At 37.9% G+C, this 119,564-nt stretch overlaps 1 protein-coding gene and 1 pseudogene across 1 annotated transcript; both read left to right on the top strand.

Moving 5' to 3' along the window:
* Positions 1-17,947: 17,947 nt before the first annotated feature.
* Positions 17,948-18,379, top strand: LOC134368435 (small ribosomal subunit protein eS19-like; annotated as a pseudogene).
* A 6,015-nt stretch (positions 18,380-24,394) lies between these two features.
* Positions 24,395-69,688, top strand: LOC134368434 (olfactory receptor 10A4-like). The gene is made up of 2 exons (XM_063084914.1): positions 24,395-24,516; positions 68,749-69,688. Exons 1-2 carry the CDS (start codon positions 24,395-24,397, stop codon positions 69,686-69,688), a joined length of 1,062 nt encoding a protein of 353 aa, XP_062940984.1.
* Positions 69,689-119,564: the final 49,876 nt, after the last annotated feature.

Below are 119,564 nucleotides of genomic sequence, written 5' to 3'. Positions count from 1 at the left end.
GGCTTAGAGACCCACCTCCCTCACTTTCTAATTCTGTGACCTTAGACAAGTTACTTAACCTTTCTATGCCTCGTTTCCTTATCTGTAAAATAGGGATGATAAGATTACCTACCTCCTGATATTGCTGTGAGGTTTAAGTGAGTTGATGCATTCACATTGGCTAGAATAGTGTCCAGACATGGTACATACTCAATAACTTATTTATAGCTTCTAGGACTCTACATTTTCAGATCTCCAATACAGGAATCAGGTTTTTTTTTTCCACTCTGGATCTGCTGCAGACCTGTGTTCCAAATGGTATATATTGAGCTTACATGGAATGTAACCAGACTTAGTTTCCAGTGGCCTCTCAGTCTTAAGGGGAACTCCACTAGATCTGTACAAACTGAGTGAGCCTTGTCAGGTGTCACTGGTAGAGTTATTTCTTTCATAGACTCAAAACTCATGGCTTCTTCCAGATTCCTCGGCTGGGCATCCCTCCCTAGCACTGCTCTAGGTGGCGGTGCCCCCAGCCGCACCTGGTCCTGGGCTCTCTGGCCCAAGGACCCTGCTGGGACAGTCCTTAGCTTCCTGTAGCATGGCCAGAGCAAGTCCTCAGGCTGGATCCGGGGCCTGAGCAAATGAGCAGATATTGGAGGAGGAAGAGTTCTGGGGGCTCAGTGGCAAGATCCTGCAGCCCCAAAGGGTGAGCAGCAGAGTCCCCCTGGCTATGTGGCTCCCAGCTCTTGTCCAAGGTAAGGACATCTTAGGGACTCCTTTGGCCCAGAGGTGACACTTCTTCTGTCAGCCAATCGGGTTTCTTGGAGACGTCTGGTCAGGGGCATCCTATTCATGGAGAAATGTCCTAGGCTGGCCTCCTGGATATTGACTGTACTGCTGGTCAAGTCCTCATGGGCCAGGGAGAGTGGCTGGAGAAAACCTGAATCCCTGCAAAGGGAGAAGCCCTGGAGCTTGGAACTAGTTGAGATCTATCTTTCACTGCTCAAGTGAAGAACTAAGGATGGAGTTCTGGGATCCAGGGCTCTAAGCAGGAGAAGTAGGGAGAGATACCAGGCTTCTGAAGAGGCAGAAGCCATACTGTATAATTCTGAGAACATGGCTAGGCTGGGATTAATAGAAAACAGAAATAAGTCCATCAAGAAACATTTCTGAGTGCACATTGTGTCTACAAACTTATTCCTATGCTGTTTGGCCAAAACAGCAGTAATGGAAAGAGTGGAGAGAGAGGTGGGAGATGTCCAAGAAAATAGGAAACACGGTCCTTTCTTTTGGGGAGCATAAAATATGGATCCTGGAGGAGAAAATATTTAAATGCTTGAAGAAAAAGTGAAATAGAAATTGATTTTACTTTATGTTTTTCTTGAAAAGTGCTATGTAGGACAATTCTTTCAAACTCAAATAAGTTTCTACTTACTTCCATTTAAATTTTAGAGATATATTCCTACTTTTTTTAAAAAAGTAACCTCAATTCATAAAAATAAAGGTGTTAATTTCTCTTCATTAAGAGCTGTCACCTTTTCCACACATGCTGGGTGACCCTGATAACTAATTGAATTATCTTTTTCCTGATTATAAAAGTATTACATTCTCATTATTGAGAAATTGTAAAATATGGAGAATTAAGAGGAACATATAAATTGGTCAGTCTCAGTGCCTAGAAACAACCATTGTTAGCACTTTGTCGTAGGTTCTTTTAGTCTTCTTTTTTAAATACATGCATAGGGGTGTGTGTGTGTGTGTGTGTGTGTGTGTGTGTGTGTGTGTGTATAACTATGTATTTATAATAGAATAATAATGTAATACTCTTTTGTGCCCTGCTCTTTTCATTTAAAATATATTGGGGAAAAAATAAGCACATCAATAAGCATTCTTTTTCTTGAGTTTAATGGCTGCATAATACAGCAGTGTACGGATGAACCCTCATGACTAATAATTAACAAAGAACTTTGAAAAGACTGGTAGGAAGAACATATAGCTAACAATTACTTCTATTAATGTACTCAAAGCAAGAGTGAAATACACAATATGGAACGTGACTGCGTTTTGTTAAATGCATAAATAAGGCATAGGCTAAATGAAGTTACTGGAAAGAAGAATTACCTCCTGTGATCAAATCTCAAGTGAACGCAAAAGCTTTAAATGGAACTTTAATTTGAACAGGTGGAAAAGAGAAGTGTCTGAGATTCTCAAAGATTTTACCAGACATTTGTCCTCAGATTATGGAATAGAACATGTAGATTACTTCAGTGCAGAGCATTGAAATCAGCCTGTCCCAACCCAGTGAGTGTCCATCCCAAGGATAGGGGTCAGTGGGGAATCAGGCATACTCCCTGGGTCTATAGCACAGGCTGAGAGCAGTCAGGTGGGAGGCCAGGGGAAGAAGGACCTGTGCTTGTCTTGAAGCAAAGGGCCTATTGAGGACAGTAAAGACGATGGGTGTTTATGGATACAGTGCAGAGAAAATTAAAGACTTTCAAGTCACAGAGGAGAAGGAGGAGAGCAGAGCAGCTTGACCAAAGGGGGAGTATCACAGATAAAGTGATCAGTAGTGGAAGTTGCAAAACAGAAGGTGGAACATGAGGACTGGCAAGCACACTGGAACTGATAGCCATCATGGTGCTTGGAAGACAGGTTAGACAGGATCCTGGTCATGAGGACAGAGAGTGGAAGAAATCTGAACAAGGTATAGAGGTAAATGGGGACTGGCCCAATGAGGATGACCAGCCAGTTTCCCTTTTATAGTGATAGCATAGAGGAGGAGGATCAGCCAAAGAGAGGGGTTAAAATAAAGGTAAATTTGAGGAGGTAAATCAGGTAAATCAGTCATCTCTTGGAGAATGAACTTCATCATCACACTGGAATTCCCTCCCATGGTTAAAAGGTTTCTGGGACAGAATCCGTAAGATGCCACCTCAAGAATATGACAGATATTCTGGCTCAGTTCCCTCCTTCGGGCTGGTGAACATTTTAGTTCCTAGTACTTTGAATTGTCACAAAATCCAGATAGGCAATTTGCAGTTATCCCAAGGGGTAAAACCAATTCACATCATTTAAAATTCATTTAAAGCCATGTTTAATTAACATAATATTTAATTCTACTTTAATTACTTTTAAGAGCCAACATATTGCTTTGGGGAATTAGTAAAATTAGACAAAATTAATGTGTCATAACATGGAACATGTTGGGAATCATTAGTCTAAACCATCTGGATAAATAGCCGTCTCCTTTGTACCTGATAATTGCCAGCATTGAAAACCCTGTACTTACGCACCTCCTCTTCCATCCACCTGCAGTAGGTATCCTCTACAGAGCTGCGAGTTCTTCTGTTTGTCCAATAATATTCACTTATCTTTAACTTTAGCTTCTATTAATCCAAAAGGAATACAGCCTCAGTTTCCTCATATATAACCTAAAGGTAATCACAGTTTCTTTCTCTCTGGATTATTGCGGGAACTCAAAAAAGATAATGTGTACAATAGGTATTGATGGTAAAGTTGCCATTACTAGTAAAACCGATGCCTGTGGAAGATGCCAGGCAGTAGGTCTTCATTTATACAGTGGAACAAGCAGAAAGCAATAACAATAATGGCCACTAATTGGAGACAATGTTGGGAGGCTTTGCAACTCACTTCAAAAAAGACCTAATGGGTAGTGGAATTAAAATTCTTCTTAATAGAAAGGTATGATCTCTACTTCCTTACTTACGAGACACAAACACCCCTTCTAATGTTTCACAACAGCCATCGAGCCTGTGATATTCTGTTCTCAGGCTCCAGGAATACCATCAAGGCATCTTCCAAACCATGGAACCCTTGTGAGTGAGAAAACCCAAACAGGGAAATGCAGGTCCTTGGAATGAGATTTTACTACTCTTTTGTACCTGATTAGAGGCAATAGTGGCAAGGAAGTGGTGGATGGGAAAGCACAGCTTCAATATGGAGTAAAGGAAGAACCATCGTCTTCAAGGATCCAATGATTTCCAATGTCCAGTGTCCTGAGTTGAGACTTTGTTATTTCTGCTTAAACAGAGAAAGGATAATTTTTGGTAATTTTCAGTCTCATTATGTGCTTTCCTATCCTCTTCCTCTAACCTCACTTTTCCCTCATTTCCATTTTTTTATTTCTTATAGATAAATATTATATTCATATTATATCCAAATATAATATAGCAGGAAGAGCAGGGGTTCTGAATTCAGACAGGCTTAATATCTAAACTTCTTGAAGTCTTGGTATCTGTGAAACCATGAGCCTTCCTATCCTCTTTGTCTGTTCTCTTGTCTCTGTCCTGATCCCCTCACTGCTTATCTTTCTCATGTCCTTCCTTGATGTCTAGGTCACTGTAATTTCCTTTAAGAATTAGTTAAAGGATGTGGAGAAACTGGAAACTTCATAAACTGATGGTGGGAATGTAAAATGGTGTATCTGCTGTGGAATTACCATAGAATCACCATAACACAGAATTACCACAGCATACAATTACCATATGACCCAGTATTTCCCCTCCTGGGTATATAGCCAAGAAAAATTAAAATACATGTTCCCACAAAACTTGTACATGAGTTGTTCATAGAAACACTATTCATAGTTGCTAAAAGGTGGAAAGAACCCAAATGTCCATCAATGAATGAAGAGATAAACTGGTTCATCCATACAATGGAATATTATTGTACATCCATTTAATGGAATATCAAACTGGTACATCCATATGATGGAATATTATTCAGCCATAAAAAGGAATGAAGTACTGATACCTGCTACAATACTTATGAACCTCAAAAACATCATGCTAAATGAAAGAAGCCATATAGAAGAGGCCTCATATTTTACAATTCCACTTATATGAAATGTCCAGAGTAGGTAAATCTATAGAGACAGAAAGTAGATTAGTGATTGCCAGGAGCTGGGGTGGGGACGGAATTGGGAATGACTGGTTGTGGGTACAGGTTTTCTTTTGGGGGTGGTGGAAAATGTTCTAAAATTAGATTATGATGATGATTGCATAACTCTGTGTATTAGTCCATTTTTTGTGTTGCTATAACAGAATACCTGAGGCTGGGTAATTTATAAAGAACAGAGGTTTATTTGGCTTACAATTCTGGTACAGTTGCATCTGATGTGGGGATCAGGCTGCTTCTACTCATGGCAGAAAGCAGCAGGCAGCAAGCAGGTACAAGCAGATATCATGGTGAGAGGAAGCAAGAGAGAGAGGGAGATGCCAGGGTCTTTTAAACAACCAGCTCTTGCAGGAACTAATTGAATAAGATCTTACTTGGGACCCCCACCCCCCCGGGAGAGCATTAATCCATTCATGAGGGATCCTCCCTCATGACTTAAACAGCTCCCAACACTGCCACAATGGGGATCAGATTTCCACATGAGTTCTAGGAGGACAATAATCCAAATGCCATCACTCTGTGAATATATAAAAAAAAATCTATGAATTTTACACTTTTTAAATGAGTGGATTTTATGGCATATGAAATATCTCAATAAACCCATTAAACGAAAAACAGCTGTCACATTCTCACCTTTAGCAATCAATGACAATGTGGATTGAGTCATTATGATTGGCTTAATATTTAACATTTCCCTTAAGACTGTGGTTGGACAAACATCCCAGAAGGATGAACACCTAAACAAAATTACTTTCTTGATTGGGCAGGAAAGAGCCTGTTAAGACTGTAAACCAAATTAGGAGTTCAGATATATATGAATTCAGAGTCTGCACTCATAACTGCCTATACTCTTACCCCCAACTTTTATTATGCACAATTATCAAACAAATCATTAAAATTTATTTAGAGAGAAATCTATATCATTTACTGCATTAACAGAAAATGGAAAGACAACCTACAGAATGAGAAAAAAATTGCAAATCATATGTCTGATAAGGAAGGGTCTTATAAATATGTAGAATATGCTAGTGTAAAGATATATGACATATATCACTTCACACTGACTATGATGGTTATAATCAGATGAATAATAATGAGTGTTATTAAGAATGTGAAGAAATTGAAACTCTCATACACTACTGGTGAGAATGTAAAATGGTGCGGCCACTTTGGAAAACAGTCTGGAAGTCCTTCAAAAGATTCAACAGAGTTACCATATGAACCAGCAATTCTACCCCTAGGTATATATCCAAGATAATTGACAACATATGCCTATACATAAACTTGTACATGAATGTTTCTAGCAGCATTATTCATAATAGCCCAAAGGTAGAAATGACTCAGATGTTCATCAACTGATGAATGGATTAAAAAATGTGGCATATCTATACAAAGGAATATTACTTGGCAATAAAAATGAAGTATTGATACATGTTACAATATGGATGAACCTTGGAACAATTATGCTAAAAAAAAGAAGCCAGCCTGTTTAGAATAGGTAAATCTATGGAGACATAGAGCATATTAGTAGTTTCCACAGGCTGGGAGAAAAGAGAATTGGGAGTGACTGGTAATGGGTACAGGGATTGGGGGGGGGATAAAAATGTTCTAAAATTGATTGTGGTGAAGGCTGCACAACTCTGTTGATATACAAAAAACCACTGAATTGTACAAATTAAAAAGCTGACTTTGATCTCAATTAAGTTGTTATTTAATAAAAGAATCAGCCTATCTAGCCGTGACTAGGTGTTATTTTAAATAGTGTCATTTTAGGAGCCATAGAAAGATTCCCCAGGACAGACACTTCTAACCAGAAGGAAATAATAGAATATTTGCTTCATAAAAGTGAGTTCTATCCCTAAACAAATTCTACCTCTGCTCAGTAAATGATGCAGAGAAGGTAAAATTTAAAATTATTTTTAAATACCACGTGCATGTGATAAAAACATTTTTAACTGGTAGCAAGCGGTCAGTATACAGTGAAAAGTCTTCCTCTCATCCACAATCTCCAGTCCTCCAGTTTTCCTTTGAAGAGGTAGCTATTTTTACCCATTTCCTATTCATCCTTTCGTGTTATAAAAATACAGAAACATACTTTTAGAAAATAAATAATAGTACACTGTACACACTGTTCTGCACCTTGCTTTTTTCACTTAAAATTATGTTTTAGAGACTGTTCTGTATAAGCTATTCCAGTTATCTATTCAGGCATAAAAACAACCTTGAAAGAGTGACTTAAAACAATAACAATAATTTATTTCGGTCGTGAATCTGGGGGTTAACTGGGCTCAGATAGTAGTTCTCAGTAAGGATCCCTCATGTGGTTGTAATCAGAGGATGATTTGGGTCTCTCTCTTTCCTCTCTGTCTCTCTCCCTCCCTCCTTTCTTCCCTCCTTTCCTCTCTACTCCCTCCATCATTGTGGCTTCATGGTAGGTAGACTTCCATGCGTGGTGGCTAAATGATCCCGGACCAATTTCCAAGAGGAACTGGCAGAAACTGCATAATCTTTTCTAACATAGCTTTACAAGTTATGCAACATCACTTCTGCTACATTCTGTTCATTAAAGCAGTCACAATGTCCCACCTAAGTTCAAGGGGTAGTGGCATAGACTCCACTTCTTGATTGGAGTGGCAGGAATTTGTGAACATGTTTTCAATCCACCACATCAAATAAGGTAGAGATGTCTTATTCTTTGTTTAATGACTGCATGGTATTTCATAGTATGAATGCACAGTAGCTGAATCAGTCCTCTGTTCACAGACATTCAGGTTGTTTTGTATCTTTTGCACCATAACAATGTGCAATAAATATCTTAGTGTATAACATGTGAAAGAATATCTGCAGGTTAAATTCATCAAACTGGAGTTGCTGAGCCATATAAAATGTTATTTCAGAGTTTACACCTCCACCAACAAGGTATGAGGGTCCTTTTTCCATACATTTTTGTCAGTGGAATGTATTATCAAACATCTTAATCTTGACACTTTTTGTATTTGAAGACAGTTTCCATTTTCTGTCAACTGTTGTTCGTACTCTTTCACCCATTTTTTGTTAGGTTGTTTGTTATTTTTCTGACTGCTAGGGACTCTGCATACATTAAGGAAATTAATCCTTGTAATAGGTGTTGCAGATATTTCTTCCAAGTTTTATTTTTTAAACATCGACTATGGTAAGGTTTCTTTTTATGTGTAGAAATCTTAAAAGATTTTAATATTGTTATTTTCAAAGAACAAGTTTTTGTTTATTGATTTTCTGCATTGTTTTTCTGCTTTCAATTTCGTTAATTTCTGCTCTTATTTTTATTTTTCTATTCTTATGCTTGCTTTGGATTTATTTTGCTCTTCTTTTTCTGGCTTCTTGAAGTAGGAGCTTAAATCATTGATTTAAGACTTTTCCTCTTTGCTAAAATAAATATTTACTGGTATAAATTTCCTGCTCAGCACTGCATTAGCTGCATCCCACAAATTTTGATATGTTGTATTTTCGTTTTATTCATTTTATTCATGTATGTTTTTACCTCCCTTGAGGCTTCTTTTTGGCTGATGAGTTATTTAGAGGAGTGTTGTTTAGTTTCAAAACTTTTATTATATATTAATATAATTATATATATATATATATATTAATTCCTTTGTGGTCAGACAGCATAGCCTGCATGATTTTAATTGTTTTAAATTTGTTAATATTTGTTTTATGATCCAGGATATGGTCTATCTTGGCGAATGTAACATGGATGCTTGAAAAGAATTTGTATTCTGCTGTCGTTAGGTGTAGTGCTCTATAAATGTTAAAGTTGATTGTACTGTTCAGGTCATCTTTACTGACTTTCTGCCTGCTTGCTCTATCAATTACTGACAGAGGTGTTGAAGTCTCCAGCTATAATTGTGGACTTGTCTATTTCTCCTTTATATTCTATAGCTTTTGCTTCACATATTTTGCACCTCTGCTGTTTGGTCTATATACATATAGGATTGCTCTCTTTTTCTTGTGACTTGAGCATTTTATTATTACACAATATACCTCCCCATCACTGGTAATTTTGGTAATTTTCTTTGCTCTGAAGCTGTATTAGCATAGCTTCTCCTGAATTCTTTTAATTAATCTTTGCATGGCATAACTTTTTCCATTCTTTTACTTTCAATCTACCCATACTGTTACTTGTGAAGTGAGTTTCCCGTATACAGCATATAGTTGGGTCATTTTAAAAATCTGCTCTGCAAATTTCTGCCTATTAATTGGTGTATTTATACCATGTACATGTAATGCAATTATTGCTATAATAGGGCTTAATTATGCCATTTTATTGTTAGTTTTCTGTCTGTTCTCTCTGTTTTTTGTTTTTTTATTTTTTCTTGACTTCCTTTGTGTTATTTAAACATTTTTTAGAATTTGATCATGATTAATCTGTAGTGTTGTTGAGTGTATCTCTTTACATAGCTTTCTTGCTAATTGCACTAGGTATCATATTATATATACATAACTTATGTAAGTCTCTTTATGTCAATATTTTACCTGGTCTAGTGAGGTGTAGAAAACTTACCTCTCTTTACATTCTTTTACCCTCCTCCATTTTGTATATAATTGTCTTAAATAATTCCTCTACAACCACATTAAAAAGTGTTAAATTATATTTTCCCTCTTTTTTGTTCTTCCTTCCTGATATTACGAGATTCCTTCATTTATCATTTCCATTCTATTTAGAGAACTTTTTTAGAGATTTTAAAGGTAGATTTGCCAGTAAAAAATTCTTTTAGATTTCCTTCATTTGGGAAATGCCTTGATTTCTACTTCTTTTCTGAAGGGTATTTTCACTGTATATGGAATTCTGAGTTGATAGTTCTTTTCTTTTAGCACTTGAAATATATTATGCCACTTCCTTTTACTTTTCATATTTTCTAATGAGGAATTTCTTTTTATTCTAATTGCTTGTCCCCTATAGATAAGGTGTCATTTTTCTCTGGTGGCTTTTGAATTTTTTTCTTTGACTTCAGTTTTCAGAAGTTTAATTATGATGCATCTTGGCATGGGTGCAACAGGGTTTATTTTGTTTAGGGTTTGCTCAACTTTTTGAATCTGTTGATTTATGTCTTCTGCCAAATTTGGGAAATTCTGAGACATTATATATTCAAAATTTTTATTTTTTACTTTAAATTTCAAAATTTTTAGTCCCACCCTCTTTCTTCATTCTCCTGGGATTTTGATGACATGAATGCTCGTTTTTTAGGTTTTCTTAATAGTCCCACATGCCCTGGGGGCTCTGTTGAATATTTTTTACCTATATTTTCTCTCTGTTATTCAAATTGGGTAATTTCTATTATTCTGTCTTAAAGTTCACTGATTCTTTCCTCCGTCTTGTCCATTCTGCTGCTGAACCCATCCATTCAGTTTTTTTAAAAATTCAGTTGTTTTATTGTTCACTTTTAATATTTCCATTTAGTTCTTCCTTTTACCTTCAATTTCTTTGCTGAGAGTTTCTAGTTTTTCTCATTTGTTTCAAGTTTGTTTGTAATTTTCTGTTGAAGCATTCTTATGATGTATGCTTTTAAGTCCCTGTAAAATAATTCTCATCTATTTATCATCTTAGGGTTGGCATCTGTTGATTGCCTTTTATGTTGTTGTTCAAGTTGAGATTTCTGGTTCTTCATATGATTTTTTGTTGAAACCTAGATATTTTGGCTATTATGTCATGCTACTCTTGAATTTATTTAAATCTTGTGTTTTAATAGACTTCCCCTGAAATCTGCTAGGTTGGGGTGGATGTTCAGGTTGCCATTTGGCTCTATTGATGCCAGGTAGGATGCAGAAGAGATCCTCATTACTGCTCCCCACGTGACCAACACTGATGCTGTGGATGAGAAGGTATCTCATTACTGACAAGTAGGGATCAAACTCCCCACTCCCCACTTACCTTCTCTGACACCACCCTGACAGGCGTGTCAGGGCACCTTGTTATAAAAGGTGCAAGTCTAAGACCTTCATTTGGCCTTTGCTGGAAGAAGAGGGAGTGGGGCCAAAGATTTTCTGTGGTATGTAGCCGGAGTAGAGAGCTTATTGTCTAAAAGTTTTCTGTTTTGAATGAAATACTGCCATTTGCAACAACATGGATGGACCTTGAGAGAATTATATTAAGTGAAACAAGTCAGGCACAGAAAGAGAAATACCACATGTTCTCACTTATTGGTGGGAGCTAAAAATTAATATATAAATTCACACACACACACACACACACACAAACCGGGGGGGGGGGGGAAGAAGATATAACAACCACAATTATTTGAAGTTGATACGACAAGCAAACAGAAAGGACATTGTTGAGGGGGAGGGGGGGAGGGAGAAGGGAGGGAGGTTTTGGTGATGGGGAGCAATAATCAGCTACAATGTATATCGACAAAATAAAATTAAAAAAAAAAAAGTTTTCTGTTTTGCTAGCCTGCCTCTTTTCTGGTCCTTCAGCTAAAGACAGCAGGCTTTACTTCTTCTTATTATTATTTATTTTTGGTTAGTTCCCATTGGTGTTTTTATATTTCTAGCTTCTCTATTACCCACACTGGGAATAGGAAGCAAAAAGAATGCCCAAAAAACTCTCCACCATGCCAGGCCTTGGGTCCTTAAGTCCCTAGCCTGTCTGCCTTTTCTTTCTACGTTTCAGTCTTCTCATGGTTGTTCTGTGTATAATTTTCAGTTGTTAAAAATATCTGTACTTAGCAAGAAAAATGCATTTATTTCATTTTTCCAGAAGCAGAAGTTCATAAATGTTTGAATAATTAATTTATCTGTCTTTTAAGGCCTCTGGGCTTTTGTCAAACTTAGGTCCCCACTCTGAAATTAAAGACAAGATGTCCAATGTTTGCTTCTAGTACTTTGTTTTCATTTTTTGACTTGCATCTTTGATCCAGAAATTTATTTTGGTGTATGGAATGAAATTGGGAGACAATTTGTTTTTGCCATTGAGAAACCCCTTTGTCTCAGCACCATTTATTGATTAAGCCATCTTTTATTTTTCTTACTGATTTGAAGTGTCAAATGCCAATATGACTTTGTCCTTTTTTTGGCTCTCTGTTTTGTTTCATTGATCTCATGAACCAGTGCCATAGTGTTTAAATTGATTTACCTTTACTTTAGTATACATAAAATGTTGTATGCCAGTTCCATTTCATTACTATTGTTTTACAGAAAGGTCTTGATTATTCTTCAGTTTTTGCCAGAGAAACTTTAAAACAAGCTTGATTAATTAAAAAAAACCTGTTTAATACAATCGTATTAATTTTATGGATGAATTTAAAGAACAAAGTATGTCTTTCCATTTATTTAAATCTTCTTTTGTAACTCAACATGAGGTTTTAACTCTTTTTCATATGAGCTCTGTGCATTTCTACTTAGCTTTATTCTTAGAGGGTTTTTTGGTTTTTTGTTTCTTTGTTTGTTTTTGGTATTTGTTGTTACAGTTGCATTTGTAAATGTGATGTCTTCTTCCATGACATTTAAAAAATGTGTTTATATAGGAACACTTGCATTTTCTAATTTTTATTTTTGTGTCATCCATCTTACTGATTTCTGCTATTTTAAAATAATAAAGTCTATATATTCTTAGATAAATAAATTATAAGTTTAGATTAATTTAGAATAATATTATAAATCTAAATATAGAAAACTTGATAATCACTTTTTCTGCTACAGAAAAGGTAATTTCACAATATTTATAGTTCTTATTTTTTCTCTTACAGTATATTTATTTTAATGATCTTCTCAGGTCTAAATTACATTTTGTGGTAATCTTCATAGTTTATTTTGAAAAAATTTAAACTTATTAAAAAGTTGAAAGAACAGAACAAAGAACTCCTATATCTCTTCTACCCTTATTTCCCAATTGCTAATGTTTTAGCACATTTATGCTCTTTCTTTACACGCACACAAACACATACTATAATTATTCTTTTTGTTAACCATTTGGTGAGAGCAAGGTTCAGATAGTATGTCTAATCATCCCAAGATACACCAGCGTGTGCTTTCTAAAAGCAAGGACATTATCTTTCATAGCCACAAATAGAAACTTCCAAATCAGCAAATAAACATTGATACAGCACTACCACCCAACCCACAGACTCTATTCAAATTTTGCCAAGTGTCTCAACAATGTCTCTTTCTATTTTCTGGTCTAGGATCCAATCCAGGCTCACATGTTTAGTCTTTATGTATTTTTAGTCTCATTCAGTCTGGGACATTTTCTCAGTCTCTCCTGACTTTCATGTCCTTGACAGCTTAAAGAGTACATGTCTTTTATTTTGTATGATGTCCCTAAACCCAGTTCTATTTGGTTACTGTTCCTGTCCAAATTCAGCTCATGTAATTCTGGCAGGAAGAATACAGAAATGATGTTGTGCTCTAAGCAGATCGATGCATCAGGGGCATATGTTCCACCAGTGGTCATGATAATCTTCATTCCTCAGGCAGGATGGTATCTGGTAGTTTCCTCCCACATAGAGTCACAATTTTCCCCTTAGTTATTGTTAAATGTTTTGTGAGGAGATGTTCTGAAACTATTCCACTATCCTGTTCTTCAACTGAACACCCACTCACCTGCCTTAGTATCCGTTGATGATTCCTGCCTAAAATCAACCACTACTATGGTAATTCTCAAATGGTGATTTTTCTTTTTTCATCATTCCTTCTACATTTATTAGTTTACATTCTATTCTAAGGAAGAGGTTTCACTTCTCCATATTTTTATTGTACTCATTCATTTTTTTAAATTTCATTATGGACTCATGGATGGATTCCTGTATTATTCAGATGGTTGTAACCCTTTACTATCATAATTTATTTTGATAATCAAATTATGCTATATTTGGGGAGTAGGAGCTCTTTGAAACTTGCTCCAGTGTCCTTTCTACACACCTCCATCATTCTTTGGTTGTCTCCTTACTTTCATGCACGGTAAGATATTCCAGGATCATCTTGTATTTTCCCTGTTCCAGTCCTGGGATCAGTCATTTTACAAGGATCCCTGGGGACTTTTAGACCTTTAAAAAAGGTCTTAGCACACCTTTTAGTGTAATATTTAGAAACCAAGATCTGTGCACTCAGTACCCTCTAGCAGGCAGACATAGGAAATATGTTTGTACATGTTTGTGTGTACACAACACATTCACACTACACACACATCTATATCTGTTTCTCTCTCTCTCCCTCCCTCCCTCTCTTTTTCTCTATGGTGTTTGTTTGTCTGTGTGTAAAGCATGAGTACACACTGATACCTTCGATTCAAATCCAACACCCTGGGGGGCTTTCTAGCCTTCCCACTTTCCACATTTGTGAATCACTTTTCTGACAGTGAGAAACCTTGCTCCCATTACTCTCAATGTATTTACTGATATGTTCAATACCATTGTATATAATCAATCTCCTGACGATGCTGGTCACTTCCCTAGTTCATGGCCCCATTGCCATTTCCTCAGCCACTGCTTCCTCAGTCTTGCCCCCGTATAAATTTATCACACCACCTCTTTCAGGAGAAGGTAAAAGAAGAGGAAGAGGATTTTCTTACCATTTTTAATAATTTACATGTATTTGCTCTGTTGTTTTACAGTATACAATCATATCATCTATAAAAAGTGAAAATTTTGACAATTCCTTTCCAATGCTGATGTCTTCTTTTCCTTGCCCTTTTCTATTTGCACTAGAAAGTGCCTTCAAATAATCTTAAGTAATAGAGATGATAGTGGGCATTCATGCCCTATTCCTGACTTTAACAGTAGTACTTTTAGTACCTCACTATTAAGCAGGATGCTAGTTTTTTTCCCCCTCACTTTCTTTCTCTGTCCATTTTGTCCTGTTTTGGTAATGGTCTGCTTTTATTACTCAGGGATTGCCATTGAATTTTATAAAATGTATATTATTATTTATGGAAATGAGTATAAGATTTTTTTCTTTGATAAACTTACATGTTTAATTGTATTAATAGATTTCCTCCTTGAATTTCTGGTATAAAACTCACTATCTTGGCGTACTTTTTAAATTGGTGTTAGTAATTGAAAATTGACTATAGTTTTGTTTTGTGAGGTTTTGATATCTGTTTGGAAGCTTTTCTTCTTTCTCTGTGCTCTGGAACAGATTAAGTAACATAGCATTGAAGTACTTTGTTTCTTTACAATGTGATAGAATTGGAAACTTCCAGTTTCAGCTCCAACATGTAAAGAGCTTGAAAGTCGTCACCTTCCTAATATATCTAAAATATTACTGCTTTAAGTAGTAACAGCAGCAATGTGTTGGGTGATTTTAGCATATGGTGGTTTTAACATATTTCTATATACGAGTAATGAATGATCCAAGAAGGAAATTAAGAAACAATTTTATTTACAATAGAATCAAAAAGCATAAAATACTTAGGAATAAATTTAACCAAAGAAACACTACAAAACTACAAAACACTACAAACTGAAAACTATGAAACATTGCTGAAAGAAATTAAAGAACACCTAAATAAAAGACATCCTGTGTTCAAGGATTGGAAGACTTCTTCATACTGTTAAGTTGGCAATACTATACCTAAAACCATATACAGTTTCAATGCTATCCCATAAAATCCTAAGGACCTTTTTCTTTGTAGAAATGGAGAAGCTGTTTCTAAAATTAATACGGAATTTCAAGAGTGACAAAGTAGCCAAAACAATATTTAAAAAGAACAAAGTTGAAACACTTAGACTTTTTGATTGCAAAACTTACTACAAAGCTACAGTAATCAAGAGTATTGGCATAGGATGGACACATAACCAATGGAAGAGAATTGCAAGCTCAGAAATAAGTCCTCACTTTTGATGTTTGATAAGGATTCCAAGACCATTCAACAGGGAAGGAATAATTGCTTCCAGCAAATAGTGCTGGAGAAACTGAAATATCCAACATGCAAAAAGAATGAAGCCGGACCCTTACCGTATACATCATACAAACATTAGCTCAAAATGAATCAAAGACCTAAATTTAAGAGCTAAAACTATAAAACTTTTAGAAGCAAACAGGAGAAAATCTGCATGACCTTGGATTTGCCAATTATTTCTTAAATATGACACCAAAAGTAAGGCAACAAAATAAAAATATATATATAAATTGACTTTTTATTAAAATTAACTTTTGTGGAGCAGAAAACAATATTAAGGAACTAAGAAGACAACACACAGATTGGGAGAAAATATGTGCATATTATATATCCAATGAAGGTTTAATATCCAGAGTACATAAAGAACTCCTAAAACTCAGCAACAAAAAGACAAACAACCCAATTCAAAAATGGGCAAAGGACTTGAGTAGATATTCTCCAAAGAAGACATACAAATGGCCAACAGGCACATGAAAATGTTTTCAACATCTTTAGTCTTTAGGGAAATGGACATCAAAATCACAATGAGATACCATGTGACACCTACTAGGACAGCTTTAAAAAAACACACACACAGAAAGTAACAAGCATTGGTGAGGATGTGGAGAAATGTGAACCTTTGAACTGTTGTTGCACATTGCTCATGAAAACATAAAATGGTGCAGCTGTTATGGAAAACAGTTTGGCTCTTCCTCAAAAAGTTAAACATAGAATTATCAATTGACCCAACAATTTCACTCATTTGTATGCACCCAGAAGAATTGAAAACATGGACTCAAACTGATACTTGCATGCCAATACTCATAGTAGCATTATTCACAATAGCCAAAAGGTGAAAACAACCCAAGTGTTCATCAGCTGAAGAATGGATAAACACAATGTGACAATACATAAAATGGAATATTACTGTGATGTAAGGTTAATGAATTTCTCATACATGCTGCAACATGGAGGGAACTTGAAAACATTCTGCTAAATGTATAAAAGGCCAGTATTATATTCTATGAATCTGTTTATATGAAATATCTAGAATAGGCAAATTTATAGAGACAGGAAGTAGATTAGAGGCTATCAGGGGCTGGGGTAAGGAAAATGAGAATTATTGTTTAATGAATACAGAATATCTGTTGGGGATGATGAAAATTTTGGAAAACATAATGGTAATTGTACAACATTGTGAATGTAATTTCTGTCACTGAATTGTACACTTAAAATGGTTTAAATGGCAAATTTTATGTTATATACATTTTACAAAAAAAAAATTTTTTTTAAACCCCATGTAGTTGTTTTTCTCCTTTCAAAGAATTCAGAAAAATTTAAAAGATGTGTAATTGATATGCTAAGGGAGGTATTTTGAATGAAACTCTTCAAGTTTTTCTATCAGTTTAGCTGGTAGCTACTGTCCCCAGCAGCCACCAGAGGCCTGGACTAAAGAGCACCAGCAGGGGATCCACTTGCATGGGTCTCTTCTGGGTGGCCTTGACATCAGGGGCCTGAATGACTTCATGGTCTGGGGTCAGATTGCAGAAGTCAATGACAATATCACAAGATGAAAGATTAAGAGTTTTAGTACTTACAGACCCTGGGGTGGGGCATGCTTGGAGGCCACACTCACAGAAGGCAGGGAACAGGGCATGCAGGCTGCTCGGAGAGGGAGGAGAGTGTGGCAAATAGTAGTGTATATTGAGGAATGGGGTGTGGGTGACTTTAAGTTCATGGGCAAATGCCTGAATGGTTTATTTATTTGTTTATTTACTTATTGTAACATTGTTGGTTGTACATATCTGTGGGGTACAGAGTTGAATATCCAATCCCTGTGTGCAATATGTGTTGCTCAAATCAGAATAATTAGTATATTCAGTATTACACAATATAATCATTTTTTCGTGGCCCTTTACCAAATCCTCCCTTACCCTTTTCCCACCTCTGGTAACTTCAGTTCTGTTCCTTACTCTTGAAAGTTCAACATATTATGATTGTTTTAGCTTTCTTTCTTTGAATCGTCCTTTAAAAAGAGGGAAAGCAGGGAACCCAGTCTGCTAGGTGAGAGACATGCCTCTAAGTTCTTATTTCTGGCCACTGGCTTGAGCCATTTGGGTGTGTTTTAACTAGAAACTGTGTAAAGGGTGTCTGAGCCCTGCCTGTGGCACCAGAAAGCTAAACCTGCATTTAAAATGAATGTCGCCGTTAAAAGAAGTGAACCAGCAGAAGTTCATCAGAGCTCTGGCAGCCTTCCACAAAAAGTCCAAGAAGCTGAAAGTCCCTGAATGGGTGGACACTGTCAAGCTGGCCAAGCATAAAGAGCTTGCTCCTTGCAAGGAGAACTGGTTTTACACACGAGCTGCTTCCACAGCTCGGCACCTGTACCTCCAAGGCGGTGCTAGGGTTGGCTCCATGACCAAGATCTACGGGGAACATCAGAGAAATGGTGTCATGCCCAGCCCCTTCAGCCGAGGCTCCAAGAGTGTGGTATGCCGGGTCCTCCAAGCCCTGGAGAGGCTGAAAATGGTGGAAAGGGACCAAGATAGGAGCGGCAAATTGACACATTAGGGACATCCAGATCTAGACAGAATCGCCGGACAAGTGACAGCTGCCAAAAGGAAGCATTAGAACAAATGATGCTGGGTTAACAAATTGCCTCATAAAAAAAATAAAATAAAATGAACATCAAGGCAACATCAAATTATAAGCATTCACTACAGAAGAAAATAAAAAGGAATTACATAAAATACTCAGTAAAAACCAAGAAAGGCATAAAAAGGGGCAGAAAAGAAAAATGAACAAATGCAACAAATTGAAAACAGTTACAATCAAGGTAGATATGTATTTTTTAATTTTATTTTTAATTGAAGCATGATTGATTACACATAATTTTGGAGGTACAGTATTGACTACCATCACCTGTGTACAACATGTGTTGATCAAATCAATATTATTAGCATGTTCATTATTACAAATCTTAATTATTCTTTATGCCCCTTACACAATTTCTCTCCACCCTCTCTCCCTTCCCCCCTCCCACCTCTAGTAACCATAGATTTGTTCTCTCCTTCTGAAAGATCAGCATGTTATTGTGGTCTTTTCTTTGGATGAGCTCGGAGAAAATTATGTTAAGTGAAATAAGCCAGACACAGAAAAAATAAAAAATCACACGCCCTCACTCAAAAGTCGGTGCTAAGAAAGGGGAGAGAGAGAGAGACGGAGGGAGGGAGGGAGGTCAAGGTCGATATTAACGCAACATCAATAATCACATCAAATATAGCAGGAGGTGGAGTGGAGAGAGTCGAATAGGTGAATAGGTGAAGCACAGGAAATCTGTTCAGGTGGTGAAACTACTCTGTATGATACTATAGTGGTGGAAATATGACACTGCATGTGTCGAACCCCATAAAGCTTTGCAGCACAAAGAATGGATCTTAACATATACAAATGAAAAAAAAAAATTTAGGAAATCAGGAGATCCCAGAAAAGAACACAGACAATGACAAGAGAATCTAACTGTATTATTAACATAAGAAACAACTTCACTGATGGGAATGAGGGCAAAAGAGCTAACGTAAGTGACACTGGTTATGAGAGGAGTCTGTAAGACTACTTTAGTTAGTAAAGTTTTGTCGCATGAGAGTATGGGTTAACAATTCTGATACTACAATACGTGTATACATGAACAATTAAGTAAACGGATGACGGATAGCAGAAGCCAGGTTTCTTACCAATTGAGTGGGAGTTCACAGATAAGCAAGGGAAGAAGGCTAGAATGATTCATGTACTAGCTGGAGACATCAGTTTAAACTCATGTTTAGTTGTTTGTTTGTTTGTTTTTCCTTTTTCATGTTTAGTTTAATAGAGATACAGATGGTTACAGGTAGAAATATTTAGATATGTGTATATACCCAAGTTAGTATACACATGGATTTGCTTGCTCTTTCAGATGAGAGGGCTTAGAAGCAGTGACACTGCAGTAGCAAGAAGCACACCTAGCACCCGGACATTGGTTTCTATTAGCACTCTCCAATAAAAGCAATCGGACTCCTTGGAGAAACTGTTGATCCTAGGACTGAGGCAGGAATTAAATTATATAAAATGTGCCTGAAGCTTATTATAGTCCCAGAAAATAGGAAAGTGCTTTAAAAATTCTTACAATAATAGAGTATGTCAAGGGAACACAGGAGCTCCCAATGGACAAAACTGGATATTTGTGTGTGTGTGTGTGTGTGTGTGTGTGTGTGTCAGATCAATAACCAATACCAAAAGTTAGTTCATTAAAGAAATATTCCCAAGTGCCTTGTATTAGAAGGGATATTTCACCCATCTTTGGGTGTCTGTAGATTTTTAACTCCACAGTGTTACAGGTTCATTGCTTTCTACCTTTCACTGTATTAACAGAATTAATCTGTCATTGGAAAAGTTTTTTAAATTAATTAATTTTTTTAATTGACAAATAAAATGTAAATATTGTGTGCAGCATGATGTTTTGAAATACGCATACACTGTGGAATGGCTAAATCAAACTAATTAACATATACATGACCTCATGTACTTTATCACTTTTTGTGGTGAGAACACTCAAAACATACTGTCCCCACGACTTTCAAGAATGGAATACAGTGTTGTTAACTATAGTCACCATTTTGTACAATAGGTCCGTTGAACTTACTCCTTCTATCCAACTGAAATTTTATATCCTTTTATCAACATCTCCCAAACCCACTCCCTTCCCCCCCAGTCCCTGGTAACCACCATTGTACTCTCTGCTTCTGTGAGTTTATTTTTTAGTTTCCACATATAGGTGAGATCATGCAGTATTTGTCTTTCTGTACCTGGCTTATTTCACTTAACACACTGTTCTCCAGGTTTGTTCATGCTGTCTCAAATGACAGGGTTTCTTTCTTTTTAAAGGCTGAATAGTATTCCATTGTGTATATATACCATATTTTCTTTATCCATTCACCCACTGATGGACACTTAGGTTAGTTCTGTATCTTGACTATTGTAAATAATGCTGCAATGAACATGAGGGTGCAGATATCTCTTTAACATACTGATTTCATTTCCTTTGGATATAGACCCAGAAGTGGGATTGCTGGTGGTTCTATTTTCAGTTCTTTGAGGAACCTCCATGCTGTTTTTCGTAAAAGCTGCACCAATTTACATTCCCACCAACAGTGTGCAAAAGTTTCCTTTTTTCCAAATCCTTGCCAGCACTTATCTTGCTGTGGTTTTAATTTGCATTTTCCTGGATTTTGAGCATTTTTTCGTGTGCCTGTTGGCCATCTGTATATCTTCTTTCTTTTGAAAAATGTCTATTTGGGTTCCTTGCTCATTTTTTAATCTGGCTATTTGTTTTTCTGCTATTGAGTTGTTTGAGTTCCTTATATATTTTGGATATTAACCCCTTATCAGATATATGGCTTGCAAATATATTCTCCCATTCTGTAGGTTGTCTCTTCACCCAGTTGATTGTTGCCTTTGCTGTGCAGAAGCTTTTTAGTTCGATATAATCCCAAAGCTGGAATAAATTTAGCAACAAAATTAAGTAGTATTGAAATCGAACCCAGAATTTAAAATAAATCTCCATGAATTCATATTGATATAAGTAAATTATCGAAGAAATAAAAATATGGGAGACAATTCTGTGCAGAAGAATTCCAACTAATTTTATAGATACTTTACCCTCAAGAAATTCCTCACTCATTAAGCAAAGGCTGGGGGTGTGGGGGAGCGTAACTTGACACTAGAGAAACCTGACCAACACTAGCTCAGCCAGGTAATCAGGGTTAACATCTACAGTGATAAGTCATGATAGCACGCACACTTAGCACGATGTGATGCAAACGGCACTTTACCTCTGTGGTTTTCCTCCCAAAAGCCTATAATTGTAGTCTTATCATGAGAAATTCCAATTCAGGGATATTATACAAACTACCTGACCTATACTCCTCAAAACTGTCAAGGCCATCAAAAACAGTGAAAGTCTGAGAAACTGTCACAGCCAAGAGGAGCCTAAGGAGACATGATAACTAAATGCAGTGTGGGATACTGGCTGGAATATCATGGAACAAGAAGGAAAAAAAAAAAAAACATTAGGGAGGGGGGATGAAGAAATGTTGGTCAAAGTACACATAATTACAGTTATATAGGGATAAATAAATTTCAAGAGATCTATTGTACAGCAAAGCGACTATAGGTAATTATGATATATTGCATTCTTGAAAAATGTAAAGAGAGTGGATGTTATGTGCTCTCATCATAAAAATGATAACTATGTGAGGAAATGCGTTTGTTAATTAGCTAGACTTAAATATTCCACAATGTATATATACTTCAAAAGATCATGTTGTACATAATAAAAACATAAATGCTGTCGATTTTTAAAAAATTTATGATTGGATAATTACACAATATATGCATATATTGAGACAACCAACTGTACTCCCATGAAACGTACAATGAAAACTTTAAAAAATTCTTTCCATTTAATTATGTTTATTTATTTATTTATGCCTTTTTTATTGAAACGTATTGATTATACATATTTGTGTGGTACAGAGTTGAATATCAATACATGTATTGATATACAATTAGTAAAATTTAAGTTAAAAAAAGAAAAAGGACATTAAGTAAAAACTAAGAAAATTTGAATAAAATATAAAGTTTAGTTAATAATAATGTGTAATTCCTTGAACTTGTTAAGACAAGTGAAGAGATATGATGTTGATGGGTGGGAGGGGGAGAGGGAAGGGGGAGGCAGGAATTGGTAAAGGGACATGAAAATCAACTGCATTGTATACTGATAAAATTAAAAAATAAAACAAACAAACAAATAAATAAATAAATAAAGATGTTTGTGGGTCACTTGGAGAAATGTGAATACCGACTCATTATTAAGTGATCATAAAAAATTATTCTTAACGTTTAAGGCATAATAATGATATTGTGGTTATTTTTCAAAATCTCTGTTTCTTAAAGGTACCACTGAAGTATTTGTGAATAAAATTATACAATGTCTGGCAATAATAATAATAATAATAATGTGTAAATATTGTTTCTTTAATTTAACAAATGTACCACACTAACGTGAGATGTGAATAATAGGGGAAATCTGGCATGAAGTATTTGGGAACTCTCTTTACTACCTTCACAATTTTTTTTTTTGTAAATTTAAAAGTGTCCTAAAATTTAAAAAGTATTTTTTAAAAATCTGGTAGAATTTTTACCCAAGAAACAATTTGGGCCTCTTGCTTTTCGGGGACTATTGCTCTGACTATTTTCTCAATTTCTTATATGGTGATTGGTTTGGTTATATTGTTTATCTATGTGTTCTGGGAGTCAGTTTTGGCAATTTTTATTGTTGTAGAAAATAAAATTTAAAATTCTAGGTTTTCAAGTTTGTTTGTATAGAGCACAACAGGATTCTGAAGAATGGACTCAGCATCAGCCCTATAAGCTCCCAACTCAACACCTGAACCTTTTCGAGCTCCTCCAGCTGAGATAACTAAATCCCCCATCTGCAAGCTCTACCTTAGTTCTTCCATTACGGACTTACTTTTCTCTCTAATCTCCCCTGTTATGTCAGTCTTATGGCCTGGGTTCCCAAGTTTCTGTGTTGACCCCCTATCAACACCTCCACTTTTCCTAGCAATGCATCAGTACCTGGGACTGGGCTAGCTGGGCTAGCTTTTTCTGTCCTCTACTGAATTAATTTGCCTGGATTCTGCAGAGTTGGAGGTTCATACAGGTACCCACATGCTCAATACTACCTAATTTTATTATCCAGAGCCACTCCCTCTCCTACTATGGTTTCCTAGACCTCCTCTCCTCTGTGCCACCTGTTTCATTTGCTGCCAGGAGACCATCCTTTAGAGTCTGCTCCACACCCCTCCGATTGTAAGTGGTGTCCCTGGAGTTACAAAATATGTCAGTCACCTCCCACCCCTCCGGGAACCCTTTCTGGCTCTCAGACGTTTTCAATTCAATTCTGATTGAATGAATCATTATTCAATGCCAGCTTAAGACAAGGTCCTGTCTGGTTTTTTGCTAGGTAGAAGGGTGAATTCTTTCAATCCACAACTTTCTCCCCTTTCTGTTTCCCCCTTTGAAATGAATCTACAATTGCAGGGGTCTGTGCTAGGTAGGTGTTTCTTGGGGTTTACATACACAAATGTCCCTTTCAATAGAAGGTCCCTTAAAACAACTAGCAACAGAGAAGAGCAATGTAAGAACATGCTGTTAAAGCGCAGTGGCTATAGCAGATTGCTTTCAGTTTCCAAGCTGCCCTCTGCAGCTGACCACCAATATATCTGCCTGTTCAGGGACGCTTGAAGGGATTTAGCACTTTGTTTGGGCTTTTGTAGCAAGGATTCTGAGATCATTGCCTTAATAGAAGACACATACCCAAGGGAACAACTACAAACTGCCTTAGCAAAAGAATTCCTACAAACTGTTTTCTGAAAGAGACAGCAAAGCAAAAGTACTTTTTAAAGAAAAATCTTGGCAAATGTTTTAAACAATTTTTGTTTAAATGTAACCAATTCCCTCCAGTGGGTTCAGGCTGTAACACGGAAAGACTTGGGATCAGCAGGATGGGAAAGATCTTTCTGGCTACTGGGTTTGCTGAGGGAGGTGATGAGGGTTGAAATAGCCGCCTGGTGTGGGGGATTCCATGTTGTACCAAGAGTAAAAGGGGTGGCCAGGCAAGCATCAGATGATCATGAGTTGGGGTCCTGTGAAGAGGAGTCCTGCTCCAGGTAAGTGTTTGTACTGATTGGTTTCTGAGAGCCTTTTAAAAGCCCACAATCCCTGGTATTATATTAACATGGGTTCAAAAAGAGTAGAAGATTGATGAGGGCTGATGACACTGAAAAGCTTTGAAGAGGAGGTGAGATTGGAAGTGCCAGAACGAAATTCAGGGCAGGATCTTGTCTGCTGATCTGATGAATCAGAACAAACTAGAGGAATTGCCTTAAGATACAGACTCCTGAGCCTCACTTCTCCACTCTCTACCCTTTGTAATGTAGGAAACACCTAGAAGATCCAGTCTGAAATCTACGTGCTTCACTGGATACTTGGTTGATTGACAGAAGATCTGGGACACAGCAGGAGGGCCACAGATGCTCATCTGCTGTCCCAGAGATGAGCTGGAGGTGGAGTCTGGACATGAGCAGGCTACCATGGGCCAAGGGAGAGTGGTGTGGAGCTACATGCATCCATGATAGAGGAAAATGTTCATGAATTCTGGAGATTGTTTTCAGGGTCTAGTTCCCCCCAAATGGGCACAACATCCAGTAGCTTACACCTGCAAGTCAGTGAGCTTGGTGAAACCAGCCCACAGGATGCACTGTTACACTTGCCTCAGTCTGGATCACAGAAAGCCTGATTTACCATTTGGGGACAGTACTTGCTGCCATATATCTGGCTTTGAGAGGTGTGGTTGCTCTAATTCCTAGGCAGGGAAGCCCTGATTGGGGGCGGGGGTGGGTGGGTAGGGTGCCAGACCTGTACTTTGGCCTATCTGCTGGGTTTGCAGCTTTGGATGCTCAGAGTGGAAGGTGCTTAACTGAGAAGGCATTTGGATATGTGAGACTAGAGTTAAGAAGATCTCGGTGTCACTCTGATGAGCTTGGACAATCACCTTAAAGAATCACTTAATTAATAGAGGAGGGTACCATGCTGCTGCTGGATATTATTATGTCCTCTTGTCCTTGTAGTCAAAATTCTCATAGGGATTTTCTTTCTCACCTTCTCGCAGCTCTCTCTCATGCATTAGGGAGATTTTGAGTTCTTACACAGATCTCTCAACAGCATGACTCAGTAGGGAGAGAGTTAATCCCACCTGCTGTGGTCTCTAGATATTATTTTATATGCTTCCTGTAGGCCTGGTGCTCTCACCTCCTGCCGTTAATCAGAAGAAGTTTTGTTATTGTGTCACTTAGCCAATATGCAAAGCACTCTCTCCCTCTTCCCCAGACACGCGTCACTGTCTCTAGCCCAGGGCTTCTCAAGAAGCCATGCTCAGCCGTTGAATAATTTCATGACTTCAGTGCTGCAGTAGCCGCTTACAAAGGCCACATTTTCATTTTCTCAGAAAAACAAACTGCAATTTAGGTACACTATCACTAGGTGGAACTAGTCTGTTAAGTCCAAAAATGTGAGCTCCGGATTTGTTGCAGATAAATACATTGTTCAGACTTTTTCTAGAATCATAAATAAATCCCTTTATTAAAACTGTTGAACTCCAATTTAGACACCAGAGCAGATAATTCTTTTAAATGCGATATGCGCCCCAGGTAGAGTCTGTTACCTTTCCTCGTTGACCCCTTCCTTTCCCTTTTAAATCTTAAGAATCACAAGTCTCTTCCTACAGGTACTTTTCATTCAGCCTTGGAACTGCTTTGACGTCAAAGCCCCACAGATGCTTATCCCTCAAAGGCTAGCAAAGACCAAAGTGTAGGTCTCAGCCACAGGCAGTCTATTCATGTTGCCTGGACTGTTTGAGCTAATTATAGGGAACGACCTCTTTGCCCACTAAGGAAGAGAAATAAGCTTCACAGAGGTGTGACGACACTGAAAGTGTACAAGCTACCCCCTCCCTTAGTCACTTTGCCTCAAGTCAGAAAATATACCTTCTTCCTTGACACCTTCTAGATTCCCTCCTCCCATCAGCTCTCTGAACCCGCTGGGGGCTGCTGGCTGCTGGCTTAATTTCCACAATAGCTGCAGTTAATTAGTATCCCAGGGTAACTGACTTCCCTTAGCAACAGAGGTAACAATGGCTTCAGCTCACAAATTACCTTAGCTACAGTTTTCTTCCACTGATAAAAACATATTTAATATTCAAACATGGGTTTTGAACAGAAAATTAATCTGATGTCCACTCATCAACAAATATTTATTAAGCTCCTACTGTGTGCAAGTCACTAGGTAGAGAAAGTTGAATTTGTTGTGGTCCTCTCTCTAGGGGAACCCCAAAAAAGAATTAGAAACAGAAGATATAAATTCAAATAAGTCTACTACAAAATATATTGAATGCATGACTTGGTTTGAAAACCTGGAGGGTGACTGAGGAGGGTGAAAGTCTTGGGGGATGGGTGAGATGGGTTATAATCTTGACAGCCCAATATGGAGACTAACAGATTTTTACTCAAACCCTAAGTTTTCCACTAACTGTGTGATCTCCTGCAAGATACTTAAAATTTATAAGTTTCAGTCTACTTTCAGTAAATGGGGCAGACTAAAGTCCACCTCGAAAGGCTTATGTGAGGATTAGAAGTTACAGAAAGCACTTAGCGTATTTTCTGGCCAATAGTCACTCCTTTCATCATTGGTCACTCAGTCTCAAAGGCTTAGTATGCTTTAGCTGGGTGAAGAGGAAGGGGATGGAATTTGCATTTGGAAGGAAGTGCCAAGGGCAACTGAGATAGGATGGGAAGCGATGGCAGAGGAAGTTAGTTTACAATGACAGGCTGGGAGTAGGGGGAGATTAGATTGGAAGGGTTGCTGAGATTTTGTCACAATGACTGTCAGTTAAAATGTCTGAGTTGGAAGAGACCTTTAGAATAATCTGATGGTCCAAGCTTTTCATTTGATTGATGACATAACTTTTCTTTCATTGGTCCTTTCTCCTAAGATAACACTTTTAATTGTGAATAGAGTTTTATTTTCAAATTAAGTGAAAAAGTTAATACTCATCTTCTCCATATGATCCATAGTTTTAAACTTCCATCATGTCCCCGCTCAACAGAAGTTTACTACACATCTAGCTATTGGTTTGTGGACAACTATACCTTAGCAGAGACAGTAGCAGAGAGAAAGAGAGTCCTTGACTGGGTCTGGGCCAACGGACTGCCTGGAAAAAAGCAGGTGAAGAAGAGGTGTTGAAGGAACAGATTGCTGTTCCCTTGTTCCCTAGGAAATCACAGGTTTGGAGGCTACCTGAGGCCATCCTCACCCTCTATCTAAACAAAGGAGAATGTCTGACTGCTCTTGATTATCATATTATCATTGCTATCATTGTAAATGATAATAAATAATCATCTCTGCAATTGTATTTGCATAGCACTACTTGCTTTTTAAGAGAACTCTCAAGTCTGTTCTCTCATTTTCTTTTCACACCAGACCTGAAGATAGTCAAGGTATCACCTAACCCCATGTCCATTCTACCGAGAAGGGAACTGAGGTCCAGCGAGTTGAAATGTCTTGCTCCAGAACATACACAGAGTTAATGATTTGGACCCAGGTCTTCTAGCTTCTTCCCCATTACCCTATAATTGCGAGGAGACCTCATTTATGAGAAAGCAAAAAGGGGATGATCTATAGGATATTTAAACTCCTGTCTCTGGAAAGCCTTGTCTCTCATTGCCCTTCCCTGGATGTCTCTTGGATATCACACATCTCACCAGCAGCCTCCCTACTCCTACAGATCATCAACACTCATCCAAGGAGCCCAGGGCTAGCCATGGTGTTTGCGCTCTTTTCCCACATCTGACCATTCCATAACATATAACAAATCCTTGACAAATTTCCAATGAGAAAAAAAAGTAGCAGAAACCAAATGCCCTCCATCTGTAAGTTGATGTGGCCAAGAATAGGCTTATTTCAAAGGGTGTACCATAGAATAGTCATGAGACTCAAACACCACCCCCAACTCTAGCTGGTGTTTTTTCTCCCATAGGTAGTTAACAGGACCTTATTAGGGTCTTATTCTTTCCGATAGAAAGGCAAACATCATTATTAAAATTCAGTAAATTTCCATAATGAATCCCATTGATACATGTTGTATATTTTGGGTTCTTTTGTTTTATACTGAGCACACTAACATTAGATCAACATTATATTTATCTAGTTTTTCCCCATATTTGTGGGAATAGAGAACTCATCAGCCTTTCAAGAGAATTCAAATGCCAAACAAAATGCCACCCTCTAGAAAAGCATCAATGGAAACAATTTTGCAAATATATATAATTTTCAATATCAAAGTATCTACAAATAGAATGACATTAAGTAAATATCTATAAAGTGTCATGTACTTTACCTGTACATTTCATTTAATTCTTAAAACAACCCTATGAAGTACGGGTTATTGTGCCCATTTCATAGATGAGGAAGCTAGGGGTTGAAGATGTTAAGCCATTTACCACACATTTATAGCACAGGCCTGCCAAGAGACAGATTTGGGACTTTCATCCAGGTCTTCTAACTTCAGACCCAATAATTTTCTTAATATACCACAGGAGCAAGTATAGGAGCTTATTCCAAAAATAAAGCTAATTTTTAGAAAAGAACTAGGTAAGCAAATATTCATGAATTAGAGAACATCCTAATTTCAGATCCAAATCACTTGGCTACTTAAAAATAAAAGACTTAATAAATCATAAAGAATTCCTCTTAAACTTATTATTTAAAGTGATTAATAAGAATGACATTTCCCCACCAACTCTAAATGATAAAACCAATTTGGGAACTTTCCCAAGAATTTTAAATTGAAACACTAATCTTAAAAGAAAGCCTATATATCAAAAGTCTTCAAAGTATGGCACAAATATAACAGAATCTTAATTTTCAATTTCTATTAAACTGATTTTTCTTTTAAACCAAAGTTAGAAAGCCAAAAAGCCTTCAAATCCATTGAGCCTGTTGCATTTTATTTAAGAGGTTTCATTTTTCAAGCCAAAGCTGGGAAGACAAAACAAGCTCATTTAATTCACACCCCAGAAATGTAATTTCTCTACTCCAGCCGGTATCTAAGTGCTTGTATTAAGGGCTTCCCACCAACCAGAATGTGTTAGTTTAGCAATCCACACAACTTTCTTTTGTACTTTTAAGCTCCTCCTCAGTTTTCTCTTGGTTAGGGTTGCCTAGAAAACAAAGGATGGCCAGTAAACTTAAATTTTAAATAAACAGCAAATAGCCTTCACATAAATATGTGCATGCGATAATTGGGACATACTTATACTAAAAAATTCACCATTTATCTGAAATTCAAATTAAACTGAACATCCTGTATTTTTATTTGCTAAATCTGGCAATTCTACTCTTGATTCATTGTAAGTATCCCCAAAGTTTTATTTCTAAACTATTATATTTTTTAAATGCATTATGCGTATGTTTTTCTGGCGTGTGTGTGTTTGTGTGCGAGTGCCTCTCAAAATGGAGATTGTGAAACATAATCTCACTTTTGAGAAAAAAGGTATCAGTCACTTTAACAATGTGTCCTCTAACAGTTTTATATATGTATATATATAAAATTTAGTGTGAGACTAGCCAGGACAATTTTAAAAGAGAAAAATTAAGGGTGGGAGGCGGGGGGTCAGTATTAGGAGAAACTTCCCCTATCGTATAGTAAAAGGTTTTGTAAATCAATACTGATTAAGGCAGTTTAGTTCTGGTATGTGAGTAGGTAAATTAATGCCATAGAATAGAAATTATCTAACTTTTTACCCCAAAGTAAGTTCCAGAAATATCAAGGAGTTCACAGTGGATAAAGTTATTCAATATGTAAAGGTCCCTTACAATCAATAGGAAAAAGAGCAAAAGCATAAATATAAAAATGAGGAAAGGCCATAAATGGACAGTTCACTGAAAAACAGCTACACGTGGTTAATAAACACACAGAAAAAAATATTTAACATCAGTAATAAGTAAAGCAACACAAATTAAAGCAATAGTGAAGCATAATTTCCCTTTATCATATTGAAGAAGATCAAAAGTTAAATAATGCCTAGTGTTGGTGAAGATAGAGAGATGGGCATTTCATACCTTGTAGATGGAATTATGAATTGGCACAACCTCTTTGGAGGGGAGAATTTTGCAATATCTATGAATATGAAAAATGCATTTATCATTGACTCAATAATTCCTATTCTAGAAACATATTATGAAAATACTTGCACAAGTATGCAAAGATATACATGTACAAGGGTGTACATTGCAGTGTTGTTTGTATTAATAATAAGTGGGACTAAGCAAATGTGCATTATAAGAGGATACAATAAATTAGTGTACATTTGCATATTGAAGTAATATGCAGTCAATCAAAGAAATAAATATGTTCTGCATGTGCTAAAATAAAATTACTTCCAAGTTTAATTTGTTGAGATTAGGAAAAAAGTAAGGCTCACAATGGAGTGTACTCCCTTTTTCAATAAAGAAAGATGCATATATATACACATATGTTTGTGCTTTTATTGTTATACCCTTTTGTACTCTGAAACTTTTTGTATGAAGTGCATGTATTACTTTTTCAATAAAAACCCTAATCTATAAAAGATACTTATTTTGGGTCTCTTTTAAAAGCTTGCTAATCTCATCTCTCATTTCTTCTCTTGTTCTTATCTCAAGGTCTATTTGCCAGTTATCACTGTTGTGACAGTGAGGCCTTAGGGGAGCTGATGATAACTAGTGGCTTGCTCCCTTTCATAACACAGCCCAGCAATCAGCAATTCAATTTCCTTGTACCAGAAAGGCACTCAGCTGATTTTTAGCATCGAAGAAAGTAACTTCCCTTAACCCCAAAAATCTCAGGCAGAAGAATGTATCCCTCCAACAGTGAAGTTTAGGGCAATCCAGCCTTCTTCCACAGTAGCAATCTATTACAGCCACAATTCTTGGGTTCTTTTCTGACTCTCCAGCAGATGCCACTCTCCTGGGTAACTTTTTCCGTGTTGTTATCACTTTCTGGAATGCTCTCCTTGCCTAGCTGGTGCTTCACATTTTACTCATCCCTTAAGACTCAGGTCAAGTCTCACTTCTCATCCAGGCTGACTTTCATGATGACTTCATCCCTGTTCAGAACACTGTTCTGTCCTTTCCCTGACTTTGCATTTTACTTTCATAAAAAGAGATTAAACATTCTAAATAATACTTCCATAAAACATTTTTCTTGTGTGTAACTAAAACAACACAGGAATTACCTGCATGATGTTATCTCAATAGTGCTAGTGTTAGAGTCAAACAAAATAGGCTTCAAAATTTTTTCTAACTCTGACAGACCTTCGGGCAAATTATGTAAACTTTCTGTGTCTCAATTTGTTCATTGTAAAACTGTGGATAATAATTCTGCTATATAGAGGTACTGTTAGTTTTAAATGTAAAGTTACTTGCACCATACTTGGTACATCGTAGGTGGTCAATTACTCTTAGCCTAGGAGCAATCCCTTCTCTGACCCAACCCCCTATTATCACTGAGAAAAGAACAAACTTGAAGTTAATAGACTCTAGAATGAAATTTAATGTGCATATTGTAGATTTTTTTCTTTACTTTTCCTCGTTTTTTAAATTTTTGGCCTTCTTATCTTATTTTTCTCCATTTCTTATCCCAAGATCTATTTGTGTTCTCATTCTACCCTTTATCACCTGTGTGACCTTGGGTCAATCACTAAAATTTTTAGAGCCTCAGTTTTTTCATCCTAAAACAGGGTTGATAATGTTGTCCTTAAGGGGTTGTTGGGAAGTTTAAATTGGATTATGTATGTGAATGTGTAAAGCGTAAAGTTGAAAAATGCTATAACAATTTGGAGCATTCTTCTTAAATGTTCATGTAGAGTGAGATTTTAAAGTGAACAAAAGCCTTTGGAGTCCCTATGATTTATTTTGCAGCTCAGATTGATGTGTCATTTTTAGTTGGTTCGCAAGCCATACTTCCAGCTGTCATCCATCAACACTTTGGCCACAGCTTGTTCTTGGCTGCCTGTCTATATGGAATTAGTTATCCTTCCTAGCACAGCCTTGCTTTCTCTAGACAAATTCCTTTCTTCCCAAGGACGGAGATCCTCTCTCACTGAGTGTTCAACTGACAAACGCCTTCTTTTGAATCTGCCTCATTGTTTCTTGCTAATTTTTTTGTCTTAGAGAGGTTGAAACATTTTTAAAAATTTATTCATTCGTCAACTCAGTCCACAAATATGTATTGGGCACCTACTGTGTGTCTGTTTTGGTGGCTAAGTTTTGGAGATACAGAGGTAAATAAGGCACATTCCCAGCTCTCAAGGACTTCACAGATGAGTAGGGGAGAGATGTGTAAACAAATGTTTACAATTCATTTCGTATAATAAGTGTAATAATTAAAATGTTTACAAGCTACAGAGACAGCAGTGTCGTGGAAAACTTCCTGGAGGAGGTGTCATATAAATTTTAAAGGATGAACAATATTTTTGACAGACGGATAAGGAAAGCAAAGATATTCCCTCAAGAAGATATGAGGTATGAAAAGATACAAAGTCATGAAGCAACACCAGGTATTTAGAGAATATATTACAGGATTATGAAGAGTGATGGGAGGAGTATTGAGAGATAAAGTCTAGGCCGGATTATGGAAGTCACTGTAGCAATGCTAAGGGGCTGGGATAGAGGTCACCACAAAAGGGTAGGAATTTCAAAGAGGAGAGAGGTATAATCAGTCCACAGCAGTGGTTGTCAGCCCTCGCCATGCATCAGAATCACCTGGGTATCCTCAAAAATATGATGTTTAGGGCCTACCCATGATACTCTCACATTACTGATCTGTGTTGAAGCAAAGATTTTAGCATTTTTTAATTGTCCTCTGGTGTGTGTTTTTAAGGTACATCCAGGGTTGAGAAAATGAACATAGAGTTTCTAAAAGATCATTTTGTTGATACTATGCGTGATGCACTGGGGTTCCAGGAAGGGCAAGGCTAAAGGTAAACAGATCATTGAGGGGCAGAAGGCTAATGTAATAGCCCAGGTGAGATAGAACCTAGAAATGTGATGGCATGTTAAAAAAGATAAATTATCACCTTGCCCAAGTACATTATTAGCTGCATAACAACTAGGACCATGTTTTATAATTTTTCAGTGTTGTGCATATAACTGTAGTAAGCACTCAATAAAGACTTTTTCGGCTAGATTGATAATCACTAAGCACTAACCACTAACATTTTTTTTTCTGTTTCCCTCGCTCCACTCACCTGGATACTGTTAAGTGTGCTTTCATGTGTCTCCTTCCTGGAATCCTTGCTGAATCCAAGAGCCATAGCATACTTTTAAAGGTCAGAACCTCCAGCAAGTAGAATCCTCAATATATATATTATATATATTTATATATATATTTGATATAGATAGATAGAGATATATATCTATCTATATAGAGAGAAGAGAGAGGGAAAGAGAGGGAGAGAGAGAAAAAAAAGTTAGTAAAAAGTGACTCCAGGTGAAGGATAGATAGGTATTTATTGTACATTTCCACAGATTTGAAAATTTTCAACATAAAATGTTGATAAGGCCACTGAATTGTATGCTTTGAAATGGTTAAAATGGTAAATATTAAGTTATATGTATTTTCCCACAATAAAAAATTCAGAAAAAATATACAGATTACAAAGACAAATGATCAAATGGAGAGATGACCAAAAGTTGGGTATGAGAAGAGAGGAGGAACTGGATGGGAACTGAAAAGGTGTATAATGCAATCATGATTCTAAAGAATATCAACATACTGTAGTGATAAGTGGAAATTAACAATTTCATAGTTTTCCTTTGAGATTCAGAACATCAATTGCGCATGTAGAGGATGGTTTGTCATGCCAGCAGTTGGTGTGAAAATGCCCTGGAGTTTTTCACTTGCTCATAGACTGATGTGAGGCAAAGGTGTGACATTGTTGCTAAATAAAGCCATACAATTTGAACTATCAGGAGTAGAATCAGAGTCTCTAAAATAATAGAGGTTTGAATCTAACAGTTATCTGTACAGGTCAAGCCACACCTGGAGCACTGTGTTCACTGAAAGAGGGAAACATGTCTGTAAAATAGTCAACAAGTTGGGGAAACTTTAAGTCATCTCATCTGAGACATGAGTGAGAGTGCTGTGTCTAATCAGTGGTCTGCATGAGAAGGGATGCCCAGAAAGGATGAAGCAGGTGGGTAGGTAAATAATCTGTGTCAGTTACTCAAAGACCAAGAAGCTGAGAGTTAGAGGCAGAATAATCCGTAGGGTTCTCAAAAACTAGACCCAAAGGGTTAACAGTGCAAAGTTCCCAAGAGCCTGGCCAGCAGCTGTGAGGCAGGCCCACTGCAGCTGCTGCTCAGGGTTTGGCCCCACATCCCTCTCCTTACTGCTTCTGCCACTGTCTGCCAAAGCCAGGGTAGGGCCATGAGAAGCTAGCGAAGACATGACATAAAAGGGACATGAGAGCTCTCTTCAAAATATTCAGGGCTGGGTGGCAGTTATTACTATGCCCAGTGTACAGACGAAGAAACTAAGGCTCAGAACTGGCCAAAAGTGACATTGCTAAGGAATGACAGAAATTCAAACCCAGGTTATCATTCATTCATGAGTTTATGTTATATTTATCGAAATTTACTTATGGCAAACACTGGGGCTACAAAGCTGAATAAAACATAGTCCTTGCCCTCAACATGCTCGTAAACACCTTAAAACAATGCAATCAGGGTTAAAGTAGAGGTTTTCACATTGTTATATTTTCAAGTGCTGGAGAACTGTAGTTTAAGCAGAGCTGCAGTGTAGGACACATGGAGAGAATAATGGGAAGTACATCTGGAAAATTGATTTGGGCCCAGATTGTGTTGGCCTGAAAATTCTATGCCAAATTGGGTGGACTTTGTGCTGTATACAGTGGAGAATTATAAACATTTCTAAAGTAGGGGAATGGCATGGTCAAATCCATTTAACAAGATAACTCTAGGAGCAGGTGGAGGATAAACTGGGAGGAGCTGGGAAGAAAGATAATTAAAGTGGTGATTGCAATAGCCCATATGAAAGAGCATGAAGACCAGAACTAAGGCAGTAACAGTAGAGACAAGCAAGGATGGGGATGAATAGATGTGAGAGCTTTTTGGAAGGCTGAATCAGTAAGACTTTGTGACTAATTACACATAGAGAGTAAACATAAGGAAGTCAATAATGATGCTGAATTGGTAAAACATTAGACAGTTAATGGAAATGGAGATTTAGGAAGAGGGCCAAGTTGAAGTAGGCAGATGATATTTGGTTTGGGATACATTGATCTTGATATGACTCTGTGATATTCAGGAGAGAATGTCGTCCAGCAAGCAGCTAGAAATGGGACTGAAATTGAAAAGAAACATTTGGGTTAATGTTAGGGACTTGGGATCATCAGCTCTTTTAAGCTGATTAAAGCTAAAAGAGAAGACTGTGACTAAGTCTGTTTTAAAAAGCATAGAGAGGAGAGGAGAGAGGAGGAGAAGAGAGAGAAGAGAAGAGAAAAGAGGAGAAGAGAGGAGAGGAGGGGAGGGGAGGGGAGGGGAAGGGAGGGGAGGGGGAAGGGAGGGAGGGGAGGGGAGGGTGAGGGGAGAGAAGAAGTTGTGAACAGTATGCACAGATTGTGTCATAACACATAGTAGGTGCACAATAAGTGTAACTGTAAATTAATGTGCAAATGGGTGAATGAAAGAACCCAAAAATTAAAGGTTGAGTAGAAGAGGAGCCAAGAAAAGACTGAAAAATTATGGTGAAGAAAGTAGGACCTCCTACAGGGAATGGAGTTGTGCATACCAAGGCAGAATAAAATTTTCAGACTGGAACTAGATGAAGAGAGGACTAAAAGGGCAGTGGGAGACTGCCTTGATGGGCTTGGGATCTAGATGGCAGCCTGAATTCAGTCACTCATGCCAGCAACATACCCATGACTGATTGTTAATGAACTCCAGAAACAGTAAGGAAAGGAGAGTAGGGATACTGAGAGTATCTATCCGAGAAGCTACCTCTGAAGGACAGCATTTTGAGCTGGAACTTAAAGGAAAAGAAGCTTTGACTGCTGGAGAAGAAGGAAAAGGAAAACACACATAAGCAAATTGGCCAGCATAAAGGTGCAGAGGCTGACATTGGCTCAAAGAGAGTGAGAAGTTGGATCATCCTTAATAATTGAGTTAAAAAGCCTTACCTACACTCATGCAGACCCATTGTGGCAACACCATTGGCCCAATGTCCCAGTCTAATCATCAGGCGATTGAATTATCACCTGGTCTTCTCTCCTCCCACAAGCTGTGTTCCCCAAAACTTACCCCAGAGCCAGGTAACAGAGTCAAGATGGAGTCGCTTACCACTCATATCTCAGTAATTACACTTCAACCAGAGACAATGCAATTCCTACTGGTCAGAATTCCCACTGTAAGTTTGTAATATGAGCAATAGGTGTCAAGGTTGAAAATAATTTGGAAAAGGTTGAAGGAGAGCCTTGAATGTCAGGCTGTGGAACTGGAACTTGATTCTGTAAGAGTGGGGAGACATCAGAGTATACAGAGAAGGAAATGACACAGTGAGAACTGTACTTTAAAACTGAGAAATAGAAACAAAACTTGTTATGAGGGTCCTTATCTTTTGAGTTTAGATTATTATATAAAAGCTGCAGCAAGACTGGGCCCCAGATCTGACTCCTTTCCTGCTATCTATGCCAAGACAGAATTACAGCAAAGAAGAAAGGCAGGAGTGCAAGATGCACTATACCTGGTCTCTTTACAGCCTCTTGGGCTCTGCAGCCTTCTCTCAGCTTTTTTACTCGATTTTACTGCCACTTCCCCAAATTTGATGGTCAGCCCTTCCCAGAAGGAATTTTAAATGATCCATAAATGTAAATAAATGTGGAGTTAAAAACATTCTTATGCCATAAGAGGTTATTGACATTGAACAGAGACATTAAAATTAGGATTGACAATCACAAGTAGAGACCCTCACCAGCCTAAAGGCAAGGTCCTGGCTCAAGATCTCTCAAATTAGATTTCCACCTAGTTCCCTGAGTCTGTGCTTTGGGAGTTCTCTCCCAAATGCCTTTTGAAATCCATGGAACAGAAATCCCAGCGTAGTGAAAAAAATTCCTTCTGAAGGGGATGAGTGATCCTCCTCAGTATTACATTGAGTTTAACCCCCTCTCTTCAGACTGTTCATCATCTTGTGGACTGTCATCATGATGGGGAACTTGGGCATAGTCATCCTCACTGGGCTTATTCTCTTAGTCTGTCTTTCCTGCCTAGATTTCTGCCATCCACTTTCTGCATGCTCAGAATCGTAGCAAAGATGTTTTCCAAGCATGGTGCTGCCCTTCTCTTTCTGGGGTCCTGAAGTGTGCAGGAGCTTCTCCAGCATCTTCTGAATCACAGAGTTCTCTCTCTTGGCGTCAGTGGCCTATGATGATTATGTCACCATTGGTGACCCTTTATTGCCCCTGTCACTAGTCCAAGAGACTCAATTTGCATTTGTTTGAGGAAAACTGTTAGGAACTTCATCTCAGCAATCTCCACGGCCGCTTCTGTTCCTCCTCCCCTTCTCCAACTCCCCTTCCTATTTCAAGCTGCGCTTCTCTGAAACATGACTTCCAACTTTGACCTCCCTGATTTTACTGACTCCAGTATGACTTTCCTCAGCCTGTGCTATGCCACTATCTGCTGCCAGCCCACCATCTTGAGGTGGTTACTTCTTGCAAAGAGAGTGTTTTCTGATTCTACATTTGGTCGTCCCATGCCAAATCAAAAGATCTGAAGAGCAAAGTTTTGGTGGAAAATTGTTTTCCAGAATTTCATTCATTGTTCTTTGTATTCAGATGGAGAAATGTTCATTAAACATTTTGAGTTATTATGGGACTAGTTTATTAAAAGTAAACACCATTTTTCACATATTCCCTTAATGCCGACTACTTATGCACTTTATAAAGTTCAGTGAAGTAATACATTTCCTAGCAGAGGCATTACTTGCAATACAATACCAGCAATGAAAGATTTGCTTGATGGTAAGAGGTGTGTTCAAGTCTTTGTTATTCAAATGTCAGTATGCAAATCAGGGCCTGCTTTGTTGCCTCTGCTGAGTTTCAGAAATCTCTACATGACTCATGTAGATACAAACTTGTATTACCTTCTTCAGTGCCATAGCTGGTTCCTTATATATCATGATCCCATTGAACAAAGTCTGTTATACAGAAGACTGAGGCTCAGAGAGGTTAAATCCCAAGGTGACACAAATGGTATGGTGGTGGAGCTGTAGTGCCTCTGGGATTCTAACCCTTCTATGTCTGTTTCCAGAGCTGTGCCTTTTCCACTAGATATTTGTGATCTGAGATTAGGGAGAATGCCCATCAAATGAGAATTAGCTTGGTGGTATATCATTCATATGGTGCTTTAAAAGAGTTTAAAATTTTAAGTGGCTTCATCGACCATTTGACTTGCTTCTGACAGAGATTTTGAGAGACTTAAACCTCACATATAGCAAGAAAGTCAGGACGCTTTTCGAATTAACAATTTGCAGCCTGAAATGTAATATTTATTTTAGCTGGGCTAAAATAAAAATCCTACATCTCCCTAGCCATAATGGAAGTCAGTGAGAAAATATGATTTTATGTATTCACTTTACGCTCAACTTGTTATGAATGCACTTAATCTATAAGCCCTGCATGACTGGTACCTGATTTTCTACTGCAATCATTTCACATTTCTTTCTTGTACAATAAATTTTAAGCTTACCAGTCCCCATTGCTAATATGATAGCGTACCTCATAGCTCAGGAGGCACTCCATAAATGTCCAATGACTGCCTCCCTGACTCATGTTTGTTTATTTCTCAAGCCCTTCCATTCTACCACTAGAAGGCCTCATCCATGACATGACAATGGGAATCACCTTGGCTTCTCCTGAGTTAGTGATTTAGTCAAATGCCTTTACTTTGTTGTCTGTATACCCTTTACATTCATATGCATTTGTCTGAAACTTTAAGAGCCTCCAGGGCAGAAACTTTTTTTGCTGAGTCGTATTCCATTGTATTGTTGTACCAGAGTTTGTTTAATCACTCAGCCACTGAAGGACATTTAGATTGTTTCCAGTTTTTCATGATTATAATTAAAACTGCTAGTAACAAAGGACTAAGAGCACAATTGCTTGGTTATATGGTAAGCGCATGATTAACATGACAAGAAACTCACAATTTGTTTTCTAGAGTAGCTATATCATCTTGCATTCCCAACAGCAAAGAACAAGCGTTCCAGCTGCTCCCCATCCTCCCGAGCTCTTGTAATCCAGTATTTTTTAAGACATTCTAATAGATGTGTAGTATTATCTTATCTTGGTTTTAGTTTGCATCTACCTAATGGCTAATGATGTTGAACAACTCTTCCTGCGTGTATTTGACATCCGTATATCCTCTTCCATGAAATGTCTGTTCATGACTTTTGCCCATTTTCTAATTGGATTTATTTTATTTTATTTTACCATTGAGTTCTTATAGTCATTTATATATTCTGGATAAAATTTCTTTGTTAGGTATATAAAATGCAAATATTTTCTCCTAGTCTTTAACTTGTCTTCTCATTCTCATGATAGTGCCCTTGAAAGAGAAAAGTTTTATCATTTTAATAAAGAGCTACTTTACTATTTATTTTTCTTTTGGGTATTATGCTTTGGGTTTCCTTTTCAAGCAATTTTTGCATAAACTCAGGTTATTTAGGTCTTCTCCTATGTCTTCCAAAAGTTTTAAAGTTTTATATTTATATCTATGCACGATTTTGAATAAATTTTTGTATAGGTGAGGTTGAGGTCAGGGTTCATTATTGTTTTTTTTTTTTTTTTGCATATGGATGACTATTTGTTCTATTTGTTGAAAAGACTACTCTTTCTCCACTGAATCGCTTTTCCACCCTTTCAAAGATCAAATGCCCGTATTTGTGTGGGTCTGCTTCTAAACTCTGTTCTGTTCCATTGATCCAAGTGTTTATTTCTTTGCCAATGCACACTGTATTCATCACTGTACCTTTATAGCTGGTCTTAAAACTGAATAGTATGAGTCCTCCAAGTTTCTTTTTTCAAAACTGTTTTAGCTATTTGTCTTTTCATATACATTTTAGAATTTCAAGTTTTAAAAACTTCTGTTATTGATAGCAACAATAACAACAAAAAAAACCTGCCGGGATTTTTATGGCTATTGCATTAAATCTATAGATCACTTAGAGGAAAATCAACAACTTTACTATGTTGAGTCCCCAAGTCCGTACTCACAGTATGTCTCACCATTTATTTAAGGCTTCTTTGATATCTTTCATTGACATTGTATAGTTTTCAGCATACAGATCCTGTACAACTGTTGTTATATTGACACCTAACTATTTCATTTTTTGGAGGCTTTTAAAAAGGCATACAGATATATTTCCATAATTTTGATTCTCAATTGTTCATTGCTTGTATTTAGAAATATGATTAAATTTTATGTGTTGACCTTGTATTCTGTGACCCTGCTAAACTCCTCTGTTAGTTCTACGAGGTCTTTTTACATTCTCTGGAATTTTCTACATAGATAATCACGTCATCTGCAAATGGGGACAGTTTCTTCCTTTCCAATCTACATGTCCTTTTTTTCTCTTTCTTTCTTTTTCTTTCTTTCTTTCTATCTCTTACAGTTTTAATTTAATTTGATTTTTAAAACTTCAACAGCTTTATTGAGATATAATTGATATATGAAGAACTGCACATACTAAATGTGTATAATTTTAGAGTTTGTATATATGCAAATATCCATGATACCATCACCACAATCAAGGTATTAGATATATCTACCACCTCCCTATGTTTCACTGTGTCCCTTTGTTTTTGTTTTTGTTTTTGTTTTTGTGGTAGGAATACTTAACATGAGATTTACCCTCTTAACAAATTTTGACATGCACAATACTGCACAATACGTGCACAATAGTTAACTATAGGTGCTACATTGTACAGCAGATCTCTAGAACTTACTCATCTAGTAAAACTGAAACTTTATACCTATTAAGCAACCACTCCCATTTTTCTCTGGCAATCACTATTGTATTTCTCTGTTTCTGTAAGTTTGGCTATTTTATATACCTCATGTAAGTGGAATCACGTAACATTTGTCCTTCTGTGACTGGCTTATTTCACTAAGCATAATGTCCTCCAGGTTTATCCATGTTGTAGCAAATGGCAGGATCTCCTTCTGATTTAAGGTTGAATAATATTCCCTTGTATAATTATACCACATTTTCATTATCCATTCATCTGTTGATGAACACTTGGGTTGTTTCCATAGCTTGGCTATTGTGAACAGTGCTTCAATGAACATGGGACTGCAGATATCTCTTTGACATACTGATTTCATTTCCTTTAGATATATCCCCAGAAGTGGGATTGCTGGATCATATGGGAATTCTATTTTTAATTCTGTGAGGAATGTCCAAACTGTTTTCTGTAGTGGCTGAACCACTTTGCATTCCCACCAACAGCATATACGTGTTCCAGTTTCTCCACATCTTTGCCAATTCTTATCTTTTGTTTCTTGATATGCTATGTTTTCTTTTTCATTTTGTTTCAAATATTTTCTGATTTCCTTTGAGACCTACTTTTTAATTCATGAATTATTCATTAGTATGTTTAATTTCCAAGTGATTGCAAATTTTCTTGCTATCTTTCTGTTATTGCTTTCTAGTTTAAGTCAATTATGGTCAGAAAATTTCAATACAATTTCAATTCTTTTCAAAAGTTTTATGGTTTGGGGCCGACCCCGTGGCGCACTCAGGAGAGTGCGGAGCTGGGAGCGCGGCAGTACTCCCGCCGCGGGTTCAGATCCTATATAGGGATGGCCGGTTCACTCGCTGGCTGAGCACGGTGCTGCCGGTCACAAAAAGACAAAAAAAAAAAAAAAAAAAAAGTTTTATGGTTTGGTGTCTGACCCAAGATATAGTCTATCTTGGTAAATGTATTCTGCTATTGGATGGAGTGTTCTATACATATCAATTAGTTCTCGTTAGTTGATGATCTGTTCAGTCAAGTAGTTTATATTATATTATATTCTTGACCACAGCGATTGCTGTTTACTGAGCACTTTCTATGTTACCAGTGCTGTACAAGATGATTACATGAATTATTTGTAATACCTATTTAAACCCTACAAGGTCAATGTCCCATTTTATGGATTAGAAAAGTGACACTCAGAGATGGTGAGTACCAGGCCCCAAATTAGACAAAAATAAAACTTGAGGCCAATATTTGAACTGAGTTGTGCCAGACTCTGAAGATTAGGCTCTTTTCATTATGCCACCTTACTTTTGGCTTGATATGTGTACTAGTTGGCATGTGGTTTGGGAAAGTTATTAAATATCATTCACAAATATATATATTTATCTCTCCAATTAGATTGTAAGCTCTTTGAAGTTAAAGAATGTACTTTTTTTTTTGTATAGTGCCTGTTAAGGCTTCAATATAAAGTAAGGACATGATAGTTGCTGACTGACAAACTGATTGACTGACTGAAAAGTCCTTTAAAAAGCCTCAGCAGGAGCAGAATGATGGTGATCATAGCCACCATCTTTGAAGGGGCAAGATGGTGAATCCCAGACTTGGATTTTACAGTATATTATCATTTCTCAATAAAGATGTTATTGGCATTTGGAGTGAACCAATTCTTGTCATAAAAATTGCTCAAGATAGTCTTGAGCATTATAGAACATTTAGCATCCCTGACCACCTATGACTTACAGTTCTTCCCAGTCATTTTGGCAATCAAAAAACTTCCATGCAATTCCAAACACCCTTTGTAGGGTAAGCATCACCTCAGTTGAGAACTACTAATAGTGCCTGGCACATATATGTGTGCCATATATACTAATTAGTATATATATATACTAATGTGTGCCATATATACTAATTAGTGTGTGTATATATATACTAATAGTGCCTGGAACAATAAAAGTTTGTTGTATAAAAGAAACAGAAAGAGTACCCCTCAATGAAGGTACCTCATAGCTTTGAAAATTGTGATTGAGAATGTGTCTCTCCAGATCTCCTTGTGGGGAAGGGATGAAGATAGTGCCTACAGTCACTCCTGAAATGCCTTTTACTTCATAAGATTCCATGGGTTTGTCCATGGTCTCCATTCACCACTTCAGTGATGGCCAAGATTTTATAGAAAAACAGGCACTTGTGAGGATCCAAAGGCAACAGTCTCTAACCATTGTAAAAAAACCATCCCCTGAATTGAGTCAAAGCTCCAAATTGTTCCACAGACCCTCTGAGGATTTGGGCAACTAGGGTTAAAGTATGCTTCTTGTGAACAGGAAACAGTAAAAATAACTCATTAGCCCAAAACTCTAAATTTCCACTCTTCAACTCTGGTAGTACATTAAAGTCACATGGGAAACTTTTAAAAAATATGGATGTCCATGCTCCACCCCAGACCAGTTACACCAGGTTCTGAGAATGGGACCTGGGTACAGTATTTTCTTAAGCTCCCAGTTGATTTTAATGCACAGCCCGTGTTGAGAACCATTAGTTTTTTTGTTTGTTTGTTTTTGTCTTTTTGTGACCGGCCGCACCGCGCTCAGCCAGTGAGCGCACCGGCCATCCTTATATAGGATCCGAACCCGCGGCGGGAGCACTGCTGCGCTCCCAGTGCTGCACTCTCCCGAGTGCGCCACGGGGCCTGCCCGAGAACCATTTGTTTTAAAGAAAAGGGCTAAGCAGATTAGCAAATAAGCTTTCTTAAAAGATGATTTCAGTGTGCGATAGCAGAAAGAGCACAGATTGTAGAGTCAGGACTTCGGTAACAATGCTGGCTTAGTAACATACCACCCATGTGATCCTGGGAAAATTATTTACTTTATCTGATTTTCACTTTCTTCATCTGTGAAATAGAAATAAAAATAGTACCTACCTCATAGGGTTGTTATAAGAATAACATAAAATCTTGTGATTGAATTTAGCACAGTTCCTTGTACTGACTGGCTCAATAAATCTTTTAAAAATATGTAACATGAAATTGTAACCTCTGAGCTACACAATACACATTCAGGAGCCAGGAAAAAGGAGAAAATTTAATTTGGGACAGCAAATGGCCAGGATGACATCATAACTAAGGGAGGACACTCATTTCAAGGAGGAGAATAAAACTCTCCATGTTGCAGTCTCCATGAAGATGAATCTCCTGGCCTCATTCACTGCAGACTGGTGAAAGGACATCCCCAGGATCTGTCCCCAGTATAGGTGACTTCTCCATCAAGCCATCAGCACAGCAATATAAAAAAAGGAGAAACCATTTGGATATCATCAAGCCTGTTCCTCACATCCTCCTGAAATATATGGCACAGATGGAGAAACAAATTAACGTCAGAAAGGTCACCTGCTTCGACATTGCGAGGACTGGAATGCTTTCAGCTAGGCGTAAATTCACAGCCTTCACAATTTGGTGGACTAATTTCCTCCATTGCCCCCATCGAATAGCTAGGAATGGTGCAGTGCTTATCAGTAAACACCTATAAGAAAAAAGCAGGGACTGCCCTGATGCTGTGGTTTGAATCCTTATAAACTAGGCACTTTATGGTACAAAATGTTGCTTCTAGCCATTGAGGGACCTTTGGAGTTTGAGAAATTGATAGCGAATGGAGCTGGGTGCCCAGAAAGTGTTGCATCTACGTTATTCAAATGTCTACAGGCAGTGATAATGGATAAAGACATCCCCATTAATATATCACAACATGAGAAAGAGATATGGGCCTTTAGATGAAAACATTTGGGCACTAATTTGGTCTGCTAACACATTACCTCATTCATCCCTGAGCATTAATGAGTTACCCTTTAAGTTGTTATCCCATAACCTCTATTTCAGCAAAGGCTGCAGAAGCAGTGAACAAAATAGCTCATTTTATCCTGTGTGGTGGTGATGCCCTAAGATAATTAAATTTGGGGACAGTGTTCTTCAATACATGTAGTCAGCCCATCATGCCTCAGCAGAAGCTCATAAACTAGTTCAAATATCACCTAGTGTAGTACAATTTAACTTGAAAAGAAGAATAATTTCTCTACTTAAAATGGTTACAAAATTCTGCATAGCCAAGCAATAGAATTAAATGAATCTGTCCGCAAGGGAGATGTCTATAAAGTCTACTTTTTAAACAATTTTCTAGCTTTAAAATCAAGCGTTAGCCCTTAAAATGCATAATAACTTGATATTTTCTACAAAAGCTATTAATGAGCCAGCACCAAAGGAGACTGAGGCCGCTTTTGCCTTTCAAATGAGACTGCGTGTGTGTGCCTGTGTGCACCCACACGTGTGTATGCGTACATGTACTGGCAAGTGGGAATGGAATATGTGTAGGGGATACTATTAGTTTACTATTGATTTTATATCCCCAGTTCCTAGCACAGTGACAGGTACATAATAGATGGTTAGTAAACATTTATTGAATGGAAAAAATAAAACAAATGCATAGAAATAAGTCTTCTACAACTTAAATCTGATTTAATAAAAAATGGAAAGCATGATACAAGGCAACTGGCCACCACATACACCCCCAGTACAAGAGTATTTTATTAGAACACAGAGTGGCACTCAGAAACTTTATTGACCACACATGCAAAAATTAATTATTTAATGTTTAAAAGTAGTTTATACTTTATAATGAGAGTAAAGGGTTGTGTAAATAAGGTGACATGACAGATTATAAAATGAAATGTATTCTTACTATCATCTTCCTATTGGCCATTTTGCACATAATTTTTAGAATTCCTACATTTGGGAAAACAACTGGTATTTTAATTTTGGCTAAGACTTTTTAATATGACTAAAAATGCATTTTAGATAAAAAGTTTATAACACAATATATCTCATAGTTAATTTTATTCTTCCAATTGTCCCTAAAACATTTCAGTGATGATAACAGGTCCCCAAACTCTCAGTATGAGTCAGTGGAAACGCCCCACTGGGGATGGCTCTGCTTACTGCTCCAGCCATTTTGGACGTCACAGCTGCTCAGCCCTGGGCTTACTTTTCTGGGCATCTCAGGAGACAGTCAAGACGGCAGAAGCTTTGCTTTACTAATGATTCTGCCAATTACAGAGAAATGGCCAAGCCTGCAGGGGGAAATAGAGAGAATTATAACTTGGAGCTTAGTTCCAGAGGCTTTACTGTAGTGGCACATGAATTTTTTTTTTTTTTTTTTGTGCCTGCCAAGGAAGCTTCTGGAAAGAACCCAACCACCAAAACTGGCCTGAAGCATTTTGAATGAGTACAGAAACAGGAAAGTAGCTAGAGAATACTCATGACTTCTAGAGATATTCAAAGAAGGAAGGTGGATGATAAAGGACAGGAATGCTTGTAGGCAAAAGTTTGAATGTCCCACATATCCGGTCATCTATAATCAACCTCTATTTGGGCCATACTTCCAACTGGAGACAGTGGCCCTGTGTAGAATTCAGGAGAACTGGGTTCTATTCCTGAAAGTCACTGAGCATCTGTGTGTACTCTGGATTTTTGTGTAGCTGGCTCGTCACCATTCAGATTTCAATTTTTAATATCACCTCCTCAGGGAGGCTTTCCCTGCCACTCTACATAATGTTGCCCCTCCAAACCCTAAGCTTTCTAGTACTGTATAATTTTATTACTATTTTTAAAATATTTATTTATTTATTGTTCATTTCTTCCTTTAGGTTGTAAAGTCCATGAGAGTAGGGACTTTGTCAGTCTTGTCTATTGCTTTACCCCTAATGCCTATCACATTGCCTGGCATATACAAAGTGCCTAATGCATATTTGCTGAATGAATGAATGAATGTATACATGCTCAAGGATAAGGCCCCTAGCTTTTTAAACATGATTAACATGATAAAATAGAAAAGATAGACTTGTGAATTCCTTGAAAAACTTTAATGATCCCTAATTGTATGGCACCATATTTAGAAAAGATGTCGTCAATAAAACAGTAGCATTAGAATATTGCAGACCTGTGTTGAATGTAGAGTCTGCCATGCACCCAGCTATGAGGCCTTGAGCAATCATTGGAATTCTCCAAGCTTCAGTTGCTTGGTGTGTAAGAGGAAATGATAATAGCAGTTACTTCTTAGGGTTGTCAAGAAGATTAAATTAAATGATTTATATAAATCACGCAACATAATGTGTATTGCCTACTAGGTACTTTATTAATGATAGCTGTGACTATATTCAGGATAACATTTACATTTTTTAACAATCATTACTGTACACCATGGAAATTTCAGTTCCCAAAGATGGCCATAAAGGTGGCTTTAATGAGTCACCAACCAAAAGCAGGCAGCTACAGCCTAAGAGAGACAGGAGGGTACTAGGCATTTACTTTCCCAGTTTCTCGAGGCTCACATAGTTTTCCCTTCCAGGGTCTGACTTGGAGTCAGCGAGAAGGTGGAGGTCAGTTTTGTGAAGTCCAAGGTAGGCTAGCAGGTACAAGGGCAGCACCCAGAGAGAAAGAGGTTCAGGAGCAGCTATTTAACAATTATCATAATTTTTTTAAAGTTCATCTGGCTATCCCAGTGTATCTCTGAGTATCTACCTTGACTATTTTTACAGTTTCCAAAGCATTTTTCTAGAGACTGTCATTGAATCTTTGCAGCAAACCTGTGAGATTAGAAGCGAAAGTGTCATTATTCTTATTTTACAGATGAAGGTCCTATGACTCAGAAAAGATTTACAAAAGGCTATAGAGCTCAAGTAGTATGTATCAAAATTCAAACCCAGGTGTTCTGACTCTAAATCCAATAATGTAAATTCTCTGTGTGATGCTATAGTTTGTCCTTCACTATTGTACCTGGTAACAGAAAAAAAGAATATTAAAATAAAGTACAGTTGATATTGGCAGTCTCCCTGATTAAGAGAAAGGGTAGACATGGATTTAAGCAGAATTCACAACATTGGCCATTTCCCAGTGAACTATGGGTGAAACAGTGTCCCCCAACCCCCACCCCGTGTTCTGATGAGGACAGGGATTCCATGTTTCTAAAAGAGGAGGGATCAGAGGAGTGATTCCCTAGTAGGAAGAATACAGCAGACAGGACACCTGGGTTCCAGTTCTGGCACTCTGCCAAATACCTGGGAAACTGTGGACAATTTTATTCTCCTTTTGAGGCCCCAGTCTGTGGGTTTCTTCATTTTTAAAACAGTGTTAGACAAGAGTAGTAGTTCTCATGCATTATGCTGCCCCAGTGCACTGGAGATTTACAACAAAATGATTAGTACCAGGAACTCAATAAGAAAAGTATTCTTAGCATGGGGCAAGTGGCAGAATCTGAAAAGGGCTTGTATGTGGTTTGAACAAACCTACCAGCAGATTCCTAATCATAATAATAGCTAACATTTACCATGTGCTTAGCATGTGCCAGACACTGCTAAGTGCTTTACTTAAATTGTCTCATTTCATCTTCACAGTAAATTAATGAAGTCAAGGGATTCTGCTTAAGGCCATGTCTACCCTTTCTCTTAATGAGTGTCAAGTAAATACCTGACACGTTCATCTTACAGGTAAGGAAACTGAAACTTAGACAGGTTAAGTAGTTTGCCCAAGATCACACAGCTAGTAAGTCAGGGTTGGATTCTAACCTACATAAGATTGAATAAGATTGACTTTGGAGTTTGCCCTCTTTCTTTTATATTATACTGTTTAATATTACCCTTCCACCTATTCTCTGCCACCCCTCACTAAAACACACAACTGATAATGAATGGACTAGCAAGTTTCTAGCGTCCTTTCCATGCATAAGATTTACATCCTTGACTTTATGCTCAGGCTAGGCATTAGCTGAAGACAGGTTTAATGTTGGGAAGAAGAAAGGTGTGGAAAGAAGAAGAAAATTAGAATTCATTGAGTACTTGCTCTTCTTCTCCTGCTGTGCTACACATTTTACATGCTCCATTATCACCTCCAGTCCTTGAACCAGTCTTACAAGATAGATGTTTTGTCCTTGTTTACAGAGAAGACTCAGAGAGGTTAAGACACTAGCCCAAAGTCACAGAGAGTGTAAATGGCAAAGGTGAGATTCAGACCCATTCTTCTGATTCCAAATTCCATCCTCATGATTTTCAACCTTGCAACCAATAGGCTGAAGAGTAAGAAGAGAAGAGTAAGCCAGGATAAGGCATTTGCCATAGTCAGCACATGCATGTCATGTCCTAGGGAGCCAGAGCTAGCTGTAGCAAGTCTCCATTTAAGGACTTGAGCTCTACGTGTCTCACAATTGTCATGTATGTCCTTCCTGGAGACGTGCAGTGACCCCATGGGAGGAGGCAACACCAGCTAGTTGAGGGGATTCTTTCTCATGGGCCTTGACGATGATCCTCAGCTTCATCTCATCCTTTTTTGCCCTCTTTGCCCTCATCTATGCAGTCCTTGCTCTCACGTGGTCAGTCCCTGACTTCAAAACTCATGTATTTCTTCCCCAGCAACTTGCCCTTTGTTGACTTCTGCTATTCTTCAGTAAGAGTCCCAAGAATGTTGATGGGGTTCTTCTCTGATTGCCAAACCATATCCTTCTCTAGTCGTATGGCCAAGTTAAGGTGCTTTAAAAAGAAATCTTTGTTGCCACTGAGTTCTTCTTGGCCTCCATAGCCTATGACCACTAAATAGCCATCTGCAATGTTCTGTTCTATCATATTATCATGTCCCCAAGGCTTTGCTTGCAGCTAGTGGCTGCCAGCTATGCAATGGGCTGGGTGGACATGGTGCTTCTCTGTAGCACAATCTTTCATCTGACCTTCCATTCAGTCCCACTCACTACTTCTGTGATCTCCTCCCCTTTTAAAACTCTCCTGCTCTGACACATGGGTCCTCCAGCTTCTTATTTTTGCCTGTAGTAGCTTTATTGTGTCCATGTCCCTGACAATCATCTTGATCTCCTAGGTATGTGTCTTCCTTATTTTCATGAGAATCCCCTCGGCCCAGGGCAAACAAAAGGCATTCTCCACCTGTGCTTCCCAGCTGACTGTGGTCAACAACCTGTGCTGTGGAACTACCGTGTTCATTTGCTTGTGCCTTCTAAGTACTCACTAGGCAGAGACATGCTAGTCTCAGTGTTCTAGACAGTGATCGTGCCTAAGCTCAAGTCCATGATGTACAGTCTGAGGAAGAAAGATACGAAGGAAACCTTTGGGAGTGTCCTCACGAAGCCTTCACTATCACTCTCCGTCCCCATTCCCAGGTTTCCATGATGTGCAAAGCAGTAAAGGAATGTAATGGAAGGGAAGGAGAGGGAAGTGACAAAGTTTTGGGTTTTTTGGTTTGTTTTGCTTTTTTTGATTATTTTAGTTTTGTTAATTTTTTTTACATTCTATGATGTTGCAGAGCATTTGGGAGGGAGGGGGAGATGGAAAGGAGAAGGAAATGTGATGGAAGAAGGAGGAAGGAGGAAGGGTGGGATTGAGGCCCGTGGCATCCCCCTCATTCCCACAGGGGAGACCGGGGGCTTCCAAAGGTGCCTTGGTCATTGCCGGCCTGGGTGCAGATTTCAGGGAGGTATGGCAAAAGCCCTCGCCCCCCCACCACCCCAGCTTGGGAACCTGGTGACCCTCTAGCTGCAGCTTGGTTGTCGTCACTTGGTTGTCATCAGTTGGTTATGAGTGTCAGGGGGCGTGGCTGAGGCCCTCCACCCACCACCACCCCTGCTTGGGAGAGCCCAGAGAGCTTCCTGCAGCAGCTCAGTGGCTGTAGCTGGGCTGGTTGCACATGTCGGGGATGCGTGGCCGAGGCCCGAGGCCCTCCCCCCTTTCTGACTTGGTAGCCCAGGGGACTTCCAGTCCTTCTAGGTGTTATAGGTGTTCTTTGGTGAAATGAGACCTTTGCTAGTTAATATCAAACTTTGTCTCTGGTTGTGGGTACTTCGTTTTTCTTGCAGTTCTGTGTTGGATTATTTGCTGTTCCCAGCACTTAAACTCTGCACTGGAACTAATTTGCTGTCCTTTGCTTACTTCCAAAGTGGGGGAACTTCCTGTGGGGACCAGTACTTGAGCTGTATAGTTGAGCTAAATTGCTGCTTTGCTGCTGATTCCCTAGGGAAGGCTTTTTGTGCAGCTCAGGTTTTATAGGTACTTCTGGGTCTAGTGAAATCCAGTGCACCTGGGTTGTGTAGAAACTCTGGTCTGGGCCTGAGTCTTTTCTATATTCCTGACCAGTCTCTTCTGAGTGGTCCTATGCTGATTGGGGGGCAGGAAGATCAGCTGTCCTTGCTGTGCCCCAGTGTTCTCCCAGGGGGCCCGTCTCTCCCACCACCCGTGCTCCAAACACTTCCCATGGGATGAGCTGTGCTCCAGTCCCTTGTGCTGAATAGCCAGCCTCTGAGTAGCTCCTTTTTTTCTGTTGTCTGTGGCTCCTCGCTCCTATGTGGGTCCACAGGAACCCTATTAGTGGTCTTGCCGGCCTGGGGGCCACCAAGGCTCTCTTCTCTCCTGCAGCTTCCAAGCAACTTCATCCGAAGGGCACAGCAGTGGCTTTTGCCAGCTCCTGCTCCATGTGCTGAGCAGCTCCAGCCTGAAAGGAGCCGAGACTCAAAATGGTCAGAGTGGTTTTTTCTTCCTCTCATCGTGGCTTCTCCCACCTTCATGCATTCCGTAGGTCTCTCCTCCTCTTCCCCTGAGCTCTAGTGGCCCCAGCTTGGCTGTCATTGTTTTTTATAGTTGTAAATTGGTTGATTTGTGGGAGAGAGTGATGCTGGGGACCGTCTATTCCACCTTCTTGACTGGAAGTCTGTAAGTGACATATTTTTGCTTGCCAACCATGTCTCAGGTGTTATTCTAGGAATTTTAAACAAGAAGTGCTTTGAATCCTTTTCACCACTCTAGAAGTGAAGGATTATTTTCTTCATTTTACAGATGAGGATATTGAGTTCCTGAGAAGTTTAATGCTTTGCCCAAAGTCACACAACTTGTCTGCAGTGGAACTTGGATTTCACTTCAGGACTATCTGACTCTGAAACTCCTTTTATACAATATTACACTCATTCAGTATATGGCAAGATGCCACCCTCTCTCGTTACCCTCAGAGCCCAGAGTTTCCAATTTTTTTCCCTTTCTGATAAATTTGGTCTTTCATATTTACAATAGATTCAGTCTCGTAGGACCCACTCCCCTTCCTGTGGCTGATTCCCTACCTGTGGCTTTGAATCATGCTTAATAAGGCCACTGAATTAATTGAACATCTATTGTATACAGACCCTACATCAAATGCTGGGGTGGAGAGGGATCTTGAAGAAGAAAGCGATGGTTACTACCTTTTGGCAACTTCCAGCCCATTTAGGAAAGACAGAAGATCCTACCCAGAAGACTGCTGAACTATGATTTATTTAAATTGATATTTATTAAGTGCTTTCTATGTGCTAAATGCTAAATCAGTTATTTCATTTAATCCTTTCATGAATTCTGTGAGGTAGTTACTATTGTTGCTCCCATTTTACAGAGGAGAACGCTGTGGTTAGAAGAGGTTAAGTAACTCACTCAAGGTCACATAGCTGGTGAATGTTGAATATGGGATTTGAATCCAGGTCTGTTTGTCCGAAGAGCTCATGTTCTTTCTACTCTGCTGTACCACCTTCTGGATTACTGGGATGCCTGCCAATAAGCACAAAGGAATGTAAGCTTCAAGTTTAGACTCAAGAGAAGGGAAGCAGGATGGATTGGGTTCATAAAAGAGTACCCAGGAAGAGGTACATAGTTTGAATAAAGACTATAAAGAGTGAATTGTGGTAGGCATATAGATAAGTAGTAAAGGGAATGAGAGAAACTGAGGAACAAAGGCTAAGATAGAAGGATCTAAATGCATAAAGGCCTGCTTTTTGTAGAGCAGGGTGGAAGGCATATTTAGAAGTAAAATTTATTGAGGAAATGGGAAGATGGTTGGGTAGGGTTGATATCTACAGTAATTGTCTTTATAGGCCTCACTGACTTCTAAGCAGTCACCTACCACTATATGTGGAAAAGATCTGAATAGGTCCCTGATTTCCCTAATTTGACCCAAGATGGCTTTGAATGTATGGCTGCTTAGAGTTGTGGCAAGAGTCACATTTTATGGAGGCCAAGACCCAAGACTTTACTTTGTTCTCCGTTTACAATCCACACTCTTCATATTGGCCAGATGACCAGCAAATTGTAACCCTTGGTCACAGAAGCCATCAGGAAATTATTTCCTGACTCAAAACTCATGCCAAAGTAGGTTTGGGCAAGGCCTAAGCGAGCGTGGCCAAGTGAAGTTGCTTCTAGTCCAACGACAACCATACCCAGATGGCTAAGGCACATCTACCCCCACTTCTGAAGCATCTTGCTTCCTGAAGACTTCCTCACTGGGAATCCCTCTGTCCTAGAGCAGGCTTTTCTTTATTTTATCACTTGCCTAACTATTGCAATAGCCTCCCGACTAGTCTCATTGCCTTCAGGCCTATCCCAGCCATCCTCCACACTGGTACCTTATGATTATTCTAAACAGGAGTCTGACCATATCACCGTCCTACTTTAAATCCTTCAGTGGCTCCTCATTGTCCTCAGAATAAACTCCAAATTCCTTATCTTAACTTATAAAGACCTCTACAATCAAAATCTTACTAATGACTCCAGCCTTGTCTTTCACAACCCCTCTTCCCTTCCCTCCACTTCATATCCTCCCCTGTGCACTTACTTATTTTTAAAATTTTTATTGATTATACATATTCATGGGGCACAGGACTGACCATCAGTACCTGTGCCCAAAATGTGGAGATCAGATCTATATTGTCAGCATGCCCACCACCTCAAATTGCAATGATTCCCAGTGTCCCTCACCCAACTTCTCCCCAATCCCCCTCTCCCTCACCCTTCCCCCCTCCCCCACCAACACTAGGTCTGTTCTCTCCCTCAGCGAGTCCAACACAACACTGTGGTCTTTCTTTCCTTCCTTCTTTCTCTTTTAGCTCTCACTTATGAATGAGGACATATGGTATTTTTCCCGTGGTATTTTTCCCTCTTCCTGACTTATTTCACTTAACATAATTTTCTCCAAGCTCATCCATGTTGCTGCAAATGGTAGGATTTCATTCTTCTTTATGGCTGAGTAGTATTCCATTGAGTACATATACCACATTTTCCTTATCCAGTCATCCATTGATGGACATGAAGATTAGTTCCAACTTTTGCATATTGTAAATAGAGCTGCAATAAACATGTCACTGCATGTATCCCTTTGACATGATGATTTCCATTCCTTTGGATATATACCCAGTAGTGGGATTGCTGGATTGTATGGCAGTTCTATCTGTAGTTGTTTGAGAAACCTCCATACTGTTTTCCATAGTGGTTCTTCTAATTCATAGTCCTACCAACAGTGTAGAAGTGCTCCCTTTTCTCCACATCCTTGTCAGCATTTGTTATTCTCTGTCTTTTTGATTATAGCCAGTCTAACTAGAGTGAGGTGATATCCCAACGTGGTTTTAATTTGCATTTCCCTGATGATTAGTGATGGTGAGCATTTTTTCATGTACCTGTTGGCCATTTGTATGTCTTCCTTTGAAAAATGTCTATTCAGTTCCTTTGCCCATTTTTAAAGTGGGTTATTTGTTTTTTTACTGTATAATCGCTCGAGTTCCTTGTATATTATAGATATTAATCCCTTGTTGGATGCATAATTAGCAAAAATTTTCTCCCACTCTGTAGGTTGTCATTTCACTCTGTTGATTGTTGCCTTTGCTGTGCAGAAGCTTTTTAGATTGATATAGTCCCATTTGTTTATTTTTTCTTTTGTTGCTTGTGCTTTTGGGCTCATGTTCCTAAAGTCTGTGCCCAGACCTAGTTCCTGAAGTGTTTCACCTATATTTTCTGGTAGTAATTTTACAGTTTCAGGTCTTATACTTAAGTCTTTAATCCATTTTGAGTTGATTTTAGTATACAGTGAGAGGTGCATGTCTAGTTTCATTCTTCTGCATATGAATATCCAATTTTCCCAGCACCACTTATTGAATAGGTAGTCTTTTCCCAAATTTATGTTTTCATTCCCTTTGTCAAATATCAGATGGCTGTAAGCCTGAGGGGTGATTTCTGGGTTCTCTCTTCTGCTCCACTGGTCTGAGTTTCTATACTTATGCCATACCATGCTCTTTTGGTTATTATAGCTTTGTAGTATAATTTGAAGTCAGGTAGTTTTATTCCTTTGGCTTTATTTTATTTTATTTTGCTCAGGATTGCTTTGGCTATTTGGGGTCTTTTATTATTCCATATGAATGTTAGGATTGTTTTTTCAATTTTTGATTTGCATTTCCCTGATGATTAGTGATGCTGAGCACTTTTTCAAGTGCCTGTTGGCCATTCACAATATCTTCACTGTTCATCAATGAAAAATTCTCTCCATATTTCTAATCATGGCTTTTCTCCTGAGTCAACCAAAAGTGTTCACTCCTTCCCTGGAACTTTAGGATAATGATGGCAGCATGCAATCATCCTGTATTCTTATATTGCCTTATTCTATTCTACTCTACCTTTCTTACACCCATATCTTGTCTCCTCTACTAGATTGTATGCCTTGGATGGAAAGTTCTGGGTGTCTGAGAGTTATGTAACCACCTCAGTGCCTGTAATCAAGTTGGGCATTCAAAATATGCTGTTTTTATGACCACTTTGCAAGTACTATATCCTTGGGCTCTGCCATGGATGTTTGTGATCACTTCTGAACCCTCTGAAAAGTCCAGAGGTGTTTTACTAATCCTCCCCCTTTCCTTCTTCAATATTCTGTCCCCTCTCCAATATCTAGTTCCAGTATGACTTTTTCCTGTGCTCCTGTCAGGCAGCATTATAACTCAGTATTTGCAAATCCATTGCTTTCTATTGATCCAGTGTCTATGTGTGTGCACATATATGAGTTGTATTCCCAACTAGATTGAAGTTCCTTAAGGACATGAGTCACATCTATATTTGTTTTTTCCAGTTAACAGTGAGCTGTACTGAATAAGTGCCCATTGAGTGAACAAGTACATATCTTTTGTGCATAGTTGATGAAAAAATTTAAGGTATGTGTGTAACTCAAAGTAAGGTGGAGTTAACTAGATATGGATTTGAGAAAGTAACAGAAAGCTAGAATTTATTGTGGGCCTACTAAAAGCCAGACACTATGGTATATCCTTAGATTATCTCATATAATCACCACAACAGTCTTGTTTTATTTTGATTGATTTTACACAAGGAAAAAGAGGATCAGAGAAGCTGTTACTTCAGTATGGGGTAGAGTCAGAATTTTGAACTGAAGTCAGTATGAATCCAGGGCCTACATTCTTACCTATTTTATCAGTCTGCATGGGAGTGACCATTGGGCTTTCACTAAATCCTAGATTTCTACTATACACTATGGCATCAAGGCACTGGGAGATGAACACTGTGGAACAAGACAGCAGCAACACATTTTGTTTAGATTGAGCTCTCACTTATCATATCTGGGGCACAAAGAAACTATAGCAACCAAAACTGAAAAGAAAGAGAGAAAGAGAAAGGAAGGAAGGAAGGAAAAGAAAGAGAGAGAGAAAGAGAGAGAAGGAAAGAAAGGGAGGTAGGAATGAAGGAAGAGAGGAAAGAGAGAAGGGAGGGAAGGAAAGCATCCTAAGAAGTTCCACCATCCCATTCATTCAGAAAATGTACAGGTAGAGTTGGAGGATCATCACACCTTGTGGGCTCTTCTAGGACTTTCTCCTAAAACTCGCCCCAGATAGAACTTCCCCAGCCATCCCTCTCATCTCACTCAGATGCCTCAGAAAATACCATTTCTCATAGGGAAACTCAAGACTTTTCTAGAAAAATACTTTAAAAAATGATCCGTGGTAGTGCCTGGAATCTTTCAAGTTTTACCAGTAGCCATGTGTCCCTTCTACAATTTCAGAAGGTTCCATTGCACTGGAGCCCCGTTGAACTGGAGCAAGGATTCTAGGGTCTGTCCCCTATCATGTTCTATCACTGCCCTCCCCCATCCCAAAACCATTCTCCCTTTGGTGACTTGAAGAAAGCTTGGACTACATTCTGGCTGATATTCCTCACCCTCTAAAACTATGCCATCTTGAGAGCATCTTGAGAAGGCAGGGCTTGGACTTATTAACATTACTGTTATGTATTATAGTAATAATGACCAAACAAGAGCACACACACACACACACACACACACACACACACACACACACACACACACACACACACACACAGACACAAAACAACAACAAAAAACTTCTTTCTAAACAGAATAAAGAAAAAAAAGGAAGTTATTATTAATTATTACTTAGTGACATATCCTGGATTGTGGGGTGTAACCTATGTGATACTTATAAGAAATGTGATGCATGCAATATGAAAAAAGAAACCCCAAATATTAGCGTGCTAAGCATTCAAGTCAAGAACAACCATGAAGCAAACCAGAAGAAAGTAAAAAAAAGAAAATAAATATCAAAACAGAAACTAATGAAATAGGAAACAATAATAAAAAAAATTAAAAATGCTTATTATGGCCAAACCTCATTTTAAAATGATTTAATAAAATAGGCAATACTCAGATAAGACTGAATAACTAAAAAAGCATCAAAACCTGAATAACCATTATTAGCAATGAAAATGACATTACTAAATAAATATTTCAAATTTTTAAGTTAATAAATATGCCATGAAATACATTATGCTAATAAATATAAAAGCTTTAATGACATGGACAATTCAGTAGAAAAATAAAATCACCAAAGTTTATTCAATAGGAAACTGAAAACACGGATAGGCCATTAAACACAGAAGAAATTCAATTGGTAGCAAGCCTCTCTGCAACCAAAGGCACCAGTCGTATATGGTTTTGCAGGCAAGTTTTATCAAACATATGAATAACAGATAATCTCTATATTATATAAAATATTCCAAAGAATAGAAAAAGAGGAAAAGATGGCCAACACATTTTGTAAGGTTAGTAAAACATTGATATTAGAACCAGACAAGCTTGTTAGGAAGATGAATAATTATACACCAATCTCACTTTTGAAAAAAGGTCTCAAAAGTCCTAATCAAAATATTGTAAATTGAACTCAATAAATGTATAAAAAATAATGCATTATGACCAAACGGGCTTGATTCCACAAATTAAAGGATAGTCTAATTTTAGAAAATCCGTTACAAGTAACTACATAAGCTAATTAAAGAGAAAACAATATGTACTCATCTCAAGAGATAAAGAAAAATAAATAAATAATTCAACATCACTCCATGAAAACAAAAACAAAAAAAACAAAATAAAACCTCTAAGCAAATCAAGAGTAGAGGGTACCATTTAATCTGAGGATACTGCCTGAAAACCTACAATAAACATTGTAATTAATGTAGAAAATTTCTCATTACAGCCATGAACAAGATGATGATACCTGCTCTCCAAACTACTATTTAACATTGTATTCACGAAGTAATTGTCAATTCAATAAGACAAGGAATAAAAATAGATTTAAGCATTGTAAAGAAAAAAAGTGTCATTATTCATGGACTATTTGATTGGCCTCATAGAAAGCTAAAGAAAAATTTTAGACAAACTATTCTAACTGTTAAAGTAGTTAATATTGATGCATAGAAAATATTTTTTAAAAATGAGTAATTTTCTTATACAGTAGCAAAAACAATTAGAAATATAACTTTCAACTGGAAAAGACAAAGTCAAATTATCTCTCTTTGCAGATGACATGATCCTATATATAGAAAAACCTAAAGTCTCTACCAAAAAACTCTTAGAGCTGATAAACAAATTCAGTAAAGTTGCAGGATACAAAATCAATATACAAAAATCAGTAGTGTTTTCTTATACTCCAACAATGAGCTAGCAGAAAAAGAAATTAAGAAAGCAAAACCATTTACGATAGCTACCAAAAAATAAAAATAAAATACCTAGGAATAAATTTAACCAAGAAAGTGAAAGATCCTATGTATACCAAGACTTAGAAAACTATAGTAATTAAAAGAGTATGATATTTCTGCAGAGAGAGGCAAACAGATCAGTGGGAGAAAAAGAGAGACCCAGACACAAATCTGAGAATATAAGAAACCTTGGTATATTGACAGAACTGGCATTGCAAATCATCGGAGGAAAGGATGGAGCGTTCAATAAATGGTGTGGAGACAATTGCTTATTTCTATCAAAACAAATAAAATTCAATTCCTACATTACATTATATACAGAAATAAAGTCCAGGTAGATTTAATAACTGAATGTTAAAAACAACTTTTAAATTTTAAAATAATTTTATAATAATATCTTTATGATGTTGGGGTAGGAAAGGATTTCTTTAACAAGGCACAAAAAAAGCTCAAATTATAAATGATCAATTGATTTGACCACATCAAGGGGAAAAAAGCCTCTGTCTTTCTATATTATAAGATATTATAATAAACAAAGTTAATAGGCAAGTGACATACTTGGAAAAGACATTTGCAACAAATATATAACAGACAAATATTACAGACTACAGAATATTTATTAAAAAAAACCAAACCAAACAATCCAAATTAATAATGGGGAAAATATTAATAGGCAATGCACTGAAGAGAAAAAACCATATGGCCAATTAATAGATGAAAACATGCTTATTCTCACTACTAATCAGGAAAATGCAAATTAAATTAGCGTAGTGATACTATTCCGCAGCCATCAGCTTGCTCCAAATAAAAACATCTGCTAACACCACATGCCGGCAAGAATGTGAGGAAACAGAAACTGTTATATGTTGCTTGTGGGAACGTGAGTTTATTTTACTTTAGAGAACAATTTGGCAATACTTAGTAAAAGTGAAAATATATGTATGCTCCAAGCCAGCAATTTATCTCCTAGATACCTTAAAAAAATACTGGAAACATGTTCAAGGATATTCATTGCAACACTCGTAACAGCTAAAATGTTAACTTAAATTTCTATTATTTCCTAGCCCCCCAAATTTTCAGGTTTTCAGTTTATTTTCTTTCAATTTATAAGAATCTCCCACCCTTCTATTAATCCATCCAGTGCAACCTCAATGCAAGGATCTCAGAAAAATAATTACAATTGTAGGACCCTTATTTTTAGCAAGTAAGCTACAAAGAAAAACCAATCAACTATCAGTATTCAATATAATGAGGAGCAAGGTAAACCAACAATGGGTGCACGGGAGCTATCTGTATCAACAGGGATGGGTCTGAAAACGCAAATGTGAACTGGAAAAACAAAATAAATTGCAAAAAGTTATGATGTCATTAGTGTGAAATTTAAAACGGTCATTTATGTATATGTTCATATGTAGTAGAAGAATAAAAAGATGAACATGGAGGACACATACCAACTTTAGGGTATTGGTTGCCCCTGAGGCTCAAGAGAAATGGGATTGGGGACAAATGGAATTTTTACTGTACCTATAATGTCTTATTTCTTAGAAAACAAGCTCTGAAGAAAAAATAAATAATGACTCATCCATATGCTAGAACACTATGCAAATGTTAATATGACTGAGACTGATGTATGCGTGCAGAAACAGAAAGATCTCCAGGACATATTAAATGAAAAATCTCCATAAAATTATTATGTATTTTATGATCACTTTTGTGTAAATGTGGAAAAATACAAATGTATATAAATGCTGGTATAAGCATATGAAATTTCTTAAAGCACCCACAACAAACTGTTTATAGTTGCCTCTTGAGAGAGAGACTGGAGAACTGGGGTTGGAGGGAGGCTTAGTTACACTGTTTTAATAATTCACCATGTGCAAATTATGTATTGTTCATTAAAGTTAGTTTTTGAAAAACGCATGAATTTAAAAATCAAGACCTGACACCTTGTGTGATCTTTAGGTTAGTAGTCTTTGCGTATGGAAGATTATGTGAAATTTATTGGATTTTCTTTTCATCAAACTTCCTGCTGAGGCTTAGTAACCAGCAAGCTGGCAATTAGGAAGGAGGTGTCACTTCGGTGAGCTATCTGGCTGAAAGACGTTTTTTATTTTCATCAAGGCCAATAGCTATATCTGAGACATCCTTGCATCTCCCACTGTACCTAGTAGAGAGCCTTGCCTGTGTTAGTAAATTATATTTATATGTTTATTCCTTAATTCGTTCATTCACTATTCATATAACAAATGTTATTATTGAACAGCCATATTTCACTACAAACAATACTTTTGAAGGACTTGGTACTTTATATGGGTTTCTCTGGATGGCTGAGGATTTGAGACTGCTATTGTTTTTGTGGGAAATGTGAGTTGACATCAAATAACCAAGTCACATATGAACTTCAGGGTTATGATGCATCTATATATTAGGGGATACTCAGAAAAATTACTTTCTTCCAGAAATGACTATTGATACAGTTGAATGATGATACAAGGAGAAAATGATCTTAGTGTCAATGATGATGATATTATTATCATCTGAAGCCATTGCCTCCTCTCCCTTTTCAATGGCCACCATTCTCTCCTAGATAGAAGCGATGGCCTACTCACGGGACATCCTGTCTCAGGTCTCTTCCATTACTTATAACTTATTTGCATAGCTACCAAAAGTATATAGCTTTCTAAAAGACAAACATGACTATGTCACTTCCCCATTTAAAATCTTTTAATGGCTCCTCATTGACCTCAGGATAAAGTCCACGCTCCTTAGGATAATATGGTACCTATCTATTTCTCCAGCCTCTTCTCCTGCCTCTCCTTAATGGCACATGCTATTCCCTCTGAAATTATTTCCATCTCCTTGTTGGCTTGACAGACCTGTACTCATCCTTCACAACTCAAGGCATTGTAAAGATTAATAAAATAACAAATGGAAAATTGCTTTGAAAAACAAACAAATGAAAACAATCACATGGCAGGTCCTTCAAAAAGGCCTTCACTGTTACTGCTTCCCTACAAACTTATCCCCCAATTCCCTTCTTTATGATGCATCTCTGTGTTATGCAGAGCCCTATTGTTGCATTTATCATATGACAATTTGTTGCTTTGTTTACATGTCTGTCACTTCCACTAGACATTTGAGCTCCTAAGTCATAGAGTTTTCCAGCCTTTCCTCACCTTTGTATCCCCAGCTTGAGAGTATTGCCCGAAACAGAAGGAGGACCCGATTTTGTTTTTGAACTTTATAACTGAATGGTGACAATGATTATGTCCTGAGATAGCAGAGACAATGGTCATATCTCTGTAAGTACTCTATTTTATACAATGCTCACACAGCATTAAAGGATGCTCACACAGCCAACAAAGAAACAGAGGAGATCCCTCACTAAGGGCTGTACAGAGAGGTTCCACTTCTCTTTTCCAGGCTTCTGTAAAGCCTGGAAAGCAGCACCGAGCAAACTTACCCAGGAGGTCAAATGCAATCTGTCCACCAAGGATGGAAAAATGACAAGGTTTGAAAAACTGCCTCTGAAAGCTTGTGTAAGAAGACTTTTAATTTGATTATAAAACCAAACTGTAACAGTTGTGTTTTTAATTAGAATGTGGAATTCACTTAAGGTTGACTGAAGGCTTTGAGGGAAGGGGACTTAGATGTTTTCAGGCTATATTTAATGATGTAAAAAAGTAAGAATTCTATTTCCAGTTTTAGAAGCCGAGGCCTCTTTGAACTTTAAGACAAATCTATCCTCAACTTCTATGATCAACATCATTCACATGCTCCTCAAATATGATGCTAGCATTGAGTATGAAGCATTGTAGTTAGTAAAGGGGTTTTCCACACAGCATCTCGTCTGAGTCCCACAACAATCTTGTGAGGTCAGCAGGGCAGGAATTATTGCCCATTAAAAGTAGGAAAAACTGGGACTAAGTGAAGATAAATGACAGCAGATTGCACAGGCAGTGTGAGATCCAAGTCTAGAACCTAGGGTTTCTGTCACTAGTTTCAGTACTTCTCATGTTGTAACCTCCCAAAACTACTGCTTGGTGCTTTCAGCAGCCTCTGGACACTGGCCTAGATGGATCCTGTCTCTGACCCATGTGACATGTCAGATACTCCAATATCCAATTTCACACCATTAGTCAGCAGTCACTGAATGGAAGTTCAGGATGTCATGAGAATCCATCATCGATCTCTCAATTAAAAAGCAAAGCTCTCCTGGGAGCCAAACTTAAAAATAATTGGTTTTCTTGTTTGAACTGTATCTACAGTCCCTGCTTGCGGGAGGTTGTTGGAGTGTTTAAAAGATAGATACATTGGCAAGCATTATGCTCTTTTTAAACCCAAAGGAGGTCACTGCAGAAGCTAAAAGTGCTTTGGTCACAACCACCTGAAAATTAAAAGTGCCTTTAGGTAATATACTCTTAGTTCTTCCTTTTTGGAAGCCTTGTGGCCTCCCAGAATGTTGGAGGGGAAAGTTTAACTATGAAGTTAAAAGGAAAGGTTGGAAAGCTATGATTCTTAAGGTCCTGCTGGATGGTATCTGTTCATGCTGTTACTGGATCTACTCCTGGTCAAACAACACACGAGTGGTACAAGCAAAGCAGCTTACCTGTCTTAGCAACCCACTTTGGTCTCCACTAAGTATTTTGGGATCCACATATATAGACGGAACAAGAAGACAGATTCTACTTCTGTGAACATCTCTACCGTGGGCTCATCATAGCCATCTAGGCACGGCTTAAGTCTCCAAACTCAGTGGATGGAAAAAGATGAGGTAATTATCTTCATAATCACTATCCACATCCATCTTTACCCCCTTTCCCTTTTCTTAAGGATGACCTTTCTTTCCCGCCTGAAGATAATGCTTCCACTTGTATATTTTCCTATCCCATTCCCTCCAACCTGCTCGGAGACCTTCCTTGCTCCATCCCTCATCCCCCTTACATGTATTTCATATTGCCTTCTCTCTGGATTTAGACTCTTTGCTTAGAATCTTGGTCAAGTTTCTCCTTTACCAAAAAGAAAAATTAAAAAAGAATAAAAATAACTTCTCCTCTGTCTTCTTTTCTACCCCTTGCATTTTGGCTCTCACTCCCTCTCTTACTTCACCCACAATCTTCTCGAAATGATGAGCTACATTTGTTGGTTTTCCTTCTTCCCCGTCCACCTCACTGCAGTCAGGACTCTTGCCCCAACACTTCAAAATTTGTGGCATCTTCTTCACTAATAATTCTGATGGTTCCACTTCTTTTTTGGACTCTGTGACATCACTTTCTTTGTTTCTCCCAGTTCTATGACCCGTTTTTAAAAAATCCTTTGCTGGTCTTTCTTTCTCCAAAAATGTGTGCGTTCCTGCCTTTTCTGTTCTCAGCCCCCTATTCATTTTGCTCAAACACTTTCCAAAATCATTTCCAACATGGTCCTCAGGTTACTGGACCTTTTTGCACACTATTTTCTCTGCCTGGAATGCCTTCTTTCTTTTTTTCTCCTAAGAAGGTATTATTTGGCTGAATACCCACCATAGCCTTAAAACAGTTTACTTCCTTCTGCCCTTCAGACCCCTTTTTCCTGAACCAGTTTTTTGTTACATTTCCATCATGGAAATCTACCTCAATTTGTTGTTCAGCTCAGATGATGGCAATCTCCATATGGCTGCTATTATCCAGTTACCTGACAAAAACTTCCGGCTCATAATATAATTAGCATCTTGTAAATTCACATTTACATTTACATCAACATGCACAAGATTAACTTTTTATCTCCAGGAGAAAGAGTTATAATTGAAATGCAAGTACAATGTGTTGGTGTAGTAATCTTCATTATGTTTTCTCATCTATAAATCCAACGAGACAAATCAAAGACCTACTCTCAAATACCTTGCAAGATATTTGGGAGGATTAGAAATAATAATGGATCTCAAAGTTCTTTGAAAAGCATTATGCTCTAGACATGCAAATTACTAAATGGAAGTTAAGCCTCCCTTCACATACTTACATATTATACATTAACAGTCTTATCTGGGGAACTGAAGGGAAATGAAAAGAGAGCAAAAAATATAAGTACATGTTATAATAAAAGAAGCAAAAACTGTAATATAAGTCCTGGGTGTTAGCTCCCACTCTTACTGACTGGATCTGAGATCCTAAGAAAGACACTTTACCCGTCTGGATCTTCTTTTCAGTTACAAAATTAAAGGGTTGGTCAAATGATACTTTAAAAGTTTTTTCCATCTCAACATCCGATGACTTGATAATCAGTGGAAGAGACCTAACATGTATCATGCAGTCCTTCATTGTGACTTTTTATTTATTTATTTTTTTTGCAAATATTCCCGACTCTCTTACCCATCTTATCTTCCACTGTTTTAACTTGGCAAACCTCAAACTTGACTTAAACCAGCTATCTGCTTATTCCATCCTGGAAGCTAAATGTTGCCAAAGAAGATCATGCAAGAAAACAGTCTGATTTCACCTTCTTAAATTCATTATCTCAACGATCCAATTGCCACTTAACACTGCCTGGGAAACATAGCATTTGTTCAGTAGTATAGCCTTCTCACTCCCAGTTGTGACTATTTTGCACTTTTCCTCTGCCCTCAAACCATCCACATGCCGTCCCCTACCCTGACTCTCACGTGCTGATCTCTTCTCATACTTCATTGAGAAAACAGAGGCCATAGAAGCAAACCCAGTTATCTTCCTAAGATTGAATGTAGCAACTTAACTACAACAGCGTCTATTTTCTCTGGCCTTCCTCCTGTTAAAAAGAGGAAGTGCTCCTGCCCTTATCAAAGGTTAATCCCTCCCCTTGGGCTCTGTATCCCATCCCCTTTCACTTCCTAAACAATTTCACTCTCCAAATTAGCTTCTCTTTTACATATGCATTGTCAATATCCCCTCTGTGCTGGATCCTTCTCATCAGCATACAAAAGGGAGGTTGAGGGGCACCGAGGTTGTGAGCCTGTGAGCCATGCTCCTCCATGTCCATATCCAGCCCAACTACTACCACCAAGCTGCCAGCAGAAGCCCCCTGGGCTCCCCTGCCAGAATGAGAGCGGTACCAAGGTCCTCGAGCATGCCCCACCCTCCCTCCTTCCTCCTCCTCCCACCGTGTGTCCCTTCCCTTTCCCTTCCACCCCTCCCCCCAACTGCTCTGCAACATCTTAGAATGTAAAATAATAACAATAATACTAAATTAACTAATTAAAAAGAAAAAAAGAGGTAGGGTTCATGCTCATCTCTCTGTAGTTGCCACCCAATTTCTCTGCTCTCCTTCAGTCTCCATCACTCCACTGAATCTATTAGCCACGTATCCAAGTATAAGAGACTATTCTATGTCTGCGTCTTAATCTCACAACAGCTTTTAACACAATTAATTCTTTTGAAACAGGAATTCTGTTATTCTATTTCCTCCTACCTCACGGACTCCTCCTTTTCAATCTCCTTTTCTGGCTTCTCCTCCTCTGTCAGACCTAAGAGAAAGAGGGTCCTAATGTTCAGTGTAGGGCATGTTTATATATCTATAATCTCTCTGTAGTTCATCTGATCCATTTCTATGGCTTTAAATGTTATCTATATTCCAATAACTCTTAAATTTATATCCTAGTCCAGCCCTCGTTTCTGGGCTGCATCCTCTCAAATCCAGCTGTCTGCTTCTCTTATCCACCCAGAATTCTTACAGACATCTTAAACTTAATACAAATTGAACTTATGTCTCCCTGAAATTTTCTCTCCCCATAATCTTCATCATCTAAGTAAATGTCACCAGTTACTCATACCAGAAACCCATGCGTCATCTCTAATAGTTCACTTTTCATCACTCCTTATATCTAATGTGTCAGTAAGTCCTGTCATTTCTGCCTTCAAACTGTGTCTTGAATCTGTCTTCTCTCCATCTTTTCTGCAACCACCTCATTCAGGTTTACTATCATCGCCCACCTAGTCCACTGAAATAGTCTTTAACTGTCTCACACTGTCCATTAAATTCTCCCTCTAATTCACTTATTATACAGCAGAAAAAAAGTGATTTTAAGCTGTAAATTTGATCACATTGCTGCCTATCACCCTCCAGGGGATTCCTACAGTAAAATTTAAATTCTATAGCATGGCCTGGAAGAATCTGAATTCTCTGGCCCTTTCCTATTTCTGTCTCTCTTTTTCTCTCTTTCTCTCTCTCCCCTCCCTTCCTCTGTCTCTATCTCTCCACCATATACTGCTCTTGTTTAGTTTAATTTAGTTTTTCTAACACTCAATCTTTCCTTGGTCGAGGCCAATTCCTTCTACCTAGAATGTCCTTCCCCACCCCCACTCCCAACTTTTGCATTACTGTCTCCTTCCCATTTTTTTAGGTCTCGATTTTTTAGGCTTTTCTTGACCTCCTCAACCAATACACCCCTCTCCCAGGTGCACGCACACACAGCATATTTCCTATTTGGAGTCGTTGTTTGTTACATTCATAGTAAACAACTCAAAATTCTTTTATGTGTATCTTTCCTTGTTTTTTTGTCTTTCTCTCCCACTAGAAAGTTAACTCCAGGAGATAGGGAGTATTCCTGACTTTTTTTAAAAAATTGCCTTTTTCACTATTTTATTCTAAGCACTTATCAAAGAGTTTGGTACATAGTAGGCACTCAATCAATATTTGTTGAACAGATGAATGAAGTATTAAGTGCCTAGTATGAACTGGTAATTGTATAAAACTTGTTACACAGAATTAATATGCTATTCTGTAGATGAAGAAACTGTCAGAGAAGCAATGTGACTTGCTGTGAGGCATACAACCAGAAAATGGCAGAGCTGGGATTTTAATTCAGGCTTGTCTCTTTTCACTATTCTGTACCATCTCCTCATCACCACTATTTCAGCCCTGCTCCACTATGCCTCCTCTACTTAAGTTTAGAGAACTTACTATCAAATAAATTTTAAGAATTAGACATCCTTTGTCATGATGAAATACAATACATGTAATTTAATTAGTATTAAACAGGAAACAGATTTGATTATAGATCTTATGCAATTTACACATAAGCAACTAGGAATACTTATTGTTGATAATAACACCACCAGCACCAGTAGAAACAACCAGAGTAAGATCTCTAAGAATTGAACATTTTCCCCCTATTTTTCAAAAAAAAAATTAGAAAAAAAATGCATATTTATGTGTCATAGTCACAATTTCAAGAGCCTATATATTCTAAACATGATGGGATAATTGAAGTCATGGATTAACTTTCCAAATGGCCCCTGGAGGACTGTGGTCAAATGTATTAATTAAGTTTTAAGAATCCTGAACTTCCAGAAAGAAGCCAATTATGCTTAGTATGTATGAAATCTCTAAGAAGTTTGATTTTTTTCTAAAAATAGCATTTGATCAATGGTATTCTTCAAGTTTTTATTTATTTATTTTTAGATCCAAATCATGGGCTATCACTGAAGAAGAAAATAAGACTCAAATTTCAGAAATTATCCTTTTGGGTTTTGGGGATCTCCATGGCCTTCAATTTCTTCTTTTTGGGATATTTCTGGCTGTCTATATAGTGACTCTTATGGGCAACATTGTGATCCTAACTGTGGTATCAATTGATCGCTCCCTTCACACACCCATGTATTTCTTTCTTGGGCACTTCTCCTTCCTAGAGATTGGCTATACCACTACCATTGAGCCCATGATGCTGAGAACACTGTTATCAGCTCATGTGCCTATTTCTTTCCTAACCTGTGCTTGCCAGTTTTATTTTTTTGCCTCCTTGGTGGCTACAGAATGCTTTTTCCTGGCTGTAATGTCTTATGACCGCTATATAGCCATCTGTAACCCATTGCACTACTTCACCATCATGGACCACTGGGGCTGCTTACAGCTAGCTGCTGCCTCCTGGGTGGGTGGATTTCTGGCACCCATCCTTCTCATGGTTCTCACTTTTCGTTTAACATTCTGTTCCTCCAATGAGATTGACCACTTCTTCTGTGATTTGAAGCCCATCATGAAACTGGCCTGCACTGATACTCAAATAGCTGAGATGACCTCTTTTATATGCACTTCTTTATTTGCCCTTGGCCCTTTCCTGCTGACCCTGGCTTCTTATACTCACATCATTTCCACCATTCTGAGGATTCCTTCTGCCACAGGGAAGCAGCGGGCCTTCGCTACCTGTTCCTCTCACCTGACAGTGGTCAGTCTCTATTATGTGACACTGGGCATTGTCTATGGCTTCCCATCAGGGCCTCAGTATGAAGACTTATTAAAGTTGCTTTCCCTTCTGTATACAGTGCTTACCCCTGCCCTCAACCCTGTCATTTATACCCTAAGGAACAAGGATGTGAAGGTAGCTCTGAGAAAATTGGTGCAATGAGGGATGTAGACCTGGTCAAAAGAAAGTTTGAATTTTCTAGTTGCTTTGGCACTTTCTGAAAACCTCAACAAAGTGGAAATCTTTCTATAGTAATAGTTACTGTGAAATTGATGAGTTTTCCATGCCAGGCACTATGATAAGTCCTTTGCACGGACTGTTGTGCTACATCCTCACAGCAACGATGTGAGGTAGCTACTGTCATTGTCTATGTTTTACAGATATCACAACCGGGACTCAAAGACTAATGCACTTGCTCAAGACCATCAAGCTAGACAGTAATTAAACCAGAATTTGAATTTGAACCCAAGACTTGCCTAGCACCAAACCCATGGTCTTTCCACCAACTGAGAGAAACCCAAAGTCTGAGGGTGCCCAAACAATTTTCTTAGACTACAGAAGACATTACCGCAGATGACTTTCCTTAGGGGAGCATGGGTAAGGTAGGAGGCAAGAAGAAGGAAAAAAGTAATGTAGTGCAATTTCAAATTTAAATCCTAGTCTCTCTCCTTTCCCCATCTGAAGTTCTGTTGTTGTTGTCGTCGTTTTGGTGCTTGGCCAGTACAGAGCAGCTAAAGTCTTGATAAAAATGCATGAGATAAAAATGTCTAGGGATTAAAATTTAGTTTTAGTTTTTTATTCTGGATTAATTTGTAAAAACAAAAGATTAAAAGCAACCTAACTGGTTTAATAAATTAAAGCACATCCACCCAATGGACTACAATACATCCATAAGCAAACAAAAATAAACAACAAAAAAGAATCATTTCTGCATATGCTGATATGGTAAGATTTCCATGATATACTGTGCGTGCAAAAGAATAAGATGTAGTGCGATGTGTATAGTATGGCACCTTTTGTGCAGAAAAGGTAAAGGAAATATATTTATACTTAACTATAGATGCATAGACTGTTCTGGAAAGATCCATATGAACTGGGTGTATTGGTTGCCTCTTGGTAAAGAAACTAAATGGAGAGGAGGTGTACCTTTTGAGATGGGGATCATGTAAACAAATTACTTATGAAAAGTCATCAGAATTAAACAAATCATTGTAAATTATGCAAACAATGGAAATGTTAGACAGCCCACTTTTATATACCAGCATGGAAGCACTTCTAGACACTTGGCAGGCTTCTTTTCTATCACAGGCAAGTTATAAGCTCTCTGAGAGTGGAAATCTTGTCACTTAGTACTTCTGTACTTCCCCTATAGTGCCCTAAATACCAAAATAATGTGTCTAGCATAGATGTTTGACTTAACACTTGTTACCATCATCCATGATAGGATAGCTCAACATCCACCAAGCATAACAATTACCATCAACTTGGTGTGTTCCCATTTCTAGAATGGAAAACCCTAGGGGGACAAGTACAAGCTTTATGTCTGATGCTCTTCTCATTACACCATTGTAATACAACCATAAAGGCTAGCAAGGAGCTCGCATGAAGTGAGAATGGTTTCCTAGGCTCTTTCTTACACTATCACCAGAGTGATCTTCCTATAACAGAAATATGTGCACATCCCTGTGGTGTTTAATCAGCCTCTGCCACAAGGATCCCTAATTAGGAAGAGAATAAAGGTCTCGTATTCTTTGTGACTCCATCACTTTGCACATGCTGTTTCCACTTTTACCTCTGCCTCACTCCTCCTTTCATCCTTCAAATATTAAATCCCAAATGTCACAAACTCTGTAAAACACTCCCTGATCCTTCACCACCCCTCTAAAGTTAGGCTCTCTTTTTTTCTGTGCTACTAAAGCACTTTGCACATATTTCTATTTTAGCAATGATTACATCGTACAATAACTGTTTGTATATGTATCTGCCTCTCCACTTAATAATGAATTCATGCTGCTATTGATCCTACAGGGTAGTTGTTCACCTGCCTAAAGTAGAGGCCGAACTACATAATGCCTTCAGGATAGTTCCAGTTCTAGAAGTATGAGATTTATGTTGGGGCAAATTTGACAGTAGAATTTGTGGAGAATCTTGAGCATTTCCTCTTAGGGTCAGGGACCAGCATGGCTTTGAGCTCTTGAAAAGGCAGCCTAAATCATTCATTCATTCATTCATCTTTAACTTATTTGTTAAATAAACATTTAACATATGAATATGTTAAATATAAAATTAAGTATAAACACCTATGTTCATAGCACTCCTCTGGGCACAAAAAGGATAAGGTTCAGGTGAATTTACCTTGAAAACTCTCTAGTCTAACCAGTGGACCACCTACAGTCTCAGACATAGAGTCTGCACCCAGTAAATGTCTGTTCAACTAAACAAAGCCAAGAAAAGATCGAGTGGCTTGAACTTCTGGGGATAGGACTGGCCTCTGTTGAGGAGATCATCAATTTCTAATACTCATATTTCATAACTCTAGAGTTATGGGTCTTGGAGATACGTGTGTTGCATGACGCACTGGGAAAAAACTAGTGTGGTAAAGAAGGGGGAAAGATAACTTTACCTGGAATATTTAAGAGTCATTGCTTCTTCTACAACACCAGCTGCCATCTGCCAATGAGAACGCAACACGTCCATGGAGAGCATAAATTAGAGCTAATTGGGTTTCTTTTTTTCAGTACGTGAGACAAGGCCCCACTGAGACCAGGTAAGGAAATCTATTAAAAGGCAAGCTGTTCTCTGCATATAACTTAATTCAAAGTATTTAAGCAGGCTGATTACATGCCATGCTCTTCAAGGATAACCAAAGCTCAAAATGGTGGTTTGTGTAAATTTCAAGACTTGATTCTTAAATCAGAATGCAAATAAGAAATTGTTTGAGAAATGCCTTAATTAGGATATGAAGGCAATGCCTTGAGAAAGGGTAGATAGTTTTGCACAGGATGCAGTTCAGTTTGGCCTATATGAAGCCAGATATCTGGATAAAAATAGGAAATCAGGTAAAGATTCATCTTTAGAGTTACTGCATATGCAAAATTTCCAGGTGCTTAATTGTATTTGTCACTATCTGGTAGAATTACGGTATTCAATAGTACTTAAAAGAGTGGGCTAACCCTTAGACAGACGAGTTTGTGAGTCGTGGCTCTGTGACAAGTAAGTAACTGAGCTTCCCTGATCTTCAAATCTCTCATGTGTAAAATGGAAATACTACTACTACCTTACCTTACAAGGTGTTGTGAGGATTAAAAGAGACAATGCATGTAAAATTCTTGGCACATAAGAGGTATTCGATATATGTTAATCATTATTTTTGTAGTTATCATCATCATCATTACTGGATGTTATTGGGCCCTTTCCTGCTTCGATATAGTAAGCAAGTATAAACCAGGGAGGTATCTAACTGGTAAGTGGTCTGACAGCTGAAAGCAGAGACTAAAAAGATGGAGTCCAAGCTCTGAGGCCTCTCAGTTTCACCAGGGTCTCAGTTTACTATCATCTTTGACCAACAAAATACAATTTGGGCACCAAGGTATTTCATATGCTAGCTGACCCAGTAGCTTTATGGAAAGTTTGGACCCTGCTTTCCAACACCTGGCTTTTAACAGAAGCCCAAACAATACAACCAGTCTGGATCCACCTTACTCTTTCAGCAAAAAACCATATTTCCTTCCCTCTTTATTTAATTCCAATGTTTTTCTTACTAAGATATTTCTGACAACAAGTAATGCGAAGGTAAACGAAGAGGATGCTTAATATGAGAGTACTCGAAAAGGTTCACAGAAAGATTTATATATATTTTTCCACAAACTTTGTGAAGTACCCTCATAGGACTAGATGGCAGGCTAAGGGGGGCTGTACCTACTAAACTGTGAAGAGTTTGGCCCCTACTACCACTCCAACTTCACCATGTACCATTATTCTCATGTGCTCTGGCCACATTGGACCTTCTTTCAGTTTCTTACATCTGTAAAACTGTTTGTGGCTTAGAATGTTTGCACATGCTATTCCCTCTGCTTAGGATACTCTTCCCCAAAACTTGATGTAATTGGCTCCTTCCTATCCTTCTGCTCTCTACTTAAATTTGACATCAGATAGACATTTCCTGGCCATCTCATCTAAATTTACATATCAAAGTAATTATGTAATCATTTGCATATTTTTGGTTTTCATGTCTGTATTCCAGAACTTCTGTGCCAGTCCAATGTAAGCACTCAATCCATTTTTGATGAATAAATGAATGAACAAATGCCTTTGGAATTATTACCCCCTGGTTAGTCAATAGGTGGGTATTCAACAGTTGTGATTTCATAGATGGTTGGCTAAGGAGAGTTTAAAACATATCCACAAATTTTTTGGTATTCCTCTCATCAATAGGTGGGGATCAATGTCCTCTTTCTTTGAACCTGAAAGGGCTAGTGACTGATTGGACCAATACAGTGTGACAAAGGGTATCCTGGGCACAATAGTAGCATTGAGAAGGAGGGAGTGGCTTCTGAGGCTGGGTCATGAAAAGTGATGCAGCTTTTGCCTTGTTTGCTGTAAACTTGCTTTTGTAGCACGGATGATACCATGTAAGAAGTATGATTACTCTGAAGTCACCATGCTGTGAAAACCAAGTCACATGGAGATGCCATATGGAGGTGTTTCAGTTGACAGTTGCTGGGGAGATAGAAGTGATGTCCATACAAGGTCTTATTGGGTCTATATCATATCTGCAAGTTCTTTGATATTCTTCCCATTGAAAAGTGGGATTTATGTCCTGTACCTTTGAGTATGGAAGGGTTAAGGTGACTTTGACCAATAAAGCATGACCAGGCTCTAACAGAGGGTGACAGCAATAACCAGTATCAACTGCCAGATAGGTGAGTGCAGATGCCTCTAAGTGACTCCACTTCCTAGCTGTCAAGTTCCCTCCAGTTATAAAATTTTCAAAACTGAGGTTCCAGACATTGTGGCCATAGAATCCATGTCATTTTAGGAAGCACAAAGTAAGTTCAGAAAATTCAGCTGTATGGGAAAATGCCTCTTGGCCAACACTGGATTTTTAATATATATATGATGGACAGTTTAGTATACTTCTACATTCATTTCAAAACGTGTTTCTCTGATGAGAAGCTTCCCTGAACCTCCCAAGTGGAGGAGAGTACTTCATCCATCCTGGGCGCTACACTGTATGGAGGGTACCTCTCCATTAGTATCCTTGTCACACTTGCTGCACATGTTAACTCACATGTTCTCTCTCCTCTCCTAAAATATCTTGCCTATATCACTTCTGTCTCCCCAGTGCAAAACACTGGGGATTCAGTTAATACATTTTTGGTGATTGAATAAATGTTTCTAATGATTGTTTATCTGCTCTGGCTTCAGTCTCTTCTAAATGCCAGGTTTGCCGTGTTCCAGGTCGGCACCAACCTCCCTTTAACAAATATGGAATATAGATGAGGGCCTGAGCCATCTGTGCTGTTCGGTTTGATTTAAGGTCATCTGTGACTTCACTGTCCAGATTTCACCACTAGCATTTCATACATTCATTTCCTGCAGTTCTGCTTCCTACAGAAGTAAACACGTGGAGGGACAGTCACAGCAACGAGGAAGCCAAGGCTACAGCTAAAAGCAACAATAGCCGTCATAATAATAAATTCATCTAAAGTTAATTAAATTTTACTAAACTCCAGGCAGTGTATGGATGTTTTATGTGAATGATCCCATGAAATCTTCACCATGGCCTTATGAGATAGATACTATTATTATTACCATTTTACAGACAAGGAGACTGAGGCACAGAGAGGGTAAATACCAAAACTTCACTGCTAGCAAGCTGTGGCATCCAGGTTTATCTGACTCTAAAGCTTAGTCTACTGACACGTATTCCCGTCGATATGCTGGCATCCTCAGAATTTTTTAAACAACTTATTTTTAATGGCAAAATAAAAGCAACACATGTCTGGAGTTCAAAGGCATTTCAGTCAATGGCTCCACTGAATGAAGGGAGGAATGTTTTGAGGCTTAGGCTGGAGCAGGGTTTTCTTTTTAGTGCGAATCTATCCCCTTAACAACATCTCTGAAGATGACCATAAGTCATTTCACGGGATCAGGGGCCAGGACAGGGTGTAGGTGTGCTGAATTCAGCCATTTTCCCTCACCCTATGATCCACCTGTCCCTGGAGTCCCAGATATTGTGATTTAAAGCCCATTTCTTCCCCTATGTTGCCACCACTAACTAACCAGGGGCTTTCTCTTCTGTTCCCACCTGAAATCCTTCTGAAGGGGACAGGGTACACCCTCTGAGGTTGGCAGAGGACAGCATGAAAAAGAGCTGGCTCTTGGTGGGTACTTCAGATCAGAGGGCTCTGTGGGTGGCAACCAGAGGTAGCTGTTGAGCAAAAAGATGCCAGATTTTGTCCTGTAACAATAACAGGTGCTTGATAAAGGCGATGATTAACGCCAACTCGGTATCTGCACTACTGACGCAGATGCAGATGAGGGATATACAAGGGCTGACAAACTCAGGAAAGAAACTAAGAATTTGGTTTAACTGTGTGGAAGTAATTCTAATTACAGGCATTTATGCGAACTGTTTACAATTTATGCCTAATTGCCACCCAACACAATAACAGTTATGCATATCATTAAATATGTGTCAGATTAATTTAGTTGTAAATTTTGATTATAACAGCAAACCCTATGTGTATATTCTCTGTCTTTATAATTTGTTGCTCATATTGCTCACAACTTAGGAATAAATGAGACAGAACATTGGCTGGGGGGCCAAGAGTGGGGAAGGTGCAGAGACGGCTGCCTGGGGTTGAATATTTACTATGGGTAGCGCACAAAGTGGATAATCAACAAATGCATAAATCTTGTAAGCTTAACTTCACCGGAGCCCTGCAGGCAGCTCTACAATCTTTTATTCATTTATTGTTGATTCTTTGGCCGCATTCATGCCCACAGCATGTCTCAAACCTTTTCTGGTCTCCTCAGCCTCTCAACTTACCCACTCCTCTCTCAACTCTTGCTCAGTGGGTGAGGGTGATCCCATCCTGGCATTTGCACAGAGGGTCTGCCTGATGCCTTCCTGGTCTGCCTCCCACATTTCTTTCAGGTTGAAGTCCCCTTGTCCTGTGGGTTTCTGGCCTTTGAAAAAGAGGTGTTCCTTTTCATCTGTGCTCTGGCCCTTTTCCATCCCACCTTCCCAAAAATGGATTCCCTGTCCCAGCACTTCGCTAAGTCTTCAATTTCTTTTCCTGCTTTTTGCCATGCAAAGAGTAAGCACTCAGTAAATTTTTGTTGAGGTTTCCTTCTGACATACATGGGTTACAGTAGGAACACACACACACACACACACACACACACACACACACACACACACACACACACACACAAACTGTCCTTGCTATTCCTTCAGCTACCACCGTTTTTTCCTCTTCCTCTGAGTTAACCTCGTACTTATACATATTAGATTAGAAATTCATTGAGAGCAAGGGTCTTCAGTGTTTTTTTTTTTTTTCTGATTTCTCAGCACAGTTTGAAACAATACATGCTGCAAGATCCCCAGTCCTGGATCCTCCCAAGCTGATTTTCTGTAGAGCATGGGGATGTCTGGCACTTTGTTCCCCACCTTGCTTTGGAGAGGCTGAGTAGGATAATAGAGAGCATGTAGAGTTGGTATTAGATGGACTTGATTCTCTCTCTCTAGGCTCTGCTACTCAGTGACTAAGAGAACTTGGGCAACTGACTTCATCTTTCTGAAGTTCAATTACCTCATTTGAAAAGAGAGGATAATATTGGAACCTCTCTTACAGGATTGTTGTGAGGATAAAATGACATGCCGATGAAAAGGGCCTGACACACACTAGCAGTGACTCTTCTCAAGCAGAAACTTTCTGCTCCAGTGGCTCACTCACACTAAAGATTTGTTCCTCCTTCTATGGTAATAATGAACCAGGATTTCAACAGCCTCAAGCCTTACCTATTATCCATGTTCATCTTTCATTCTTCACTCTAGAGCAGTAGTTCTCATTCGTATAAGACCTAATAACTCCCTCTTAATAACAAATATTTTGCAACTCCCCCTTTACTATCCTGAAATGAAATTCATAGATAATATAGCATACATACATACATAAATTCCAACAAAGATCAATGCAGTCACCTAACTGAAATATAAATGAGAGATGAAAGGAAACTAATTTACAATGAAATGATATGTATTTCAATATATAAATTCAAGGGCACAACTACATCAGACAACATAATGAAATACATGATTGTACCAGCTTGTAATAAATAAGTTTATATTTAAGAAAAATAAGAGAATTGGGAGCTAATACATATAAGAAAGGAGAACATAAAAGGAAGAGAAACAGGAAAACAGTAGAATAAAAGCTACTGTTAAGACAAGATTCAGATAACTGTAAACAGGTTTTCTCACCTATATTATTAAAGTTCAGTTCCCTGGAATATTTGAAAGCTGTGTGGGATACAGGGCAACTACTCATTATATGGGATTTTCTTGTGCATTTCAGGACAACCACCACCACTGGTCCCCACCTACTAAATGTCATTAGCATCTCCCAAGCCCTGTGACAACAAAAATGTGCCCACAACTTCCCAAATACTCCCTAACGGATAGAACTCTCCTCTTTGAGGATCAGTACTCTAGAGCATGCCCAGTAAGGAAAAGGCAAATCTGATAAGTGTCATGAACTTGCTTTTCTACACTGTGGGAATCTTCTTCAGTCTTTGCAATGCTTCTGGTGACCTTTTTGGGACTCTGAGACACGATGTTGAAAACCTGGTAGTGATAACAACCAACTACATCCTCTGGGAGAATGGGGCAAGGATTGAATGAGTTGGATAATGAGAGAACTTTGGGATGATGGTAATATTCTCTCTATATATATATAATTAGCATATTTATTATTACAAATCATCATTTTTCTTTATGCCTTTTACCCAATCTATCCCTTCCCAAACCCCCTCTCTCCCTCCCCCCATCTCTGGTAACCTTAGGTTTGTTCTCTCCTTTTGAAAGTTCGATGAATTGTTGTGGTAATGTTCTATATTTTGAAAGGCATTTAGGATACACATGTATGCATTTGTCAAAACACACTTATGTGCTACTCTCATCCTACATCTCTGCCTCTTGAATATTTGCTATCAGTTCAGCACTGTCTTATTGATTCTGCCCATTCAGTTTTTGGCCCATGAAATCATTTCTTTATCAAGATAGGTCAGATGGCCCACACACAGCAGTAACTTGGTAGCAATTGAATGTTGCTTAATGGCCATAATGTCTATGGCTACCATTTAAGTTTCTGTCATCTTTAAAACCCCTCCCCTCTGGTCAATCGGCCACCAAGCCTTTGACATCCAGCTAGTAAATATTTCATGGCTTGTGTTTTCTTGTTTCCATCTTGATCAGTTTTTAAGTGCCAAATTTTTAATTTTAATCTATTTAGATACTAATCTGCCCAAAATGTACTCTGCTTTTAAAAAAAAATGATGGTATTTAACATTATTATTTCTTTTATACTCCATGGATTCTGTTCCATTGAAATCGTTCATTTAGTAAGCATGTTTTTTTCCAAAAATTTTTTATAAGGATCTTCATAATTTTCAGAGAAAATTTGAAAATATTTTTAAATGAATACCTATAAATACAAATCTTAAATTTTGCCATTAACATTTTGCTGTACTTGCTTTATCAAATATACATCAGTCCAACTACCCCTCTCTCCATTCATCAATCCATCTTATGTTATGATACACCTCAAAGTGAATTGCAACCATCAATACACTACTGTCTAAATCCTTCAGAATTTATATCATTAACTAGAGTTAAATATTTGCTTATAGATTTTCTTTTGATGTAAAGTTTGCAAACAATGAAATGCAGGAGTCTTAAATCCACATTTATAGAGTTTTGACAAATGCATACATATGTATACTAAATACCTTTCAAAATATAGAACACTCCCATCATCTCAGAGTTTTCTCATTCTCCAACCCAGTCAATCCTTGCCCCATTCCCCCAGAGGCAAGCACTGTTCTGATTTTTTTCCCATAATAGATCAATCTTATCTGTTCTGGAACTTCATATCAATATAACAAGACAGTGAGCATTTTTATATATGAGGTTTCTTTTGCACAAAATAATACTTTTGAGGTTAATCCATATTTTTCCATCTAGTCTATAGTTTGTTCCTTATTACTGTGAGTAGTAGTAAATTCTATGAATACACGAAAGTTTGTTTATCCATTCCCATATTGATAGCACTTTGGGCTGTTTCCAGTTTTTGCTATTATGATTAATTCTTCTATAAATGTTCATGTACAAGTTTTTATGTAGACATACTTTCTTTTTAATTGACTAAATATGTAGGAGTGCAATTGCTTGCTCATAGTGTAATTTAGTTTGATAAAAACTTGTTGGGACATTTTCCAAAGTCGTTGTACCATTTTAAACTCCCTCCCAAATGTAGGAAAATTTTGATTGTTCCACATCCTTGCACACATTTGGTATTGATAGTTTTCTTAATTTTAGCTGTTCTGGTGGGTGTATATTGAATCTCATTGTGGTTTTAATTTGCTTTTCTCTGATGACTAATGATGTTGAGTATTTTTTCATGGGTATTGGCTATTCATATGTTTGCCTTTGTGAAATGTCTGTTCAAATCTTTTGCCCCCTTAAAATATTTTGAAACAAGTTTAAATTCACAGAAGAGTTGCAAGAATACTACAGAAAGTTTTGGTATAATTTTACCCAGCTTCCTCTAATGTTAACATGTTACATAACCATGACACATATATTTACCAAAAATTAGCATTGGCACTTTACTGCTAATTAAACTACAGACTTTATTAGATTCCACCAGCTTTTCCACTGACATCCTTTTTGTGTCAAGTATCAAATCCAGGGTGCCATGTTCACTTGTCATTGTTTCTTAGTCTTCTCCAGTCTGAGACTGTTCCTCAGTCTTTCCTTTTCTTTCACAACCTTGACACTTTTGAGGAGTAGTGGTCAGTAATTTTAGAATGTCAAGGTGGTGCCTTCTAGGTTTTTTTACTGTGAATTTAGTCTTCACAGTAACACACATAGTCACTACTCAATAGTGAATCAATAACGTACTCAATAACAATTCATACTCTTTCTGTTAGAAGAAAGTCATTAAGTCTAGTCCACACTTAAGTGGAGAATTAAACTCCACTTCTCAAAGAGAGGAGTACCAAAGAATTTGTGAATATATTTTAAAACAACACAGAAATGTATAACATTTGAGGGAGATGGAAATATCCCATTTCTCCTTAAAGTTTATTCACTGACTTTAGCATTCATCAGTGGATCTTGCCTGCAGAAATTATTACTTTACTATTCTCGTGGTCATTTTCTATTTCCCTCATTCTTTCTACCTTTTTTAATTGGAACGCTTCTATAAGGCAGAGTTGTCCTTTCTTCCCCATTTATTTATTCAATTATTTGTTTATATCAGTATGGACTCACTTATTCTTTGGTTTAAAATACAATACTATCATTATTTAGTTTGTTGCTCCAATTTGCCCAGCTTTGGCCATTAGGGACTCTTTCAGGTTGGGTCCAGTATCTTTTTAACATGGCCCTATTCTTTTAGCTGTATTTTTGTTTTTGTCTTTTTTAAGCACTCTCTGCCACAACAAGATAATCCAGGTTTGTCTTGTATATTCCTTGTCCCAGCCCTAGAATCATCCATTTCTCCAAAGAGCCTTATCCGATTTTATTGGAGAATACTACTTAGAAACCAAGATCTGGGCCTAGATGTGCTTGTTGCTACTAGGTTGTTACTGCTTCTATCTCCTCTTGGTGACAGAGCTAGGAAATCTATGTATATACACACATATCTATATTTTATTTTGTATCCATCTGTGTATATATTAAAATAAACATGAGTTTATACTGATATCTCTGACTAATCCAGCACTACAGGGTTTATTGTATTATTCCTCCTGTTGTAGGCAGAATAATAGCCCCCCAAATGTGTTCACATCCTAATCCCTGAAACTTATGAATGTGTTACCTTATACGGCAAAAGGGAATTACATTTGCAGGTGGAATTAAGGTTTCTGATCAGTTGACCATAAAATATGGAGATTATCTTGAGTAATCTGGGTGGGCCCAATGTATCACAAAGGTCCTTAAAGGTAGATGAGAAAGGCTGAAGAGGAAGTCAGAGGAAGATGGAACCACGTGAGGAAGACACAGAGAGATAAAACATTGCCAGATTTGAATATGGAGGAAGGGTGCCATGAGCCGAGGAATATGAGTGGCCTCTAGAAGTTGGAAAAAACAAGGAAATGGATTCTCCTCTAGAGCCTCCAGAAAGAAATGCAGCATGATGACACTTTAATTTTTATCTGCAAACTGTGGGAAAGGCCATTATCTTATAAGCATTGCTTGACATAGATCCAATGGCCAGTGGTCTGTTGCTGGTGTCAGGGTCAGAATGTGCATCACCAGGGGTGTGTCTAAGTCCTGGTCCTGTGGTGAACAAACCCCTACAAGAGAAGCAGTTTACAGGGCTTTCTGGCACTCATTTCTGAGTCTAGCTCCAGGTTGGACAGTTTCCATTTAACCCAACCTTTTCACACTTCTCTAACTTCTCTTTTTTAATATTTTTATATTTTTTAATTTATATGCAATAAAATGCACAATGTGAATGCACAATCTCTGTGAATGTTTTTTTATGTATACACTTACATAACCACCACCCAAATCAAGATACAGAATATTCTCATCTCCCCAGAAAAAGTTCTCTGTGCCCCTTCCACATTCTCGCCCCAAGATAACCACTATTCTGACTTCTATCATCTAGGATTATTTACTACTGTGAGGTTCACATTGTGCATGTTTCAGAAATTTGCTCTTTTTTGTGGTTGTGTAATATTCTATTGTATAAATATACCACAACTTGTTTACCATTCCCCTGTCAATGGACATTTGGGTTATTCGGAATAAAGCTGCAATGAACTTTACTGTAAAAAAAATATGATGTTCTATTGCACAGTAAGGTGACTATGGTTAACATTAAGTTTTGTATATTACCTAATAGCTAGGGGAGAAGGTTTTGAATGTTTTCACCACAAAGAAATGATAAATACATGAGGTGATGTTTACATTAACTACCCTGACCTGATTATTATACAACATATATATGCATTGAAGCATCAGATTGTACAGCATAAGTATGTATATTCATCTGTCAACTAAAGTTTTCTAAAAAGTAAATATTTATGTTAAAAAAATAATTTTAGCCCATTGTGACCCATGTTTAAATTCTAGCCTACAGAACTGTAAGATAATACATTTGCATTATTTTAAGCTGTTAAGTTTGTGGTAATTTGTTGTGGCAGTGAAAGAAAACTAATACACCCTTATTGTTTATCCTTTACTTCTTTCTCTGGTAGAGAAACCTGGTTCTTACGGTTTATAATACACTTGCTTATTTTTTCAGTCCTAATATGCATGTAATGTAGTTTCAGAATTGTTAAACTGTACTCTTGTAGGAAACATATTTATCAACTAGAATACGATGTTTGTGTACAGCTTTTTTTCTTTATCTTTAAAACAGTGTCAAGACAAACCAGTTTTTTGAAGTTATGAAGTCATCTGCTTTCCTCACCACCTCCTTCAGTAAAGTTATATCATATTCATAATGGAGTCAGATACATTTGCTATCATCTTTATTTCATCCTGGGTTCCCCAGACATCCTGGCTGATTTTTTAAAATCGGCACACAGTAGGGCACTTTCCACGGTGTACAGTTCTATCGGTTTTGAAAAATGCGTAGTCATGTATCCTCAACTAAAGTACCTCACAAAAAATTTCCATCACCCTGAAAATTCTATTGTGTGGTTCTTTTGTCTCACCCTCAATTCCTGAAAACCACAGATCTGATTTCTGTCTTTTCCAGAATATCATATAAATGGATTCATACAATATGGAGCCTTTGTACTTTTGCTGCTTTCACTTAGCAAAATGCATTTAAGATTCATCCATGTTGTTGCACGAATCAGTTGTTTGTTCCTTTTGATTGCCGAGTAATATTTCATGGCATGACAGTTTGTTTATCCATTCAACTGTTGAAAGAGATCTAGGTTGTTTCCAGTTTAGGGAAATAATTAATGCCGCTTCAACCTTTGACAAAAAGGTTTTTTGTGTGTATATAAGTTTTTGATTCACTTGGGTAAATTCCAAGGAGTGGGATTGCTGGGTCTCATATGGTAACTAACTCTATGTTTAACTTTATAAGAAACCATCAAGTTGTTTTCCAAACTGGCTGTACAACATTCGTACATTAAAAATTTTTTATTCTTTCATCGCTGAGTTGTAGGAGATATTTTTATATCTTTTGTTGGATATATATTTTGCAAATATTTTCTCCCAGTATGTGACTTTTATATTCTTAATGATGTCTTTTGATGAACAGGAGTTTTTAGTTTTGATGAAATCTGTCTTAATTTTATACTGTTACTGCTTTCTGTGACCTGTACAAGAAACCCTTGCCTAAAAGATATCCCATGTTTTTTTTTCCTGAAAGCTTTATCATTTTGCCTTTGCATTTAGGCTAATGACCCATCTAGAACTAATTTTTTATATGTGTTATGACAAAAAGTTTGAGATTTATTGTTTTTACACATGGAAATGCTATATATAGTCATAAAATGTTTCAGATTCATTTTTCCCACATGTACGTGTGGTTATTCCAGAACCATATGTTAAAAAGCAAATCAAAACAAGACAAAATAAAAATATTTCCTTTCCCCACTGTATTGCTTTGATGCCTTTGTCAAAAATCACAGGACTATATGTTTGAGTCTATTTATGGATTGTTCTATTCCAAGTTATATCTGTCATTCTTTAGATGAGTATCACACTTTCTTAATTACTTACCTTAATATTTTCTTTATGTCGAGTGATATATGTCCTTTAACTATGTTCTTTTTCAACATTGCTTTGGTTTTTCCAGGTCTTTTGAATTTTCATATTAATCTGTCAATTTGTATGACAAAATTTGCTGATATTTTGATTGTGATTGTGTTGAACCTATAACTAAATTGGGAGAAACGATTTCTTAACAGAGTCTCTTAAACCGTGAACATGGTGTACCTATCTTATTTATTTAACACTTTTTTGGTGGTGGACTAATGGGTACAAAAGTATGCTATCTACCCTAAGCAAATCATTCTGCAGTATATGCAAGTACTAAAACAACATGTCGCGCTGTACCCCACAAATACGTACAAGTAAATGCTAAAGTAAAAATAAATAAATAAATAAGAATTTTTGTACTTTTTCATGTAGATGTCTACATTTTTGTTAAATTTATTCCTAAGTATTTTATAATTTTTGAGACTATTGTAAATACAATTGATTTTTAATTTAATTTTTCAAAGTTTTTTTTTGATGCTAGATAAAAATGCAGCTTATTTTTATATAGTAATATGGGATCCTGTGACATTGATAAATTGCAGGGGGATAGGTATGTAGATCAACAGAACAAAACAGAGAACCCAGCAATAGATCCGTGCAAGTATACCAACGGATTTTTGACAAAGGCACAAAGGAAATTCAATAGAGGAAGGACAGGCTTTTCGACAAGTGGGATGGTGCAACTGGACATCTGTAGCCAAGAAAATGATCTTTGACCTAAACCTCACACCTTATACAAAACTTAACTCAATATGGATCATAAGTATAAATATTAAATATAGAACTGTAAAGCTTTTAGAAAAAAAAATCGTGAGAGAAACTTTTCAGGATCTAGGGCTAGGCAAGTTGCTTTTAGACTTGACACCAAAAACATGATCCATAAAAGAAAAATTGACAGATTGGATTATCTCAAAATTAAAAATTTGCTCTGCAAAAGCCACTGTTAAGAGGATGAAAAATAAGCTACAGACTGAGAGAAACAATTTGCAAACCACATATCCATCCAACAAAGAACAAGTATCTAGAAATTTAAAAAAAAAAACCCAAACACAGCAGTAAAAAAATCAATCTAATTATATAATGTGCAAAAGACATAAATGGATATTTCGCCAATGAGGATATAGAGGTAACAAACACTTGAAAAGATGTTAAATGTCATTAACCATTAGGGCAATGCAAATTAAACCACAATAAGTTACTACTACACACCTATCAGAATGGCTGGAATAAAAAAATAGTGAAAACAGCATACAACTACCACACAACCAGCAATTACATTCTCAGGCATTTATCCCCGAGAAACAAAAAGTTAGGTTCACACAAAAACCTAAACATGAATACAGCAACTTTATTTATAACAGGCAAAAAAAGAACCCAGATGTTCTTTAACAGGTGGATGGATAAAGAAACTGTGGTACCTCCAGACCATAGAATATTACTCAGCATCAAAAAGAAAAAACTACAGATATATGCAACAACTTGGACAAATATCCAGGAAATTATACTGAGTGAAATAAGCCAATCACAAAGAGTCACGCATTATGTGGTTCCACTTATAGAACACTGCTGAAATGGCAGAATTATAGAAATGAAGAACTATGAGTGGTTTCCAGGGATTAAATACGGGAGATGGAGGAAAAAAGTGAGTTTGGCTATAAAAGGGAAACAGGCAGAGTCCTTGTGGAGATAGAACTGTTTTGCATCAATGTCAATATCCTGGTTTTGACATTGTTTTAAAGTTTTGAAAGATGTTACCATTTGGAAAAATTGGTAAAGTATACATTGAGTCTTTCCATTTTATGCTGACACTTTCATGCAAATCTGCTATTGTCTCAAGAAAAAGAGTTTAATTTTAAAATGCAGTTGTTTTTTGAATCTTGTTCTTTGTGCCTTGTGTCCTGTGACATTGCGAAATTCACCTATTAGTTCTGAGGTATTTTGTAGATTCCTTAGGATTTTTTATGTAAGTAATCATATCACCTGCAAATAGAGATAGTTTTGCATCTTACTTTCCAATCTTCATGCCTTGTATATTTTATCTTGCTTATTGCAATGGCTAGGACCTCCAAGACAGTGTAGAATAATAGTTATGAGAGCAGGCATCTTTGCCTCCTTCCAGATATTAGTGGCACAGTATGCAATATTTCACCAGTGAACAAGATGCTAGCTATAGGTTCTTTATAGATATGCTTTATCAAATTGAGGAAGTTTCCTTCTTATTTATAACGAATTGGTGTTGAATTTTGCCTAATGTCTTTCTGTGTTTATTGAAATTATATATTTCTCTTTTTTTCTGTCAATATAGTGAATAAATGGCTGATCTTTGAATGCTAAATAAATTTTGCGTTCTTGGGACAAAACATACTTGTCATGATATACTCATATTATCCTCCCTATACTGGTATATTGCTGGATTTAATATATTAGGATTTTGTTAAAGAGTTTTGTGTGTATATTCATGAGGAATATTTACCTGTTATTTTCATTTATTTGTGATATGTTTGCTGGTTTGGATATTAGAGTCATGTTGGCCTCATAAAATGAGTTTGGATGTATGCCTTCTTTTATTATATGAAAGTACGTAAATATTAATCTTGAATGTTTTGATAGAATTCACAATGAAACCATTTGGGCCTGGAGTTTCTCTATAGAAAGTTTTTTTATAATTCAATTTTTAAAATAGATTTGGGGAAATTCAAGTTTTCTTGTATCAGTTTCATCTTCAATCAGTTTTGATAAGATTTATTTTGAAGGAATCTGCCAAATTTGTTGGCATAGAGTTATTCATAATTCCTCTTGTTACCTTTCTTTTCACAGTTTTATTGAGATTTAATTTACATACCATAGAATTCAGCCATTGTAAGTATAACAATTCAATTATTTTATTAAATTTACAGTTATGCTGCCATCAACGCAATCCAGTTTTAGAACATTTTCCTCCCCCTAAAACATTCCTTTCTGTCTGTTTATAGTTAATCCTAACTCCCATCTAAAGCCCTAGATAGCCACCGACCAGCGTTCTGTCCGTAAAAATTTATCTTTTTAGTAGATATTTCATATGAATGTTACTCATATATGTATAGCTTTCCTGTCTTGCTTCTTTCATTTAGTGTAATATGCATATAGTTCTTTAAGAGCTGAAAAGTATTCCAGCGTATGAATAAAGTACTTTGTTTTTGCCCATTCACCAGTTGACAGGCATGTGGAATGTTGCCAGTTTGGGGCTACTACGAACAATGTTGCTATGAACATCACTGTATATATCTTTGTCTGAACATATGTTTTTCTCTTGGGTAGATTCGTATGAGTGGAATTGTGTAGTCACATGATAAGTTTAAGTTAAATGTAACAGAGGCGGCCAGACTGTCTTCCAGAATGGGTATATCATTTTGCATTCTCATCAGCAATGTATGAGTGTTCCAATTCTTTCACGTCCACACCGACAATTATTATAGTCTATCTTTTTAATAAGTGACATTCCAGAGGGTGTGCATTGGTATTTTATCATGGTTATAATTTATATTTCCATAATGATTAATGATACTGAGCATCTTTTCATGTGATTATTAGCCATTTATTTATTTTCTTTAGTAAAATGTCTATTTAAATCTTTAAGTCTTTAAGTGTGTTGTTTGTGCTTTTATTATTGAGCGATAATAGTTCTTTATATATTCTGGGTAGAAATGTTTTAGTGGATATATGATTCTCAAATATTTCCTTCCAGGCCAGATTTGTCTTTTCATTTCCTTAATGGGTCTTTCGATACTTAAATGTTAATTTTAAATGAAATGCAATTTATAAATATTTTTCAATGATAGATCACGCCTTTGGTGTTGTATATAAGAAATCTTTGTCTAACCCCAAAATGTTAAGATTTTTTCATATTTTATTCTAGAAATTTTGCAGGTTTAGCTCTTAAATTTAGGTCTAGTATGCACTTTGAGTTAATTTTTGTGCATGATGTGAGATAAGTGTCTAATTTTTTGTTTGTTTGTTTGGTTTGGTTTGGTTTGGTTTGCATTTGGATATATAATTGTCCCAGGACCAATTGTTGAAAAGGCTGTCCTTTCCCTTGTCAACTTGTCTTGGAGTCTTTGTTAAAATGGTAAATGTAAGAATTTGTTTCTGGATATTCAATTTGCTTTTGTTGATCTATTTTCTTCTTTTTGTGCCAATAACACTCTGTTGATTACTGCAGAAGGAGGGAACTCTCACCATCCCAGAATCTCTCAGGGACCCTGAAGTTTTGATATTGGCTATTCTAGGTTCTTTCATTTTCATGTAAACTTTTGTGATTAATTGGACAATTTCTACAAAAAAAAAGTCTCCTAGGATCTTGATGGGGATTACATTAAATGTATGTATCAATTGGGGTAGAATTACCATCTTGACAATATTGAGTTTTCTAATCCACGAACATGAAATGTATGAAATGTCTTTCAATTTATTTAGATTAGTGTTGGCAAATTATTTTTCTGCAAAGGATCAGAGAATAAATATTTTTGGTTTTGCAGGTTATATGGTCTCTGTCACATCTATTCACCTCCCGATTTTCATAGATTTGGTTTGTTAATATTTTTTATTGTGGTAAAATATGCATAACATAAAATTCACCATTTTAACCATTTTAAAGTGTACAATTCAGTAGTTTTAAGTGCATTTATAATGTTGTATAGTCATCACCACTATCTAGTTCCGGAACTTTTTCATCACTCCCCCCAAAAAACTCCATACCAGTTGAAGAGTCATGACTCATTCACCCATACATTCAGGCTCTGGAAACCAATAATTTGCTCTCTGTCTCTATGGATTTACCTATTTTGGGTGTTTATATAGATGGAATCATAAAATATGTAGCCTTTTGTGTGTGGCTTCTTTCACTTAGCGTAATGTTTTCAAGATTCGTCCCTGTTGTGATATGTACCAGTACTTAAATCCTTTTTATGGCTGAACATTCATGTATAAGATTTTGTTTGAATGCCTATTTTCAATCCTTTGTATATATACTTAGAAGTGGAATTGCTAGGTCATATGGTATAACTTTTTGAGTAACAACCAAACTGTTTTCCAAATTGGCTATACCAATTTGCATTCTCACCAGCAATGTATGAGGTTTCCAATTTCTTGATATCCTCACCAACAATTGTTATCATTATTTTTTTTTTAAGTTATGGCCATCCTAGTGGGTGTGAAATGGTATCTAATTGTGACTTTGAATTGCATTTCCCTAATTACTAATGACATGGAACATCTTCTCATCTCATTCTTGGCCATTTGCATATCTCCTTTGGACAAACATCTATTCAAATACTTTCCCTATTTTCAATTGGGTTGTTTGTCTTTTTGTTGTTGTGTTAAACACTCCTCATACTCTCTAGGTAAAAGTCCTTTATCAGATATATGATTTGCAATTTTTTCTCCCATTCTGTGCGTTCTTTTACTTTCTTGATAGTGTCCACTGATGCCCAAAAGTTTTTAGTTTTGATGAAGTTCAATTTATCTGTTTTTTGTGGTTGCTTTTGCTTATGCTTTTGATGTCATATTTAAGAAAACATTGTCAAACCCAAGGTCATGAAGACCTACCCCTGTTTTTTTCTAAAAGTTTTAGAGTTGTCACTCTTATATTTAGGTCTTCAAACCATTTTGAGTTAATTTTTTCATAAGGCATATGGGAAGGGTCCAACATCATTCTATTGCTTGTGGCTATCCAGTTGTCTCAGCAACTTTGGTAGAAGAAACTACTCTTTCCCCCATTGAATGGTCTTGGTACATCTATAGAAAATCAACTGACCATAAATATATGGATGTAGTTCTGGACTCTCAATCCTATTTCATTAATCTACATGCTTGTCCTTGTGCCAATACCATGCTGTTTTAATAGCTGTAGCTTTAAAGTGAGTTTGGAATCAGAAAATGTGAGTCCTCTAACTTTGCTCTTTTATTTTAAGATTGTTTTGTCTATTCAGAATCCCTTGAGATTTCATATAAATTTTCGAATGGGTTTTTCAATTTCTGCAAAAAATATCATTGGGATTTTGATAAGGATTGTGTTGTGTCTCTAGATCTCTTTGCATTATATCATCATATTACAAATATTAAGTTTTCTTACAATAAACCCACAGCTAACATAATACTGAACACAGAAAAGCTGAAAGCTTTTCCTCTTATATCAGGAACAAGGCAAGTATGCCCACTCTCACCACTTCTATTCAACACGGTACTGGAAGTACTGGCCAGAGCAATTAGATAAGAGAAAGAAATAAAGAGCATCCAAATTGAAAAGGAGGAAGTCAAAATGTCCCTGTTTGCAGATGACATGATTTTACATATAGAAAATTCTAAAAACTCCACTAAAAAGCTGTTAGAACTAATAAGCAAATTAGCAAAGTTGCAGGATACAAAATCAGCATACAAAAGTCAGTAGCATTTCTATATATGAATAGCAAACTATCTGAAAAAGAAATCAAGAAAACAATTCCTTTTACAATAACTACAAAAAGTAAGGTACCTAGGAATAAACTTAACCAAGGAGGTGAAAGACCTTTACACTGAAAATGTATACAACTTTGAAGAAAAAAATTGAAGAGAACACAAATAAATGGAAAGATATTTCTTGTTCATGGATTAGAAAAAATTGTAAAAATGGCCATTCTACGCAAAGAGATCTACAGATTTAATGCAATCCTTATCAAAATACCAATTACATTCTTTACTGAAGTAGAAAAAAACAATCCTAAAATTCATATGGACCAAAAAAGATCCTGACTAGCAAAAGCAATCCTGAGAAAAATGAACAAAGCTGAAGTCATGACACTACCTGACTTCAAATTATACTACAAAGCTAAAATAACCAAATCTGCATGATACTGGCATAAAAATAGACACATAGACCAGTGAAACAGAATAGAAATCCCAGGAATAAATTCACACACCTACAGCCAACTGATCTTTGACAAAGTTGCCAAGAAGAATACATATTTGGGGAAAGACAGTTTCTTCAATAAATGGTGCTGGGATAACTGGATATCCACATGAAGAAGAATGAGACTAGATCCCTACCTCTCACCACATACAAAAGCCAACCCAAAATGGATTGAATATTTAAATGTAAAATCTGAAACTATGGAACTACTGGAAGAAAACATAGGGGAAACCATCTCTGACATGGGGCTGGGCAAAGATTTTTTAAAATAAGATTTCAAAAGCACAATTAAAGCAAAAATAGACAAGTGGGATTACATCAAACTAAAAAGCTTGTGCACAGCAAAGGAAACTGTTAACAGAGTGAAGGTACAACCTACAGAATGAGAGAAAATATTTGCAGACCATACATCTGTCAGGGGGTTAATATCAAGAATACATAAGAAAATTAAACAGCTCAACAGCAAACAAACAAACAAACAAAACCAAATAACCCAATTGAGAAGTAAGCAAAAAGACCTTAGTAGACATTTCTCAAAATAAGACATACAAATGGCCAGCAGGTACATGAAAAAATGTTCAAAGTCACTAATCATCAGGGAAATGCAAATCAAAACAATGAGATATCACCTCACTCTAGTTAGAATGGCTATTATCAAAAAGACAAAAGAAAACAAATGTTGGTGAGGATGTGGAGAAAAGAGAGCACTTACACATTGTTGGTGGATCCTCATAAAATTAAAACAGTATAGAGGATCCTCAAAAAATTAAAAATAGAGCTACCATTATCATCCAGCAATCCCGCTACTGCATACATACTCAAAGGAAATGAAATCAATATGTTGAAGAGATATCTGCACTCCCATGTTTATTGCAGCACTATTTAAAATAGCCAAGATATGGAATCAATCTAAGTATCTGATAGTGAATGAATGGATTAAAAAAGTGGCACATATATACACAATGGAATGCTATTCAGCCATAAAAAAAGAATGAAATTCTGTCATTGTATCAACATGGATGGACCTATATGACATTATGTTAAGTAAAGTAATCCAGGCACACAAAAAACAAATACCACATAATCTCACTCATATGTGGAATCTAAAAAAAAAAAAAAAGTTGATATTATAGAGGCAGAGAGTAGAACAGTGGTTATCAGAGACTGGAGAGGAGAAGGAGGGAGGGAAAACAGAGAGAGGTTGGACAACAGGTTCAAAATTACAATTAGGTAGGAAGAATAAGTTCTGGTATTCTATTGCACAGTAGGGTGACTATGGTTAACAGTTAAGTTTTAAGAATAGCTAAAGGAGAGGCTTTTGAATGTCCTTGCTACAAAGAAATGATAAATGCATGAGGTGATGGATATACTAAGTACCCTAACTCAGTTATTATACAACATATATAAGTACCAAAACATAGGATTGTACCCCATAAATATGTATAATTACAGTATGTCAAATAAAATAAATTTTTACAAAGTAAAAAATATATATATTAAGTTTTCCAATCTGTGAACACAGGGTGTCTTTCCATTTATTTAGGTCTTCTTTAATTTTTTTAAACAATGTTTTGTAACTTTCCATGTACAAATCATACACCTCCTTGGTTAAATTCATATTAAACCATCTTATTCTTTCTGATGCTATTATAAATGGAATTGTTTTCTTAACTTCTCTTTTGTATTACTCATTGGCAGCATATAGAAATGCAACAGGGGTTCGGGTCAAGATGGTGGAGTAAACGGTTCCCAGCATCACTCTCTCCCACAAGTCAACCAATTTACAACTATAAAAATGTAACATCAGCCAAGCCGGGGCCACTGGAGCTCAGGGGAAAAGGAGGAGAGACCTATGGAGTTCATGAAGGCAGGAGAAATCACGATGAGAGAAAGAAAAAGCTGCTTTGAACATTTCGGGCCATGGCTGCTTTAAGGCTCGAGCTGCTGAGCACATGGAGCAGGAACCAGCAGAAGCCACAACTGTGCCCTTTGGATGGAGTTACTTGGAGGCGGCAGGAGAGAAGAGAGCCTTGGCGGCCCCCAGGACAACAAGACCACTAATAGGGTTTCCGTGGTCCCACACAGGAGCGAGGAGCCACAACAACCAGAAAAGGGGAGCCATTCAGAGGCCAGTGAGTCATTGCAAGGGACAGCACCAGGCCAGTCCCATGGGAAGTGTTTGCAGAACAGGTGGTGGGAGAGACAGGCCCACCAGGGGAACACTGGGACACAGCAAGGACAGCTGATCAGCCCCCAATCAGCACAGGACCACTCAGAGGAGACTGGTCAGGAATGCAGAATTGCATGGGGTGCAGTTTGATGAAAAACCTCAGGCCCAGATCAGAGATTCTACAGAACACAGTTCCACCAGGTCTCTGGGGAGACGGAAGTACCTATAAGATCAGCCATTAAACCCTGAGCTGCACAAAATGTCTTCCTGAGGGAAACACCAGCAAAGCAGCAATTTAAACAACCATGCAGCTCAAGTACTGGTTCCCACAGGAAGTTCCCCCGTGTTAGAAGCAAAGGACAAAAAATTAGTTCCAGTCCAGGCACACTACGAGCACTTTGGGGTCTGCCTGGGAACCTGAGGCTTGGATCTGGGTACCAGACCCCACTCCCACTTCCAGGCAAACGGTGCCAGTGCCTTGGGGCCAGCCCAGGGACCCGAGGCACAGAGAATGGGTCTGGACCCCCCTCCCACAACCAGGCACACCACGCCAGCACCTTGTGGCCTGCCTGAGGACCCGAGGCAAGGAGAAGGGGACAGGACCTCTCTCCCACAACCTGGCACACTGAGCCAGTGCTTGGGGCCCACCCAGGGACCTGGGGTATGGAGTCAGAAACCAGACCACCCTCCCACAACCAGGCACAACATGCCAGCCAGCACCTCGGAGCCTGCCCAGGGACCCAGGGCATGGAGAAGGGGACCGGACCTCTCTCCCACAACCAGGCACAACATGCCAGCACCTAGGAGCCCATCCAGGGACCAGGGGCAAGGAGAAGGGGAATGGACCTCTGTCCCACAGCCAGGCACACTGCACTTTTGCTTCAGGGCCCACCAAGGGACCTGAGGTATGGAGAAGGGGACTGGACCCCCTTCCCACAACCAGGGGAGGGGGAGGGAATGGCAGAAGGGGAGAGATTGGACAAGGGGCATAAAGAATAATTACGATTTGTAGCAATACATATGCTAGTAATATTGATTTGATCAACATATCTCAATGTTCAACCCTCAAAATATGTATAATCGATTTTGATTCAATAAATAAAACAATTTTTTTAAAAAAGAAATGCAACAGATTTTTGTTTGTTGATCCAGCAAATTTGCTGAATTTATTTATTTGCTGAATAGTTTTCATTTCATGAACTCTTTTAGGATTTTTTGTATATAAGATCATATAATCTATGAATAGAGATACTTTTCCTTCTTCCTTTCCGATTTGGATGCTTTTTATAGAGAAATATTTTGAAAGCTGCCAGACAAAAATGACATATTACATGCAGATAAACAATAATTCAAAGGTCCATGGACTGCTAATCAGACGCTATGGAGACCAGAAGACAGTGGAATGACATAGAACTAAAATACAAAAACAAAAAATCAACCAAGAATTCGATTTTAAGTAAAAATATTCCTAAAGAATGAAGGCAAAACAAAAATATTCCTATAAATATAAAAACTAAGGAAATTAGTCATCAGCAAACCCACACTAAGAACTGCTAAGGGAATTCCTTTGGGCAGAATGGAAATATTAGCAATTAGAAAGTCAGAAACTCTGGAAGAAATGATGATTATTAAAAAGGGTAGAGATCTTAGTAAATATAGAAGACTTTTTTCTCTCAATTAAAAAGACACAGAGAATTTTCACTTTCAGCCCTAAAAGGTAAAGAGCTTAAAAATTGCCATTCTCATCTTTACAACAAGAAAATGACAGACAATGAATAGAAACTAATGAATTTCCTTGGACTCAGAGAATTGAGGTGCTAGGGCAACCCAATACCTCAAGAGCTGGAGAAACAGGCACATCCAAATCTGCTTACCTGGAGAACTGCTGGAAGCCTTAACCAGCAAGGCTATTTGGTTTACTAGTAATTATAAAAATTGTTGGAGGTTAAGTGTAGACTAGTGTGGAAATGAGAAACTCCTGGGAGGCACAATCATAGGAGGACTCCCCACATATTAGTGGGCTGTTTCTCCAGAAACTGAGCAATATTCTCACAATGAAGATCAGGAAAACTTTTCTAGTGGCTCTGACATGGGGAGGGGAAAAAAGAACAAAATATACAAAGACTATGGGACAATATCAAAAGGGGTATCATATGTGTGATTAGAATGCCAGAAAAAAAGAACAAGGTAGAAGAAATTTTTGAAGCATTAATGGCCAAGAATATTTCAAAATTAGTGACAGATACCAAACCACAAATCCAGGAAACTCAGAGAACACTAAGCAAGATAAATACTACATACACACACACAAACACACAGACATACACACACACACCCCTAGGCATATTGTATTCAGACTGCAAAAACCAAATGTAAAGAGGAAATCTTGAATGAAGACAGAGTGGTAGGAAAAAAAAAAAACCACCTTTCCTATAGAAAAAAAAAATGATAAGACAGTGGACTTGTTGTCAGAAACCATGCAAGCAAGAAGAGAGTAAGTAAAATATTTACATTGTTGAAAGAAAAAGTTACCAACATAAAATTCTATATCCAGGGAAATTATCCTTCAAAGGTGAAGGAAAGTAGTCAGTGAAGTCTTTTGAGTGTGATTTCAGGATTCCAGACTGGCTTCCATATGAACAATGAGAGGCGGACATATTACTGCAGATGTCAAAAGTCAAGGTGACAACTATGAGTAGAGTAATTTTCTCTTTTTTGCCATTTTTAGACAATGTCCATCTTTCATTTAAATAGCCAGATTTCTATTAAGCTCTGATAATTTGTCAAGCACTATGCTATGCTGGGGCTCTGTATTAACCTGCTTGGGCTTTCATAGCAAAATGTCACAGACTAGATGGCTTAAACAATAAAAATTTATTTTCTCACAGTTCTGGAGGTTGTAAGTCCAAGATCAATGTGCCAGCATGTTTGGTTTCTGGTGAGGGCTCTCTTCTTGGCTTGCAGCAAATTGCCTTCTGGCTGTGTCCTTACATGGCAGGGAGGGACAGAGTGAGCTGCCTGGTGTCTCTTGTTATAAAGAAGGACACTAACCTTATTGGATTAGTTCCCCACCCTTATGGCCTCATTTAACCTTAATTACCTCCATAAAGGACCTATCTCCAAATACAGTGGCATTGCAGGTTGGGGCTTCAACACATAAATTTTAGTGGGACACAAACTTTCAGCCCATAACAAGCTTCAAGATGAATATGACCTAAAAATCACTGTTCCATACAATCTTCATATACCCAATAGAAAAAAGCAAATGAGACTTGGTGAAAAGATATATAATTTATGAATTTTAACTTTAAAATTTGATAAAATAAATCGCAAGAGAGGGAAATTGAACTGCACTTTGAAGTTTTCACTTGGTTCCTACAGAGCATGTAAAAGATACAGAGTTTTAAGTCAACACTCACTCAATGTATAACCACAATTAGCCATAGATAAAAAGCTGTTATCAGTTTGATTATATTTACAGGAGTAGAATATCCAAAATGAAAGAGGTGATAATCTTGCTATTCTCTGTCTTTGTAAGATGACACCTGAAATACTTTGCTCATTACTGGATGCCAGAATACATGAAGGTTATAAATAAACTAGCACACACCTAGCTGAGTGAGCAGGATGGGTAATGAATGCAAAATTATGCTATATAAGAAGTGGTTGAAGAAACTAGAAAGAGTTGACCTAGAGAATGGAAAACTAAAAGGGCTACAATCTCTGATTTTAAAAATATAAGTGAATAATACATAAATGAAGCATTTTACTTTTGGAGACATAATTAGGCTGATTATAAGGAAGTCAGAGTTGTCTGAAGCTAGAATGAGTTGAGTTGGAGCATGGTGAGTTTCTTATTATTAATTGCATGGAAGTACCAACTAGATGATCACCAGCAGGGATATTTTAGAAGGAATTCTAGAAGCACCTGGGGATTGGACTTGAAAACCTTGCAGGGCCCTTCCAATTTGAAGATTCTTAAAGGGTATGATTCTTAAGATCACCAGAGGATTATCTCTCCTGCCAGAAAAAAAAATCTATCAACAGTTCTGATTTAAATACTATTTTTTTAATTTATTTTTTTTATTATTAGCTTACTCATTATTACAAATTGTAATTTTTCTTTATGACCTTTACCCTTTTGTCACTCCCTAACCCCCCTCCCTCCCTTCTCCCCATCTCTAGTATCCTTAGGTTTGTTCTCTCCTTCTGAAAGTTCAATGTATTGTTGTGGTCTTTTTCTTTCTTTTTTTCTTTTCTTTTTCTTTCTTTTTTCTTCTCTCTCTCTCTCTCTCTCTCTTTCTCTCTCTCTCTCTCTCTCTCATTTGTCTCTCTCTTCCTTCCTTCCTTCCTTCCTTTTTTTCTTTCTTTCATTCTTTCTGATTGTCTTTCTTTCTTAGCACACAGTTATGAGTGAGAACATGTGGTATCTCTCTTTCCTTGTTTGGCCTATTTCACTTAACACAATTTTCTCCAGACTCATCCACACTGTTGCAAATGGCAGAATTTCATTCTTTTTTATGGCACAGTAGTATTCCATTGTGTATATATACCACATTTTCCTTATCCAGTCATCTGTCAAAGGACATTTAGGTTGGTTCCATATTTTGTCTATTGTAAATAGAGCCATGATGAACATGGGAGTGCAGATATCCCTTCAACATAATGATTTCCATTCCTTTGGATATATATGCAGTAGTGGGATTGCTGGATGATATGGTAGTTCTATCTGTAGTTTCAGGAACCTCCATACTGTTTTCCATAATGGCTGTGCTAATTTACAGTCCCACCAACAATGTAGAAGAGTTCCCCGTTCCCCGCATCCTCTCCAGCATTGGTTATTCTTGGTCTTTTTAATAATGCAGTCTAAGTGGGATGAGATGATATTTCATTGTGTTTTTGATTTGCATTTCTCTAATGATTAGTGGTGTTAAGCATTTTGTCATGTACCTCTTGGCCATTTCTATGTCTTCATTTGAAAAGTGTCTATTCATCTCCTTTGCCCATTTTTTAATTGGATAATTTGGTTTTTTACTGTATAGTTGTTTGAGTTCTTTGTCTATTCTGGATATTAATCCCTTGTTGGATATATAGTCTGTAAATATTTTCTCCCATTCTGTAAGTTCTCTTTCCACTCTGTTGATTGTTTCCTTTGTTGTGTAGAAGCTTTTTAGTTTGATATAATTCCATCTGTTTATTTTTTCTTTTGTTGCTTGTGCTTTGGGTGTCTTATTCATAAAGTCTTTGCCCAGTCCTACTTCCTGTAATGTTTCCTCTATGTTTTCCTTTAGTAATTTTATGGTTATGAGACTTAAATATAAAGTCTTGAATCCATTTTGAGCTGATTTTGGTATATGGTAAGAGGTACAAGTACAGTTTCATTCTTCTCCATATGGATGCACAGTTTTCCCAGCACCATTTATGGAAGAGGCAGTCTTTTCTTCAATGTATGTTCTTGTTGTTCTGTCAAAGATCAGTTGGGTGTAAGCATGTGGGTTAAGTCCCAGGTTTTCTATTCTGTTCCATTGATCTGAGTGTCTGTTTTTATGCCCATACCATGCTGTTTTGGTTACAATAGCTTTGTAATATAGTTTGAGGTCAGGTAGTGCTATGCCTCCTCCTTTATTTTATTTTATTTATTTTATTTTATTTTTTTGCTCAGGATTGCTTTGGCTATTCAGGGTCTTTTGTTGTTTCATATGAATCTTAGGATTGCTTTGTCTATTTCTGTGAAGAATGTCATTGGTATTTTGATGGGGATTGCATTGAATCTGTAGATTGCTTTGGGTAGAATGGACATTTTCACAATTTTAATTCTTCCCATCCAAGAGTATGTAATATCTTTACAACTTTTTATGTCCTCTTTAACTTCTTTCAGTAGTGTTTTGTAGTTCATTGTACAGATCTTTCACCTTCTTGGTTAAATTGATTCCTAGGTATTTTATCTTTTTGGCGACTATTGCAAATGGGCTTGCTTTCTTCATTTCTTTTTAGGCTAGTTCATTAATGGAGTATAAGAATGCTACTGATAATGGGCATGCTGCCAGTATGGATCTGGCCATCACATCCTGGGCACAAGTGGTGACAATCAGCTTTGTATTTCATGAATATTCATAACCAATTTTTAAAATGTACTATTAAAAAAAAGAACACTACTGATTTTTGGTTGTTGATTTTGTATCCTGCAACATTACTGAAATTGTTGGTCTGCTCTAAGAGTTTTTTGGTAGTCTTTAGGTTTTTCTATGTATAAGATCATGTCATCTGCAAACAGGGATAGTTTGACTTCATCATTTCCAATCTGGATGCCCTTTATTTCTTTCTCTTGCCTGATTGCTCTGGCTAGTACTTCCAGTACTGTGTTAAATAGGAGTGGTGAGAGTGGGCATCCTTGTTTTGTTCCTGTTCTTAAGGAAAAAGCTTTCAGCTTTTCTACATTCAGGATGATACTGGTGGTGGGCTTGTTGTAGATGGCTTTTACTGTTTTAAGTAATTTCCTTCTATACCTAATTTGCTGAAAGTCTTTATCATGGAAGGATGTTGAATTTTGGCCAAATGCTTTTTCTGCATCTATTGAGATAATCATATGGTTTTGTCCTTGATTTTATTTATGTGGTATATCACATTTATTGACTTGCATATGTTGAACTAACCTTGCATCCCTGGGATGAATCACACTTGATCATGCTGTATAATTTTTTTTATGTGTTGCTGTATTCTGATTGCTAATATTTTGTTGAGGATTTTTGCATCTATGTTCATCAGGATATTGGTCTGTAATTTTCTTTTTTTGTTGTATCTTTATGTGGTTTTGGTAACAGGGTGATGCTGGGCTTATAGATTGAGGTTGGGAGAGTGGGTTCTATTTGAATATTTTGGAATAGTTTGTGGAGAAGTGGTATTAATTCTTCTTTAAAGGTTTACTAGAATTCAGCTGTAAAGCCATCCAGTCCTGGGATTTTCTTTGTTGGAAGATTGCTGAGTAGTGCTTCAATCTCATTGCTCGTTTTTGGTCTGTTCAGGTTTTCTATTTCTTCTTGGTTCATACTTGGCAGTTTGTATGTTCAGAAATTTATCCATTTCCTACAGGTTTTCATATTTGTTGGCACACAATTGTTTATAATAATCACTAAGGGTTCTTCATATTTCTGTGGTATTGGTTGTAATGTCTTCCTTTTCATTTCTGATTTTTGCTATTTGGGTCTTCTCTTTTCTTTTCTTTTCTTTCTTTCTTTCTTTTTTTTTTTTTTTTTTGTTAGCCTAAGTAATGGTTTGTTTATTTTATTTTTCTTTTCAAAAGACCAACTTTTTGTGTCATTGATCTTTTATATCTTTTTTGGGTCTCTATTTCATTTAGTTTTGCTCTGATCTTAATTATTTCCACTTACTACTTTTAGGATTGGATTGTTATTTTCTAGTTCATTGAGGTATAGTGTTAGGTCATTTACTTGGAGTCTTTCCATTCTTTTGATGTAAATGTTTATTGCAATAAACTTCCCTCTTGGTATGTCTTTTGCAGTATCCCACATGTTTTAGTATGATGTATCTTTATTTTTGTTAGTTTTAAGAAATTTTTTAATTTTCTGTTTAATTTCTTCTTGGACCCATAGGTCATTCAAGAATCTGTTGCTTAGTTTCCATGTACTTGTGTAATTTCCAGAGTTTTTCTTGTTACTGATTTCAAGTTTTAATCAGTTGTGTTCTAAAAAGATACTTGGAATGATTTCAATTTTTTAAAATCTGCTGAGACCTGATTTCAGACCTAACATGTGGTCTATTGTGGAGAATGTTCCATGTGCTGATGAGAAGAATGTGTATTCTCTAGTTGTTGGATGAAATGTTCTGTAGATATCTTTCAGGTCCAATTGGTCTAAGGTGTTGTTTAAATCCCGTGTTTCTTTATTGATTTGTTGCCTGGAAGATCTGTCCAATGCTGAGAGAGGGGTGTTCAGTTCACCCACTATTATTATATTAGTGTCTACCTCTCTTTTTAGTTCTAAGAGTATTTGCTTTACATATCTGGGTGCTCCAGTGTTGGGTGCATACACATTTAAGATTGTTATGTCTTTTAACTGGATAGATCCCTTTAGGATTATATAATGACCTTGTTTATCAAGTGTTTTTGAGTAATCATTCTATGCTTAGCACTGGATGAGGCCTTTGAGGTAATAGAAGTCTCAAACAGAACCCCTGTCCCCAAGGATTTCTATTTTCCTTAGAAGTCTGTAGGAACACAAAGCCCCAAGACAATGCACCAGGTTCTAGGATCACATAAGGGAGGTTGATATGGGCAATAGTGGTCAAGGGTACAAAACATAAGCTTACATGCCCAAGACTGAACTTGTATTTATCACCTGATTCTCTTTCTTGTGTCCTTATCTCAGTGAATGGTACTTCTGTAAAACAAGTTTTCTAAGAAGAAACTAGAGAGTCATCCTTAATACCACCCTATTCCCATCACTCAAACCATCAAATCTGTGGGTAGATAATGCCAATCTTGCTTTTTCTCTTCAATACATATTGTCTATTACACCTACCACCACTGTAGTCAAGTGCTTAGAAAAATGCAGCATCTTGCTTGGAACACCACTGCTTGGAAAAATGCAACACCTACTAACTGGTCTCCTTACCTGTTCTTATTTTATCCATTCCCCACACTGGTGATGGAATGATCTTTTTCAACTCCAACATGAGGGTTCCACTCCTCTACTCAAACCTTTTTTTTTTTTTTTTTTTGATACCTCATTGCCCTAAAGATAAATTTCACACACCTTGATATGATGCTGAGAGCTCTGGAGAACCCCAATGTGTCTTTCAAATCTCCACTTAGATGTTATTGCCTTTGAGAAACCATTCCTGATCATTCCCTTTCCATGTCCGGGTTTGGTTCCTTTCCTCCGTGATACTAATATCCTGTATTTTCCCTTCTCATATGGCCCTTTCCAAACTATAGTACAATGGTCTGATTAATTGCTTCCTAGTTGTGTGAAGGCAGAGACATTAGCAGACTTATTTAGATAGACTTGTAGATAGATAACCAGTAGTTAGCACTTTACTTGGCACATAGTAGGCAGTCAATAAATAGCTATTAAATGAATGAGGGTAAGGCATGCCAGAACATGAAGGCAAACCAGTATCAGCAAAGGCAAGTAGACTGAAGTAAAGAGAGTACTGTATGCTAGAGGAGTAGGCAAGAAGAGCACATTGTATGGAGTGAGCAGAGCTGCCTGATAGTAGCAAAAAGGTGTATATAGGAATGTTGGCAGTCAAAATTGGAGAGGCAGAATGGGGCAGATTGTGAAGGACCTTGAATGCCAGAGTAAGTAATTTCAATTTGATGAAGAAGGCAGTGAACAAGGTTACTCTGTGAACAAATGTCTTGAAATCTCTGCTTTAGGCCCCCAGATATCTCCTTTCTATACTCTATTGCTTCTCCTGGAGTATAAGGAAGAAAGAAGGAAGGGCAGCACCATTATGAGTAGGTTGACCTTGGACACATTTTTTTTAAGGGAGTTTATTTTTTTTTAATTGAAAGATGTTGATTGTACATATTTATGGGGTATAGAGTTATATTTCAAGACATGTATACAATGTGTAATGATTAAATCAGGATAGTTAGGATATTCATTTATTTCTTTGTGGTGAGAACATTTGAGCTCCTCTCTTCTAGCCATCTGAGAACATACAGTAAGTTGTTATTAATTATAGATGCTGTATTAGTCCATTTTTGTGTTGCTATAACCAAATACCTGAGAACCTGAAACTGGGTAATTTATAAAGAACAGAGGTTTATGTGGCTCTTGATTCTGAGACAGCTGCATCTGGTGTGGTCCTCAGGCTGCTTCTACTCATGGCAGAAAGCAGCAGGCAGCCAGCAGCTACAAGCAGATCACAAGGGGAAAGGAAGCAAGAGAGAAAAAGAGAGAGAGAGAGAGAGACATGTACATAGGCATGTAAACATCACCACAATCAAGATAACGAACATTTTGTTCATCTCCAAAAATTCTCTCATTACCCTTTGCAGAAATCCTGTACTATCAACCCCAACCCATGACAATCACCAATCTGTTCTCCGCACCTATAGTTTGCCTTTTCTAAAATTTCATATAAGTAGAACCATATAATATATAGCCTTTTAGGTCTGACTTCTTTCACTTAGCATAATATTTCTTTGAGATTCATGAATGTTGTTAAATATATCAGTAGTTAGTTTCCTTTTTGTGGTGAGTAGTATTTTGTAGTTTGGATGAAACACAAATTATCCATTCACCAGATGATGGGCGTTTGGAATGTTTCCAGTTTGGGGCTATTGTAAATAAAGTTGCTGTGAACACTCAAGCAGCAGTGATGATGTGCTTGCCTAGTCTCTCGACTCAAAACAAAGGTACCTGGCAAGAGATAAATGGGTCTTGGAAGAGACTATTGGACCAAGAACCAATCAGGACTCACACTCCTCTCACCCTCCACCCAGTCTAATTCATTAGCACTATTGCAAAGATGTTGTTATTGGTGATCACAAGTTGAAAAAACACCCCTGTGATTTCTCACTTCTTTGAAGATTTTCGTGAATACACATACATTGTAGTTACTCAAATATTTGCATTTTGTCTCTCTTCCTCCTGTTTTTCTATTTTCCTATTTAAATTTATTTTTATTCTTATTTCTGTACCTCTTGTCTCCTCTTCTTTTTCTTTTCTTCCCTTCCCTCCTCCCTATCTTTTCCATCTGTCCTACTCTTTCCTTTTTACCTCCTCATTCCTATTTTTCCTTCCATTTCCTCTTTTCTTCCCTCTTCTAGCATAGAAATTTATATTTACAAAATGTTTAAGTCAAGGATGAAGCTAATTTGCATAAATTGTTACACAGCATAAGCATTTTATGCACTGCCAACTCATTTTATTTACTTGTTTCAACTGTGAAAATACTAAGCACTCAGTCCCATTTCTATTACATGAGATCACATCAGTCAATTACACCTAATTTTCTATAGTGATTCTGAGAATTTCACCCGGATAGAGCTTTTATGTTTTGCTTTAAAGTACGCAGTTGTTGATTCCTACACTGAATACCACTGCCAACCCTTGTTGCCCCCCATTAAAACTCCTATGTTTTGACAAATTGGAGTCATTAGAATTTTAGCCTTCTGAAATAGATTTAATCACTCAGGCAGTGATGTTCTGTGTTCAAACTTTTGTATTAACAAACTCCCCCTTTTCTTTTTCTTGTTAAATAGGAACCTGATATTTAAGCATCCTAGATTAGTGTTACAGGTGCACTTTCAGCCCACCCATAAGGAGGTGTGCTCAAATTCCCATGTCTAATGCCAATGAACATTAAGGGAACTGGAGAAGTATCATTTTATAGTTTTATCAGAATTGCTCCTTTTGTACCTAGGTCATTTTTCACAAGGCCTCAGCTTTAGGAGTCTGTGCTAGTTAATTAATAATCTGTTTCCTTTTGCAGGGACATGAAGCCCTTCCTATACAAGAAATATGAAGTGGAGGGGGTGGGGAGGGACTTACCGTGGTTCAATCCTGCTGGCTGTGAGTGAGCGAGAAGTGAAAAGGGGCTATAGATAAGTACGGTGTTTAGGGTATTCTTGGAAATAACACATGTCAAAGAGCCAGATGGGAACACCACTATCTTCGTAAATAGCTTTAGGGAGGAAGGATAGGAGAAAGAAAGGGGGAGAGGGGAGGAGGGGCAAAAGAGAGAGAAAAAGTGTAATGGGAAGAGACAATGGAGGGAGAGAGGATTCAAAGACAACTTCTGCCTCCCTTTCCTCCTCAAAAATTCTCAGTTCCGGGTGCAACAAGCCCAGGTGTGTCACTCTTAATCCCACCCCGACTATGCCAATTGTGTAACCACGGCTAAGCTACAGCTAATGTCTGGAATCCTGTCGACATCACCAATTGCAGAGCTACTTATCCTGTTCATAACGCCAATTGTAAAGCTAGGTGACCATGCTAGTTGTCTGGCTCTTTTACCAGCCAGTAATCCTGCACTGACGGGGCCAATTGTTGAGCTAAAGCTGGGTCTGGAGCCCACAGACCCCTCAAGCCTGTTCACAGACTGGGTCACAAACCGTCCATATGCCAGGCTGGGTCACCAGACCACACACATGCCAAGCTGGGTCCCCAGACCCCTTACACACAGCTCTATGAGCTAGGTAACCGGCCAAAAGGTCCTTGGAGCCATAGGTTGGAAAGCATGGCTGTGTGGGGCGGATGCCTGCCCACCTGCTTCACTAAAACTCTCTCTCTCTCTCTCTTTCTCTCTCACTCTCTCTCCCCCCTCCCTCCCTCCCTCCCTCTCTCTCCTCTCTCTCTCTCTCTGAAGAGCACAAGAGTAGCAACAAAACTAAAAGGATACATTGGCCCACATGTGCACTAACTCCACCCCCCCACACACACACAATTTGCTTACAAAGGATGCTGAACCACACCCAACTGGATCCTAGGTGAGGGCCCTGACCAAGCTATTCTATTTTCCCAGCACCAGTTCTCTCAGCAACCTCTCACCAGTGTGGTTTCCAGACTCTTCAGCAACCTGCTCTCTCCCTTCCAGGTGCATTGTAGGTTGTGGCTGTTGCCCAAATGTCCACCCCTCCCCATCCTGCTAGTTTCATTGAATATTTCATGCACAGGTGTGCCAAGCACAGGTTTGGGCTGCACTCTCACTCCCTTGTTTCCTACTTTATCTTTCTATTAATGCAGATGGAGATGGATTTAGTTTTCTGTGCAGCTACAACACACAACTGAATTATATTGAGCTTACAGTCCCTGAAAGCCCCTAAATCTTTTTTACGCGTGTTGCTACTTAGCCACATCTCATCCTCTGCTGGTGCATCTGGTTGTTTTCAGTTCCAAATGCAGGATTTTACATTTATGTTCCATATTTGTGAACATTTAAAATTATTTTTGATGCATTATTAAGCTTATTTCAGAGATTTTGAAAAACGCTCAGCAATTTTGTAGTCAAGTCAATTTTGTTTTGTTTTCATTGTGAAAATTAATTTTTTCAGGACGAAGGCACAGATAATTAAGCATTCAAGGGCATTTAGATTTTCGAAATTCATTTTTAAAATGTAAATACCCTCAAATTTAACCTGTTGACAAAGAAGAGATTTAAATTCTTCATTTTGCTGTTTGTTTCAGTTTAAAGTGGGAAAAAAGTGGTATATGTCTAGACTGTCCCCATTCTCCTCAAATGGTGCAATGCTGCAAAAACAACCATAGTCCCATGTTGCTGGGCAATGGACAGTATCACAAATCAAACTCCCTTCTTTTTTGCATCTACTTATCTAGCTTAATGTTGAGGCAGTCCCAAAAAGACAAGGTATTTGTTATATCAATGGTATGGCTAATGTATTTTAGGAAAATTTTAGCTCTTACTTAGTGTTTATGTGTACTTTCTGTGTTTTTAACCTTGGGAAAGATACAAATTATTTAGAGCCCAAATTAAAATTATATTAAAATAACTCAGTCTAACCTTATTACCTTGTGATACACATGAATCTTATAGAAACCTCTCTCTTGATGCTTTCCATTTGAATGATTTCCAGCAAATGACATAAGTTATAAGGTGATAGATTTATAAAATCACAGAATGGTCTTCTCATTTTAAGAGAAAATTCAGATTGTGGTTAGGATTTATTTTTCTCCCCAAACTCTGACAAAACCCAAATTCAAAGAAAACTTTCTCAAACTAGGATACATAATTAGTATATTTCTAGTTCTTTTCAGCTTATGCCTAGTCTTTTATAACTGCTAAGAATACTATTCAATAACATCTTTCAAAAGTATCATGAGCTGTTATATCTATTACAAATTCTAATGACTATATTATATATGACACATCAACATTCAGTCCAAAAGCAGAAAGTGTAAAAGTCCAAAAGGTAATAGTACCTCTGAACAGAATGTTTTTCTGCAATTAGTCATTCTATCCTAAGCTAGCTAAGAAAATAAGCATTGCCCCCACGTACCCAGGCTCTATTTAACAGCATTGTTGTGAAGGTAAATGAGCAAAATGGATCTATGAGCACTTCGGGAGAAAAAAAGCAATGGTGCTATACATAGATAAAGAATTATAATAAAAATAATAACAGTCATCTGATCCAATGGAAATTAGACAGCAAGACTAAAAGAAATTTCACAAACTTTTCATAGTCCCTTCTCCTTCTCCTTTTCCTTCTTTGCACGGCAATCTGTATTTTTGTAAAAGGCTCACCATTTGGATTAATTGCCCCGCACTAGTAACCAGTTTTCTCCACCTCACTCTCCAAAAAGTCCCATACCAATTGTCCATTTAACCAAATATCTAAGTCAATTCAACTAAACAGCTAGTTAGCTCAGTGAAAAAGGTCAAACTACATTAAAACTTGCCCATTTTAAGATGATATTTAAGTTGGGCAGAAGCCAGCCATGTGGGTAACATGGCTGGACAAACTAGGAATGAGTTTCTTTTGGTACAATTGGCAACTTCAGGAAGGATAGGTTGGCAGTGCTAACAGAAAAAAAATCAGTAGAAATTAGTGCTATAGGAAGAGTAGAAATTTTATAATTTTGATGATTATTTTTCTTCATGCCTCAAATTATATGAACTGTAAACTATAGACACACTATATATACATTTTCTTTTTTGCTTTACCTATTCAAACTAGTGCGCTTTTAAAAAATTTTAATATAAATTTACACTTAGAGAAATATTTCAATATTATTATTTTTAAATTCTCAGATACCTTTCTCTCAAATTCATTCTCTCTCTCTCTTCCCTCCCTCCCTTTCCTCCTCCCCCTCCCCCTCTCCGTACCACCCCGCCCACCTCCCCCCCCCATCTTTCTCTCTCTCTTGCTCTTTCTCTTCCAAACGATTTGCAGATTCAGTGGTTTCTATCTTCACAATATCTCTCTTCCTTCCTCTTTCTATTTTTATTTATTAATTCTAAATAACAGATACTGAACCATGATAACACGAGTTTTGGAATCAAATGACTTGGGTTTAAATTGCAGCTCTACCTCTAACTTGTGTGATCTTGGACAAGTTGCTTAACCTCTCTGAGCCTCAGTTTTCTCATCTGTAAGAAAGGGATGTTAACAGCGATAGAGAACTCCTAAAGCAGTGCCTGGCTCATAGTCAGCATTTGACAAATGTTGTTGTTGCTGCTGCTGCTGCCCTTATAAGCACCACTCAAGAGTATTGTGAAGATAAATGTGACAACCTACGTAAAATGCTTAACATGGTGCCTGGTAAAAAGTAAGCACTTAATAAACAGTAGCTTTTATTAGAGTTGTTTCTGTATTAGGCACAGGAGATAGATAAATGTCACCCTCTCTACTCTTGGAGAACTAACCATGTAGTATTTACAGCTCACTGTTTAATCCAACCATACTTCAGAGTGCAGTTCATATGTGACCTTGTCCACAAGGCTTTCACTGATGCCCTCAGCTGGGAAGAATATCACCCTTTACTAAAATTACCTAACCACATTTTTCTGCACTTTACTTACCAAACTTGCCACATTATACTTTTTATTTATTTATTTTTGTTTACATGTCTTTCTTCCACTTCTAGACTTCCAGTTACTAAAAGGGCAGTGAATGTGTTTTGTCAATTTTTTAGCTGACAACATATGCAGAGAGAGTTTTGCATTCTTTTGTCCTTCCTTTCATTCTTCACGCATCTATTCCACTAAATATTTTAAGGTCCTTGTTTACAGTGGGCATTCAATGTAAGTTGGCTAAATGAATGTGCATTGAAGTTAACCATTTGAAATTCAAGAAAGTATATGTTATTAAATCTGTCATATATTTTTCAAAAAGCATAAAATTTAAACTACTTTTTAGCTTAGTTAGAAGTCACAAGAATAAATTTCTACTGCATTTTGACTCTGTGCTAAGTTCCACTCAGTAACTTTTGGCGCCATCTTACAGCTATTTCAAGTGGGATTCTTTCATGGTGTACATATTTTTAAAATATTGTCATGCTGTGCCCAGGATAGTCACAGAACTTCCACAGCAAGTGCTCCTTGTTGAAATCCAGGGTTATTAATAATGACAAGTCATTTGGATACTTTAATTAGTGTACAGCACTATTTCCATTAGTTAATATGTATTTTTAACATCATAGTGCCTAACGACAATCGTAGTGTAGATTTCCTTGGCATTGCATTTTCCCCACTAGATTAGGCCATCTTAAGTGTTTGGAGATCTTGTTAAAAATACTAAGAAGAAATCTTCTGTAGATAAAGGTCACATCATTTATCAAAATAATTTTTAATTCCAAGTGGCCAAACCTTGTCCTCTATCCCTTTTTAAACATGTAGGGGACTCTTCAGGAGCTTTCTTCTACACTCCTACCCTCCCTGCCCCGCTTGCTCACTGAATTTTGAATAAAGCGGTTCAAGAAAAGGAAATTTGGTAGGGCTTTCCAAAAATCTCTTCAGTGTCATCCACACCCCAACCAATTCCAGACACTACTAAATAACGTCCAGAAATCCAATTACCATAGTTTGCAGCAAAAGTCAGTCCTGTATCTTTAGTAACAGTAAAGTTACGAAAATACTTCCTTATATTCAAGCCTTACAAAAAAAAAAAATTATCCAGATACTTAGTAAAAACACTTACTGACTAATATGTGGGATTTTTTTCCTTTTTTGTTTACTGATATATCCTTAGAACTAGAAAGCAAAGTAGGTGTGCAAGTAGTATTTTTCAATAAATGCACAAATAAATAAAGCCATTTGGCTAAGCTCTCACAGTACCTAAGCACTCTGAGCACTAAAGACTATTTTTTAGTTGTTTTGAAGGTAGAGGTACTAAGCACCTGTTCTGATTTTTATTAGGCAAATCCCATCAGGTGCTTATACTAATTTCCCTAACAATTCTGAGTATTTCTGAGAATTCAGATGAAATCCTCTTTTGCATTTGAATTTACTGGATCTAATTTTGATTTTCTTTTTCCTACACACCATATCCTCCTCTAAACTGTCTCTCTGCAAACCCCATTAAAAGTTATGTGCTCAGATACACTGAAGTCTAAGACAAACCCTGCTTTTAAAATTATCAGATCTGTGAAAAGGGCCAACATTTTTATACATGGGTGTTTAATATGTGTGCCTCTAATCGTAAACTGCCCCATTTCCAGTTTTTCCTTTCGAAACAGAAACCTGAACTCCTAAGAGCTTGAATTAGAGGGACAGGTGGACTGTCAGCTCAGAAAGTGGCCTCTGAGCCCTGTCCCTGAGGATCTGTGCCCAGGATAACATAACTAACGTCAGGGACAGCATTAGGATCAAGAGAAGGTCATTTTCTGCTTGGTTAGAAGCCTCCCTTTGGACCTAGATCATGACCTGGCCTTTCGATTTGGCACAGATATGAAATTATACTAAAAAAGTGCTATAGGGCATACATAGCCCTTAATGATCTGGCTCCTGTCCATGTCTCCAGCCTTATCTCCAGCCACTTTCTCCACATACTATGTGCCACCATACCTTGCCATTCCTTGCCCTGTATTCCCAAAGAAGTGAATCAATGGTGGAATGTCAGGGAGACATCAAGTTGGTGAGGCAGATGTTTTAAAGCAGGAAGCCTTGTTGGTGCCCCCACCATGCCCAGTGATAGGGATGCTTATGTCTGGGGGACTTATGAAGAACTCACAAGTGCTGCCAATCAAAATTTAATGCTTTCTTCTCTATGCTCCATGATGCTTGGTTTGACGCTGTCTTTCAAAGTTTACCATGCTCAGCATTATATTATCATTAGCTGTGAACATGGATATATCTCCCACTAAATCAGAATCTTGATGGCAGAATTCATTTTCTCATCTTTCTGCAATACTATTGGTATAATCAAGCTGAATACTTATTTTTTAATTGTTCAAAAAGAAAGATCATGCTGTGGGACCCTAGGAGTGTAGCCATTTGAGACCTATTCAGGTTTCCCCGTCCCCATCACGGTCCGGTCTCCATCCCACCAATCTAAATTCCAGGTACCACTGTAAAGAGATGTATTTTTTAAAAACAATGATTAGGGTGAGGCAAACAGAGAGTTCTATATTCATATTTAGCTCACAGTTATTGAATACTCATTTGACTGATGAGGAGATGGAGACTCAAATAACTTTCAGTAGCTTGCCAAATGTCACACGATTACACAGCTAGTAAATGACTCTGCCAGGACTGAAATTCAAGACCCCTGACACAAAGTCAAAATCCTTTTCCACAAACACTGAAACATTTAAGTGAACTCTTCTCCCTCCCTGCTTTATAATTCGAATTTGCCTGTTGCTTAATCAGAAACGTATTCTGTTTACTCTCAGCCAGGCAGAAGCTAAATATTCTGAACCTTTGAGGCTCATTTTATGTACATATTTATTTCCATGTTTATATAGTTGTGTTTACTTATATTTTTTTATGTTTGTATATTTATGTATTCAAGTATTTAGTATACTTAAATATTTATGTGTGTGCGTACATTTATTTTTTATTTATGCACTTATGTATTTCTTTATCTCATCTGTAGGGTTATAAAGTTCTCAATCTCCGTGCAATTAGATGAGAGAATAGCAGTTGATTATACCTTAATTTCCTATAGTGTTTCTGAGGATTTCAGCTTAAAATAGGTGTTGCGTTTTGATTAAAAGACCCCAGCTCTTGAGCTTCTGGGGGAGAAGTCAGAGAGAGCAGCTGTGTGCAGAACCGATTGCTGAGCTTTGGAAACACTTCCAAGCCAACAGAAGTCTCAGATATGAGAGTAGGAGAAAAAGAAAGCAAAAACTACCTAAGTGTAAAAGAGAATGAGAAAAATGATTAAAACAAGCTTAGGAGCAAGCAAGAAATATTGTAATGCTGAGGAGGGAACCAGAGAGTTCAAGAGATATGGCTGGCCTGGAGGAGTAGCAGGCAGAACCCAGAGAAGGGGCCAGCCTGAGGGAGTTGATGCTTTCCACCCTGAAAGTGATGCGGAACCATGTGGATATTTTTAAAAGCAAACAGGAAAAGCTCATCAAAGACTGCAAGGCACTGATAAATAAGATCAAGGTAATAAAAGAAACTCTGAGAGGGGAAAATTGCTGAATAAATGTCGTGGGAGAGAGAATCAGTACAAATGAAGACCAAATTGACCTTTGATCTCAAAATATAAAAAATTAAAGCAAACACCTCTTCTTTGTGCAAGAAAAGGTGATAGATCTTGAAAACACATCAAGACAGTATAATATTCCTATAACTGGCATCCCTGAAGGTACAGAAAATGAGAGGAGCCTTGAAACCATTATTAAGAAAATTATTGAAAAATTTTTCCAGTGCTAGAATAAACATAGATCTCAGCTTACATACAGAGAGAATTTACAGGTACCCATTCAAATATACCTCTCAAACTAAAAGTCCAAGGGACGTAATTGTACAGTTCTGAAACTTGAAAGAAAAAAATTGTCTTGCAAGCCGCTCAGAAAAAAAAAAAAGTGATTTTTCAACAAGATATAGGTGAGTTGACACCTGACTATGACTTAGTAACAGTGGAAGAAAGATCAAGTTGGAGCAAAATTTAATACCAGCTGAAGTTCTTGGCTCTGAAGCCCCGAGTAAACCACCCAGCCAAGCTATATTTCCTTTATGAAGATGAGAGAAGAATCCTTGACAGTCAAGACAACTTAAAGGCATTCGTCAGTAAAACTCCAAAACTACTGGCTTTACTGAAAACATCTGCATCCCAGGGAGAAGGTGCTCCTGGAGATAAGTGACTAAATTCATTTACAAAGCCAAGTTTCTTAATAGAATGTAGATCTTATTTTTATCATTAACTGCATTTCTGCCAGGTGATTAGAGGAAAAGAAAGTAAAAATGTAGTATCACACCAAGTTGTTATTGCTGTTATGTGTGTGTCTATATCTAGACACATATACACACACATACATGCATACTGCATGGGACGGGAGGATGAGAAAGGTAAAAAGACAAGGAAAATGGGAAGGGAGAAGGGAGGGATAAATGGGAAGGAGGGTGTGAATACGCAAGATAACATTTATGGGGGAGTGGGATAAGGAGACTTTGATATATGATAGATCAAATAAGAAAAAAATAATTTGTATTGCCAATCTGAAAGCAATAAACTACATGAAATTAACAGACTGGTTGAGAGAAAGACTTTCCCCACCCTCTGTCAAGGATACAAGAATCTTTTCGAAAATTTGATCATATCCTAGGGCCAAACCAAGTAGAACTTGGAGAGACGCATGTACATTGAAATGATTACCTATAAACTGATATTTTTAGAAACAGATTGTAAGCAGTGGGTAATCTTACAGTGATGTGTTTTTAAATTGCTAATTTGTGTTGCTCTTGCAATTTAGACGTCTCTATTTAATTTTAATTATATAATTAGTTAATCATATAATAAAATGGGAATAAAAGAACCCAATTGTTGACTCCTGTACTTTCCTTTGGACAAGTGACTAAAAGTAAATAAATATTAGAAAGAGCCCACTTGTGCATTCCTGAGGGGCATTTCCCTTTCTGCTTCCTTTCAACCCCCTCCACCACCACCATCCCACTGTGAAAACGCCACAATTTGGGCATACTGGAGCCAAATCAGACTCTGAAGCAGAAAAATGCTTTCCTGGCACTGACATTTTGAAGCATCCTGCCTGGGTCAGACCCAAACTGCTCACAGAACCCTCTCTGCCTGCGTATCCTAGGCAGTGGGGCTGAGCCTACCTGATTTTCTTCTGGAGCCATTAACTTCATCCAACACAGGAAAAGGGGATACTGAAACACTTTGCAGCCCACCCTCAGAGCCCTCTTGCATTTTATAGCTCTATCTCTAGACAACCCCCACCCCCAACCATGTACTCAGATGCACACTGTTCCTCATCTAAACAAAAGGTATCTGTGATGCTAGGAGGATTGTTATTTGGGGACAGTGGACCAGTAGTTTACCTTTTTGGTAAACAGTATGTGGGCCGAACAGAACCTTGTGGCCCTGCTAGATTGGAACACAACAAAACCTCATTTTCTCTATCCACCTATTAGCCTTAAGTTAAATTCACCTAGGTAATCACACTGTTTGTTTGCTTTGTGACAGGTACCCAGAAGCCTGGTCATGCAGACCTGTATCTAATGCCCTATGGCTCACAATGAGGGTTTTGATTAAATAAGTTTCAGTTCTGGTTCATCACTTGCATTTGATTTATTCTAGGAAGTTTCCTGTACAGTCCTGAAAATGCCCTCAGTTATAGCTTCTGGAAGTGACTTAGTGCCCCAAACTGTGCCCCTAATAATTGAAATGTTTGACTAAGGAAAAGTTGAAACCCAAGCTCTAGGTTGGCCCCAGCTTTTTTTCCCCCCTGGCTTTACAATCGCCACCTCCAAAATCTCAACCCCCACTGGGTCTTGCTGTCGGAACCTAACCTGTCTGGTTAGGCCTCCTCAGTGGCCCAGATCGCCATGTGCCTGGTCTCCCCTGTGTTTTACACTCATTGACCCCACTCTCCTCTCCACTGAATAAAGGGATGGTAGCTGGGACTGACTGGGGTGTGGGCAGGGGTGCTAAAACACACGACCAACCTTTGAATGCACCAAACACTACAGAGATCTGACACAGTCCTTAGATGGCTTACAACAGCAGCAGTGGTGGTGGTCGGGGGGTGAGGGCGGTGCAGTGCTCATAACTCTCTTGAAAGTGTGTGAAAATGATCAGGATTCTTGGGTAGTTTGGAAAAGCTCCTGTTTCTCAGTGAAAATCATTGTCCTAAAACATAAAACTGGGAGAAAGTAGTTTGCTAGTAAATGTTTAAAAACAGCTCTCTGGGGGGAAAACCTGATTTGTAGCATTTGCTTCCTCACTGGTGAAAATTCTCTGACTGTGACCACTTTCAAGCTACCACCATGGTGTCCCTAAATGCCGGGTTGAGATGAGATGCACACATTCAGCTCTCCTGGGCCAGTTCCGGCTCCAGCACACCGCTGGGAAGAGGCCAGCGTTGCCCTGTGCTTCTTCTGTTTGGGATGCCATAAAACAGATTTAGGTAAAAAAATCTCATTCTACACTGGACTCCATTTGGGGAAAGGCTCCCCCGATCACCTTGCGGCTCTTGGTTCTCCACATCCTTCCTTCGATCCCCACCTTCTTAAGCTCTTCTAGTGCTCCCCTGGTCCCCAAGACAGCTTTGTAAAAATAGTTGTTCTTCTCTTTAGGCTGACATTCTCTGGAGCTCAGAAGCCCTGTCTAACAAGTCACTTTAGTCCTGCCTCTGCATACCACCACACTCCCTACGTCAACATATATAGTATACACTGAATAAAATTTGGTTTTTAACAGTTGTCTCATAATCCATCAGAGGTGACTCTCAAGCTTTTGCAGGAGGAATCCTCTTCCAGCCCCTGTGCTCAAGGTCTGAAAGTGAGAAGCGATGTGGTTCAGGAATAGTTTCTGAGGACAGTGAGAACGGGAGCTCCTATACCAGCCCCTTCCTCTCCATCCTACCAGTTTAAGGAGATAAAGAGGGTCAGGAGGGGGCCTTTAGGAACAAGACGGGCCATTTTCAAACTATTCCCTGAAAGAAGGGCTGTTTAATATCAGCTAACTGTAGAGTAACAAGCCAGGAGAGAAGCCCAGGCTTCTTGGAGTGTGTTGTGTGTGCACGTGTGTGTGTGTGTGCACGTGTGTGTGTGCATGTGTGCGTGCGTGCGTGCGTGCGTGCGTGCGTGCGTGTGTGTGTGTGTGTGTGTGTGTGTGAAAGATTCACAGTCACAGAGCCACAGGCCTACCGGAATCCTGATGGAAGGAGACCGGCAGAGTTAATGTCAGGAACTCCAACTCAGCTGAGTCCCAGCCCCCGACCCTGCTGGCCTCGGCCCCCAGCTTTATACTATTAGGCCACTCAAGGTCTCTCCAGGGAGGATGGCCAGAGAATATTTCTCTTTCTGTAGGCTGCAAGGATCAAAACCCACCGAGGTAGCCTAGAGACAGAGCTTCTGACATCTTAATTGCCAGCCATAGTTTGAATGAGCAGCTTTTAATTAAGCCTCAATAACAAGTCCCTTCAAGACTCCATAATGTCCCAAAGCAAAAGGCGAGAGTGAGTGGTATTATCACCCACATGGTCCTAGGACCTTCTCAGACTTCCATAGCCAGATAGTGGGGATTCTGGGCTCTAGATTCAGGCTGCTGTTTGGTCCAACATCACAAGCTTTGGCCCAAGGACTTGCAGAGAGCCGGGGGACACTATCGTTGCCTTTTTTCCACATCATTAACAGTGCATTTAGTTAGTGCTTTTCTATTTTACAAAGTATTTTCACATCTTTTGTTTGTTTGCTTGTTTTAGTTTTATCATTTCAACTGTCCAATGCAGAGGCAGCATAGGGTAGTGGTTGAAAACATGAAACTCTATATACAGACTGCCTGGATTTGAATCCTAGCTCTGCCACTTGCTGGCTGTGTTGGCCTTGGGCAGTTTGCTTAATGGCTCTGTGTTTCAGTTTCTTCATCTGTAAAATGGGACTGACAACAATAGCTATTCCATGGTGTTGCTATGGGGATAAAATGAGTTAAGATTTATAAAGCACTGAGTGCCTGGTACTATCATAGTAATTTTTATATAAATGTTTTGAAAACTGGCATGGATGTTTCCACCCTGACAGATAATAACTATCACTATTGTGTTCCAAACAACCATTAAGTTCATTCAGTTTTGCCTCCTGAATGTTTCGGGGACACTTGCTCTCTCCTGCTGTGCGACCACTGCCCTAGTCTGGGCACATAGCAACAGCAAAGTGCTTGCTGTTCTCTGAACTCATACTGTCACTCCTTTCTTGCTGGTCTTTCCTGCTGCAATCCTCTGTGGTTCTCAAGGCTCCCTCCTCTCTGGCTACCTCCTACTCATTCGCTGTCACGATTTATCCTTAGACTACAGAGTCCTTAAGAGGAAGAACCGTCATCCTCTCGGAATTGTTAGCATCCAGAACAATACCTGCCACAAAATACTCAACAAACGTGTTGAATTAATAGCTGCTTGCTGTGTCTCAGGCACTATGTAGTGGTTTACAGGGGGTGTTTCATTCAATCCCACCCAAAATTCTGCACGGTAGTAAGTGCAATTATTATCCCCATTTTACAAATAAGACAACTGAGGCTTGAAGAAATTAAATAGCTTGCGCAGAAACAGATGTTTGCATTTATGTGACTGTTTATTTGTTACACAGTCGTCTGCAGTTTATAAAGGTTTGTAGTATCTGAGAATACTAGGAAGCTACAATTGATAGCACCTGGTGCATGAAGATTGATATCCATTTGCCCATTAAAAGAGCTCTTACTTTATTTTTGCAGTTTGTTCTTGAGTTAAAGCGTTTTTCATTAGATAACTTGTAATCTTTTACAAAGGTAAAAATGTGCATGAAGAAAAACTTAGCTATGTCTTAATTGGTCTCTGATACTGATATTTCTTATCAATTGGTTGGTGAGTCCATTAGATGCTATCCTGTAATTCCATCATATATGTCAAAAGCTTTGGTTAGTGTTTTATCCATACATTATCATTTTAAAATGTCTTTTGTGTTCAACAAAATTTGTGAAAGGTTGTTCTATCTTATCGAAATCACGTTACTCTAAGGAAGTTGGTAAAGGCTTTACAGATTAATAGCAGAAGAAGTAGCAGTAGCAGCAGCCGCAGCAGCAGCTACCATTTATTGAGCACCTACTACATGCCAGGCCTGCGGTGCTGTGAGTTTTACTTGCATTATCCCGTTAAAGCTCTGTGAATTAGGTTTTGCTGTTTTCTTTATTTTACAGATGGAGAAACTGGGACTCAGAGGGTTTAAGTCACTTGCTTGAGGTCACACAGCTATTGAATTGGAACCTGGACTGAAATCTAAATTTGTATGTCTGCAAAGCCTGGGCTTTTATCCCAAGCTGGACTTTGAAAGCTGTCCAAGTTACTTAACCCTCTCTGAGCTTCAGTTTCCTCATCTGTAAAATTGAGGGAAGTAGCGCTTATCTCGTAGGTTTGCTATGACGATTAGAAATAACAGATGTCCAGGGGAACGTAGTAGACATTTATACCATGGTGGCGATGTTTATGCTTAAATGGGGCATTAAATGGGCACAGGAAGATCTGAAATCCTTTTAAAGGCATTGAGGAGACGGAGAGGAGGATCTTCAGCTTTGGCTGTCTTAAGAGCTGGCCCTCTCCGCTCCAGAATACAGTGACCCAATGAAACTCTGAGCGACAGGCGAGGAGGCAGGGGCCCGAATTTGGCTCCAGCAACCTCTGCAGGGAGTCGGGAGCGAGGCTGGGAGCTGGGAGGGGCATAGAAATCTCGGGCGTCAGAGGACTGCAGGTGCCAGGCAGAGTCGTTGTAGGTGGGCTCCCAGAGTCTGGCGGAGGGAGGGGACAAGGTTGGGGCGGGCCGGCTGGCGGGCGGGGGAGAGAGGGAGGCGGGGCTCGGAGCCTGAGAGGCCGTCCTAAGACAGCTCTTCTCATGCCGGGCAGTTTGCTGCATCTGGAGGAGCTCACTGGAGAATCTCCAACATCCGAGCGGGCCTTCAACTACCGTAAGTACCTGCAAATGAGCGCATAGTTCAGTGGCTGAAGATTAAATACTGGCCACCAGATCCTAAACAAAACCCCAAAGAGTCTCCCTGCTGTAATTAATTGCCGTAAATCAAACTGCTCCCCAGTCTGTCCCCCCACCCCTTTCATCCCTGCCTTTCTTCTTCCCTCCCCGGATCCCAGCCCTGCTTCGCTGAGAATATCTGGGCACTGTAGATATCTTCCCTTTTCCTTCTCAGTCTTCCCTCCAAACCCTCAGCGGAGCATGTACCGGGCACCCCGCCGAGCCCAACCCCTTTGATTCCTGGAGCCCTCAAAGCTATGCAGGGGGCGAGCCATTAGACATTTCGGGTATGTCACCCTCAAAAGCACCA

The sequence above is a fragment of the Cynocephalus volans genome, chromosome X, assembly GCF_027409185.1.
Source record: "Cynocephalus volans isolate mCynVol1 chromosome X, mCynVol1.pri, whole genome shotgun sequence".
Lineage (NCBI taxonomy): Eukaryota > Metazoa > Chordata > Mammalia > Dermoptera > Cynocephalidae > Cynocephalus > Cynocephalus volans.
Note: the sequence above shows the minus strand (reverse complement) of the source record. Positions and strands in the feature narration are given on the sequence as shown.

Coding starts and splice junctions, on each gene's coding strand:
- LOC134368434 (XM_063084914.1), top strand. CDS start 24,395: ATGAGGGTTGAAATAGCCGCCTGGTGTGGGGGATTCCATGTTGTACCA. Junction 24,517..68,748: donor GAAGAGGAGTCCTGCTCCAG/GTAAGTGTTTGT, acceptor ATTTATTTTTAG/ATCCAAATCATGGGCTATCA.